The following is a 115,969-nucleotide window of genomic DNA, read 5'->3' on the forward strand; positions in this document are numbered from 1 at the left end:
CCAAGAGGATCCCGAACTATGAGATCATTAATCAATCCTGCCTCATTACACAGCACCAGATCTAGGACCGCTCGTTCCCTTGTAGGTTCCATTACATACTGTTCCAGGAAATTATCCCGGGCACATTCTATAAACTCCTCCTCAAGGCTGCCTTTACCAACCTGGTTAAACCAATCGATATGCAGATTAAAATCTCCCATGATAACCGCTGTACCATTTCTACATGCATCCGTTATTTCTTTGCTTATTGCCTGCCCTACCATCCTGTTACTATTTGGTGGCCTATAGACTACTCCTATCAGTGACCTTTTCGCCTTACTATTCCTGATTTCCACCCAAATTGATTCAACCTTGTCCTCCATAGCACCAATATCATCCCTTACAAATGGATTATCTATTTACAAATCATATAACTCTACACATTTCTCATCTCCCATCACCATGAATAGGTCTGCATCTTTCCTCCATTTTGTGAGGTTCCTGTGCTTTGCTTTCCCGCCTTGGGAGAACACGGCGATAACTTTGCAGACCGTACAGAATTGTGGTTGCACCAAGGAACATGGATAGGCGCACAAGCACGAGCCAATCCAACATGGCAGTCTGCAGTTGCGATTAGGTGTGGAAAATTGGGAGCTTGTTGTCTCAGAGGTAACACACTTGCCTCTGGGCCAGAGAGTGGAGTACGGAATTGAAGATGACACTTCAGGCGCAGGAATGAAAGGAGGACTGCTCTCTTTTAGAGGCACCCCCTCTCAGATGAGATGCTAAACCGGTTCCTCGGGTGAATGCCAATGGGATCATGTCACTTTGCAAATTAAAAAAAGGAATTTCCCTAGATTAACTGGCAACTTAACAATGTTGTACAAAGCAATGTGATGTCATATTTCACTACAAGATGCTATTGCCTGAAGTACTTGGGATGTGTCGAAGTTATGGAATATGCCATACGAATCAAGTTCCTACAGGGTTCACAAACAATATTTGCCCATTTAAAAAATCATACATATTATCCTTCAATTTCATTTAATACTTTTATTTTTTTAAAACAGTCAAGAAGCAGTAATGGTTGAACACAAGTGTTTCCTTGTCGCATTACAGGTTTAAAAAAATGTTTCAGAATGCTATGCCCTTCTACACAGCAGCCAGAAACTGATCAAATGCATTGAAATCTCCCCCACACTTCTCACATCAGTTCAACACAGTAACCTCAATGTTATTTAGCCAATTGATTTTGTGGCCTTAAACACACATACAGAATGTCACCCAGCCTTCTAACCAATTCACACATGCGTTGCAGAATGAATACGCCCTCGGCCTTCAGAAGGGCTCCATCTCAACAGCCAAATGGCCACAAGCTCCATGGTATAATATTTGTGCCCTTTTAAAACTCCAAATTCTCTAATGATCCAAGAGGTACCACAGGAAATTCACGTTAGTAAATATCTGGTGGTTGTACAACTTCATTCTTTAATCATTTAGGATACGTTTGGTCTACATACCCGCTTTGATTGGGTTGCGCATTGAAGGCAAACGAGGAGAATTTTTCTATCTCTCGGGGGGCTGAGTGTTTTTGGAACTCTCTTCCTCAAAATGAAATGAAATGAAAATTGCTTAGTCACAAGTAGGCTTCAAATGAAGTTACTGTGGAAAGTCCCGAGTCGCCACATTCCAGCGCCTGTTCGGGGAGGCTGGTATGGGAATTGAACCCCGCTGCTCGTCTTGGTCTGCTTTACAAGCCAGCTATTTTAAACCAGATTCTTTGAATAGTTTAAGGCACAGCGAGATTCCCGATAAGCTTTCATTGCTCCCCCTTGCTTATCAGGGATAGGTGGGAACGAGGTCACGCTATTGAAAGGTGGAGCAAGCTCAAGGGGCCTACTGCTGATTCGCACATTTGCATAACCTCAGCCTCTCGAAAGCCTGGATTTGGACTTCCTATTTCGACCCAGTTCTGAGTTGGACTGTTGCTGCCTAAGCAGGTGATGTGCACTCAGTTACTCAGGAACCATTAGCTGTATAGACACTTGTTAAAATGTCATCACGCTTAACAGATGTTGACATTTTTAGACCAGATACAGATTACACACCCAATTGTTCTGTAGCATTGAAAATTTAGTGCATTTAAGTGAAACTTCTTCCACAATGAAGAATGTTTTTCCTCACTGCATTGGCTTTCTCAAACTAAAGCAGTAAGTTGCAAACTGGAAACTCCCAACTAACCAGTTTCATGGTGACAGCAAGAAACATTTGCATTTATATAATGTCTTTTACCAGCTCAGGACATTCCAAAGTGCTTCACAGCCAAATAATACCATGGAAATGCAAGAGATGCTCTACTGTAGGAAACGCAGCAGCCAATTTGTGTACAGCAAACTCCAACCAAAAGAAACGCGATAATAACAGATTTGGTTTGAATTCATTAAGGGATAAATATTGGAGAGCGCACGTAAAAAAAATTCAACAAATTGCCCCATACATTTCTCATGTTGGCAGTGTCCTGGTTCACTAAACGTGCGCTGCCATTTAAGAGAAAATGACTTATGGTATTGACTTGATAGTGAGATGTTCTGATACCTGCAGCTAGATTTGTCTCTTGCGTACCTTTTGATGATGGTTCCATGGGGTTCAATGGGAGTGCAAGCAGTAAAGGTTCTACGATCCAATCTTGAAAATGTTTTGAAGGATGCCATCTGGCAAAAACTTCTCAATCGTCATCAAAATCTTCCAAATTTGAAGTAAAAACATCACTAATTATAATTTCTATCCCTTGTGTCTGCCAATTTAAAAAGTACTATTCCTTTTTGAAAATAAATTTAGAGGACCCAATTCATTTTTTCCAATTAAGGGGCAATTTAGCGTGGCCAATCCACCTAGCCTGTGCATCTTTGGGTTGTGGGGTCAAAACGCACGCAAACACAGGGAGAATGTGCAAACTCCACATGGACAGTGACCCAGGGCCAGGATCGAACCTGGAATCTCGACGCTGTGAGGCAGCAGTGCTAACCGCTGCACCACCGTGCTGCACCGAAAGTGCTATTCCTTTAACCAAATTTTGGTCTTTCCTCGTGCTTCTCCATCTTATAATTGTTACTTTTTGGCCTAAGATTCCTGCTGTCCACCATCAGATAATTCGATGCATTGGTTGCGTTCCCCTTACTGCGAATCTATTCACTTTCAATAAGAGCTCTCAAACAAGTGCTGATAGCTGTAATATTTCCAAGGGCCCTTTGTCAGAGTTGCTTTAGATTGCTTTGCTGGCTTTAATAGGTCAGCATGGATCCAGTATCAAATTTATATAAAGGTACAGCTTAGGCTCAAACACAGCCGCATATGTTTGTGAGGCTGTATAGATAACCAAGGATGGCCAACTTGGAGACAAGGCGGTAAGGGAAGGAAAATATTTAACATTTTCAGCCAATAATATTGTTAATAGTCCATCAATTTATAAGCATTTCAACACTGATAGAGAATACAAGGACAAAATTGCGAGGTATTAACAGTCGGAATCGGCAGGATAATCTATGTTGGCACAAGACCGGAAATGTGTGGAATGAATTTGCATTTTCCATGACGACCTTCATAATCAACAAAAAATGAATGAACAATCCACAGTGCAATTGGAATATCTAGATTTGGACTGAATTCAAACATGAAGGCACAGGGCTTTTAAAAGAAACAATGGTCTAAAATTGTTTAGCGAAGTCTACTTTAGCTTTAGCTATTCCTGGTATCATATTCAGTAGATAAGGCAACTTCACTTCCCCACACACGTTGCAATTTTAACATTTTTCCAAAAGTTGAAGGACACTTAAAAATAAGCCACAAGGACAGATATAATTGGAAATGTTTCAATACATATACGCCTTTGGAAGCAAAATATTGGCAGCTCAATGTAGGGGAGGCAAAAAGTAGGTGGCGCTCAAGTTAAAAAGGTACAGGATCTGTTAGAAAATCTTAAATCTCAAAACTAACATGACTAGCGCATTCTGCCGACGAATTATTTGATGCCAACAGTTATCTGCAGTTTTGAAACAGATATACTAGCACATTTCCATGTTGTCTTTTACTAGTCCACCACCCCCACTCATCTGACACACTGTTGGAGGAATGCATGTATTTTTTTTAAATGCAATCTCCTAGTATTAGCTTTCCAGAAATGAACTTAACACGAGGAGAATCTTAAAAAACACAGCACACATACTTTTAGCGTAAATGAGAATCCAAAAAACAAAAATCAATGGATGAGGGACGAATTATAAAACTCCAAAAGTAAATCGATGAAACGCACAAATGTCAGGATTAAGAGGTTTCTCATTTTTAATTCTTCTGTGCCCTGGGAAGGAGGGATATGAACGTTTCCAGCTGTATTTTATGTAAAATCATGATTACACTTTGAAATTTCAAAAATATAACAGCAGAGATCAGGTCACAAGGCTACTGACAGTCATAGGACTGAAATGTAACTCCCCGAATGGAAATGAGACAGTCTGATTTCAAAGACACCAATTCAGCAACAGCTACAACTTCCCGCCAAACAACATGCGAGTGAATAAAATTACATTTCAAAAGGTATTTAATTTGTTGGCGGATGGAACAGGATAATAATCGGACTGCCGACTGACTTGATGTACTGGGGGCACAAATGAGGGTGGTAGAAAAGAGGATACCCTCTCCAAACAAAAAAGAGTAGGTGTAGAATAAAAATGAATGTACCGAAGTCCAACGTAACATTGGAATATCTTGGATGTTAAATCTCCCCTGCTTGATATATATACACACACACACACATATCCATCCTCTCCTGTTTCCCCGTTGGACAAGAGTGGGAGGCAACTGAAAACCAGACTTGAAAAAACAAAAGTCAAAGAAAAAAAAATAACATAGTAACTCAGTTTGTTTACTTTAATGTCGTCTCATCCACTTTTAATACCAGCCATCTCTTTCCAGGTAATCTTTGAAATTTAAAACATCTTAATGCCTACGTGAGTTTTTGAAACTCTGTCTAGGTACATTTTGCCAAAAGGTCTTCGATCAATGAGAAAATAATCCATTTTGAAAGTTACCTTTGATTTAGCCACCCCATGGTGCACTCAACACCAAAATATCCATAAATTCTGAGTCCATGCCAGAAACATACAAAATTATTCTCATTCGGATAGTATCTGACTCTAGAAAACACACATCACAATCTTGTTTAGTTTCCTGAGATACCAGATTAACACGCATACATTTTCACTGTGATATTATAACGGGCAAGCAAAAACTCAAATCTGCAGTGGCTTCTTTTACTTGAACCGCATTAACGATAAACACTGCTTCACTGCATACACCTTAAGAAGCGTTCAGGAGAAAATAAAGGATGATGCAACAATTTGTGTATGTGCTAATTCCGTGCAACATCATTCCAGATTTGAATCCAAAACTAATGACAGCCCAACATATGCACATCAAATACCGTGTGCAGGGAAATAACAATTCTTAAAATTGCCTCTGTCTGACAGAGCGTAATAGGCCAGAAGTCTTCCTATCAGAATTCAATTCCTTGTACCCATTGCAAAAGTACACATTAGCCAAAAACAATTCTTGTAGAATCATTCACATTAAGTTGTCAAAATATTGACTAGCTGCAATTATTCTTTTAAAACAAAAGCTTAAAATATATTTAAATGGCAAAAACAGCAACTCTGTACAGCCAAGTGCATTTTCGTGAAAAGCTCTTGTTCAAAAAAAATGTATTCTTAAAATGGTTCTACTGCTCAGTTCACTGATTTGTTTTGTTATTGTGTTTAGATGGCATCTCTGCATTATCCTCACTGTTGAACAAAAATGGATAGGATTAAACACTGAAGGTTACAAACTGAGGTTACTACTCGTCCGATCCCACAGTTCTCTTTGCTCGCTTACGGGGCGACCTCCTTGGGGACGTTTTGTCTGTGGAAAAATAAAGTTAATACGTAATTAGAAAGGTTCCAGTTTTCAAAGGGTCAAGTAAGTGACTGAGAAATTTAGATATGTATGAAAACAATTTTAAATAATCCAATTAGACAAACAGACCGGTTATTTTCAGTACGGTAATTAGCCTTTGTCCACAAAGGACCAGAGCCATCTCACTCCATTAGATAGAGGCAATTAGTTATATATAGCCGGAGGGGCAGCACTCGACAGATATGGGGCAAGGCAAGGCCTTCAAAAACCACTACTGTTGCAGGGATTGAACCAGTGCCATTTTCTCCATTCTGCATCACACTCTGGCCGACTGACCTTCTACCCATGAAGTTTAAAATATGAAATTGGAGTAAACTTTCTGCAGCGACGAAGAAAGTGGTATATATTCTATTTTATACCTGTTTCAGTATTTTTTTTTTTTTAAAAAAGCCTGTTCAGATATTATATATATCTGCTACAGTATTATTATTAAAAGCCCGGGTTAAAGGTATATATATATATATATATATATATATATATATATATATATCTGTTGCAGTACAAACACCTGGTTTAATATAAAGGCGGACTTTGTGTCTACAAAAGGTGCAATTAAGATGTTGTCAAAGTGAGATCATTCATTTCAACCATGCACTTGCTTACAAAGAGAGGCCGAGTGAAATTTTGTTACGATTGCTGGAGAGTCTGTGGGGAGTAGATAATTTGACACATTGCGTTTAGATTTGGGTAAGCAGGTCAGGGGATCGGAGTGGGATAAAGATTATGTAATTAATGGGAGAAACCAGGTCTGTGGCAGGTAGTTTCGTTTTTAGGTTTACTGGGAGCTTTGAGCCGAGCAGCAGCTTTTGCAAAGGCTGTCATATTAAAAAGTAGTAGTTCTCCCTCTCTCCAAGCAATATTTCCAAGAAATCGCTATTCAAGTGTACCACAAGTACCTGTTTGCTAACTATATTTATAAGTGGCTTTTGACCTGTGATGGGTTTTGCTTAATTGGAGAAACAGAAGAAGGGTTTTGGTCTTCCCAAGCTCAAGCTGGTGTTAAATAAAAGGTCAGGTAAACACAATCTACTCTCCGCCTCCGAGCTAGCAGAAAGAATGCAGTTGTGTGGCAATTCTTGGACCTATTTTCCATTCATTCATATTAAAATGCATTTCAGGTTGATAAACACAATAAATGTTTAAAAATATGCCAAGTAGGTGAAATGCAGAAACCTAACTTCTATGACCACAAGAGCTTGTTAGTAGAAAAATGGCAAATGTCGACAGTCAAATATCATGAACCTGAGAACAGGTTTCGGGCTTCAGCCTTTGAGAGCTGGAAGATCAAAAACAAAAATTCGCTAGGTGCTGAAATTTGACTGTCATAATTAAGGTTACAATACTGGATTGCGGTCTTCAAAGAATGTTAAACCCAGGTACTTAGTGACATTTCGACTTGCTTTTTGTTTTGTGAAGATTCGTCCCACTAAAATGTCAATAAAAGAAAGTGGAGGGCTCCTTTTCCAACTATTGAATACTATATATAGTTTTGTTCAGCTTAATCTCTTTTCAACCTACTCGTGCATGCGACAATATTTCTCATACACTTACCCTACAGTCATCAAAGCCCCAGAACCAAAAAGACAGATTGCATTTAATTGGCATTTTTCACAACCTCACCGTGTCCCAAAGCACTTTACAGCCAATGAATTGTTTGAAGTGTAGTCACTGTTGTAATGTAGGCAAGGTGGCAGTTAATCTGTGCACAGCAAGCTGTCCCCACACACAGTAATGTGGTAACAACCAGATTAGATGTTTTGTGACAGGTGAAAAATATTGGGCAGGACACCAGGACAACTCCCCAGTTCGTCTATGAAATGGGACATTAATGTCCACCTGAGGGTTAATATCCATTCCACCTGAAAGATGGCACATTTGACAATGCAGCGCTTCCTCAGTACAGTACTGGAGTGTCAGCCTCAAGTTGCTTTTGAATCTTAGAGTGGGCCTTGAACCCAGAAACTTCTGAATTGGAGAGGAGTGCCCCACTAATACAGCCATGGTTAACACGTCAAGGGCGCCATACTTGTGCCCTTCATTGCATGTTGGAATATTTTCTGTAGTGCGTGCCTTACTATTCCACACAAAATGTTTGCCCCTTGAGATCATAAAGTGAAATCCGCAAACATTATGAACAGAATCAGTAATGTTAACCAATAAGCTATTTTTCTAATGCGCCTTTAAACAAATGCAAGAGATCATGCTGAATAAAAGTATATGTTATACCATACAGAAAATTGGCATGGCAAAAAGTACCAAACAGAACTTAATTACCGTTGGTCATATTCACTGCTAGATTCCAAATCCATTTAATAATAATGGATCCAAAGTTTTAACCTGTACCCACCCAAAGCTCAAAGAACAACAGTATTCCAACCTCAATTTTGAACTTTTAGTAAAATATATATAAACAATGGAAACGTTTGATCTCACCTCGTCTACTCTGCACTGAAGGCACAAGAAAGGCAAAGCAAAAGATAGCAAATATATTAGAATCAATGTCTTAGAAATCATTTTCTGTTGAAACAACGAGTGCAGATTTATACAAGAGCAGCAAGATGCATGTTTTGCAAACTTACAGTAGAAATGCATCCGCTAACATGCAGGAAACCACCATCAATGGAATTCTATTATGATTGCTAAGTGCACGCTAGCAGAAAATGTCCAAAGCATAAGTGATAGCACTACTGTTTTTGAACTGCTTTCTAAAAGCTGCAGAGTTAGAGGGGGTAGTTGGAAGCACTTGATATACAACTCCAATGCAATTTAGATTTAGGATAAACAAAGCAGGTGTGCTACGATGAGCGAAGAGTCTCAAGATGCGTGGAATTTCATTTCTCCACAGGTTCTTGGCTTAAACTACAAGTGTGCTGAGTCCATCTAAACCCGGTGGTTATTGCTGCTTTGCAATACAGATGGGACAGTCAGCATACTCTGAATACAGCATGTACACAGCAAATTATTAATAAGCCTTCATAAACCAATGTTTTTAAAAACACTATATTCAGTAGAGTTTACCTAAACAAATGGTGCTTGATAATCCATTCCTTGCTAATTTTGCAGTTTGTTAAATCTTAAAGGCACATGAGTTAAACCAAAAATGGACAGTACACTTACAGCTCTGCACACCGTTTCATTGACTGTCTATTAACCTTGTGCAAGAAACTTACTAATTCCTGAATGTGCGATCATTAAAAATGAAATACAGCAAATTGTGAACAAAGAGCAGGTTGACAGAAAAGCCAGCAGCAGAATCAGCAGATGTTTTTACATTTCTCATGCAGAGCAAGATACTCCCGATCAGGAGGACCACTTGAACAACCTGTAACACTAATATGTACTTGCACAAAACCCCCTACCACCAATGAAAATAGCCCACCAAATGTTGCCATTACTTCGGCAACGTAGCTCGAGTCAAGAATGAAGGTCCCACCCCCTCACTCCCCACAAAGGATAATGTCTGTGTGATCTGAAACATTCTGCACTCCCAAAGGGAGTCCAAAAGGGTTAGGTGGGGGTACTGGGTTATGGGGGTAGGGTGGAAACATGGGCTTAAGTAGGGTGCTCTTTCCAAGAGCCAGTGCAGACTTGATGGGCCGAATGGCCTCCTGCAGCACTGTAAATTCTATGATGAATGTCCATAAAGAAAACAATAAATCAAGTCGAGCAAAGAGATTTGAGTAAAAGGCGAGCTGGTCAGGTTGGGCCCCACTCTGGATTGGTTCTAGCTTAGAGCTTACCCCTCTAATTCCGATTGGCACACATCCTTAAAATGTAAAATGCCAGACATGGAACTGCTAACTGAAGATCAATACTGCACAAGAACCGGATATAAAATTGATAATAGTCAACTGTGACTGAACCTATTGCGTGATAACAAAAACAGATCGTTTGGAACAACACGCCAGGCTGGACACCCCCAAAATCCAGCATGATCTCCGTTCCTAAACTGCCAGGTTTGGGGTACTGCACCTGGAGGGCAACCTCAGCTCAGCCAAATGTTAAGTTCAGCTGTCAGTTTACGATAGTTTCATTCACAATAAGTAGTCAAGAAATCAAACTCTTAAACATCAGGCCAAACAAAGCCAAGCAACCAAGCAGTTTCCATGTAAATGCAAGAGCTGGAACCCTGTATACCCATTTTCAGCTCTTTTCTGAACCCCAAATTACTTACTGATTTGATTCAAAGTCTCTTGAGGAATCCAACTCATGTCTACATTATTGTGGTTAGATGTACCCATCTCTACTTTAGAAGTCGGCCGTCTTCTCTGAATGGGAGAAGAAAATAAATGTTAAAAGCAACCAAAACAGGCAAGTTTCACAAACAAATTTATCAAAGGGTATTAAACAGACCCCTATATGACCTCGGCTGACATTTTTAATTGGTTGAACATAGAGGATGAATGTAAGCATACAACCCGAGGCTTAGTTGAATGTGAAGCATACCTAGCCTGAGACTTACTTTAAAAATGAATAGTAAAATGCATTAAAATTCTGAGATACTTCAGGCTTAGTGTTAAAAACATTCAGGCATGATAAAGTGGCACAGAAGTTTGTTGCATTTCATAAATGATAGGGAACTGGGTTACAGGGTTTCCAATGGCCTGCAACATTTAAGAATTTTAATAGTGGATTAATAGTAGGTTCAGCATCATGACAGGGGGGGGGGGGGGGGAAGAGATTTCAGATATCCTCGTTAATCCAGATTAGAATCTGAATCATAAAGTGGGAAGTGCATGTTTTCACATCATCTTATTGTTGCAGGAAGGAGCCAATGTTGGAGTTGTCAAAAATGCTAACTTTTGCTTTAGGGCCAAACTGTCAAGTCCTTGCTGGCTAACAAGTAAATGCCTGCATTACAGGAAGCAAAGTTGCATTTTCCTAGAACATGGATGTTAAACTAATACTAATACTCTTCCACTGAAAAAACTTTTGTAAAAACAGTGCAAGCTCTAATAAATCAGTCAATCATAATCAACAAATTCATTAATTTGTTAAAACCACAAGTACCATGTTGCAATACGGCTGCCCGAATTCAGAACTAAGAAATCGACACAATTAGATTCTGTACAAAAAATTCCACATGGTCCAGTATGAATTTTAAGTTCCTTTGTGGAACATACGCATTAGGAACAGGAGTTGCTGCAAGATCAGACTGTGGCGTGCACAGGCAATGGCACTGCTACTGATGGCGCCAGGAAAGTACTCGGTGAGTCCGATGGTGGTGGCCACATTGAAGATTTGGAGGCAGTTCAGGCAACATTTTAGGCTGGGGGTCGGGGAGGATGGATGTGAGGTTTCGGAGATGGGGATCAAGGGAAAGAAGAATTTGTTTCCTGGGGGTGCAATTCGCGAGCCTGGAGGAGCTGGGAGAGAAGTATGGGTTGGCACGGGGGAAGGGTTTCGGTACCTGCATTTTGTAAGGAAGGTTCCCCCGACCTTCCCGATACCGCTGGCCGCTTTGTTACTGGAGACGGTGCTTTCGGCGGGAGGGCTGGGAGGACAGGGTGTCTATGGAGGGGATTACGGCAAAGTGGGAGGAGGAGCTGGGGGGGGGGGGGGGGCGATGGAAGAGGGATTGTGGTGAGAGGTGCTGCAGTGGATGAATATCTTGACTTTGTGTGCGAGGCTGGAGCTGATACAGCTGAAAGTCGTTCATAGGGCGCACTTCACAAAGACAAGGATGAGCCGGCTGTTCGAGGGGTGGAGGATGTCCGCGAGCGGTGTGTGGGAAACCATGTTTATTTTTAAAAATATATTATTTTTAAAATAAAATTTAGAGTACCCAATTCATTTTTTCCAATTAAGGGCCAATTTAGAATGGCCAATCCACCTACCCTCTTTTTGGGTTGTGGGGGTGAGACCCACGAAAACACCGGGAGAATGTGCAAACTCCACCCAGACAAACTCCACCCAGACAGTGATCCAGCACCGGGATCGAACCTGGGACCTCGGCGCCGTGAGACAGAAGTGCTAGCCCACTGCACCACCATGCTGCCCTGGGAAACCACGTTCATATGTTTTAACACAGAACATTACAGCGCAGTACAGGCCCTTCGGCCCTCAATGTTGCGCCGACCTGTGAAACCACTCTAAAGCCCATCTACACTATTCCCTTATCGTCCATATGTCTATCCAATGACCATTTGAATGCGCTTAATGTTGGCGAGTCCACTACTGTTGCAGGCAGGGCATTCCACGCCCTTACTACTCTCTGAGTAAAGAACCTACCTCGGACATCTGTCCTATATCTATCTCCCCTCAATTTAAAGCTATGTCCCCTCATGCTAGACATCACCATCCGAGGAAAAAGGCTCTCACTGTCCACCCTATCCAATCCTCTGATCATCTTGTATGCCTCAATTAAGTCACCTCTTAACCTTCTTCTCTCTAATGAAAACAGCCTCAAGTCCCTCAGCCTTCCCTCATAAGATCTTCCTTCCATACCAGGCAACATTCTGGTAAATCTCCTCTGCACCCTTTCCAATGCTTCCTCAGCCTCTCGATTTGGACTTCCTATTTCGACCCAGTTCTGAGAGTTGGACTGTTGCTGCCTAAGCATGTTTTGGTCCTGCCCGAAGCTGGAAAGCTTTTGGATGACGGTATTTTGCACCATCTCAAGGGTCTTGCACATTGATGTGGAGCCCGGTCCCCTAGAAGCCACATTCGGGAGTCGGACCGGCTCGAGTTGCAGGCGGGAGCAGATGTTTGAGCCTTCACCTCGCTGATCGCTCTGAGGCGGGTCCTGTTGGGGTGGCGGTCACTCTCCACCATATGCGTTTGTGTGGCAGGGGGACCCACCTGAGTTTTTGACCTTGGAGAAGATAAAGTTTGAGCTGAGGGGTTGAAGGACGGGGTTCTACAATTCTTGGGGGTTTGTTTATTATGCACTTTTGGGAGTTGGTTACTGTTGACTGTTGGGCAAAATATTGTTGGGGTTGTTTTTGTTCCTTTTTGTGTGGTGAAAATGAAGAAAACATGGTGAATAAAAAGATCGGATTGTAGTTTCTACTGTTCTATCTACCTCCGATGACTCCCTCGTCAAGAAACTAACTCAGCCTTAAAAATATTCAATGACTCAGTCGCCACTGCCCTCTGGGGTACATAATTTCAGACTAATGGCCCTCAAGAAAAAAGTTGTGATCGGCTTTTTAAATGGGAGACCCATTATTTTTAATTTGTGTCACCGAGTTCTCATCCACAGGGGGAGAAACATCCTCTCGGTATCCACCCCGTCAAATCCCCTCAGGATCTTGTATGTTTCAATAAGATCACATTGCATTTTTCTAAACTCCAATGTATACAGGCTCAAACTGGCCAACGTTTCCTCATAAGACAACCCATTCATGCCAGGAATTAGTTCAGTTCACCTTCACTGCGCTGCTTCTAATGCAATTATTTCCTTTCTTAAATAAGGACATCAAAACTGTACACAGTACACCAAATGTGGCTTCACCAATGTCTTGTACATTGGAGAACCTCCCCATGATACAATCCCATTTTGCCTTCCTGATCACTTGCTGCATTTTCACACTAACCTTTTGCAATTCACGTACCAACACACTCAGATCCCTCTGCATTGCAGAGTTCTGCAATCCCTCTCCGTTTAAATAACATTCCGCTTTCCCCGCATTATACTCAATCGGACAGATTTTTGCCCACTCAAAACCTACCCATATCCCTCATCAGGCTCCATGGGCGAGATCTTCTGGCTGCCCATGCCAGCGGGATCTTCTGGTCCCGCCGATGGCGCACTCCCACTGTGGGGTTCCCAGCGACTTAGGGTGAATTCAATGGAAAATCAATGACAGTGGCAGGACCAGAGATCACACCACTGGCCAACTTTGGTCTGCCTTTCACTGCCACAATACAAGCCACGGGGAGGCCAGAGAATCTTGCCCCTTTTGTCCTCTTCACAACTTATTCCCTTGTAACTTACTATCTTCGCCTCATCAGCAAAATTTAGCAATCATACATCCAGTCCCTTTCTCCAACTCATTGATTATAGACTGTCAATAGCTCAAGCTCCAGCACAGATTCCTGTGGATAATTGTGCTGAAGTTCGGAGTTCTTTTCATTTCTTCTAACTCTTCAGGGTACCTATTGGTATAAAGCTGACAGAACCATCTGAAGTTAGCAATTTAAATCACTTTGTCAGATGGTTCCCAGCACAATTGCCCTGGGGAAGTTAGCCTTTATGGACAATTGTTGGGTAAACCCTCACTTGGGAACGTCCGAGAGGGATGCCCCAACGCATGTTTGGGATACTCCCCAATCCAATACTGGTGTCCAGGAAATTATGGACCAATATAAATTTCTATATCTTTACACCATTTCTCTTTCACAAAACCATGCTGACTTAGAGTGTTTAAGTACCCTGCTGTAAATAGCACACAACTATGAGTTGCAACTGAAATCGCATGTCAACATGTAAAAGATTATAGTGTCAGAGAAGGACTTCTTTAGGTTTCAATACTCGTTTGTCTAGGGAACAAACACGCTCTGGGTAGGAGGAAGGTGCCGCCTGGATCAAACTCCAGATGCTCAAATATTCATAAACAGATGGTCAAAAGGAAATGCATCAGGAATTAAATCCATTGAATTTTACCTACCTTTCTAGATTCTAGGAGCTGGTGGATACCAACCACAACAAGTAAACCAAGACCAGTCAGGAACATGTACAAGAAGATTCTAGAAATGGAAGTGTTAAATATAAAATTCTGAACCTTTAACAGAAGGAAAAAACACATGCAACATCTTTTCACCTCTGTTTCAGAGCCCTACCCGCAGATAAATTAGGAATGACGTCCACACAGGAGTGGTGGAATGTGGGATGCACTCCAGGGTCTGATCGCTGCTCTTGAACATCTTTCACCAATGTCTTAAAAGCAGTACTGACAAAGACAGTCCATTCACAAATAGTGTGTGTGGGGGAACGGGTGATTTTGAGTGCATAACCCCACAAACGGTATCTATTATACCTTTGAAGGACTCAATGTTTGAAAATATGATTCAAGAATACGCCTACAATTGATAGATTATAATAGGACTTCATATTAAAAATGTACATATATGGGCAGCACGGTGGCACAGTGGTTAGCATTGTTGCCTACGGCGCTGAGGACCCTTGTTCGAATCCCGGTCCTGGGTCACTGTCCCATGTGGAGTTTGCACATTCTCCCCATGTCTGCGTGGGTTTCGCCCCCACAACCCAAAAGATGTGCAGGGTAGGAGAATTGGCCATGCTAAATTGCCCCTTAATTGGAAAAAATAATTGGGTACTCGAAATTAAGAAAAAAAAAGTACATATATTAAAAAAAAGAAAATCTCAGCTTTCCAATGGATTTCAGAACAGATTGTTTGCTCCAGAAATTGAGTTCATGCTGTGTTAAGTGTAACATATGTGCCACCCTGGAATATTTTCACAAAGTATAATCAATATAGTCAATTTCACACAAATAGTTAGGCCCCTAGACAGTGAAACTTGGACCATTATCTTTAACGGACTGCATGCCTGCATTGTCATAAGCCAAAAGTTACTGAAAACAGCGTATTAAGGATAATTAATTACTGCCTGACAAGAGGCAATAATCCTACAGACATTTGGAAAGTATTCAAAAGTACTAGGAATAGGAGTAATCAAATGTTTGTTTATTTAAATAAGAAATATGAATTTCATTCCTCAGTTTAGACTTAACCCATGGCTACTGTGGAACTGGATTAAAAATATTATTCTAGATTGTCTAAACTACTGTGGCATGAGGCTGGGGGAAAAGATTTTAAAATTAAAATTGCCATCAAACTTTAAGATCAGGCCGATTTCTTCCCCCACAGTGTATGAAATACGACACTGCCTGGCAAAGATCAAAACCGCCTAGTAACATTTTAAAACTACATCATACATTCCAAGCCGAACTGGTTAACAGACTTACTAGACTGCTAAACGCAGATATTAAATGGAAATAAGACTACAGTTTGTAGAAAAGCAATCAAGCACTTTCAAGTTAAATGTAGTGGATACATCCAATTAGAACATGGATTGGGATGGTTCAGCCAATAATTTATCTGCAGTGGAATATCTGAGTGCATATTTGAAGTGGCCAGGCACTAAGTCACATGTCGAGTGTGACTGAATTTTAGGGAAAGGCATCACACACGACTTGCTCCCTAAAAACAAAAATATTTCAGCTACTCGAATTAGCGTCAATGTGCGAAACTGTATTTTTATTAACAGGTCTAAATTTAGATATGCAACCGAGCAAAAAGGCTCGATTTTATATCAGAACCAAAAAACTATTCCATCTAAATAGACTTATCAAATATTATAGTCACAAGATAATCATGGATGATGATGGGCTTGGTTCATATTAACTGAAAAATCTCTTAGAAAATATCACTCAATTAATTGCCTTTTATATGACTCCTAAGTTTTTAACCTCCAATGACCAGTTCACGATGCCTGCAGAAGACACCGGGTGAAGGACATTTGTTCACAAAACTGTGTTGGGAAGCAAAACTCAGGCATAATTGAAATGAAAAATGAAAATCGCTTGTCACAAGTAGGCTTCAAATGAAGTTACTGTGAAACGCCCCTAGTCGCCACATTCCGGCGCCTGTTCGGGGAGGCTGGTACGGGAATTGAACCGTGCTGCTGGCCTGCCTTGGTCTGCTTTAAAAGCCAGCGATTTAGCCCAGTGAGCTAAACCAGCCCCTTCGACAGTAGTATTGTAATAATTAAAATTAATTATTATAAGAAACCACTGGACACCAGGCATAAAGCATTCAAATTCATTATAATTCTGCTGCAGAAATGGGATACAATAACCTCTCCTGGACACTTACGTCTCCCCATCCAGCCCATCCTCCCGCTCAGTTATCGTAACAGTCTGGTTGAAAACAGCATCACGGTAAACGTTGCCCTAAAAGAGAAAAGCAAAATTCAGTTATCCAGATAAAGCAACCAAACTGAAGACCACACAGCAGCCACCTCACACAAACTCCCGCCTCCAAGCAGATTGAGACAGATGTACTTACACTGGCATCCTTGTAGTTGAGATTGATTACTAATCCAAATGGTCGACCGCCCATTGGTTCAGCAGGGATAAATGAATATTCAAATGTAGCTTGACGCTGGGACTGCACCAATGTGTTCAGCTGTAGTGCTGTGAACTGCAAATTGAAAAGAGGCACTTACGTTACTTATAACTGAATTTTAACTTTATTCCACATTACTCAAAGGTTTGAATGAAGTGCTATACAACATAAAAATTAGGAGTAGGCACCTCAAGCCTGTTCCACCATTCAATACGATCATGACTGATTGTAACCTCAATTCCATATTCCCACCTACCCCAGAAACCTTTCATCCCCTTGCTGATCAAGAATCAAATCTATTTCGTTAAAAAAATTCTCTTTTGTCAATTAAGGGGCAATTTAGTGTGACGAATCCACCTATCCTGCACATTTTTGGGTTGTGGGGGTGAGAAACGGGGAGAATGTGCAAACTCCACAGGGACAGTGACCTGGGTCTTGGCTGCCGTGAGGCAGCAGTGCTAACGACTGTGCCGCCTGGAGCCATATTTACTTGTGCCTTAAAAATATTCAAAGATTCTGCTTCCACCGCCTTTTGAGGAAGAATACTCATGTCTTTCACAAAACATTTCTCCTAATCCTGGTCAAATGGGCGACCCCTTATTTTTAAACAGTGACCCCTAGTTCCAGATTCTCCCACAAGAGGAAATATCCGTTCTACATCAATCCTGACAAGATCCACCAGGATCTTGTATGTTTCAATCAAGTAGCCTCTTACTTTTCCAAACACATCGCATTCCATCTTCAAGTTTCTGAAATGGGTAAAATGTAAGCAAGACTGCTCGACCATCAAATCTATTTTATCTAAATTAGTTAAATGCTTTCATATACATCAGACGATGATTGCGGTTGTTGGAGGTCAATCATCTCAGTCCAAGGACATCACTGCAGGAGTTCTTCAGATTACTATCCCAAGCTGAACCATTTTCAGCTCCTTCAATTACTGTCCCTCCATAAGGTCTGAAGTTGAGGGAGGTATGGATGTTTGCTGATGATTGCATAACATTCAGCACCACTGGCAGCAACTTAAGATACTGAAGCAGTCCATGTCTATACGCAGTGAGATCTGGATTTGGACCAACAAGTGGAAAGAAACATTCATGCCACAAGTGCCAGGCAAAGGTTGTCATTTGTTGGAGATGGTCAAACCATCTCTTGACATTCAATGGCATTACCATCACAAGAATCCCCGACATCCTTGAACTGAATCAGGCACATAAATACTGTGGCTACAATAACAGGAGAGAGGTTGTGATATTCTGCAGCGAGTTACTTATCTCCCGACTCCCTAAAACCTGTCCATCATGTACGACGCACAAAATTAGGAGTCTGAGGGAATACGCTCCACTTGCCTGGATGAGTACAGCTTGGCACCATCCAAGCCAAAACTGCCTGCTTGATTGGCACCCCATCCATCACCATAAACATTCACCTCCCCCACGAAAGATGCACAGAGAGCCGCAGTGTGTACCATCGACAAAATGCACTGCAGCAAACAAGGCTCCTTCGACAGCACCTTCCAAACCCAAGACATTTACCACCGAGAAGGACAAGGGCAGCAGATGCATGGGAACAGCATCTTCGGTATGATCTTCCCAAGCCACACGCCATCCTGACTTTGCACTATATCACCATTCCTTTACTGGTGTTGGGGTGGGAGGTCACAATCCTGGAACGCCTTCCCCAACAGCGCTGTTGGGGTTCCTACACCACATAGATGGCAGTGGTTAAAGAAAAAAAACTCACCACCACCTTCTCAAGGGTAATTAAGAATGGGCAATAAATGCTGGTCTGGCCAGCAACACCAGTATCCTGTAAATAAATGAAAAACTGTACTTAATGTAACATGATTAGGATGTGTTAAAAAATAAAATTACTCACATTCTGAATGTAGAATTGATAATCCTGAGGATAACGAAAGGAGGCATCCAAAGATTCAATAACAAACTCTTCACTGCCCTTGTTGGTAAAACCAACCAAGAATTTCACAATGTTGTTAGCTGGGAAATCTAAAAGACAGTTAAGAACGAACATTACAGAAAAGATCCAAATAACCTTCCATTCTTCCCGGAACCAATGTGCAAGGATAGAGAGAGTAGAACAGAACGATGCAATCATCAAGATCTATATTATTAATGTTGCATCAGTCATGAATAACATTCTTTCCCATCTGTGACAGTGCCATTAACATGCTAAGCAACACTGTGGAACATGGAAATGGGAAAAAGGGGATTTTCATGCCATCAGGAGGTCTCGTATAGCCAGTTCAGTAATAGGGAAGGCACTTTATTCTAGCTTCTACACGTAGCACACAGTCATGTTGCTCAAACTCTTCTTTGCCTAGACTTCACTCTCTCTATTTCTGGGGCTAAGCTGTCTGCCAACATCTACCATATACATCTACTTCCTGGAAAATGTTTTTACCAATCTCCCAGTTTGTCTCCGCGCTTCAGACAATACCACCTTCTGTATTACTCGATTGAATATTCCCTTCCTGTGGTTGAGAGGGCCCTTAACGGTGACCATCCTATTTCCTGCAGTTGTACCTTCATCCCAACCTTCCAGAGCCATGCTAAGACACATCTTGTCCTCACCTGCCACTCCATTCAACACATCGTCCTTTCTCATCTTCAGAGCGATGCCACCATCAACACATATTCCCCACCCCGCTCCACCTTCCATCCTGAGGGGATGGTTTACTTCTGCAACACCCTTGTCCACTCTTCAATGATCCCCTACACCTGTTCCTTTCTCAGTTAACCACAGGAGATACAACGGATGCTCTTTCATCTCCTCTCTTCCCATCATTCAGGGACCCAAAGACTCACGTAGAAACAGCAATTTACTTGTACTTGCATGTTCGCTGCTTACAATGTGGCACCCTCTACTTTGAGGAGCCAAAATGCACAGCAGATAATTGCTTTGCTGAATACCTGTAGACCGCAAGCATGACCCTTAGCTTTTATTTGTTTGCCACTTGAATGCTCCATCCCACTCTGACCTCAGCCTCCTATACTGTTCCAATGAAATACAACAGGAGAGGGTAACAGCACCTCATCTTTCAATTAGGCACGTTACAACCCGTCAGTTTCAACATGGAGTTCAACAACTTTAGCTCACGACTACACCCATTTTTCTTGGGTAACAGATGCTAGTAATGGTTCTGCTGTTAATAACATACACCTCACCTGGAGCCATCTTGTGTTTATTTATCTATTACCACCCCTTTGTGCCTTACAGAGTCATTCCTTGTGTCATTTAATCATGCCGGCTTTAAACAATGTATATTTATTTAGAAAGATCGGAAATAAAAAGCGCTGGGAAAATTCAGCAGGCCTGGCAGTGTCTGTGGAGCGAGAAAAACAAGAGTTAAAGTTTTAATTCCAGTATGACTTAATTGGAGCTCAAGAACTCCTGAGCTGGACGAGAAACATCACCTTGTTTCTCTCTTCACAGATGCTGCCAGACCAGTGCGTTTCCCAGTACTTGCTGATTTATTATATTTTAGTGCCTTTAACACAATGAAATGTCCCAATGTAGTTCATAAGGACTATTATAAAAGTATGAAGCCAAGCCAAGGAGATATTAAGTCAGATGGCCAAAAGCTTGGTCAAATACATAGGTTCTAAGGTGTATCTTAAAAGGAGAAAAGCAAGGTAGAGAGGCAGTGAGAAGGCAGGGGGTTATAGGAGGGAATTCCAGAACTTTAGGGCCTAACGTCATGGCCACCAGTGATGGAGCTATTACAATTGGGGATGTACAGGAGGCCAGACTTTGAGGAGCACAGATATCCCAAAGGTTATGGGGCTGGAGGAACGAGAGGCTTTGGTGCAAGTTTTTAAAATTTATTTGCAATTAAGGGGCAATTTAGCGTGGCTGATCCATCTACCCTGCACATTTTTGGGTTGTGGGGGCGAGACCCACACAGACACAAGGCAAACATGCACAAGCCACACGGACAGTGACCCGGGGCCGGGATCGAACCCTGGTCCTCGGCACTGTGAGGCAACAGTGCTAACCAATGCACCACCGTGCCTCCCTGATTTGGAGCAAGTTAAGATATGGACAGAGTTTTGGATGACCTCAGGTTTATAGAGGACAGAATGTATGAGATAAGCCAGGTGGTTGTTGGAATAGATGACCCCAGAGGTAATGAAGGCGTGACTGAGGGGTTCTGCAGTAGCTGAGCTCAGATACGGTGAAGCCAGGCAATGTTACAGAGGCGGAATCAGGCAATCATAGCATGAATGGGCAGCATGGTGGATCGGCCACGCTAAATTGCCCCTTAATTGGAAAATAAATTGGGTACTCTAAATTTACAAACAAAACAATGGCATGAATAAGGCTGGAAGCTGATCTCAGGATCATATATGACACCAAGATTGCGAATAGACTGGTTTAGACTGTTGCCAGTGAGACAGATGGAGTTGGTTGCTATGAAATGGAGTTTGGACTGAAATGATTGCTTCAGTCCTCCCAATATGTAATTGGATCAACAGTTTGATAATTCAGCAACAGTGGAGGAACAGAGTGGGAGCTGGTGATGAGGTAGAGCTAGGTGTTGTCAGCGCACCTATGAAAACCACTACGGTGTCTTCAGGTGATGTCGCCAAAAGACAGCATGCTGTTGAGAATTAGGAAGGGGACAGTGATCAATCTTTGGGTGACACCAGAGGCAATGGTGCAAGAGGAGGAGGATTACGATTAGAACCAGGCGAGAGTAGCTGGACTCAATAATAGAAAAGCACTGAAGGAGGATGGTACAATCAATTTGTGTCAAAGACTGCAGACCCGATCAAAGATTTGTCTTTGTTGTTTCCTTCACCTTTTGTCTTGGCCTTTCACTTGCTCTTAAATAGTTAATTCAACTTCTTCCAGTTTTGATGAAAAAACATTAAGGTGAAGGATCTATGCTCTCCGTACTGATACTTGCTGACCATCTGAGTATTCCCCCATTTTCTCATTCTATTTGAATGCTTAGGTAGCATCTATGTAGTCAATGCTGTAATCTAAAACACATGGCATCCAATTTGTGCATATCAAATTTCAACAATATCAAGCAACCAGTTTTAACAATGGGATATATATATTTTTTTTTAAATGGCTAGGATGCCAGAAGAAATTCTATCTCTTCTTCTACTTTGTGACCGGATCTTTTTATGTCCCGTGAGGGAGCAGACCAAGGGGCCTTGGTTGAATCTCTCATTGCAAAAGGACATTGTCTCAGAGTGCAGCACTCCCTCAGTACTGCGCTGGAACGTCAGCTAGGATTTTGTGCTCGAGTCTCTGGAGATGGACCTAAACCCACAACCATCTGACTCGGAGGAGAGTGTGCTAACTCCGAGCCATTGTTTGAGAGAATGTGCATAACAATATGGAAGCCAAAATGTTGAAAAACTCAACAATGATGTATTTTAAAAGAGACTACATTTCTAACAGATTTAGTCCAACAAGTCATATGCCTCGCTTACAGTCAAGGAATATAAAGTTAAAAGGGATGCAGAATAGACATTTAAATAAAACAGATCAGTTAACGCACAGCGTATGCTTTGTTGCTGCTATTGGATTTGTAAACTAAATACTATATTTTGAGCTTATAGATTAAGATGACAATGTATTTTATGCTTACAATTGTTTTCCCTACCTTCTCCCTTCACAAACAGAATAGTTGTGTCAGCATTGGGAGAAGCTTTTGGTTCCCCGGAAGTCAAGTCATCTTCTTCCTCCTCCTCTTCCTCTTCTTTTTCATCTTCTATCTACAAGAGACAACAAAATCACACCATATTACAAAAGACCAGTTGCAGCATTTGGAATTGCCCAACAATATGCACAAGTGTCCCCGTGCCAAGAACATCCTCAGAATTGAACGATGGGTACTAATAAAAACGAAAATGTTAAACATCCGTTAAATAGAAATGAGCACACAATGATGCTGTCAATCAAAGCAATATTGTTTGGTACCATGGTTGCAGCATTTTGAATGATGACCAGAAAAAAACATCTAAAATTTTAAATCAGTTAGAAAGATTAAAACAAATCAGGTGAGTATTAACTGTGACAAGTGATGAAGAAATCTTGTTTTTGAAAAATTCTTTCATGGGATGTGAGCGTTGCTGGCATTTTTGCCTAATTACCCTCGAACCGATCACTTCAGAGGACATTTTAAGAGTCAATGATACTGCTAATGATGCATCATCAGGCAAGGACAGCAGATTGCAACAGATTTAGTTCTTATGTTCCAACAAAGAACAATTCGGTCTAATTCCACCTTCCAGTTCTTGATCTGTAGCCCCTCAAGTACAAATCTGGTGTTCTCGATTAATAAGGGGATCAGGGGTTAGGCGGAGAAAGCAGGAGAATGGGGATGAGGAACACATCAGCTATGATCGAATGGCGGAGCAGATTCAATGGGCCAAGTGGCCTAATTCTGCTCCTATACCTTTTTTCCTTCCCTACAGGAGTTGGGTTTTTATGCCAATCAATGACAGTTGCCATGATCCCCATCACTGATCACTCATTTTATACTCCAGATTTATTAACTGATTTTAAATCTCCTAACTTCCAGGATGGGATTTGTCCCCAAAGCATTAGCCTGGACCTCTGGATTGGTAGTGCAATGACATTATCACTCTGCCACGACTTCTTCCATACATATAAAACAAAATATAATAGCGTGTCACAAGTAGGCTTCAATGAAGTTACTGTGAAAAGCCCCTAAAGGCGCTTTAGTTGGAGCATGCACTCAATATCCTTTTTCTAAAAAAAAAAAAGGAAAATCTGTTCTCCGGAATGTTAAATAAAAACCCAATCCAGGGTTAACAATAACAGTACATAATGCACTATGAACTCAACAAACATTCAATTCTACATCTTCAAACAGTACTGCATAACAGGAACATCATGGCAACTATTAAATTGTACTATTGAAAACACTGGGAATGTGCACCCCTTGTCGATTAGAAACAGAACTGAAGAACTCACAACGTCTGTTGGCTCATCCTCTTCTATTTCTGCTTCATCATCTTCATCTTCCACCACAGAATCATCGATACCTTCCTCGTCCTCTGTTGGGTCATCTGCAGCGACTAAAAGTCCTGCACCTATTTTCACAAAGAAAAAGTATCATTAGTTACTGCCACAGAAAATATTTTCCATTTTAGAGACTGAGATTTTGCAGAGATGAAAGCTATTTTTAAGTGGATCATTTAATGACAATGCTGATTTCCTCAGGCTGCGTAAATTGTTAGTGAGAAGTTTTGCAAACTGCAAGTTTATTCTCGATCAATCCAAGCAATTACACTGTACAGTAGAATACCTCTCTACCCGAAAATCAAAAGCCACACTTGCACTCCAGTGAACGTGACTCCACCAAATCCAGCTCAGAGTTGTTGAGCATTGACACCCGATGCTCCTGTGCCCCAGCGAGCATGGATTCCACCCAACCCAGTGCAGATGTAGCAGAGAGGGCTCAACTCGCCCAGGAAGAAAATATATTTGCAGAATCCAATGAGGTAGAATATTTAGCTATGTACTGTACAAGGGATCAGAACATTGCCTATTCTTGCGACAGTACAGGGTATCTGTATTGCATTTTGATGCCATTAAGACCAGCCAAACAGAAGCCCAAAGGCGTAACGTTGCTCTTGCTTCCAAAAGACTTAACGTCCAGGGGTACTGGTTGCCTTCCAACAGCTGGCCGACATCAATTCAGAGTGGTATTCAGGAGTACTGAACAATCTTCCATGAAGAAAAAACAATTAGTTCTCAGTTACAACTACCAGGGTATTTTTCACATCATTTCAGTATGATTCATCTTTTCTCACTTCCAGCAGCTTGTGCCGGGAAGTGGGTGAGGCATGGAAGATGCCAATAATGTGAATATGAGCACCGATATAGCTATTAATCTAAAGTACTTTGCAATCCTATCAGTCGGTTTTCCTGCGACCCTGAATTTCACCGAATTGTGTTCTGATTCATCCCCGAAAATTGGCAAGTTCCAAAATCCGTCACGGACTTAGTGCTGAGGGTGCTGGATCCAAAGTATTCTAGCTCTCCTAGAATGCATATAATTTGTAAAACTCGGAAGATGGTCATACCAATGAATGACACAGCAACATGCTTTGTGATCAAGAAACCAGGAAAGACTTGATTCAGTTGCCAGGCAATGAAAACTGTGGGTTGCAGGTTTGCAGCAGCACAGCAAGCTCGACTTAGGGAACAGGGAACAAACAAGATTTCACTTGCAAAACCAGCAGGATTCCATTGCAAAACTGGACAAATTCATGCAGAATGGAGTTTTAAGTATCACACAATCGCTTCAAACCCAAAATACATAATTGCATATGGGTATGTTTCGTCAGCGGTGAAGCAGTTTTCAACCAGTTTGCTTTAATGCAGACAAGGTTGCTTTACATGTGGGCCAAAATCTGTTTTCAATTGCTCTCTGAAGAAATGAAACTGGCACAGACAACAGTCTTTGAATCCAGTGGCTATTGGCAAAATGTAAAAGACAACAACATTTGAGTGTTATTGCCCAAACCTGCCCCGTTTAGCAAGTCCACGGTCAGGTTTCCTTCCCTGGCAGAGGGCAGTTTAGTCGAAGCACAGTTTAAATGTCACTGGAATTGGAGAATTCGGAAACTTAAAAAAAAGAATCCAGCACTATAATACCCTACCAGAAATTAGATCACAAAAACGTCATCTTGCACAAAGAACTTGGTAAAGGTAATTACTTCTCCAAAAAGTGAAATCATCTCCTTGCAGCCTATTCTCCAATAGAAGAGATCAGTTCCCATGAGCCTATCAATACAATCTAGAGTCTCTGCTAAGAAATAGAAATATCGTGACTGCTCACTTATAAGCCCCCTACGTCATGCTCATTTGGAAGGAAGGCAGCGTGCCTCAACTTGCACACAATATTCTAAAAATGGCCTGTGACTGTGCAGGTTTCAAATCTCAGTTTTGGATTCGTGAATAAACACCTTCAAGACAAATTTGGACACCTGAAATTAGCTCGAGTAAATCACTGGATCCTTAGTGAATTATCAATGATTGCAAAACAATGATACATTTTCTCAAAAGCAGTTGGAAATTTTCAGACAGAAATACAAAGAGAGAAATCATGCAACGGTGAAGATGAAAGTGGTTGGGGAGAAAGATCAAGCAACCTTGGGCGAATGGTGCTCATGACTTTCTGTTCTGCAAAATCCCAATCGAAATGCATCAAAATGGGCCATCATGTCCATGAAATGTTACTGTGAAAAACACCAGCCAATGTCAAATAGAAACACTTTTTTTCAATTGCTTCCGCTCTTTATGCAGAAGCTTGTTCGAGAGCAGCAACATATCAATGCTAGTGCTCTCAGCGTTCTTCCTGAATGTCTGTTAAGAACATTCTAAATGAAGCTTATACTTAAGTTTTAATTTCTGGCGAGTTTTCAACTAGGATTTGAATAAGGTTTCTTGAATTTAATAAATCTAAAGTCTACCTGCTGAAGTTATGCATCTTAGGAGGTACAACAGGAGTGCAAATATACATACAGTACAAAGATGCTGAATGGTACAAATGAAAACAGAGCCTTGAGTTTGTGTAAGTAACTCGAAAAATGCAAGAGAAAGCAAATAAAGGAAAAGTTAACAGGATTGAGGATTTTAAGAAGAGCCCCTCAGACTGTCTCCACCAATTTGGTTAAAGGACAAAGATGCAATGATTAATATCTTAATATTAGAACACAGAGCAATCTCTGGTTTACGGGCAAGCCAGCATAAAAAGCATACTCATGTCAGAGATAATGTAGATTTGCTAAGCTATCAAAGATTAAAAATTAACGACCAGGAGACAGTTGAGATACCAGAATGACTTCAGTACTTCAGGGACAGTCAAGGTTTAAAATAGGTTTTTAAAATGTAAGCTATGATGGACTTGCATGGAGTGTTTCCTCTGGTGTGGAGAACCTTTGTTAGACTGCACCTGGAGTAGCGTGCGCAGATTTGGTCCCCTTACCCCAGGAAGGATATTATTGTTGTAGAGAATACGCAACCAAGGTTCACCTGACATGATCCCAGGATGGCAGGACTGTCAGGTGGGGAAATTGGGCCTATATCCCTTAAAGCTGCAAATGATGAGAGAATGACTTCATTGAAATCTACAAAATTCTTAGAAATAGACAGGGTAGACACAGCTGTTTTCCCTGGTTGAGGAGTCTAGAACCAGGATGCACAATTTCAAAATAAGGGGAAAGCTACTTAGGACTGTGAGGAGGAGAAATTATTTTACTCAGAGGGATGAGGAAGGTCAAATTTTCAAGTATGTGCAAAGCAGAGAGACAGATTTTTAAGTACCAGTGGCAAAGGGATATGGGGATAGTGTGGGTAAAAAGGCACAGAAGTGGATGATCAGCCATGATCATATTGAATAGTGGAGCAGGCTCAATGGGCTGAATGGCCTCATTCTGTGCCGCAATGACTATGACTCAACATTCTTCATTACAACTGAAGGTAGGTGTACCAAGCACTCTTCAATGACAGACTGACTGACAACTTAGTATTACTGCAATTTTGATTTTCATTTCACATTACCAGCATCAGATTTTCTGCCTTGTGGAACACTTGAACTTCTGCTTAACAGCACAATTACTGTTGGGAATTGTTGGCTGGTACCTCACCAACAACTCACATTTACGCAACACCTTTGATAAAGAAATATCTTCAAGGATGTGGATGCCAAGCCAGGCTGTGGAATGATTAGCACTGCGGCTGAAAGCTTGAACAGAGTTAAATTTTACCGATGATTTTAAAGCGATTAAAGGTTAAAGGGAACTCCCAAGTGAAATTCCGGAGAGAAGAATCCAAAAGCTCTGCCACAACTGGAGGGGTGAAGGGCACAATGTGCAAAAGGTTGAAGCAGGAAAGAGAGGAGGGAAGATTAGATTTAAATCTGGAATAAATTGCAGAGTCAAAGTGGAACAGAGCTATGGTGAGGTTTAAAGACAAAAGCAAAGATGTGAAATGGGGAGCTAGTGTGGATGATGGGCCATCAGGGTTTTGGAGGATAGGACATGACGAGTTTATATGCACCTTATTTTGAGGATGGAAGGTCTGTGAATGGCAAATTAATCAAGGCTGGAGATGATAAAGAATGTACAGGGGTTTCAACAATGAAGAAGCTGAGCTGGGACATGTAGAATAAATGTAGAGGTGGCAGCAAACAGGCTGTGTGATGAAGCAGGATTTCGGACCTGAAGCCCAGGTAACCAATAACACAGGGAAACCAAAATTATAAACGGTCTCTAAATCGCGGATACTGATTGGGGAAGCGCTGAGGTCAGCGGCTAGGGCTGGAAATCATGGCTTTGGCTTTCCCAACAATGCGCTGGACCTCCAGCTAGTAGCTGAGCGAATGACACAAGAATTCATGTGTTTTGCTCACTGTAAGAAACAGAGTAGGAGCATTATTGACTAAACACTATTTTTGTTGGCAACTATACTTTAAACTACAGACTATTAATACAACCAAAAATCCCACCATTAGGTATACATCACACTGTCCTTTTAAGAAAACATTCAATTTTCACAAAACCAGTCTATGGTGATTCCTAGCTCTCGTGGGTTAATTTGTTCTTTTTCTTTCTCAGCCAAGGAATTCTAAATCTCAGTACTATCTTTCATAGTGAGGTCCCCCCCCGCCCCCGAAGAGATGCTTCCTCGAGCACAAGCTTGGGGAGATGATGACATAGTGGTAAAGTTACTGGACTACTAATCCAGATGCCCAGACGACTGCTCTGGGCACACGGGTTCAAATCCCACCAGGACAATAAATTATGTAATAAATTTGGAATATAAAACTAGGCTCAGTAATGGAGCCACAAAACCATTGATCGTTGTAAAAACTCATCCGGTTCACTAATATCCCGAGGGAAGGAAATTTGACATGTTTACCTGGTCCCGCCAACATGATCCCAAATTCACACCAAGTTGCCTTTTGACTGCCTTCTGAAATGGCCCAGCAAGCCAACCAGTTGATGGGCAATTAGGGTTCGGCAAACGTTAACCTGTCCACACTTTCACAAAAAAATAAAGAAAAACTAGGCGAATATTTCAGCCTTGTTTCAACTCCTCACGAATTTGGTATTTTCAAGCGAAATGTGAGCTCCCACCCACATTCCTGCAAGGTGAACAACAGCACCTTGCTGACTCCAGCTGCTCTCTCCTATCCTGACAGACTTTTTCATGGATATCTTGCAAAAGCTTCCCCACTCAAAGCCCATTTCCATGGCAAAGTGAATCACATGGGCCTTGTATCCAGGTACAAATCACCGATGAGCTATCCTTCAGAGCTCAACTTAACTAAACGACAAAAGCATAACTTTTTATAATCTAACATTTACAACACATTTCTGAGACTTTTGAGACTCTGTGTCTCATGGTTAGCCTCATCGTTAGTCTTATGGAGACTCCCTGTCTCCGTATCCATGGTTAGCATATATGTTGCTGCCATCATCTCCGAGCATCAACATCTTGCATCTTCTTCCCAGTAAAACAATCTGGGCCTCCTTTCAACTTCTCCAGACAAGCTGTCAGGCAGACTTCAGAACAGTCACATGAAGCCTCTCAATTTACCTTAGACAATCCCAAAACTATCTTATAAATCTCAAGTGCGTCAGAATTACATTGGCAACTACAACGAACACTACAAACAGGCAAAAGGAGAAGGGAGCAGGAGCTAAGACAATGGGGCCAGTCACAACATGTAATGTTGGTGACTATGGTTAGGCCTACAAGTTGGCAAACATTGCCTTTCGACTACCCAGCAAGCAGAGGACCAACGTTCACCAGCCATTATTCATCCTCCTTATTGACACAGCAGTAGAATCACTCTGAGGGCATCACAAAGTGATGAAAAGGCAACGTCAATTTATCACACAAGTTGAGTGTTAACTCAACCGTTTTCTCACCAGATATTAATAGTAGCAAAGCTATGGGGCAAATGCTGGTAAATGGGATTAGGTAGGTCAGGTGTTTTTCATGTGTAGGTGCAGACTCCGCAGGCCAAAGAAAACCTTCTACACTGTGATAGGAAGTAGCACGATGATTAAAAAAAGAGACCGCAAGTAAAGCAAGAAAATCACGTGTTAGGTAATGTATTGCTATAATTTACTTGATAGCTAAATCAATGGATTAAAATATCCATTAAATTACACAACCCATCTGAATTCTCCAATTTAACAATTACTTTGGAAGAGTGACAATGCTGCGATTGTTTGGGAACTATTTGATCCACTTAACAGGTAAAGGTTGAAAACTAATCTGAGGATGTACAAGGAATTCCAGCTTCTCTCCCCACAGATGCTGCCTAACCCCAACCTGCTGGGTTTGCCCAGCATTTCAAAGAACAAAGAAATGTACAGCACAGGAACAGGCCCTTCGGCCCTCCAAGCCCGTGCCGACAATGCTGCCCGAGTAAACTACAATCTTCTATACTTCCTGGGTCCGTATCCCTCTATTCCCATCCTACTCATGTATTTGTCAAGATGCCCCTTAAATGTCACTATCGTCCCTGCTTCCACCACCTCCTCCAGTAGCGAGTTCCAGGCACCCACTACCCTCTGCGTAAAAAACTTGCCTCGTACATCTTGCTCTAAACCTTGCCCCTCTCAACTTAAACCTATGCTCCCTAGTAATTGACCCCTCTACCCCGGGGAAAAGCCTCTGACTATCCACTCTGTCTATGCCAGTCATAATTTTGTAGATCTCTATCAGGTCACCCCTCAACCTCCTTCGTTCCAGTGAGAACAAACCGAGTTTATTCAACCGCTCCTCATAGCTAATGCCCTCCATACCAGGCAACATTCTGGTAAATCTCTTCTGCACCCTCTCTAAAGCCTCCACATCCTTCTGGTAGTGTGGCGACCAGAATTGAACACTATACTCCAAGTGTGGCCTAACTAAGGTTCTATACAGCTGCAACATGACTTGCCAATTCTTATACTCAATGCCCCGGCCAATGAAGGCAAGCATGCCGTATGCCTTCTTGACTACCTTCTCCACCTGTGTTGCCCCTTTCAGTGACCTGTGGACCTGTACTCCTAGATCTCTTTGACTTTCAATACTCTTGAGGATTCTACCATTCACTGTATATTCCCTACCTGCATTAGATCTTCCAAAATGCATTACCTCACATTTGTCCAGATTAAACTCCATCTGCCATCTCTCCACCCAAGTCTCCAAACAATCTAAATCCTGCTGTATCCTCTGAGAGTCCTCATCGCTATCCGCAATTCCACCAACCTTTGTGTCGTCTGCAAACTTACTAATCAGACCAGTTACATTTTCCTCCAAATCATTTATATATACTACAAAGAGCAAAGGTCCCAGCACTGATCCCTGTGGAACACCACTGGTCACAGCCCTCCAATTAGAAAAGCATCCTTCCATTGCTACTCTCTGCCTTCTATGACCTAGCCAGTTCTGTATCCACCTCGCCAGCTCACCCCTGATCCCGTGTGACTTCACCTTTTGTACTAGTCTATCATGAGGGACCTTGTCAAAGGCCTTGCGGAAGTCCATATAGAAAACATCCACTGCCCTACCTGCATCAATCATCTTTGTGACCTCCTCAAAAAACTTTATCAAGTTAGTGAGACACGACCTCCCCTTCACAAAACCATGCTGCCTCTCACTAATACATCCATTTGCTTCCAAATGGGAGTAGATCCTGTCTCGAAGAATTCTCCCCAGTAATTTCCCACCGGCCTGTAGTTCCCTGGATTATCCTTGCTACCCTTCTTAAACAGTTTTGATTTCAGATTTCCAGCATCCCCAGTGTTCAGCTTTTATATTAAACCTACAGACAGATCTCGGTCAAAAGGCTCGCAATGCAAACGCCAATACAGCCTGCCAGGGGTTTGAATTGAAACTTTTCTGCGAACTGAAAAGGCGAAGGTGGGCGAGTGTGTAAGAAAGAGGGGGAAGGGGATACAGAATTACAAACCACGGGGACATCCAAAGAAAGGGCTCGGTGGAAGGCACAAGAAGCTGGAAAATGTCAGCAGTTCTGACTGCAGCCGTGCAGTCTGGGCGAGTCTTCATTGAAGCTCAGCAAGAAGGAGCTGGAGGTGACAGAGCAGGAGGCCGGCTCCTGCCAGCAACACCGGAGCCAGGGAGGCCCAACTGACTGACACGTCAGCTCGAAGCTGGCGGCGGCCGACTGGCCCAGTCACACACCCCCTCTCCTTCTCCTCTAATAACCCACCCTCACACACTCTTAAAACCCAGCCTGCGCCTCGGCGTGCCCTGCTGCCCCCAGCTCAGGGTGGGCTACAGAGCCGGGGGGTTAAAATGGAGCCGGTTAATGAGGCGCCAGCTCAGCTCAGCAGCCTCCCCCCCCAAACACACTCACACCCTCCATTCCCCTCCCCCCCTCCCCGGGGCACACCGCAACTCTCTTACCCGGGCCTCGCTGGATGAGGCTGAGGGGGAAGGCCAGCAGCAGTAAGAGGAGGAGGTTGGGGAGCCTGCCCATGGCACTGTGAGTGTGTGTGAGCGGGGAAGCAGCTCCAGCTATGTCTCTACCGCTCTGAATGGCGTCTCTCTCCATCCGGGCACCCAGCGGGGCGGGGGGGGGGGGGCAAAGGTCAGACCCGCCCCCAAGGTCAACGGCTCCACCGAGTGCGGTTTTTAAAGAAGTTATACCGATATTTTTCAGATGCATGAGCAAAGACTCGGCGCGGAGACAAATGACGGAAATCAGTATCGTTTTGGGGAAAAATGAAAGGGGGGGATAAATGGAAGTTGTCAGGTGGGCGGGAACCGGCCGCTCCGACCCCGACCCCGCCCCCTCGCTCTGGCCCCGCCCCTCCACCTCCCCAGGCCCCCCCCCCCCCCCCACCAAATCGCAATGGGGCGAGTCGGTCGGAGGGACACCGGAGAGCAGCGTGCGTCTGACGTATTGCGGGTGGTGAGGCGATGCGTCTGACGTCGAAGCCGTACACATGCGTGCGACGTGGTGACGCTGTCGGCGTAACCAGGGGCAGCGGCGGGGGCAAGATGGCGGAGTGTGTGCTGAGGGGCCTCCTCTGACCGTCCCAGAGCCGCCGCCACTTTAAACACCACATCTCATCCCCCACTCCAGGTCTCAGGAAGGCCTCACTGACGCTGCTCTTCCGATCTGGTTAATGGGTTGCCCAGTGTAGGCAATGCCCTGGCTATTCGGCAGCAGCAGCATCACAGTTATTTGCGGGTTAAGCTCCGGACCCACCTTTAGGTCTATCTTATCGCTCTGTCCCCAGAGTGATGGAAGTCCACCCAGTCCCCAAGGAAGGGCGACGAGTCGCTGCTGATGACTGACAGTCGGTGCATCAGAGACCTGGACAGTTAGCAGTGATGTTGCACGGGGTAAGTCAGACCACGTTCCCTCTCTTGCCAGTCTTGTTACCGCCTGGGATTTACTGATTATAATCTGAGGTCAAGGTAAGTAAGGAGTCAGCCATTTAAGACCTGGATGAGAAATTTCTTCACTCAAGATGTTGTGAATCTTTGTAATTCTCTAGAATGCAAGCAGGAGTAGGCCATCAAGCCCTTCAAACCTGCCCCTCCATTCAAGACGATCATAGCTGATCTCTGCCGGCCTCAACACATTTTCTGTGCCATTTCCCCATATCCCTCTATTCCTCAGTTTATCAAATATTTAGATTTATTGTCATGTGTACTGAGGTACAGTGAAAAGTACTGTTTTGCGTACAGTCTAGGCAGATCGCTCCACACATGAATACATAAAACATACTATAAATACATAAACATGGACATCGGGTGCAGCCTACGGAATTTAGTGCTTCAACTGTCGAGAAGATGCAGAGAAAATTCAGTTCATAAGAGGGCCATTCAAGAATCTGGGAAGAAGCTGTTTTTGAATCTTTTGGTGCATGTTCTCAAACTTTTGTATCTGCTGCCCGATGGAAGAGTTTGGAAGAGAGAATAACTTGGGTGGGTAGGATCTTTGAATATGCTGCCCACTTTCTATTTATCCACCTCCACTTTAAATACTTCTAATGATTCAGCCTCCACCACCCTCCGGGGCAGAGAGTTTCAGAGATTCACTGCCCTCTGCGAGAATACGTTTCTACGCATCTAAGTTTTAAATGATTGGCCCTTTATCTTGTAGCTATGTCCCCTTGTTTGAGACTCTTCCACTTGTTGTATGAGGAACAGTTGAAGACTCTGTGACTGTACTCGTCGGAGTTTAGGAGGATGAGGGGGGATCTTATTGAAACTTACAGGATACTGCGAAGCCTGGATAGCGTGGTCATGGAGAGGTGTTTCCACTTTTAGGAAAAACTAGAAGCAGAGGACACAATCTCAGACTAAAGGGACGATCCTTTAAAACAGAGATGAGGAGGATTTTCTTCGGCCAGAGGGTGGAGGATCTGTGGAACTCTTTGCCACAGAAGGCTGTGGAGGCCAAATCACTGAGTGTCTTTAAGACAGAGATAGATAGATTTTTGATCAATCAGGGGAGAAGGCGGGAGAATGGGGATGAGAAAAATATCAACCATGATTGAATGGTGGAGCAGACCCGATGGGCCGAGTGGCCTAATTCTGCTCCTATGATCTCTTATGGTCTTATAATGAAAACATCTCACCATTGATGCTGTCAAACCCCCTCAGGATCTTGCAACTCTCCACCTCAGAGAGTTGTGAATGCTCAGTCATTGAGTTTATTCAATTAAGAGATAAATAGATTTCTAGGCACTTGTGGGAAATTGAAATAGCGTGAGAATGTGGTGTTCAGGTAGATCATCCATGATCTTATTAAATGGTGTTGCAGGCTCATGGGACCAAGTGGCTTACTCCTATTCTATCTCTGCCTTTTCTCTTGTCTCTCTGTCTCTTTTATTATGTTCTGTCTTTTTCTTTCCTTTCAGGATTGCAGAATGAATTTTTCACTGCTCGCTCTCTCAGGCTTTCCTCCTAACCCTCCATCCATATATTTTTGCCTACCTCTCTGTCCTCATTTACCCTCACTTCAGTTTTAAGCCTTTGAATGTGCTGTTGTCTTCAAAATCATTTCCCATCTTTCCCTCAGCTCCATGTTTGAACTTTTCCAATTAACCTTCTGTCCTGTCAAAGCCCTGAAGCAGCCCTAATCCAAGCCGCAAATGACATCTTCTTCCTCCAACTTCATGACAGTCCTTCAGACATTGATAACTTTAGCCATACCATCTTCTCCCAGCTTGCCTCCTCCAGTTTCAAACTGAGTGGGACTGCACTCACTGGTTCTGTCTTGCCTATATGGACATAGCCAGAGAATTTCTTATAACAGTTTTCCTGTCTCCAGAATCTATCTTTTTGGCCATCTCCTTTTTCTCAATTACACGCTGCATGTTGATGACACCATCCAAAGACATGGCATCAGTTTCCACATAGGCACTGATGTAAAGCAGTTCTACCTCACCCCACGTTTCTCAACCCCTCCACTGACTCTTTACCATTAGCCTATGTGTTCAACATCCAGGTCTCAATGACCTGCAGTTTTATGCCACTTGTCTCCGATTCTATCTTCCTTCCTGGCTGCGATCTCGCGCTAAACCAAAATGTTCATGACCTTGATCTTCAATTTACTTTTCACAATATCCTTCCATCGTTAAGACTGCCTAATGCCACCTCTGTAATATTATCATTCTCTGCCCCATCATATGCTGAAATCTTCATCCATGCTTTTGTTGCCTCCAGAATCTCTTGCCCCGCCCAAGGGCAAATGATAACAGCCCTCAGGCCATTTTTTCACGAATTCTCCTATACTTTAAAAATTAAACTTGTGCTTTTTAGAAACGAGTAAAATCAAATGAGAAAATAAACCTCTACTCTGCCTTTTTATTATTTTTTAAAATTTAGACGACCCAATTCATTTTTTCCAATTAAGGGACAATTTAGCGCGGCCAATTCACCTAGCCTGCACATGAATGAAATGAAAATCGCTTATTGTCACAAGTAGGCTTCAAATGAAGTTACTGTGAAAAGCCCCTAGTCGCCACATTCTGGCGCCTGTTCGGGGAGGCTGTTACATCTTTGGGTTGTGGGGGTGAAACCCACGCAAACACGGGGAGAATGTGCAAACTCCACATGGACAGTGACCCAGAGCCGGGATCAAACCTGGGACCTCGGCGCCGTGAGGCTGCAGGGCTAACCCACTGCGCCACCGTGCTGCCTACTCTGCCTTTTTCTCTGTGTGCTTTCTGATCACCCCGTAGTTAGGAGATTAAAATCTGTTTCACATTCATCTCCCAAAATAGATGAGGGAATTAGCTGGTTTCAAAATTCAACAATTATTTTAAAAGTTTTAAGTAGAATTACATGAAGGATACTAATTTTTTAGAAAATATATTATTGAGGCATTTATAATTGTAACATTTTAAACCAAGAGATCCAACACATACAAAAACCCCATGATAACATACCCCACCCCAAGCATAGGCCCTAAATACCCATACATTAGATTCCCTATCCTTATTCATCACTTCCATATGATAGGGGAAATGGGCAAAATCCTGAGAACAGAAATTCAAATGGTCCAGAGGGCAAGTGTTCTCAGATCAAGGCGTTTTTTTCGATAAAGGCTTTTTATTATAGATATGGATGCATCTATGATACATACACTCACATGTGGGAGGCAATAATTTGTATCTGGTCTGAGCTCGTACTTCTTCATTCCCAAGGTTGAGCTGTTCCATAACCTTCTCGAGGGTGCACAGAGGATTTTGGATTTTCTAGAGGACTTTGATGTGGCTGGTACAGAGTAAACAATTTCTTATCAGGCTGACCTGGGAAGGTTTATCTTTCACTGTCGATAGTTGTTTTAAGACCCAGGCTTTACAATGTTGGAGGTCATCGCTAGGTGTCGTTTTATGATCTGGTCAAGCAACTGAGATCCAACTGAATATGCACAACTCTGTATCTTGTAAAGAGAAGTTTGTCTGGAACTTTTTCTGATATGGCCTCATGAATAATCATAGTAATGAAGGTGACTGAAAAATTGTACAGATTTTCCCATTTATACGATTGTGAAGGTTTGATAGAATATCTTCATGGTTGGTTGATTATGTTGTTAAAGATACACAGGTGATGGACATTGTTTTATTAAGGACTGAGAACACACTCAGAAGAGTCTGCTGTGACATTGCTTAGTGGTTAGTGTAACAATATGGATATTGTATGTGAGATAAAGGATTAACAATTTCATGTACATCTTACCACCAGATGGTGATCAAGAGCAGTCACATATATATCATGTGACAACCCTTGATTTGGGGAGAAGGTGTTTAGGCGTGAGAGAGTAGTTGTGTAATTGAGAGTTCTAAAGAGTTCTAGATATAGAGATAGTCATAGCATAGTTTATTTTAGTGACCTTTTACTTAGGAATACGTTCAAATCTAGTTGAAGTACTACTGTTAATAAATCAGCTGTGTTAATTTACATAGCTTGATGTTCTTTGTTCAACACTACACATTCAAGACATCCAAACAAAGAACATCACATGGTACCAGGTTCCTAAGGTAGTATAGAAAGGGTTAGAGGGAGAAAGAAAAAATCTCTGTGTGGAAAAAGCGTGCGAAGATCGAAAAAAAAAACTAAAGCAGGCTCCGATTTCAATGACCTCGTGGAAGCCAGTAGCATCGAAAAAACTGCCCTGTCAAAGCTTCATGGATGGTTTGCAGACTCCAAACCAATTCAGGACATCGGGTAAAGGTGATGTTAGCTGGGAAAATTTCAAACAGCAGTTTATGGCAGCACAGTGGTTAGCACTGCTGTGGCATAGTGGTTAGCACTGCTGTTTCACAGCGTCTGGTTCAATTCCGTCCTTGGGACTGTCTGGAGTTTGTCCTTTCTCCCTGTGTCCACGTAGGTTTCCTCCAGTTGCTCCAGTTTCCTACCACAATTCCAAGAAGTACAGGTTAGGTGGATTGGCCATGCCCATTAGTGTCCAGGAATGTGCAGGTTAGGTGGGGTTACAGGGATAGGAAAGGGGGTTGGGCAGGCCTAGGTAGGGTGCTCTTTCAGAGGGTCAGTGCAGACTCGATGGACTGAATGGCTTCCTGCACTGTAGGAATTAGGTGTTTCTATCGAAGACTGCACACAGCCAAATTTCCTCTTGTTTAAAAAGCGGCAATGGCCGCCCTGTGTCAGGTTTTAGTTCAATTTTTAGACTTCTGCTCTGGATTCTGAAGAAAGGAGTTGTGTTTCTCAGTGTGACTTCTGAAAGCTTCTCTCTCAATGACTTTTGAATAAATCTGTAAGCGATTGAGTATTTGCTTAATTGACATTTTAGAAGTAGATGGGAAAGTCAACTCAAAGACTTTTCTTATTTTGTTTTAGAATTGTTATTTATTCCTTGGAAGTTAATGGGGTTAATCCTGTGTTAATAATAAAGTTTGTTTAATATAAAAGATCCCTATTTGTCAGTGGAATCATTCCTGGAATGAAGTATCCTTTCCTCACAGTTTACAAATTGAAAAATTGTTAGGGTCTCGTCCAGTTACCGGATAGAAATTGGTGTCTGGTCTTTCCCCCCTTGTTTATCTTATGAAAACTTCAAAACGCTGAACATATTTATCATTTTTCTCTCGCCCTCTCTTGGAATGGCAAATTTTCAGTTTCTCTAATCTCAGCTCATAGCCTCTTATCCCTGGTGAATTGCTTTTGTTACCCCTGCTTGACCTTGACCTTCACCTTGAAATAAGGTGAGGGAAAGCTGGGTGCAATATTCTAACTGCAGTGTGCAAATACATTTTTCATTGTTTGCAGTGTTATTTCCTTTGCTTGATTCAAATGCTTGGAGGTAGACGTTTCCAACATTTGGAGCCTGATTTTTTTATTTTTAGCAAGGCTCTTTGAAATTTTGGGGATCCAGCATTTTAACTTAAATCATTTGAGCCACTTTTATTTTTGTTGCTATTTATATCATTTATTTACAGAAATGAATTCTCAGCCGTAGCTGTGAAGGGACTATGGGCTAAACGAGTCCAAACCCATTGGCAAGATGGGAACGGCATCTTCGCTGATTGGCGCAAGTGAAGTAATTGAGGACACGGATGGTGGTGGAGGGGAGGCCTGCGAGATTCCAGTGGAAGTCAAACCCAAGGCTAGACTGTTACGTAGCTCCTTTAGACGGGGCCCACGTGTAATTGGGGCAAGCTTTAAATCAACAGCTTCAGTTGACCTTGAATATACGGTAGAATACGAGCGACTGAAGAAAGAATATGAAATCTTTCGCGTCAGTAAAAATAATGAGATTGCCTCCATGCAGAAAAAGGAAACCAAACTGGACAAGGAAAACAAAAGGTTGAGGGCAGAGCTTCAGGTGAGAACTTAGTTATTGAAAGATATGAAAGATCATTGGCCTGAAATGTTAACAGTGCTTCTCCGTAAATGCTGCCTGACTTGCTGATTGTTTCCAACGTTTTAAGTTTTTATTTCCGATTTCCAGCATCTGCAGTACTTTGATTTTGTATTCAGATCCCCATGCTTGGTTCATATGCGCTTCTGTTCTCTTATGATGTTAAACCTGCATTATACACAATCCTTTTTGCATGTTTTCAATTCTCATTTATTTTCACTTCGAGAACAACATAATGACGAAACCTTCGGAACAAACCATGTGTATTGTTTAAAATTGAAAATGTCAAGTCCATCCCTCACCATATAGAAGGAAAAAAGATCTTTTAATCCATGTGATGCTGTATTCTACAGGCTCTCCAGAAAACCTACCAGAAGATACTTCGAGAAAAGGAAAGTGCCCTTGAGGCAAAATACCAGGCCATGGAGAGAGCTGCTACGTTTGAGCACGACAGGGATAAAGTAAAAAGGCAGTTTAAGGTAATCAATTGCAGCCAACAGGCACCAGGCCTTTAGGACATCTTTGGAAGTCGGTCAAGATGGAAATAAAAAGGTTGCTGATTCAACAACACATCTAAGTACTTCAATATGCAGTAAAAATAACATTGTGTTGAATTTACACAATTACATTCAGAAAGCTCTTTAGGTCACGTTTAGCAGGGGCTGGTTTAGCACACTGGGCTAAATCGCTGGCTTTTAAAGCAGACCAAGCACGCCAGCAGCACGGTTGAATTCCCGTACCAGCCTCCCCGAACAGGCGCCGGAATGTGGCGACTAGGGGCTTTTCACAGTAACTTCATTTGAAGCCTACTTGTGACAATAAGCGATTTTCATTCATTGTTTGTGTGATCTGTCTCAGGCAGCCTGTTTCAATGCCTTGACTGCACGATTTGAGGTGGGGCACTGGATGGAGCGCCATAAGGTGTTTACCAGTGGCACACAACTGTCATTCTAAAGCAAGGTTGGCCCATCTGCATCTCACTTTTGGAGCAACTCTCGTTTGCCAACACATGGGGCAGTTGGGATCATTATTGTCTGGGAGTCATGAAGTTGTGCATTCAAGTTGCACTTGAGCACAAAAATAAAGGTTGATAAACCAGTACTGCAATGAGGGGGAACTGACGGCGTCTACTGGATGAAAAGTTGCACCGGTCTGCCTTCTCAACTACATGTTAAAGATCTATTTCAATGCCAAGGGGTGGGGGGATTCTCACACTGGGGGCCGATGGAATGGCGGGAGAGGCAGGGGTCAGCAGAAGTCAGCTGACTTACGGGAGTGTCATGGGTGTGGGACCAAAATGGCTAGATGAGGATCTAGCGGGGGGGGGGACGACGACGACACCGGGTTGCTGCTGCATTGGCCAAAAGGGAGCTGGAAGTAGGAGAGGTAGTCGGGGCGGGGGTCTGCCGCCTGGGGGACTGGAGGGTGTGGGAGGCGCAGGCACGTGGCTGGCCTAGAAAAGGAGATGGCTAGTCGGCAGGGGGGGGCGGCGAGTAGTCCCCTGATCCGGTTGATAACTTGGAATGTGAGGGGCCTGAACGGGCCGGTCAAGAGGACCCGGGTGTTCACGCACTTAACCACGTCTGCCTTCAGTCCCGTTATGCTCCAGGAGACACATCTGAAGGTGGCAGATCAGGTTAGGCTGAGAAAGGGATGGGTAGGGCAGGTCTTTCATTCAGGGCTGGATGCGAAGAACAGAGCGGTTGCAATACTGGTGGGGAAGCGGGTGTCGTTCGAGGCACTGAATATTGTAGTAGATAATGGAGGTCGATATGTGATGGTGAGTGGTAGGTTGCAGGGGGTGCGGGTGGTCCTGGTGAACGTATATGCCCTGAATTGGGATGATGCCGGATTAATGAAACGCATGCTGGGTCGGAGTCTGGATCTGGAGGTAGGAAGCTTGATAATGGGGGGGGGACTTCAACACGGTGCTGGATCCACACTGGACTGTTCTAGGTCCAGGACGGGTAAGAGGCCGACTGCGGCCAAGGTGCTCAGGGGGTTTATGGACCAGATGGGGGGGGTGGATCCATGGAGGTTTGCCAGGCCGCTGGCCAGGGAATTTTCCTTCTTTTCCCACGTCCATAGAGCCTACTCCCGGATAGACTTTTTTCATTTTGAGTAGGGTGCTAATCCCGAAAGTGGAGGGAACGGAATATTGGGCCATAGCCATCTCGGACCACGCCCCGCATTGGGTGGAGCTGGAGTTGGGGGAGGAGAGAGACCAGCGCCCGCTGTGGCGCCTCGATGTGGGACTGTTGGCGGATGAGGGGGTGTGCGGACGGGTGCGGGGGTGTATTGAAAGATATTTGGAAGCCAACGGGGAGGTGCAGGTGGGGGTAGTCTGGGAGGCGTTGAAGGCGGTGGTTAGGGGAGAGCTAATCTCCATTAGGGCCCACAGGGAGAAGAACGAGGAGAGGGAGAGGATGGTGGGGGAGATTTTAAGGGTAGACAGGAGGTATGCAGAGGCCCCCGAGGAGGGGCTACTTAGGGAGCGACGGAACCTCCAGTCGGAATTCGACCTGTTGACCACTGGGAAAGCAGAGACACAGTGGAGGAAAGCGCAGGGGCGATGTATGAGTATGGGGAGAAGGCGAGTCGGATGCTGGCACATCAGCTTCGTAAGAGGAGGGCAGCGAGGGAGATTGGTGGAGTTAAGGATAGAGGGGGGAATACGGTGCGGAGTGCGGTGAGAATAAACAAGGTATTTAGGGACTTCTATGGGGACCTGTACAGGTCTGAGCCCCCAGCGGGGGAGGAGGGGATGCGACGATTCCTAGATCAGCTGACGTTCCCGAGGGTGGAGGAGGAGGAGGTGGCTGGTTTGGGGGCGCCGATTGGGCTGGAGGAGCTGGTTAAAGGATTGGGGAGCTTGCAGGCGGGGAAGGCCCCGGGGCCGGATGGGTTCCCGGTTGAATTCTACAGGAAATACGTGGACCTGCTGGGCCCGTTGCTAGTGAGGACTTTTAATAAAACGAGGGAGAGGGGGGACCTTGCCCCCGACACTGTCCAGGCCGCTGATTTCTTTGATCTTGAAGTTGGACAAGGATCCATTGCAATGTGGGTGGTTTGGGGGCAGCATGGTAGCATGGTTGTTAGCACAATTGCTTCACAGCTCCAGGGTCCCAGGTTCGATTCCCAGCTTGGGTCACTGTCTGCGGAGTCTGCACGTTCTCCCCGTGTGTGCGTGGATTTCCTCCGGGTGCTCCGGTTTCCTCCCACAGTCCAAAGATGTGCAGGTTAGGTGGATTGGCCATGCTAAATTGCCCTTAGTGTCCAAAATTGCCCTTAGTGTTGGGTTGGGTTGCTGGGTTATGGGGATAGGGTGGAGGTGTGGTCTTGGGTAGGGTGCTCTTTCAAAGAGCTGGTGCAGACTCGATGGGCCGAATGGCCTCCTTCTGCACTGTAAATTCTATGAAATGTATAGACCGATCTCGCTCCTCAATGTTGACGCTAAGTTGCTGGCGAAGGTGCTGGCTACGAGAATTGAGGACTGTGTCCCGGGGGTGATTCATGAGGACCAGATGGGATTTGTGAAGGGTAGGCAGCTAAACACAAATGTGCGGAGGCTTCTCAATGTGATTATGATGATGCCCTCGTGGGAGGGGGAAGCGGAGGTAGTGGCAGCTATGGACGCGGAGAAGGCCTTGGATCGGGTGGAGTGGGAGTATCTTTGGGAAGTGTTGCGGAGGTTTGGGTTCGGGGAGGGGTTCATCAGTTGGGTCAGGCTGCTATATGGCGAGTGTGGCTAAGAACCGGCGGAGGTCGGAGTACTTTCGGCTGTACCGGGGGACGAGGCAGGGGTGCCCCTTATCCCTCTTGTTGTTTGCACTGGCAATTGAGCTGCTGACCATGACACTGAGGGAGTCCAGGAAAGGGAGGCGACTGGTCCGGGGGGGAGAGAAACACCGGGTGTCGTTGTATGCTGACGACCTGTTGTTGTATGTGGCGGATCCAGTGGACGGGATGGCGGAGGTCATGCAGATCCTTAAGGAGTTTGGGGACTTTTTGGGGTATAAACTCAAAGTAGGGAAGAGTGAGCTCTTTGTGGTGCATTCAGGGGACCAGGGAAGGGGGATAGACGAGCTACCACTGAAGAGGGCGGAAAGGAGCTTTTGGTACCTAGGGATCCAAGTAGCTAGGAGTTGGGGGGCCCTGCACAAGCTGAATTTGATGCGGTGGAGTAGAAGGAGGAGGATTTTAAAAGATGGAATATGCTGCCACTCTCACTAGCGGGTAGGGTGCAGTCGGTCAAAATGACGGTCCTCCTGAGGTTTCTCTTTTGTTCCAGTGCCGTCCCATTATGATCCACAAGGCCTTTTTCAAACGGGTAAGCAGGAGCATCATGGGATTTGTGTGGGCGAATAAGACCCCGCGGGTGAAGAGAGTGTTTCTGGAGCGTAGCAGGCGCTGCCGAATTTGTGTGGCTATTATTGGGCAGCCAATGTGGCGATGACACGTAAGTGGGTAATGGAGGGAGAGGGGGCGGCGTGGAAGAGGCTAGAGATGGCGTCCTGTGTGGGCAAGAGCCTGAGGGCGCTGGTGACAGCACTGCTGCCGCTCTCGCCGACAAGTTACACCACGAGTCCAGTGGTGGCGGCGACGCTGAAGATCTGGGGGCAGTGGAGGCGACACAGGGGCGAGGTGGGAGCCCCGGTTTGGTCCTCGATTCGGGAGAATCATCGGTTCGTCCAGGGAAGGATGGATGGGGGGTTTCGGAGCTGGCATCGGGCAGGGATTAGAAGAATGGGGGACCTGTTCATCGATGGGGCGTTTGCGAGCCTAGGGGCGCTGGAGAAGTTTGGGCTACCCCCGGGAAACGCTTTCAGGTACATGCAAGTGAGGGCGTTTGTGAGGCGGCAGGTGAGGGAATTCCCGCTGCTTCCGGCACGTGGGATTGAGGACAGTGTAATTTTGGGTGTATGGGTTGGAGAAGGCAAGGTTTCCGCGATTTACCAGGAGCTGAAGGAAGAGGAGGAGGCCTCGGTGGAGGAGTTAAAGGGCAAGTGGGAGGAGGAACTTGGGGAGGAGATAGATGAGGGTCTGTGGGCTGATGCCCTGAGTAGGGTTAATTCTTCCTCCTCTTGCACCAGGCTCAGCCTAATACAGTTCAAAGTTACTCACAGAGCGCATATGACAGGGGCGAGGTTGAGTAGGTTCTTTGGGGTGGAGGACAGATGTGGGAGGTGCTCGGGGAGCCCGGCAAATCACTTCCTCATGTTCTTGTCGTGCCTGGCGCTGGATGGGTTTTGGAGGGGTTTTGCGAGGATTATATCCAAGGTGGTGAACGCCCGGGTCAAGCCAAGCTGGGGATTGGCATTATTTGGGGTATCGGACGAGCCGGGAGTGCAGGAGGCGAAAGAGGCCGGTATTCTGGCCTTTGCGTCCTTGGTAGCCCGGCGGAGGATTTTGCTACTATGGAAAGATGCGAAGCCCCCTAGTGTGGAAGCTTGGATCAATGACATGGCAGGGTTCATCAAGCTGGAGAGGATAAAGTTTGCCTTGAGAGGGTCTGTGCAAGGGTTCCTAAGGCGGTGGCAACCGTTCCTAGACTATCTCGTGGAGCGTTCGGAGGAGGTCAGCAGCAGCCCGAGGGCGGGGGGGGGTTCTTTTGGGGTGGCATTTTGGTGAAGGTGTTTTTTTTCCCCTATTTGTGTCTTTAAATGTTATAAGGGGGGTTATTGTATATGGGGGAAATCCAATGTATAATTTCTGATTGTTCTTGTTTCCTTTTGTTGGGGGGGCGGGGAGGGGGGTTGTTGAAAATTTGTTGAAACATTTGAATAAATATATTTATATTAAAAAAAAGATCTATTTCAAAGAAGAGCAGAGAACTTATCATTGGTGCCCTGGCTGCTATTTATTCCTAAATCAGTATCATCAAAACAGATAATCTGATAATTATGATATTGCTGTTGGTGGGAACTTGCTGTGTGTAAATTGGGCTGTTGCGTCCTCGACATCAGTGTGTTTCAAACTTTTTTCCCCCGGGACCCAGGCCAGCTGACTGTTGGGACCCAGGCTGCCTGACCTTCGCATGCCCCACCATTTCAGCTTAGCTTTATGTGACCAGTGAGCCTGCTTGGTCGCCACAATCTCACTCCAATCAGGTTCACAGGAGGAGAGGGTAATGTGCATATCAGGTGCAGAGTTCAGCCAGTTCGTTTGTGCTGTCTTCACCTTTCGTGAGGATGGAAAATCCAACCTCGCACATGTAGGTCGTTGTGAATGGCAAAAGCAACAGAATGCTTGGTTTACTCAGCACTGGATACTCCTCGGAGACACTACTCCAGAATGCTGACAGAATCATAGACTTGTGGCGTGTTTTTAATGTGCTGTCACAGGTGTGGCGCAGAAGTTCAGTTTCTTCATTTGGAGTCAGCTGTAAGTTAATAATTGATTCTGGGGTCTCAAACCCAAAAGGAGTTTTCACCCTCTTCTCTTTCAAAATCTGAATCTCCGCCTCTGGAAAGTAGCAACAAAAACCATTGATCAGCAAAGCCAGTTGTGACTGAATCAGGCTTGCCAGTCTATTGACAGTTCTCTAACTAACACTGTTTTTTTTGATGTGTCGTATTAGTGTGGGGAACATGTTGTAGTTTTGGCTTTGTGCTCGCACATGCCAAACTTTCAATGACTTTTGAAAAGCATCTATTTCTTCAGAGTGCCAAAAGCAATCATCATCCTTCCTTTGCAATTTGAGGTTCAGCTCCTTTAGAATTGAAAATATGTCTGCGAGGTAAGACGTAGTTAGCATCCAAGTTTAATCACCAAACAAATCAGCCAGAGGGGATGATTTCAAAGAGAAAAGCGTGGATTTCATACCTCAGTTCGTTAACTCTGACAAGCACCTACCCCATGACAGGCCTTTGTGTACCTTTGTGGAACAATAAATGTGCTAGGCCCCCATATCGGTACACAGAGTCTCAAAACGTCTGGTATTGAGTGCGCTGCGTTTAATGAAATTCACAACTTTCACAATACCTTTCGACACCACTTCAAGATGGGATGGAATTCCTTTCGATGTATCACGGTGAATTAAACAATGATTCCAAACACTGTCCTGACCAGCTGCCTCCTTAAACCTTATTACGACTCCGCTGTTTTTACCAGTCATGTTGGCTGCCCCATTTCTTGTGATTATGCTAATGAACCAGTCGAGCCCACACTTTCCAACCATTTAACTATTCAATGCTTCACAAATCTCTGCGCCAGTCATGCTGGTTGGTAATGTCAGACAGCCCAGCAAATCCTCAACAAATTCATTGTGCCAAATATATGTTTTTTAAAAATTCATTTTTTTTCCAATTAAGGGACAATTTAGCATGGCCAATCCATCTACCCTGCACATCTTTGGGTTAAGAACATAAGAACTAGGAGCAGGAGTAGGCCATCTGGCCCCTTGAGCCTGCTCCGCCATTCAATGAGATCATGGCTGACCTTTTTTAGACTCAGCTCCACTTTCCGGCCCGAACACCATAACCCTTAATCCCTTTGTTCTTCAAAAAACTATCCATCTTTATCTTAAAAACATTTAATGAAGGAGCCTCAACTGCTTCACTGGGCAAGGAATTCCATAGATTCACAACCCTTTGGATGAAGAAGTTCCTCCTAAACTCAGTCCTAAATTTACTTCCCCTTATTTTGAGGCTATACCCCCTAGTTCTGCTTTCACCCGAAAATGGAAACAACCTACCCGCATCTATTCTATCTATTCCCTTCATAATTTCATATGTTTTTATAAGATCCCCCCTCATCCTTCTAAATTCCAACGAGTACAGTCCCAGTCTACTCAACCTCTCCTCATAATCCAACCCCTTCAGCCCTGGGATTAACCTAGTGAATCTCCTCTGCGCACCCTCCAGCGCCAGTACGTCCTTTCTCAGGTAAGGAGACCAATACTGAACACAATACTCCAGGTGTGGCCTCACTAACACCTTATACAATTGCAGCATAACCTCCCTAGTCTTAAACTCCATCCCTCTAGCAATGAAGGACAAAACTCCATTTGCCTTCTTCATCACCTGTAAACCAACTTTTTGTGACTCATGTACTAGCACACCCAGGTCTCTCTGCACAGCGGTATGTTTTAATATTTTATCATTTAAATAATAATCCCTTTTGCTATTATTCCTACCAAAATGGATAACCTCACATTTGTGAACATTGTATTCCATCTGCCAGATCCTAGCCCATTCACTTAACCTACCCAAATCCCTCTGCAGACTTCCGGTATCCTCTGCACTTTTTGCTTTACCACTCATCTTAGTGTCGTCTGCAAACTTGGACACATTGCCCTTGGTCCCCAACTCCAAATCATCTATGTAAATTGTGAACAATTGTGGGTCCAACACTGATCCCTGAGGGACACCACTAGCTACTGATTGCCAACCAGAGAAACACCCATTAATCCCCACTCTTTGCTTTCTATAAATTAACCAATCCTCTATCCATGCTACTACTTTACCCTTAATGCCATGCATCTTTATCTAATGCAGCAATCATTTGTGTGGCATCTTGTCAAAAGCTTTCTGGAAATCCAGATATACCACATCCATTGGCTCCCCGTTATCTACCACACTGGTAATGTCCTCAAAAAATTCCACTAAATTAGTTAGGCACGACCTGCCCTTTATGAACCCATGCTGCATCTGCCCAATGGGACAATGTCCATCCAGATGCCTCGCTATTTCTCCCTTGATGATAGATTCCATCATCTTCCCTACTACCGAAGTTAAGCTAACTGGCCTATAATTACCCGCTTTCTGCCTATCTTTCTTAAACAGTGTGTCACGTTTGCTAATTTCCAATCTGCCGGGACCACCCCAGAGTCTAGTGAATTTTGGTAAATTATCACTAGTGCATTTGCAATTTCCCTAGCCATCTCTTTTAGCACTCTGGGATGCATTCCATCAGGGCCAGGAGACTTGTCTACCTTTAGGCCCATTAGCTTGCCCATCACTACTTCCTTAGTGATAACAATCATCTCAAGGTCCTCACCTGTCATAGCCTCAGTTCCATCAGTCACTGGCATGTTATTTGTGTCTTCCATTGTGAAGACCGACCCAAAAAACCTGTTCAGTTCCTCAGCCATTTCCTCATCTCCCATTGTTAAATCTCCCTTCTCATCCTCTAAAGGACCGATATTTACCTTAGCCACTCTTTTTTGTTTTCTATATTTATAGAAACCTTTACTATCTGTTTTTATATTCTAAGCAAGTTTACTCTCATAACCTAACTTACTCTTCTTTATAGCTTTTTTAGTAGCTTTCTGTTGCCCCCTAAAGATTTCCCAGTCCTCTAGTCTCCCACTAATCTTTGCAACTTTGTATGCTTTTTCCTTCAATTTGATACTCTCCCTTATTTCCTTAGATACCCACGGTCGATTTTCCCTTTTTCTACCGTCCTTCCTTTTTGTTGGTATAAACCATTGCTGAGCACTGAAAAATCGCTTGGAAGGTTCTCCACTGTTCCTCAACTGTTTCACCATAAGGCCTCTGCTCCCAGTCTACCTTAGCTAGCTCTTCTCTCATCCCATTGTAATCTCCTTGCGGGGTGAGACCCATGCAGACACTGGGATAATGTGCAATCTCCACAATAGACAGTGACCCAGGGCCGATGCCATGGGGCATCAGTGCTAACCACTGTGCCATCCCTGTGCCAAACATACCTAACATTAACTAGCAAGGTTGCACAATCTGAAATGTCTGTACTTTCATCCAATTGTATTGAGAACTCCTGTGCTGACTTTAAATGCAAAATAAGCTAGACTTCTAAATTCTCGGCAATATCACAAATTCGGTGAGGGATGCATTTCAGTTTTTAGTTGACCTCTCATCTTGGACTGTATGAACCATGTCTATCTAACACTGCAGGGAGAATTAATCTCTGCTACTGTGTGGGATATTTTCTCTTTGGCGACATGGTAGGCTACCATGTAAGAGGCTAATTGTACTTTGTCATTCAATGTTACATTTCTGCTAAGGACTTCAGCTGACGATTTAAGTTCTTGCTGAAGCCTTTGAAAAATTCAAGACTTTTGTCCTCTAACTCAGCATGCTTAGTCTTTAAATGCCTTTGAAGTTATGAGGGTTTTAAACTCTCATTTGCAAGTACTTCCCTGAATTTAACACATGTGGGCTTTGCATCCTGATTTGCATTGGCACAATTAACAAAGCCATACCTCAAGAAATCATCTTTATACTGCTTTGTTCCCGATTTCAGTTTTTCTTGGGCTGTTCACCAAAGGCCCTGGAGCTCTGTATACAGTTCACACTAGCACTGCTTTGTCCTGCCGTGGACTCACCTGAGCAGCTCTCTCCAGCAGACTTACTTGCGAGATCCAGGCCTGTTTGAGTCTCTGGCCCGCTCTTCCTTATAACAAAGCGATCCATCTTCAGTTCTTCACAGTCCTGTTGCCTTGCTTGCTCGCAGCTAGAAAATGGAGGAATCTCTCTCTGATTTTGCAGCAAAAGCATGTGTCGTCAGTGTATGGCATCTCCTTCATTTTTATTTATATACCACCTCATGTATTGAATGAAATCTGTAAAAGATTGTCAGGTAGCCCTCATTTGAAACAGATTTGTTTTTCTCGGTTGCTACATGTATTTAAAGATACAGGTTTGCCTCTCCCATATCTAAGCTTCAACCTGCTTTGGTGTTGCCATTTTTTGGGGAACCTTTCTTGCAAGCCAAGTTTAAAATAAAGTGTGATTTTAAAAACAAAATTCTTGTTGATTTCCAAAAGAGCAAAGCAGCAGGTAAACAAGTACAATGCAGTACCTTATGCAACTTCCCTCCAATAAACAGACAAGCAAAAACTATACAAAAAAACAATAACATTAACAGTCAACAGTAATTAACTCTTGAAAGAAAGAGACAAACGGTGGCCATCTACAAAAAAAAAATTCTCTTATGGCAAACGTAATCCTCTCCAAATATAGAAAAGACATGAACTCTTCCAACCAGGATGAAACATCGGCTGGCTTGTGGGCTTTCCAGTTTATAAAATCCATTTGCGGGCAATTCATGAAGCAAATGCAATGACGTCTGCCTCAGTCTTAGTGAAACTGACCCCCTGCAGATGAGACTCCAAATATGGCTCTCAAAGGACAAGGATGTAGATCAAAGGATGACCCCAAAACGGCCACTTCAGGCACACCCAGAACATGTGGATATGGTCTGCCGGGGCGAGTGAGCACATGTCGCGTTTGTTGCTTGTGCTGGAGAAAAATCTACTAATTCTGACCTTAGCAAAGTGAATTTTGTGCAGAACATGAATCTGAATTAGCTTAACCGAGCCCAGGAGCATGTGGAGTTGGCCCTAAAATGGGCCTCCTCCCACCAGTCATCCCTACGGTTGAACCCAAGCGCCACTTCCCAATCTCCTTATGGAGAGAGGAGGGTCCAGAGGATATTATGAGATCGTACAACCTAGAAATAAAACCAGTACTGGTTTGAGGCAATGACAAAATCGCTTCCAACAATATACTTGGAGGTAGTCAAGAAAAGGGTGCACTGTGCGAGTGAATAAAACCATGGGCTTGAAAATAGCCTAGATTCAGGTAAATTAAATCTGGCTGCAAGCTCGCTAAAGTTGACACACAAAATCGATCAGTAAAACGTTTGAGTTGCTTCCTCCACAAGGCAAACGGCGAGTCAAGCATGGAAAGCAAGAATAAGTGGTTATTACAAATAGGACCTAATAGCGAAGGAATGGAAAGTTTAAAATGCTGATGAAATTATTTAGCTATTTTTAAAGTAGAAAGTACAACGGGGTTTGACGTGTATTTAGAGGGGAAAAGGAATAGCGGGGCACAAATTAAGGCAGGAAGAGAGGATGAGCAGCAGGAGTGTGGTTCCATAAAACACCAGCTTAAACATGACACCAAATTAAAATCATCTGAATATTGGCCACCCAATAATAGTACAGTAGATTAGGAAGAGCCTGCCCACCAACCCATCTCCTTCTTTAAAAGTATCGCTCTACGGACTCTAGGAGTCCTGCCTGCCCAGATAAATATTGATATTAGCTCATTAACCATAACAAAAAATGATTTTGGTGGAAAAAGTGGGAGACATTGGAAAAGAAATAAGAATCTGGGCAGCATGTTCATTTTTATAGATTGAATTCTGTCGGCTAAGGAAAGAGACAAACTATTCCAGCGCTGAAAATCCCCTTTAATTTTGGTGACCAGACTCGTAAGATTTCTTCTATGAAGAGTTGCAGGAGAGTGCGTTAACGCTCACACCTAAATAGCGAAGACCAACACCAGAGGCTGGTTTAGTACAGGGCTAAATCGTTGGCTTTGAAAGCAGACAAAGGCAGGCCAGCAGCATAGTTCAATTCCTGTACCAGCCTCCCCGAACAGGCGCTGGAATGTGGCGACTAGGGCTTTTCACAGTAACTTCATTTGAAGCCTACTTGTGACAATAAGCGATTTTCAGATACATGAAACTGCAAAGCTCTTCGGGCGGGGAGGATTTGTTTGGCACTAGAGTTGCGTGGGGAACACTCACTTTTGTTGTTCATTTTATAGCCAGAGAAGAAAGGTGCTGAAAATATTCATTATGCCATCAACACTGGCAATAGGATTAGTGGTATATAATTATCAGCATATAAGGACACACGGTGCAGTGTGGATGACTGTAAGGCTATCAACAGGGGTTCTATCGCCAGGGCAGAGCAGTGGAGAAGTGTGATTATTGTTATATTTTTCACTTCCTTCCTGTTTTGTTATCTTTACTCAGAGAGGTAAGATTATTTAGTTCATCGTCAGTTTTTGCAACCTTCGTTATTAATGTTATAAAATGAAAGGTGTATAAATCTCTTTAGTACCTGCTGTAAATGCGACACTGTTTTATTTCAGATTTTCAGGGAAACCAAGGAGAAGGAGATTCAAGACCTATTGCGAGCTAAACGGGAACTAGAAGCCAAACTTCAGAGACTACAGGCTCAGGGGATTCAAGTGTTTGATCCAGCAGACTCTGACTCAGATGACAATCATACTGATGTCACAGGTAAGACTGTAATACATATGTTTAATCTCTTTGCATCTTCTCTTTTACAGCTAAAATTGAGAGATTTATATACGTTTCACCACTCCATTTTGTAATATAGCAATATCAAAGACTGTGGCAATGTATGGAAAATGTAAACTTACTTTTTTTATTGCTGGAAAGAGAAACGTGTTGCTGAACTTTTTCATCTTGTCCTCATCAAGACAGACCAAATTTCAGACTACTACAGGAGAAAAGGGTGCTTATTGTTTGGCATTTCAAGTCTGATTGGCCAAGACATTGCCATGGATAAAGCACCAGGGAGCTGGAGACTTCCCAAGTTCCTGGACAATTCAAAAAAAGCACAAGGCTTATTCATATTCCCTTTGTTTTCAAAGAACGGGTTTCTGTGTATGAGTGTGTCACTTCTAGTGAGTATTAATACGTCATGTTACGAGCTTGACTGATTTTCTTAAATTGATTGATAGTGTAGCTATTAGCACACTCAGGATTGTTGAGTAAGTGCTGCCCGATTGCAGAATCACGTCTAACAGTAGACGTTTTGTTTTGGGTTTTGCAAGTGCAAGTTGGTTGAGTATGGTCTGTTTTTCTGTGTTGTTATTACTAACTGTATCACTGTTTCTGACTGTCTTTCCCACTCATTCTGCTAGTGTCTCCTTCCCTTCTTTCTGTGCATGTTCCCATCCTCTCCCTCCCCTCTCCCTGTTCTCTGCCTGGGGCTAGTTTAGCACAGGGCTAAAGAGCTGGCTTTTAAAGCAGACCAAGGCAGGCCAGCAGCACGGTTCAATTCCCGTACCAGCCTCCCCGAACAGGCGCCGGAATGTGGCGACTAGGGGCTTTTCACAGTAACTTAATTTGAAGCCTACCTGTGACAATAGCGATTTTCATTTCATTTCTTGCTCTTTCTTCTCTGAAACATATACGGATGAAAGAGAAACTTGTGGTTGGGGTGGCAGTTGATGCTTTTTCATGCACCACTCAAGGAGGAGTTGGGAAGGGTTTGAATTAATGTACAGAGAAGTAGAGACAAATGACAGCTTTGTGCAATTATGGAAACTGAAGCAATAGCAGCTGAACCTGCACATAGATTTGCATTTAGCAAATTGAAACTTAAGGAAATAAGAATATCGTTCACCGTGTTTTATTTTAACATGGTGGTTAACAATAACTGCAAATAGTTATAACGTAGATTTTAAATATTCACAATCTTGGCAAGTGAAACGTATATAAAGTCATAATATCTATTGTAATGTGTTTTCTTTGCTATGCTATGAACTTCAAATTGTTTGTGATGGTTAAATATTTCATTCATAAGTGTCAGTATTTCTGTGTCTGACTTATTCATTCTTCCTCTTTTCGTTAGCATTAATCTTAATCTGGTCCACTTTGATATTTCTGTCAGAGCTGTTGTCCGTCATTTATAGCTGAGCCTTGAATTATGATGTTGAACAGCTCCTTACATCCGGGTTTACCTGACTATCTCATTGACTACTTCTGCCTCCTTTCAAAGTTTCAAGTCATGGAAAACTACATCTATGTTTACATAGAATTGTGTATTAGTGGTACCTTAAATTGTTTGAAAGGGTATCTATTTCTGATTTGTGAGACTTTCAAAAAAAAAAGTCATGATTTTAGCAGAATGTGGCAGTATCAATTGCCAGATCAACTGGCAATTTAAAATCTGATTTTTGCAGAAGAAAATCTATCAGAGATGTTCTGGGAAATGGGGCAAGTATGGTTAGGTTGCTGATGATCCATGATATTGAATGCGGAACAGTTTCAAAGGACTAAACGATTCCTGTTCCTGTGATGTGTGAGGAAAAGTTAAGTAGATACTTAGGCAGAGTGGCAGGGATTTAGGGAAGTACTTGCAAACATTGGCTTGCGGAACTTCAATTTTGTTACAAACAACCATAGGGCAGCACGGTAGCATTGTGGATAGCACGCTTGCTTCACAGCTCCAGGGTCCCAGGTTCGATTCCGGCTTGGGTCACTGTCTGTGCGGAGTCTGCACATCCTCCCCGTGTGTGCGTGAGTTTCCTCCGGGCGCTCCAGTTTCCTCCCACAGTCCAAAGATGTGCAGGTTAGGTGAATTGGCCATGATAAATTTCCCTTAGTGTCCAAAATTGCCCTTAGTGTTGGGTGGGGTTACTGGGTTATGGGAATAGGGTGGAGATGTTGACCTTGGGTAGGGTGCTCTCTCCAAGAACCGGTGCAGACTCGATGGGCCGAATGGCCTCCAGCACTGTAAATTCTATGAAATGAAATAATCTAGGACTGCGTTTTGGTGCAGATATGATTATATAGGCACTTCATTTTGGTGCTGCCTGTGTGACATTAATCTAGTGACTGAGTATGGCAACACTATAGGTTTTGTTTTGGTTCTGCTGAAATTGGAATTCATGTTTCAATTGTTTTATGAATTATGCCTCCTTAAAGCGTGATGTCTCTTTGAATCTTTCAGCTACAGGCACTCAGTGTGATTACTGGAGTGGTGGGGTCCTGGGGAGTGAGCCATCTTTGGGCAGCATGATGCAGCTTCAGCAGACATTCCGAGGTCCAGAGTTTGCACAAAGTTCAATAGACGTGGAAGGACCTTTTGCCAATGTCAATCGAGGTACACTATTCGTTGCTAGTGCTGAGATGACATTTATTTCTTAACATTTAAATATATTGGTCTGCAATTTCCAGTAGCAGCCAGGGCATCTCAAACCTTTTTTAATTTGAGTGGCAAAATGTTGAAAGTGCGAACTGATGACAGCACAGTTAGAGAAACTAGGAATCTGTAACCTGAGTGAACAAGGCAAACAACTGTATCTCCTTAACCAATCAGATTGAAGCATTGTGAAATTAACCGCGCTAGACCGAGAAGATGGTGTAAATTAGAAGATGAATTCAATGTCAAAATGAGTGCAGAAAGAAAAATAAAGAGATGGAAGAAGAGCTTGGATTAGGAAGGAAAAATCAGAAAGGCAAAGTTTAAGAAAAACTAGCATTTGACATTTTAAAATAAACAACGCTTAAAAGCTGAATGATTGAGACTTCACCCTTGTTTTCAGTGCTAGAGGTATGAGTGACAATGCTTATCATGTTGTTAAAAGGATACTTTATCTTTCTGTGGTTAGTTTAGTTTATATCTACCATGTGAGTCAAGGAACTTCATGACGTTCGTTGTATTTCAATTGATTTCCAGAATAAGATGCGTCACATCTGCCCATGCTCGAGTTGCTATACCTTTTATGTTTAAATAACAGGAATCACCATACGCCACACAGTCACCCTGTCAGCAAATGATGGGACAAAAGGTAGTGCTGTGAAGTATTTGTTTACATGTGTGCTATGATAGGTAAAGCAGGATATGGGGTTCTCATCTGTAATTTCCTCCTGCGTTGGGATCCCGGTGTATGCTAGATCATCTGGTAAAGCACAGAGAAGATGTAAAATAACTGATTTTTAAAGCGAGATAACTTTGGAATTATGTCAAAGCAAGTCCCAGATTAACTGGAAGAGAGGTCGGAGAATGCAGTTATACTTGGAATAGCGAATAACTTAGAGTTAATAATAATCTTTATTAGTGTCACAAGTAGGCTTACATTAATTAACACTGCAATGATGTTATACAAATGATCTTATGTAATTTGAGCATGACGTGTGAAAATTGGAAATTGTATGTTAGTTATAATCTCGGTAGAGACGATAATTTTAAAGATGTTTGAAATTCAAGTGAAAAAATGGCACAGCCAGATTATTTCATGTTTTAAAACTTTTACTGTAACAGATGACTAAAAAAAGAACTGTTAACGTAACACATTTTTTTGCAGGCAACTTGTACTTTAAACAGCAGAAAAGAGCTTTCCTCTTTTATACTTGTCACCCATCGCACTGTTCACGGAATTATAGTCCCTTTAGCAAGCAGTCCGCAGTTGCTCCTGGCTCCCAGTGATCCCAGTATGCCTGTTTCCCCAAGTAGTAGTTTTGAATGACCGTCTCTAGGAGCTTTCTTCTGTTTTTGGAGAGGTTTTGAAAATAAATTTAGAGTAAGCAACTCTTTTTCCAATTGAGGGGCAATTTAGCGTGGCCAATCCACCTACCCTGCACATCTTTGGGTTGCAGGAGTGAGACTCAAGCAGACACGGGGAGAATGTGCAAACTCCACATGGACAGTGACCCAGGGCTGAGACCGAACCCGGGTCATCAGCGCTGTGAGGCAGCAGTGCTAACCACTCCGCCACCATGCCGCCTCGTTTGGAGATTAATCTCCCGGAATCCTTAGAAAGCTGTTGGATAATTCTCTTTGACTAAAGATCATGTCTCTTCCAAATCCGACTGTTGTAGCTCACAAAGCCAAATAGCCTTTTTGTTCTGCTGACCACACCATACTGATGCCTGTCTGTGATACTCACTGACCTGTTGGGATGCCTGTTACCTAATCTCAGAAGGACTTCATCTGCCCTCATCCCCATAGCAACATGAAACACATTAACCTTGCATCGATAGAAAATGCTAATTGCCTATCTTTGATCCTAACTTCCGTTCATGTTGGAAGTAAGGGTACAGTTTACAGCACAATTGTTTACAACCGTCAACACCTTTCTGTGACTTTGGGAGACTCCGATTGTACTCAGTACAAATCCAGAGATTGCTGCCATTGTTTCTAAGCGTAAATATCTTGCATCCTCTTCTTAGTAAACTAATCTAAGGCTTCCTTTTATCTCTGGCAATCAAGCCACCTAGGCTTACTGTCAGGCAGACTTCAGAACAGGTTACATGATTTCCTTCATTTAACCTAAATTTAAAACTTTAGTCCTAAATAGTTTTCTTCTCAAATTTCATAATTGTACCATTGCCTAAAATGCAGCATGAATTTTGATGTGTTTTTTTTCTTTTACATTTGTTTTATAACCAGGTGGATGAATAGTGGTATGTGTGCTTCATGTTTAAGAGCTGATCTATTTAATTCTGTTGTCTTTGTCAGATGACTGGGATGCAGCTGTGGCTAGCTTACTGCAGGTCACACCGTTTCTTCCTCCGACCCTTTGGAGCAATACAATGCGCTGTTATCTTATGAATACTGCAGACACACAGCCAGAAGTGGACTTGATTTTCCAAGTAAGGCAACTATTACCCACCATTAGTTAAGTCACTTAAATGTAGAGTAGCTCAAAGGATTTAGGTGGTTATTCAGGTTTCTTTTCTGGCTCTGTGGCGAAGCATAAAGTACTACTGAACCATACAGAGAAAGAAGTCATTGTCTTTGTCCCTGATCTGTTCTGAGTGCACTGATTTCAGCTAGTGATTTAAAAAAAATAAAAATAAATTTAGAGTACCCAATTCACCTTTTCCAATTAAGGGGCAATTTAGCGTGGCCAATCCATCTAGCCTGCACATTTTTGGGTTGTAGAGGTGAAACCCACGCAAACACAGGGCGAATGTGCAATCTCCACACAGACAGTGACCCAGAGCCGGGATCGAACCTGGGACCTTGGCGCCGTGAGGCAACAGGGCTAACCCACTGCACCACCGTGCAGCCCTATTTCAGCTAGTGAATTGATGGATGTGTTATCGTCGAACTGAGTGTGCCAAGACCACATGATTAATGTTGGTAAGTACGTGGATAATATATGGACGAGAAAGTGTTCATCTGTGACAATGGATTGAAGTAAACCTTCCCTCTCCCTAAGCTGATAGTGTGGTGATTGTTTGCAGCAACCCGCCACTGTCCTGGCAGATATTACTAACTTCATGAGGGGTAAGGTTTAAAGGAGCCGTACAAGGAAAGTTTTTACACAGAGGGTGGTTGGGAGCCTGCAACTCGCTGCCGGGGGGGTGGTGGAAGCAGATACGATAGTGACTTTTAAGGGGCGTCTTGACAAATACATGAATAGGCTGGGAATAGAGGGATATGGTCCTCAGAAGGGTGTGGAGTTTTCTTCAGACAGGCAGCATGGTCGGTGCAGGCTTTGAGGGCCGAAGCGTCTGTTCCTGTGTTGTAATTTTCTTTGTTTTGTTCAAAACTGGATATGGATCATTACTACCTGCACTTCCAGATAGTGGCAGCTCTAACATCCAGGAGACTTGCGTCTCTTAAGTTTAAAAAAATATATAATTGAGTGACAATTGGACCAATGGACATTATACTTCCATATCCTTTCGGCACATCATGTCCAGGCTCACCTGTGAACAACTTAGAGAGGTACGGGAGGACCCTTGTCATCTTCATGACTGCAATTTGACAACTATCTTCACGCAAAGCTACTTTCTTGAAATTTTACAAACTGTGACTACTCCATAACTAAGTAAAAAAAACATGTTCTATCGATAACCTTCCTATAATGTGTGTTCAGAAGGTTTGCTCTATCTTATGTAGAAGTGTCCAGGACACAAGAATATTCCTCCACACTATAAATATTAGGGCTTTCCTACCTCTGGAGTCACAGAACACTGCTTTAGAAGATGGTTGTTATTTTATTCACCAGAGGCAAAGCAATGATGATGGCAAGAGTAAATAGCTGCAGCTTTTACATTTCGCAGTTCTACAAATCCTCACATGAGTGCGCTCAATTTGACCACTTTCTTTCTGGTTTGAAGTTTTGAATTTTATGATAATGTTTGTTGTCTTTTTCTTGGTAGGAGTACTTACCAAAGCTGCAAATGACGTGCGAGAGTCTTGGACACTTTTTCCTTGTAGTACAATTCCCAGTGGAGTGTTCGAGTCAGTACTTAGCAGAGAGGAGGCGAGAGATTGAGAAAAGCTCCTTGTGCCTCTTCCTTCTAGGATCTACCTTGCCCCGGTAAGGAGATTCCAGTATCCATGATATAAAGTAGAAATTGTGGTTGATTCTGACCACCTATGAATGCTTAGTTCGCTCATACTGAATTCCACTCTGTGTTGTTAACAAAGGCACTATCCCATTTATTTTAAGGTTTGACGTCCAAAGTAATGCAGAGAGGAAATTGATATACACTTTTTCAATATTTGTATGAGAATGCCACTGATTATTGTCTTTCAGTGATGCTCTGCCACATTTTTATATCAATTTTTTACTCTGATAAATTCCGATGTTTGGATTTCAATAAATTTTACCTGGGCAAGCTCATCACTTGGTGATGATCAATCTGCTCGGTGGGATTTCACAAATTGCTCCTAATGCTTTCTGACCTTTTTTGCTTTTCGTTGCAGCTTTCCCCAATAGCAGCTGATATTGCTAACATCAAAAACAAGGTTTAAATAAAACAACATAAAAATACCCATTGATTCTTTTGACCTTTTGATGTCTTTATTAGCAATTGCATTTGAAAAGCTTTGCCTTTCCTCAAAGAAATGGGCTGGGATTTAAATATTTTGCTCCAGAGTAGTGAATGGAGAATCCTTAGTGCAGAACGAGGCCCCATTTAGCCCATAGAGTCTGCACCCGAGCTCGGCCCAATCCACCACCCTGTCCCTGTAACCCCACCTAACCTTAACATCTTTGGGCAATTTTTAGCTGGGCCAATCCACCGAACCTGCACATCTTTGGACTGTGGGACGAAACCGGAGCACCCAGAGGAAACCCAAGCAAACATGGGGAGAACGTGCAAACTCCACTTAGGCAGTCGCCCAAGGTGGTAATCGAACCCAGGTCCCTGGTGCTGTGAGGCTGCAGTGCTAACCACTCTGCCAGTCTGAGCATGTGCAGAGTTCTAAATTTCCTGACAGGGATCATTATTGGCCCATTAGTTGCATTGATGAAATTATTTTTGTAGTTTCTGGCACTGACTGATCAGCAAGACTTCCTCAAATGCTTTTGAAAAGCAAGAGGCCAGGTTCCGAAAGCTTTATTGAATAGAATTTACACTGTAATATTTAGGAAGAAAAGGAAAGAGGCTTGTCCGTGTGTGCATAGACGCGCCTCTGGTCTTGGGGTGAAGGGGGTGGGGCAGGGAACATCAGACAGAGTATTCATACCAACCAGAATTCACAGTTCAAAAACGGCATTGTATGCTTTTACTAAATCTTATGCTAGATTTTGAGTGAAGGCAGCTCAATGCCACTTACGATCGGAGAGGATTAATATAACATTACAAGTTTGGACAGTTTTAATTACAGATCTGGATTTTATATTCCAAAGATATGAAAATACAAACAGAATGTACAACTTTAAAGTGGGGAATGAGTTACATTTTTGAACTCTGGTCAATTTCCCCCCCCCCCCCCCTACCCAACCTATAACACTGCTTCAGTTTGTAACAATCTCAGTTTTAAAAAAAATAAAAATTTAGAGTATTCAATTAATTTTTTCCAATTAAGGAGCAATTTAGCGTGGCCAATCCACCTACTCTGCACATCTTTGGGTTGTGTGGGCGATACCCACACAAACACAGGGAGAGTGTGCAAACTCAACACGGACAGTGACCCAGAGCTGGGGTCGAACCTGGGACCTCATTGCCATGAAGCAGCAATGCTAACTACTGTGTCACCTTGCTGCCCGCATTACAATCCCAGTTGATGATATAATTGGACGGGAACGGTTCAAAAGACTGTACCATTTACTTTTTTATAAAATCAAACGCAGAGGGAACAGAATCAAAAGACTGCTAATTAGTTTTAGTAATAAGAAAAAAACATTTATTAAGCAAAAAAAAAATTGAGTATAGTGTAACACCCTCACCCCCCCACATCCTTAGGTTAACAATTATATACCGATGTGAAGACTAAGTAAATGGTAAAATACATTTGAAGCTACAGTGGTCTCATTTGTTCTTTTTTAAAACATATGGAATGGCTGTAGTCAAACATCCACTCCTCTCTGAACCCAAGTTAATTTCTGTGGATTTCTCCTCAGAATCCTGCCCCTCCCCCAGATGATTGTCACATGAGAGTTTCCAAACTCCACTCCCGAAAACATGCGTTAAAACTTTAGAAATAAGGCTTTCTGTTAGCAGGTTACATTCCAAAATCCACTCCACATTTTCCAAAGGACTCTTGAACAGAAATTTTTCTGCTTATCTACTGGCGAATCCAGTCCAGGATTTTACACCAATCCACTTTGTCTCAACTGACTTCTACTGTGAACACAAACTCTGATATCCAGCCGGTACAATCATCCCAATTACATTAAAATGTGTTGCACAGACTGTAGTAAGACATTCCAAACTTTAGTAAACCGTGAGGATTGGTTTAGAAACTTAGGTTCTCACCAACTGATCCCTTCTCAGCTCTGTCTGTGCTGCCCATTAACATTATCCTGTTCTATTTACAGGTTTCTAGAACAAACCACCCTTTAGTTCCTCTGGAGCTGGCTTTCTTGCAGTTTACTGCTTTGAACATAGCTATGAGAGCTGCCTTCTCGCTCTCTCCCCGACTCCAACGGCTATCAGCAGAGTTGTGCGAGTTGTTCCCGCTGTGGCGGTCTCTCTGCACTATTAGCCTTGACGTCCAGTTAAAACTAAAGAACAAAGGAAAGTTCTCTTACAAGAACTTCTAGTTGCCAAGCAACTATATATACTCTTCACGCTGTAGCTGCCTCTATCAGAATAGAAATGCAGTTGGAACTTTTATTCTTTTAAATAAATTTAGTGTAACCAATTCTTTTTTTTTTTCCAATTAAGGAGCAATTTAGCGTGTCCAATCCACCTACCCTGCACATCTTTGGGTTGTGGGGGTGAGACCCACGCAGACACGGGGAGAATGTGCAAACTCCACACGGACAGTGACCCGGGTTCAGGATCGAAACCCAGATCTTCGGTGCCGTGATGTGGCATTGCTAACCACTGCACCACCATGCCACCCCCGAAACGCAGTTGGAAACTAACCAACCCCCCATACACAAACCGCTTTGTCCAGCCTGAATCCAGGCGCAGGAACATTAAATTAAACGCACCTAAAACTATAACTTATTTCTAATGTTTTCCAAAACAAATATAAATCCCTTAAACTACCTTTGATTCCTCAACAACTTAAAGGCTACATGTGGGCTTATCGCCACATGTTTTTTCAAACAAGTTTCACTAGATGTGGATAGCGCTGCAGGGAGAGTGCAGGTGATGAAGATGAATGTGCTCCCAAGGTTCCTGTTTGTCTTTCAGTCCCTCCTGATAATTCTTCCTACGGCCTTTTTCTGGAAGGTGGAGGCGCTGGTCTCAGATTTTGTGTGAGCAGGGAAGGTGCCGAGGGTGAGGAGGGCTCCGCTACAAAGGCAGAGAGGGGGTTGATGCTTCCAAACCTGCTGCACTGCTATTGAATGAATGTGGAGAAGTGAGGCAGTGGTGTGCGGGGGGGGGGGGGGGGGGGGGGGGGTTGGTATGTACGATTTTCTCCAGTTGGATAAGATCAAGTTTGCGTTAAGGGGGTCGGAAGCGGGCTTTGAGGTACGGTGGAGGCCATTGTGACGATATTTGAGGAGCTGTTTGTCGCAGGGGAGAGGGGGGGGGACGGAGATGGGAGGGAGGGAGTAAAAGGTGGAAAGGGAAAGCTGTTAATTCTGTTTTGATGGAATGTGGTATTGCTGTTATTGTTTAAGTTTGGGTATTGCTGACGAGGACAACCTTTATTGCATATCTCTAATTGCCCTTAAGAAGGTGGTCGACTGCATTACTGTCTGGAGTCAAGTTCAGTACAGGTTCAATACAGTTCAAGTACAGGATCCTTCCATAAGGATTTTATTTTTACTGGGTCATTGAGTATTTTCAAGGCTGAGATCAGATTTTTAATCAATGGCCAAGGGGATAAGGCGGGAAAGTGGAGCCCAGGATTATCACATCATGATCTCATTAAATGGCAGAACAGATGCGATGGACCAAGTGGCCCACTTGTCCTATGTTTATGGTCACCATTACTGAATTATAGATTTATTTAGTGAACTGAATTTAAATTCCCCCATCTGCCATCGTGAACACGCGTCCCTGGATCACTAGCCTGGGCCTTTGGCTGACTAATCCAGTAACATAGCCACAATGCTACAGTCCCGTCACCACCTATATAGTGGTCTGTATATGTGCATGTTTTTTTATTCCATCATATGTTCATAAAGGCCATTTGCATTTTTCAGTACATTTAGGAACAATCCTATTTGGTAATACCAGTCTTGTGATGAAATAAAAAGTTGAAAATTATGCTACTTGTCATCTCATTTCCTGATGTAGCCCATTATATATGTCAAGACCCAATGAAAAGGGAAAGCATTCATCCAATGATTCAGTTGACATAAGTCCACTTGTGCTTTTGTTTTTGCAGCATAGTTTGGCCATTTCTTGCAATTGTGCAGTCTTCAGCGTTTTGTCTGTAAAATGCAGCAAAGTACAGTGGAAAATGAATGTGTAAATTGTCCTGCGTGGAGAGCAGTCACTTTTCATTGTTCACCACCCCCCACAGCATATCGGAGAAAGACAGAACCTGGGTTTATTTAGAGAAGTGGGGGATGTTTTCACTCAACTCAATCCCAGGTCACAGATTTCCTTGCTTGTTAAATGAAATATTTTACTGATGTGGTCACACTACACACAAGGACATAATGGCCTACAACTGTCAATGTTTGTAAGAATAATTCCACCTCAAATATTTGAATTCAACCCAAAAGGAGTATTCTCGGATTATGAATGCACAATGCAGCGGAATAGTCATTGTTACCAGCTCTCGTATGTAACCCCAGCACTGTTGTGTTTAATGTAAGGTGTATGGAAGAGGACTGTGAAGAAAGTTTCCTGAAGAGTGGTGAGACGAGACCGTTAATAATATACCACAGATTGGAGGAGAGCAGTGACACTTCAGATTTAGCACTCCACATGATTGACAGAGTATCTGATGCAAACCACTCCCAAAAAGCAAAGGTAGTATGTGGAATTATTTGCCTTAATTGAAGACTCTTCGGCTTCATTCTGCTTTGGCCGTTTGAACTCATTCAGTGCTTGTGTCATTTTGAAGTCTCCTGGCACTGCTCACAGCTGCAGTTTTGATTTTTATTTTGGGTTCTGAAGATGAGGAACAATGGTGACACTTTTATTAAATTGTTAGCTGTGGTGAATTTTGACCTTTCAGTCTAACTGGAAAGCGTATCAGCTGCACAGCAGTAACCAGCGTCTATATCTCCAAATTGGAGCAAGGAAATGTCCCTCTTTTATCCAGTGAGCGCTATGTGAATGGGCGACCAATAGTCACTCTAAGCTGTGCCCTGTGCCTGTGCAGCAATCAGGAATGTATTGCATAGTGCTCAAACAGCTATGTACAAGTAACAATCCCTTTGCAATGTGCACACGCGCCACTATTAAAGGGACTGTGCACTGCAAACAGGGTTTTAAGGAACATTGGGGGCAGTTGGATTTAGCTGTAATGCCCTCCAGGTGTCCCCACTGCAATGAAATATTCAGCTGACACACTCTGGATTCATCAATGATGGTCATGGGGGATAAAGTGTGCATGGAACTGCACCCTTCAGTTGTTGTCTTCGGCAAAGGAAGAGAGCCGAGGAGGAACAAATCCTTAGATTTCGATCCTTTAAAACTTTTTAAATGCAAGGAGGGTGCATCACGGACAGAATAGTCTTATCTTGTCTTGTTTGTCTCGATGGTGGCTCATTTTGATGAGCTTCATGCATAGAGAAAATCCCTGGTTGACCACAATGAAGCACAATCTACGTTATCTGTTGGCTTATCAACAATTTTAACCATTTAATAAATCTTTATTGTCACAAGTAGGCTGACATTAACACTGCAATGACGTTACTGTGAAAAGCCCTTTTTGTCTTTATGGAACATTTTTAAAATAGTTCATAAAACATGGGAGTTTTTTTTCAATAAAGGTAGAGGTTTGAATTCCCTTCTAATGAAGGGCAGACAATGGAAATATTGTCTACGATCTGCGTTTGTGTTGAGGCTGCATACACACTAAAACACACAGGCAGAAAGGAAATGGCAGAGAAACAAGTGGTTCAAAGAGTCTAATTGTGTTCAAAGAAACCGCAATGTGGTAAAATAGATTAAAGCATATTGGTATGTTCAATTAATTGGATATTATTTCTAAAATTAATTTTGAACCTTGAAAACTGCAGCTGTGATACTAAAATTGGAGGAACTGGCAACTGTACTTTATATTTAATTTTCATATGTCTGAAATAACATTCAAACATTTGTCTTTTGATGCAGCCTGGATGAATTTATGGTATGCATTTTCTAAACAAATGTTATATATATTCCTAAGTGTCATCCAGTCATACAATTTAACATGCTTGAATATACTGTAGGGATGACTCCGAGAGTGTTCTGGTCTGTCAAATGTTTGAGCACATCTTTGGATTTGCTAGTTCTAGTTATACACAGCTTCTCTGAGACCTGGCTGATTTCTGTCTGCATCATAATTCCAACATGAAGGATTTCACTGTTTTGAGTAAAGTTGAAATTGGGGCAAGCATGGTTAACACCAATATGAAAACATGTCTCATGCATTTGTGTTAAATGCAGAAAGTTTACAAACATATGAAAAATTGACAGGAAAAATCAGCTGGTCCATTAAGACTGTCCAATCCTGGCATTGCATATAAATAGACATATTTTATATCTAATTGACTTGAAAATACATCCCAATTCATATTCATTGATACACAACCTGCAAGGTATTAGTCATGTATTTTTCAATAACATGTGTTATCAGCCCCAAGTCCTCCTTTTGCTCAATAACTGTGAGCACACGACCTTGCATTAGTGTACAAATACTTGGAATTGCCCTTTCATATTTGCTGTCTCACAGTGACTGCATATTTCCACCTCTGACACTACCTCTTTCCACTCCTGCCTCAACAATCCTCATCCATGTCTTTATCACCTCCAAACAGAAGCATTCAAATTTTTTTTTGGCAGATCTGTCATCCTGCAGAATGTGTTGGCATTATCTCAGCCAAGGATGCGTGCAGTCCTATCCTTCACCCAAGTCCCACTCACACATCACTCCTGTCCTTTCTGACCCACTGTGCTCAGCCGTTACTGAAACCCTCCAATTTAAAATTCTCGTTCTGTGTTTAATTTCCTTCATAGCCTGGCACAACTCTACCTCTGTGGTCTTCAGACCTACAACACCTCAATTTCCGCCAACAGAACCCTTTCATGCCTCTGACACTTGTTTCTTGTGCCTACTCATCATTAGCCATGAGTTTAGCAATCTGGGTTCATGATCGTGAATTCCTTTCTTAAACACATCTCCTCCTTTAAGATCCTCCTTGAAACAAGCTCTCTGGTTATCTCTACTAAACTCTCTTTCTTTAACTCACTCCCTTGTGTTTGATTAGGAGTGGAGATTTACAGCCCCGCCACAGTGGGGGCAGGGCTCTAATATCCAACGAACCAATCAAAGGTCCGTTGACTTTGGCAGGATAGAAAATCCCGCCAGTGGGCGGGGCCATAAGATTCCTCCCTACATTTCCTTGAATTATGATGGGATGTTTACAATGTTAAATGTGCTATATAAATGTAGGATGTTGTTGTTAATCTCAAACCTGTGCATAAATTCCCTCCGTGCTTTCATCTAATTTGCGGACAAAATGACCAACTTCGATTCTAACATTGACGCGGCTAGAAATTGGCCTCTGTGCGGAATGATTAAGTTTGATGACTACCAACCATCATTGGGAATGCAAACTAAAATCCGCTCCTCAATCACACAGTACTCAGTATATTACTGGGCTGGTTTAGCACACTGGGCTAAATAGCTGGCTTTTAAAGCAGACCAAGGCAAGCCAGCAGCACGGTTCAATTCCCGTACCAGCCTCCCCGAACAGGCGGCGGAATGTGGTGACTAGGGGCTTTTCACAGTAACGTCATTGAAGCCTACTTGCGACCATAAGCGATTTTCATTTCATTTCATTCATTAAAAAAGGGAGTAAAATACTGTTTGGGGAAAAAATAAAAGGTTGGAAACACTTCTCAGGTCAGGCAGCATCTGTGACGGACCTACAGCTTGAAGTATCGACTGCTGTTTTCCCATTGATGTTGCTTGACCCATGAAACCTAACCTTGAGTTGTAGCTTTCTGTGTAGCACCTTGTCGAGACCTATTAAAGGTCTAGACACACTATATTGCACGGGGCTTTCGTTATTTATACACTGTAATATCAAGATATTCTTGATCTTTTTTTTTTAGATTGTTGAGCACGATGGAAGTGCTGAAGAGGGAGCAAAAAAAGTTTTTTCCCAAATAGAAAGGATCATTAAACAGGTGCTGTACACATTGTGGAGTTAGTGAATGCAGAATTTGCGTTACACTTTGAAGTGCATAATCCTGTTTTTAAAAAATTATCTTTAGTCTTCTACAGCAACAATGCTGACTGTAAAGAGGAGCAATCAGGTTCCTGTCTTTGTTAAAGTCTTTCTTCCTTGGTCCAGGAATTGCTGGGTTGGGAAAGCACAGACCTTGAAAACAAAGATTCCGGAATCGAGGATGATTCCACCAACTGGGAAGAGGAGGACTTTGGAGATGCGATATGGGATATGCATGACGAACAGGAACAGTTGGAAGCTTTTCAAGCAGCAGTTAGATCAACCTGTGAACTGGGATTTGAGAAGGTATTGCTTGCTTTATGCTCATGATAAATCATAACCATCACAGTGAACACACAGGGAGTTAGAAATTGTAACTTAAAATGGAATAAAAGTGAAGTTTGTGGTCATCAAGGTGAGGGATCACCCTGCAGTGGATTGGAATTATTTCGTCTTTATACCGGGTTTAAATAGTTTGGGACAGATGCAATGAGTTAGGTAGTTTGCCCCACATGGCATTTCATGATCCATACCCTGTTAAGAGTATTCATTATCCAACCAGTGGGATTTTCAAATCTTTGCATTGTTAGAATTCAAGTAAAGTATGTCATGTGAGTTTTTTGTCTGACATGGATTGGGTTAAAACTTGTCATGTTCATAGAATAGAATCCCTACAGTGCAGAAGCAGGCCATTTGACCCATCAGGTCTGCATCGGCCCTCCAAAAGAGCACCCTACCAGGGCCCACTCCCCCACGCTATCCCCGTAGCCCGACCTCACGTGCACATCTTTGTACTAAGTTGCAATTTAGCATGGCCAATCTACCTAACCTGCACATCTTTGGACTGGAGGAAACCGGAGCACCCAGAAGAAGCCCACGCAGACTCAGTCAGCACGTGCAAACTCAACACAGTCATCACTCAAGACCGGAATTGAGCCCAGGTCCCTGACTGTGAGGCAGCAATGCTAATCTCTGTACCGCCCTTCACTTGGGCTCCTTCGTGCTTTTCAAAAGTGAATCTGTGTGTGTAGCTCACTCATGAACACGGTAAATAACAAACGTGTTAGCACATCGATGCAAAGTATCACGTTTCTTGGCCTCAAAGTGCTTCGTGTGTTGAATTAACTTGAAATGTAGTAACAGCATTATAGAATGAAATGCTAGCTATTTTATGCACAGTACGATCCAAAAAAAAACCAATGAGATGATTGATGAGTAAAGCCATTCCTGATGGTGTTGGCCAAATATCTGCTTAATGTCTTGGTTAAAAAAAGCAGGAAAAGAATTTCATTTGAACAAAATTACCATTGTATTATAGTATCATGGTATAATTTGAACCCATATGGTGTCACCCATTGCTCGCTGGACTGGCTTACCGTCCTTGTAAAGTTCTCAATATTTTACCTTGACATTGTACTGTTACGGACAGGAGGGGGTTTTAATTTAAACACCCCTGATTTCTTTGCTCACCACTTGATCATAAACAGAAAGGTGTTTTTGATTTATCTACCCTTTTGAGTGAGTGGCATATTTCCTAACCGTTCAATTTTGGTGTGCTCCAATTTCTATTAATCCCACGGCAAACTTGACGTCGGACGAACACAAAGGGGCTACTTTATTTACATACATCAAACTCAGGAGGAGGGTCGCAATGTTGCCTCCTTTTCACTCATCCAGTAACAGAGAGATAGAGAAGGAAAGATTTACAGAGCAAAGACCACAGAGAAAAAAGCAATTGTTTCACGTGTGTCCAGAGTTTGGAATAAAAATCCAGTGATGCATTCCTTCACAGAGGTTGGCAGGTTGAAAACTGATGCTGGATAATTCACTTTGCCAGTAGAGATGACTTCCACGATGAGATAGGCGCGTAGATCTGAATTAGTTTTGCAGGCGATGGTTCAGAAGTTCCAGTAGAAAAACAGTGTAGACTGGGGCCAGACATTCAGACCTGGACGAGCCCCTTTTCTATGCTGCTCCTTAGTAGATGGAAAGATGGCAGACTGAGCTTTGCAGCTCCACAAGGCAATATTACAGGTTCCACCAGCTAGGTGGGTCATGTCTCATGACTCGCACTTCTGCACTTTACTTTGACAAAAGGTGGTGTTTCCCTTGTCTGGGTTCCTGAGATGGTTAATGTTCCGACCGTTAAGTCTTAATGCGAGGTTGCAGGATCGCCTGTCCTGGAAGACAGATTTCCGTTGGTTGGCCAGGCTTGGCTTCTGAAATGTAGATGGTCTTTGTGTAACTTCCATTTGAATTTGGGCTCTGCAACCCAGAGCTGCTAGCATATCTTTGGGGATAACGAGGTACAGGTTTCTGTGATATAGGTACTGCCAAATAGCTCTTAACCGTTCGAGGGTCACAGCCAAACCTGGCGTCAGCCATTTTAAAAGGCCATTATCCAGTTTAAAAGTGTGGTGATGTGCATCACTGTAAATACATGTAAGCTAGCCAGACACTAGAGGGAGCACCAGAAACATCACACACACACACACTCAACCAATAGATAAGTTAGATAGGAGGCGACCAATGGACATTCACGATACACAAGGTGACACGACCACAGGGGGGCATTACACCAACCCATATATAAAGGACACGACACACATGATCTGCCCTTTGGCCAGTGGAGACCGTCAGTGAGGAGAGGCACAGGGTTGATTCAATATTACACCCACCACGTGAAGACAGCAGCTGGTTAGTCAGTTTAGGTAGCTATAATAGGATTAGCAGTAGTGTCGAACTCAAGTTATAAAAGTGTACATAGTGTAAATAAATGTGTTGAAGTTATCTACACGTCTGGACCTTCCTTTGACAAATGCAACACAAGGAAGCCGCTTATGTTACAAAGGAAACATAACAAAACAAAAAGTTTTAGAAATGAGCCATGAGGATATATGCATATGGTACAATACCTTTACCCCAACGCAATGAGTATATGTAGTTGTCATTGCTGCCCCCTCGCAAGTGAGACTACAATTTTATTTTCCAACCATTTTGTATCAAATTACTTACAATTTTGTGCTGTGGGCACTCGCTCTCCCTGGGCCTTAAATTTAGTTTGCTTGGGGAACCAGCATAAAACCGCATCCCTCAGTTCAGACCACGTAAAGAGATGTATTAACTTAGTGTGTGCTAACCAGCATCCAAACAAAAATATGCAATTGGGAGCATTACGAAATCATGTTAAATGTCAGTATAAAAATGTCACATTGTTTAACAAATTGCAGGTTGTGCTCTTTTTCTATATAAGTTGTTTTTAACTATAATAAATATGAACCCAAAGTACATTTGGTAGTTACCATGTCAAACAAACTCATTGTTTTCATTTTAGTCTGGTATCTTATGATGGCATTTCTAGCATTTATTTGTGAGCAAACTATTAATGTGTAATTTCAATTGTGTCTGTGCACGGGATGTATTTAAACTATACTTCTCCTCCAAACAGCTATCTAGATAGCATATTCAGTTATTTTTGTTAGCATTTTGGAGATTGTCATTATAATGCACAATTGGGAAGATTTATTCTGTGCACTATATCTACTAAATTGTAAATTTGTTCACAAAGAGCAGGTTTATTATTTCACTACACACAACTCATTTTCAAATTGGTGGTTAATTCTTTAAACGTTGCATATCCATTTCCTATGTTAATCACAGAATCCCTACAGTGTAGAATGAGGCCATTTGGCCCATCGAGTTTGCACCGGCCCTTGGAAATATATTAATGGCTGCAAACATTGTAATCCAGTTGAAAACCTGTATGTATAAAACATGATAAATTATTAAAATCTATCGAAAGCTAAAACAAATCTTACTTCACGGGCTTTTGATGAAATAGCTTTTTGCCTCGCTGCAGAAATAATTCCACGGGCCTGAAGGTTTAATGATGTACGTTGTTCATGTGACGTACACATTGGTTTATATGTTTCATTCATTTGGAATAGTTTTCAGAAACAAAGAAACCTTCAAACCTCAGATGTGTAAGCCGAAATTCAGTCCGCATGAAAGAATGCACTTTAGAATAGAATAGAATTGTATCCCTACAGTGCAGGACGAGGCCATTCTGGCCGTCAAGCCTGCACCTACCCTCCGAAGGAGCATCCCATCCAGGCCCACACCCTAAACCTGTAACCCCACCTAACCTTTGGGCAATTTAGCACGGCCAATCCACCTAACTTGAAAATCTTTGGATTGTGGATGAAACCGGAGCACCCGGAGGAACCCTATGCAGACACGGGGCAAATGAGGTCAGAAATGAACCCGGGTCCCTGGCGCAAGGAAGGCAGCAGTGTGCCACTGTGCCGCACTAAACTTTTACTCTTTATTATTTGTTTTTAGTATTATGACCGGCTGAATGATTTGGTGACAGCTCCTGCACCTATACCTCCGCTCCTTGTGTCTGGTGGACCGGGGTCTGGCAAATCTCTCCTGCTATCTAAATGGTACGTTTATACTTTAACACTCATAAAATATTTCTAATTCCTTTAAATTCTACATGTCCTGAATTCTCTAGCCGGACGATCGTAAACTATTATTTTACGTAGGAAATGGAGGAGATGGGCGGAAGGGCTACTAAATTGGAAATGAACACTTTTCATACTTGACTAACTTTTAGTTTTAGCAAATTGATCCGAAATAAAACAAGTCCACAGTTCTGAACTGGACATACTCAGCGGGTCAGGCAGCCTTTGCGGAGAGAGAGAGACTGAGTTAACGCTTCAGGTTTTTATTAGAATGTTCTGTTTTTAATTCAGATTTTCAGCACCTTCACTATTCTGCTCCTGCACTTCTGAGCATGTAGCTAAGATGAATAGAATAACAGTTTTTATATCCCACTTACCCTGAACAGGTGCAGTCGCATTGTGAACTTCAAAACGTGAAGAGCAAGACACACTCCATATTATGTTCCCAATCTGGAATTGGTGGATAGTACACAGATTTTCTGCCTCTCCTTTATTCCTCTTTGCAAATACAGGGCAGGTGAAGGAGGCGAGACCTATAGTATGATCTTTGAGTTTTTAATTTGCTATTTTAATTTTCCTTTGTTTGTATAGGATTGAACACCAGCAGAAGTGTTCCCCAAACACCTTGATTTTATATCACTTTGTGGGAAAGCCTCTGTCTACCAGCTCTGAGCCAGCACTAATCATCAAACGACTCACTGTGAAGGTAAAGAATTGGATACTTCGACTGTAACTCTGTAGGGTATTTAAGAAATGGAAGAAAATAGAACGAGGCATCGATTAGAGATTCACTCCCCTTCTCCTGAACCTTGTGTTGAATTAGCAAATAATTTGAGTCAAGTAACTGAGTTGAGAGCAGTTTGTAGCCCAAATGAATGCTGAATGGACAAATGCCTTGATCAGAAATATTTTGCAACAAAACTTTTTTTTTATTTAAAAAAATTATTTTTTTATTAAAGTTTTGCAAAGTTTTTCATAATAGTAATAATCCTAACAGCAAAATAGAGTGAACATTAACATAGTGCAAAAAGAGAATATACAATAGCAATTGACTAGACGTGACCCCACGCGCCTCAGTCTTCCCACACCCTCCCAACGGAACACTCACCCCCACTCCCCTACGGTTCGCTGCGGCTGCTGACGTTTTAATTTTCCCTGAGAAGCCATCGGACGGTGTTATGCCCCCGCTCAACAGCAGCAGCTCTGTACACTTGGCAAAATTATTTACACACATAAGTAGGCATCTGTTCGTGGTGTTGTCGTCCCTTGCTTCTCCCAGACGGAGTACGCTGCCGTTGTCGTCTTGTTCCGCTTCTGCGCAATTCCGCTACTGCGGCCCTCCCGTCTTCCCCATTTTCTCTGTTCCTGTGGACGTTAAGTTTGTTAAAGTTTCCACGCCTCCCCCCTCCCCCTCCCTGGCTCTCCTCTATTGTTCCGTCTCGTCTCTCTGCCCCCGCTCCCCCCCCCCCCCCCCCGTGGCTCGCCTTTCCTTCCTCTTAGATTTAGCTGTCCCCCCCCCCCCTCTCCCGGTCTATCTCTCCCTCTCATGCTTTGGCTACTCTCCCTTGTTTCTTGGCTACCTGGCTATTCTTCTGCTTGTTTGTTGGCCACATACAGGTCCCGGAACAATTGGGTGAATGGCTCCCATGTTCTGTGGAAGCCGTCGTCTGACCCTCGGATGGCGAATTTGATTTTCTCCATTTGGAGAGATTCCGAGAGGTTGGACAGCCAGTCCGCAGCTTTGGGTGGTGCTGCTGACCGCCGATTCTACGGCGGGCGATCAGGGAGGCAAAGGCAAGGGCGTCCGCCCTCCTGCCCAGGAATAGATCTGGCTGGTCTGAAACCCCGAAGACCACCACTTTCGGGCATGGCTCCACCCTCACCCCCACCACCTTGGACATTGCCTCGAAGAAGACTGTCCAGTACTCCACAAGTCTGGGGAAGGACCAGAACATGTGGGCGTGGTTGGCTGGGCCTCCTTGGCAGCGCTCACATCTGTCCTCCACCTTCGCTGAAGAACCTACTCATTCGGGTGCTTGTTAAGTGGGCTCTATGTACCACTTTTAGTTGCGTCAGGCTGAGCCTTGCGCACGTGGAGGTGGAGTTGACCCTATGCAGTGCTTCACTCCAGAGTCCCCACCCTATTTCGATCCCCAAGTCCTCCTCCCACTTCATTCTTGTTGCGTCCAATACGGTTTTGGCCTCTTCTACCAATCGGTCATACATGTCACTACAGTTTCCTTTATCTAGTATGCTTGCGTCCAGTAACTCTTCCAGTAGTGTCTGTCGTGGTGGTTGTGGGTATGTCCTTGTCTCCTTTTGTAGGAAGTTTTTTAGTTGCAGGTACCTTAGCTCGTTCCCCCTGGCTAGCTGGAATTTCTCAGTCAGTTCACCCAGTGTTGCGACCCTGCCGTCCGTGTATAGGTTCCTGACTGTCAGTGTCCTTCTGTCCTGTCCCCACCTTTTGAAGGTGGCGTCAGTCAGTGCTGGCGTGAACCTATGGTTGTTGCAGATGGGGGCTTTACCTGACATTCTGGTCAGGCGAAATTGTTGCCATAGTTGGTTCCAGGTCTGGAGGGTGGCTATTACCACCGGGCTGCTGGAGTGTTTTTTGGGTGGGGATGGGAACGCCACCGTGGCGAGGGCCCGGAGGGAGGTCCCCGTGCAGGAGGCCTCTTCCGCGCGCACCCACTCGGCTTCTGGCTCCTTGATCCATACCCTTATTCGCTCGGCTGTCGCCGCCCAGTGGTAAAGTTGTAGGTTTGGAGGGCAAGCCCCCCCCCACCCCCCCCCCCCCCCCGGATTTTGTTTTTTGTAAGACCTTCTTTAGGATCCTAGCATTCTTTCCCCCCCCCTCCCATACGAACGCCATGATTAGTTTGTCCAGTGCTTTGAAAAAGGCCTTGGGGATGTAGATTGGGATGGATCTGAATAGGAAGGGGTACCTGGGCAGCACGTTCATTTTGATTGTCTGGACTCTCCCCGTGAGGGAGAGTGGGAGTGTGTTCCATCTTTGCAGGTCCTTTTTTACTTCCTCTGTCAGACTGTTTTGCAACAAAACTAATGGCTTGCTGAACTCCGAGAAAACATTGCTTTGCAGGTTTTGCATTTTTCTTGCTTTGCTCATTTAAAAAAAAATGTCAGTTTTGTTTATTTGAGTTTGTAACTAAACTTCAACTGTGACCATCCCAATATCTTAGGGTCACAACAGTGTTCATTATTAGTAAAAATGTCAGAGCACAGATAGAAAGTTATTTACATTGCTGAACGTGTAAATAATCTCTCCACTCAGTGATTTCACGTCTTTTGTGACATAGAACATACAGTGCAGAAGGAGGCCATTGGGCCCATCGAGTCTGCACCGACCCATTTAAGTCCTCCATTCCACCCTATCCACGTAGCCCAATAACCCCTCCTAACCTTTTCGGTCACTAAGGGCAATTTATCATGGCCAATCCACCTAACCTGCACGTCTTTGGACTATGGGAGGAAACCGGAGCACCCGGAGGAAACCCACGCACACACTGGGAGAACGTGCAGACTCCGCACAGACAGTGACCCAGCAGGGAATCGAACCTGGGACCCTGGCGCTGTGAAGCCACAGTGCTAATCACTTGTGCTACCGTGCTGACATGACAAGTTAACACATGAAGGGCATTGCTTCTCACTGAAATGCGTACCCACCTACTGGTCTTTATTCATAGAGGGATACATTTCGCAAGGCTGTGCCCCTAGCATGGAGAGTCCTCGGGGGCACTGCAAGTCATAGAAACATGGGTCATCCACTAAATATTTTGATTTATCAGAAGATCTGGGGTTCTGCAGATCAGGTGCGCTCACCTTTGTGGTCAATCTTCCAGTCTGCTCTCCCGTAGAGCAAGGCTCCATGCCAGAGTACAACCTTGAAACACGTAGCCTGAAATAACGCGCAAGTTATTTCCATGTTCACTTCTAGCTGCTGCAACATTCGTGGTCCATGTCTGCCCTCGCACTGGATCCAAATAAGATACTGGAAGAGTTCCCTCGATGGCTAGAGAAACTATCTGCACACCACCAAGGGAGTATCATCATAATCATCGACTCCATCGACCAGATTGAGGTACGAACAAGACTCAAGGCCCTCAACATAATTTCAACCTCTTTTATGCTGAAGTAATGGGGAATTTCTGTATGCCCAGTTCTGGCACCGTAATTAATAGATTTATTTAATGGTTAGGAACCAAGTTTTGCTGAAAAAAAAGACAAGTGTATGAACTACGCCAGATGTGTAAATCTATAGCGAATAAGCAATATCCTGTGAACTCCGAATCATCAGTTTACTGACTGATTTCCGCACTAGCGGCATTTTATGCTTTACTTCCCCCCCCCCCCCCCCCCATGAAATTTCATGCAGTTGCTGAATTTGCACATTAATTACCAATTAAAGTCGAAAGTTAAATCTAATAATAGCATGGCTACCTTTTAAAAATTGTGATAATTGTTAATGATTGCCAATTATCCGCTCTTGCTCAGAAAATAAATAGTTATAAGTGCGGAATCTTGGTCCTCCCGGTTGCGATTTGCTTTCGGTTTTAAAAACGCCAGATTTGTTTCTCTTACTCGAACAGAAAATGCTGTGAAAACTCAGCAGGTCTGGCAACATCTGTGCAGAAAGAAAATAGAGTTAACATTTTGAGTCTGTATGACTTCTCCTCAGACTTTTCTACTTCAAATTTATTTTCCAGCTTTTTCTGTTCTTGTTTCAGATTCCAGAATCTGGAGTATTTTGCTTTTATTATTTTCCTTACTAGCTTTCTGGACCTTTTTCATTCAGTCTCAGTCTGATCCCACTTTCCTTCCCTTTATTTCACTTTTTGTATCTGTTTCGGCATTAAATTCAACCACTCAAATTCCTTCTCTGTCCTTCCTCTATTTATTTCTCAAAAGGAGATGCACTATTTGCTTTGTTCATCAAGGTCCCAAATGCACTGTGTCCCTCACTGCATCGTTATCAGCTTGCACTTCCTGCTACACTCTGTGTGTGTGTGTGTGTGTGTGTGTGTGTGTGTGTGTGTGTGTGTGGGGGGGGGGGGGGGGGGGGGGGGGAAGGAATGTTAAAATCTAAACTTGCACGAATAATTCTGTGAATGGATACAATGGCTCGCTTCAGTAAAATCTGACCGAATATAGTGCTGTGCGAGTTTCTGTGTCAGTGATCTTTGTGTTGCCTTTATAGTACATTATTACTTCAAAACAATAATTGTGAACAGTCTTCATCGTTCCCCCTTTTTGTTTTCCTTGCTTGTCCCAACGCAAAGCCCCATGCCTCCTCCACAGGACCATCTGTCACTTCTTAAGTTTTGCTTTCACAGATCACTGACCTTTGTTATCTTTATGCCACTATTAGCACCTCCTTCAGTCCTTAATGCTGCCTTTAACTTTCCCTTTGCCTTGTAACCATGACATCTTTATCAATCTCTCCTTATCTCTAACCTATCCCTGACCTTCTGTTCTCCTCTACCCCCTCCCAACTGTATAATCCACCACATCTCTTTCCCCCCCCCCCTTCAACTCTGAAGAGTTTCACGGACTGGAAACATTAACTCTGTTTTCTTTCTCCACAGGTGCTGCCAGACCTGCTGAATTTATCCAGCATTTTCTTTTTTTAGGGTATCACCCACAATTTATTTTGTGCATTAATCTGTTTGGCATTTTTTGGTGTAGGACATACCCTGTCGTAAAATGGTACACACTGTCATTGATCTTTTTTAAACCAGAACAATTTTACAGTTAGGTTTGAGCTAAGGATTATGCTCTTGGTACGTTATGAAAGAGTGCTTTATCAATTGTAAAATCATCGTCACATTTATGTGCTTCCAGCAAGCTGAAAGGCACATGAAATGGCTGATTGATCCATTGCCTGTTAACGTGAGGGTAATAGTTTCTGTAAATGTGGAAACCTGTCCCCAGGCATGGAGGTTAGTAACTGAATGTTTAGCAAGTTTCTGTTTTTTTGTCCCCAAATTTTAACTTGTAATACTGATTTTATTAAAATCTAGTAATTAATCTCGCGCAAAACATTACCAACTTTATTTTTGCATTTTATATTTGATGAACTGTTTTCTGTGGGCTAACTAGTTAATCCTAATAGCTCATGAGTCATCCAAGCTAATAAGAATAATAATCTTTATTGTCACAAGTAGGCTACATTAACATTGCAATGAAGTTAATGTGAAAAGCCCCTAGTCGCCACATTCCGGCGCCTGTTAGGGTACACGGAAGGAGAATTCAGAATGTCCAATTCACCTAACAGCACATCTTTCAGGACTTCTGGGAGGAAACCGGTGCACCCTGAGGAAACCCACACAGACATAGGGAGAACGTACAGACCCCACACAGACAGTGACCCAAGCCAGGAATCAAACCTAGGACCCTGGTGCTGTGAAGCAACAGTGCTAACCACTGTAATGCCAGACTCAGCCCATTTCCAACCTATAACCTCTATCCTCAATCTTAATACTAAATGTGAAGGTTTAACGGAGTTACTTGTTTCCGATATTGAGGCTATCAACTTGGCTTCCTCTTCTAAACCCTGCCCTCTACTCTTCCAACTTGGCTTCCATTAGCTGCAACCCATAGCTTCCCTTCAGTGGAAACCACCATTCCTTCAACACTTGCCACTTGTAACTACCTCCTCTCCTTGGTCGTATGTTTGCAGATGTTGTTGATGTTTTCTGAACCTCTTGACACACTCCACCCCATTAAAGGTGTCATCATTACCCCTTCACCAAAAAAACCCACCTTCAATTCCTGCACTCCCTCTAACTACGGCCTTATTTCCAGCTTGACATTCTTTGGGATCCTTGAACACATCACCGTTGGTCAAATATGTGCTTATCTATCTCACCATTTCCTGTTGGAGTCCTCCCAGATCCAGCTCTCAACCTTCCCAGAGAATCCTCAAAATCCTGTCTTGCCACTATTGTTGTGGTTTGCTATATTGTACTTCTTCAACTCCCTCCTTAATTTTACTGTGTCAACCATCTGGTTTTCTCTATTGAATCCCTTTACCAAGCACCTCAACGTCACTGCCCATCTATGACTTTAGCTACAAATTAAAATTATTAAACGTTTTGATGGAGTAGATGCAGAGACGATGTTTCCACTTGAAGAGCAAAGGTAGAGGCTATCGATGTAAGATAGTCACCAACCAATCCAATGGGGAATTGAGAAGAAACCTCTTTACCCAGAGAGTGGGTGAGAATGTGAAGCGCACAACCACAGGGTTGAGGTGAATAGTGTAGATGCATTTGAGAGGACACTGGAGAAGCATCTGATGGAAAAATAAATAGGGGGTCATAGATGAGAGGAGGCTCAAGAGGAGCTTAAAACCTTGGCATAGACTAGTAATATATGAGGTTATTGTAAAAGATCTGGTGAGAGAGAGTATGATATTTGGTACTTTTGCATCAGATTAATTAGAACGATTTATGCAACTAATAATTTTCTTTCAATCAGATTATGGCCAACCCTACATCTTGATCCACTGAACCCGAAGGATGTCAAGACTCTGATTAATGTGGAATGCTGCAACGCTGATGTGAAGCTGACTAGAGAACAGGTTTGTTTTCCAATGTAGCCAAGCTTTTGTGACTAGAATGCTTTTCCTTGCACCATGAAGTTTAGAAAGAATAAATCTTAAATGAAATATGGGGCTGGATTCTCCAAAAATGGGGTTATGTCCCCACGCTGGCGTAAAGACGCTGGCGTTTCACTCTTGACTTTCCTTAAAAAAGTCAAGAGCGATTCACTTACCTGCAGGGGGCTGGCAGGGCCCCGGAGTGCTTCTCGCAGCTCTAGCTGCGGATACGGGCCCTCGCATTTCCGGTTGGGAGTCCACGCATGCGCACGGCATGGACAATTTAGGCCCCCCCCCCCCCGAGATGGCGCGCCCCGCGGATCCGAGCCGCCCGATCGCTGCCCCGCCCGCCCATGAGGCCCCCCCTGTGCTCGATCCCCCGCCCCCCCCACCAGGGTGGCCGCGGACTGAGTCCGCAGCCTCCAACCGAGGTTCTCGACCGGCAACACGTGGTTAGACCCATGCCATCGGGAACTTGTTTTGCCAGGAGAATCGCTGGTGGGGCCTCTGTCAATGGCCCTCCAGCCTCGCCGTGTAATCCGCGCACAAGCGATTCTCCGGGCACAATTCCTGCGTGAACATCGATTCTCCGCCCCCGTGCCAAACGTGATTTCGGCCCGGGGCTGCGGAGAATCCAGCCGATGATCTCCGTTTGAACATTTCTGCTTGCATGAACTGAAGAATTTACAAATCGTAGTTAGTATTTGACCTGTAAAATATAAACTTAAGATCATTTTGTAAATCTGCACACATTACCTATCAAATACATTCCCAATAAATTGAATTCATTCTTTCAAATGAAGAGCTTTGAGCAGAGAGACTAGCGGAGTGTCGAAGGCCAGGCCAGAGCAATGTAACCTCAGCTGGAGGTCCGCCTCAAAATATAGGAGCAGGAGTGTTTTTATTAATGAACAGTTAATACTTGTGTCAGGTTCAGCAACTCAAGTTTGGCATTTAACAGAGTTTGGTGCCGGTGCGATATAAGTCATCACATCAGTATTTTAAAATCAAATGTACAGGAAAGTCAGGATGGGGAATCCTTACCATCTGGAGAGTTTAATCCTTGTATCCAGCAGCAGCACATTTGTGGTTTGTTGGAAAATTGAGTTTTTTGAGCGGATGATCTCTGCTTGAAGGGCATTTAAACTCTTCAAGTCTCATCAGGGAGGCTACGAACAATGACCGGAAGCCAGCCTCGCATTCAGGATGGTCAGAGCATAATGACTAGACCCTTGGTACTCTCCCCATAGCCATGTAATTTCCTTAGAGAGATTAAAACAGAGCCGATAAGGGGAGGAAGATCCTCTCTGAATTCCTTGGGCAATCCAAGCCAATCTAGGAAATTGGTCTGACCATACAGGCGCACGATATCTGTTAGTCCACTATCCATATGCTGCAATGTCTGTCCTAGCCAGGAACCAGTCCAGCTCACCTCTTATTGAAGGCATGTAGTGAATCAGCACACACAACACACAACAGCAGCGGGCAACACATTCCACAGAGAAGAAATGCCTAGCATCTGGCCTTTTCCTACCTGCGCACAGTTTTGAAATAATCTCTCAATGGGATTGCAGTCACTGACATTATGTGATCTGCCTCCAAATCAGGTCACCTCTAACTCTAAAATAAAAGAAAAATGCTGAAGACGCTGGCGATCTGAAATACAAACCAAATGCTGTAAAACCCTGGCAGAATCTGTGGAGAGAGAAACAGAGTTAACATATCGAGTCCCATATCGGAGTCCATCTCTAAGTCTATGCCGCTCTGAAGTAAATTGACCTAGGTTTTTCAGCTTGTCTGAGTAACTGAAGCTCCTTAAGCTGGGAATCAATTTTCTGGCACCCATCTGAGCCACTGAGTTGTTTCTGGATTGTACTGTCTAGAACGTGGTTACCAAAGCAGCAGTATTGGGCAGTTCAGAACACAGCGATAGTGGATAACGTGAGAAGTAGGGCAATTTCCTCTGTAGGGGCAGTAGCAGGAAACAGGAGTTACTGGTAATGCGAATACAGTTGCTGGAACTGTCCAATAAATTCATAGACGTGGATTTTTATAGGTTGTGGAGTGGGACGGTGGTGGTCGGAAGGTGATGGGGAGTGGGTGGGAAGGCTGTAGTGGGCAGAATACCTGGATGGATCAGGGATATAGAGATCCCGCCTGTCTTAATGCCACCATCTCATTTAAACAATACACCCAGAAGTCTGCCCAACATCTGCCCAGCCGCATAACCTGGCTGGAAAGTGGGAGCAGGAGGTTGGCTTTAAGATGGAGAACATGGGCCTGCTATAAACACACACAATCCTCTGGTGGAGGAGCTGAAGCCAAATTTAATGACAAACATGTATCAGCAATTTGACATCATTCCCAATATCCATATTTGTAAAACAAAATAACAACAGAAGGCTTGACTTTAAAATATGGAATGAATTACACCTGAGGGACCTGGTCCAGTTATCCCGCAGAGTCCACGTCTTCATCTGCAGACTACTCTTGATCTTGAATCCTCGGGTGTACTGCCATGGGATAACGATCAGGCTGAAAAACAGGGTAGAGAATTAAAAACATTTGGTGGAGAGGTGAAAAGGAAAGCTTGATGTTTTATGTACCTTAATGCTCCCCCCGCCCCTCCCTCCCATCCTCCCAAAAATACCTTATTTTTGAGTCTTGAGCTTCCTAATCTTTCCTCATAACCCACCTCGACTGGGGATCAATCTTTTACTTCTCTTTGTACCTTTCAGTATCTGTATTTTTTTTATGGTGTGGCAATAGAACAGACACCATAGTCCAAATGTTTTATTTTATTTTTTAAAGAGTACCCAATTCATTTTTTCCAATTAAGGGGCAATTTAGCGTTGCCAATCCACCTACCCTGCGCATCTTTGGGTCGTGGGGGAGAAACCCCCGCAAACACGGGGAGAATGGGCAAACTCCACACAGACAGTGACCCAGAGCCGGGATTGAACCTGGGACCTCGGCGCCGTGACTGCAGTGCTACCACTGCGCCACTGTGCTGCCCTTCATAGTCCAAATATGACCTGATTGCGCATTGCAACCCAATTCCTGCCACTTTTCTTTCTGTTTGTCTCCTTTGGTGAATGTTATAAAGATCCCCTAGCACCATTGTGAAAAAGAGCAGGGGATTTATTCCCAGAGCCCTGGCCAACATTTATCCCTCAATCGACATCAGATTATCTGCTCATTGCCACATTGCTGTTTGTGGGAGCTGGCTGTATGCAAATTGGCTGCCACTTATCCTACGTTCCAATCACTTCATTGGCTGTGAAATGCTTTGGGCTGTCCTGTTGTTGTGAAAGGAGCCAAATAAATGCAAGTCCTTCTTTCGTTAACACTTTTCACAACAGTAGACCTGTCTGCACTGCCCAACTCTTGGAAACATGTGGCAGTAGTCTCGCACCATTGCTCGCTTAAACCTTCCACATCCTTGTGCAACAAAGACTTTGGTCTAATAGATTGACTCCTTCCTTTCTCCACTCCAGATTTCTGCCTGGCTGCATACCCAAATTAGGAGGAACCACTGCTGTTTACCCCGCTAACCTCAAACTGCTGCTCAGAATTCCAACTCTGACGACTTAGTTAAATGGATAATTTTCAAGTCAAAATAGCTCGGAACTTTGTTTTTGCTAGAAACGTTTGCTTGGAATTCTCCAAAGGTTTGGTCCCTGGTCTTGGCAGAGTCAAATGCTTTCAGCCAGAGCAGTGTTGTGAGCACTGCTCATTGCTGCAGTTTGTGTTTGTCGGAGCATTGAGGGCTCGATTGGACTCGACAGGACATCTGTTCTGGTCAAATACCTGACATTTGTTGTCTCGGGTTGCACGTGCACTTGGCTGAGGTAGCCCCTGATGAACCGTGCGTTTTGGGGAGGAATAGATAAAATATTGGTGAGGAAATTAAATGCTTGCTCACTTGTGTTTGAATACCATTAATGAATTGTAGGAAAAGAAGCTGGAAAAACATTGTAGATCTGCGACAACATGTAATGCGCTATATGTTACACTTCTGGGCAAAATGATCACAAGGTAAGAGGCATTATTTGTGTGTTTATATATTGTGGGGGGTTTTTTGTGTTTGTTCTGGAAAGTGACTAGAATTTTCACGTGTTCTTGCATGAGTGGGAGATTCTACTGCAACCATTTTTAAATTGAGAAGTTATTCTAAACTTACAGCGCACTTTGGTTGGTGTACTGGGGACAGAGCCCATTATGGAGGAAAAGGAGGTAGCGGCACAGGAGAGGTTGCAAAAAAGAATCACTCGAATAATGTCAGAACTCAGAGGTTACACCTATTGGGCAAGATTGAACAGGCTGGGTGGGTGACCTGATGGAGCTCTTCAAGACTATGAAAGGGTTTGATAGGGCAGACGTAGGGAAGAGGTTTCCGCTTGTGGCCGAGATCAAAACTAGTACACAGATATAGGACGGCAAGTAATAATAATAATCTTTATTAGTGTCACAAGTAGGCTTACATTAACACTGTAATAATGAAGTTACTGTGAAAATCCCCTAGTTGCCACACCCTACTGCGGCACCTGCTCGGGTGCACAGAGGGAGAATTCAGAATGTCCAATTCACCTAACAGCACGTCTTTTGGGACTTGTGGGAGGAAACCGGAACACCCGAAGGAAACCCACGCAGACACGGGGAGAACGTGCTGACTCCCGGGAATCATGCCTGGGACCCTGCAGCTGTGAAGCGACAGTGCTAACCACTGTGCTGCCGTGCCGCCCAATGTAATAAATCAAAATGAGAATTCAGGAGAAACTTGTCCACCCAGAGACTGTTTAGAATATAGAACGTGCCACCAGAGGGAATGGTTGATGCACATAAAGGGAGGTTAGATCAGCACAAAAGAGAATGGGATAGAAGGCAGTGCTGGTGTGGGTTAGATGAAAAATGTGGTGGAAGGAGGCTTGTGGAATCGTATGGCCTGTATCTGTACTTTAAATAGTTTGCAAATGTAGGCAGGGCTTTTAGTTTTAATCTTCATCACGTATAGCTTCTTACTCATCAATGTGAGCTTTGTTCGCACTATGTGATGTAGTATGGACATTACAGCCAGGATTGTTTGGTCAGCTGCAAAGGAATGGTGCCCACCTCTCATCACACATAACTGCCCACAGAAACTCTGTGGACTTTTGAGTGGCAACTTACATTTATTAGTTATCTCTCTCAGTATAATTCCCTCTACAGGGGATCTGTGGCTATGTGGGCAGGATAAGCATTGATGTGTCTCCTCAAAAATCAGACTGAAGAGTCCTCACTAAGATCTGGGGTCAAATCTTCCGGTCTCCGGTTCGTTGGAGTTCAGCGTATTCTTGAGAGGCGTATTGGGGCACTGGAAGCCCTAATGTGCTGAACTATGTGGAAATTTCCCGGGACATTTAAGCGTCCAGATGTCAATTCCTCTGTTCCTCGGCACCCTCCGCTAATGCCTCCGACTCTGAATTAGAGGCGGAGACTTGGAACTGTCCTGCGGGACTTAACTAAACAGTTACCCAGAAGGGTTTAGGGAGATTAAAACCTAGTCTAACATCTAGGTAACTCCACAACAATCACTCATTCTCACCGTCTGACTACATGCCTGATCCCCAACTATCCCACTCCCGGTCTGAACTGAACCCCCCTGCCCCTCCCCGCCCCCCACTCAACCAGACTGATCCGACTATCTCCGCCTGACTACTCGCCTGATCAGACCAGCTCCAGCCTCTCTCCTGACTACCCAACTCACCCCGACTACCTCTTCTTTTTTTCCCAGTTCAGGAAAAGCTCAATGTATTTAGATGCTGAAACAGTGCCAATACTGACCTTTAACTGTGTTTGTCTTTGTTCAGTGTCAAAGGCCTGGGAGATATCGACGATATTCTGCAGCAATGTTTTCAGTGTCAGGACACGGTGTCTTTATACAGGCTTGTGCTACAATCTGTTCACCGATCTCTGCCTACTGATGAGGACAGACAGCTGATGAGAGAGGTGAGAAAGTATACAGGAGTTTTTAGCAATAGTTAGCAGATTTTAATTCAGAGAAGAGAATAGATGTAAAGTTTGATCGCTGCAAGTTAAAGAAAATATAGTTACACGAGGAAAAAGCAAGGTATTAGATTAAAATAGAAACAGTAAATCACACATTGAAATAGTAGCTGAAACAAATTATCTGAATAAAATGGCAATTTTGTTTCTCCAATTTATGGAGAACCATAATATGTTATTAATAGGGCTGCATATATTTAATAACTATAATTCTCTTTTCGAAGACTTTGGAATGCTATTATCTAAAATGTGTTAAATGATAGCAGGTGGGCAATGAAGATGTATCTGAAATCCACTATGGGGACCCCTTCGATTTATGTTTTGTCAGACAGTTTCTTCAGATCCACTGTCACAATGTGAGCCTGCATCCAAAAGCACATTGCGGCGATCGACATAAAAGAATGAAATGTAATTACCCCCAGAAACTGGTTTGCTTCTTAGAGCCTCTTGCTATGCAATGCAGCCAGAAGCTCCCCAGGGTACAAAGAATGATGAGTTGGCCACAAATCACCTTGTGATGCCCTAATATGAATCCACTTGCCTTGTGGCTAAATTAGCAATTTTGGTATTTTCAGTAAACCATGACACGCAAATTTGGCAGGCTCCATAGATTTTTAGCGCTTATACCATTTTATTTTATTATTACTATTTTTTTCATTTTTCCATTTAAGGGGCAATTTAGCGTGGACAATCCACCTCCCCTGAATACCTTTGGGTTGTGAGGCCGAGACTCACGCAGACACGGGGAGAATGTGCAAATTCCACACGGACAGTGACCTGGGGTTGGGATTGCGTCCGGGTCCTCGGCGCTGTGAGGCAGCAGCTAACCACTGTGCCACCGTGCCACCCAGCTTATGCCATTTTAAAGTTACAATTTAGTTTATTTATTTTTTTGTTTTTAATATATTTAGAGTACCCAATTCACTTTTTCCAATTAAGGGGCAATTTAGCGCGGCCAATCCACCTACCCTGCACATCTTTGGGTTGTGGGGGCGAAACCCACGCAAACACGGGGAGAATGTGCAAACTCCACACGGACAGTGACCCAGAGCCTGGATCGAACCTGGGATCTCGGCGCCGTGAGGCAGCAGTGCCAATTTAGTTTCTTGAGATGTGCAAATAGAGCATTATTAACAACAAATGTCATAAATGGCTGACTTCTAGGGCAGCACGATGGCGCAGTGGGATAGCCCTGCGGCCTCACAGCACCGAGGTCCCAGATTCGATCCCGGCTCTGGGTCATTGTCCGTGTGGAGTTTGCACTTTCTCCCCGTGTTTGTGCGGGTTTCGCCCCCACAACCCAAAGATGTGCAGGGTAGGTGGATTGACCACGCTAAATTGCCTCTTAATTGGAAAAAATGAGTTGGGTACACTAAATTGAAAAAAAATAAATGGTTGACTTCTTTTGTTTCTGGTAATGGATTTGGATTTACTTTTACTCTTATCCACCTCAATAATACATATCCGCTGGTCTGATTTAGGATGCCAAACCTGCAGTTTAGGAAATTAAGCCTGTCATGATATCCACATTAACATATCATGGTGCAATCACACACACACACTGATGGACAGGTAGTTGGACCAACCCCCAACACACACACAACATCACAGCCAATCACCAGTGAGAGCACACGCACTATAAAACAGGGAACACCGCAGTTCCCGCTCATTCTAACAGGAGATAGCTCAGAGCACAGAGCTCACAGCGCGCCACTCAGACATACACCATGTGCTGAGTGCCTCACTAAGATAGTGCTAGGGCTGGGTCCCCAGGTTAGCTGGTGAAGTACGAACCACAGACAGAAGTTAATAGTTATTATTGTACAGAATAATAAAACAGAGTTGTACCATCCACAACCATGTTGGTTCGTTTGTATATCGGAACACCCAACACGACAAAGTCTGCATTTCTTGAAGGGTAAAATATATTGTTGATTTGGAAATATTTTTGGAGGAGGGGAGGAAGTGTGAATTTGGTGTCTTATATGCTCTTAACTCAATATCAACCCATTCAAATGTTTCCATTATTTAAAAAAATTATGTTAAGTATTGCTTACTTTGTTTAGGAAAATGCAAACCCAAAGCTTGTGAATGTTTGTTCATGAGCGTGAGGAAGTTGCATGAGTTAGAATGAGTTGTTGGAAGTATATATTTAAGTTTTTAAAAAAAACAACTATTGTATTTAAATTATATTAAACAAGATGGATGTTAATAGATTGTTTAAAAAGCTTCTTGTGTTCTAAATTTGTATGTGTCTGTATTTTCTAACGTCTTTTATTCCCTTTCAGATTCTCTGTTTAGTCCATGTGAGTCACAATGGTGTGAGTGAAGGTGAACTGTTCGGGATTTGCCCAGCGCTTTCTTGGTCTGTGTTAGCCCCTCTCCTTTATAACTTGCAGTGCACATGCGTGATAGCATACAGCTGTGGACTGCTGAAGTTTCAGCATCTTCAGGTAAGGTTGCTTATTTTCAAATTGCATGAATCTACCTTTTCCTCGCGGTTAAGGCACGCAAAGACTTAGCTATTCCGGTTTGTACAACATTGAATAGACACTTCCTCATTAGGAAAACTCACAAGTTGACAAAACCAATCAATGGGTTTCTGGTCACGCTCATATCTTACAACATATTTGACAATAGCTGATAAACTTGTAAATAAACAGCTGATTTGCAGTAAATACCCTCAATTATCAGTACATGGAATAATCCCTTGTTGGGTATGAAATTATTTGAATTTATGTAGGGCTGTTCACAATCTTAGGATATCCCAAATTGGCGCACAGGCCAATTAAGTTATTGTTGTAACATAACAAAACATGACAGCCAAGAGCGTAGGGCTGGTTTAGCTCAGTGGGCTAGACAGCTGGTTTGTAATGCCGAAGAAGGCCAACAGCGCGGGTTCAATTCCCCTACCGGCTTACCCGAACAGGCGCCGGAATGTGGCGACTAGGGGCTTTTCACAATAACTTTGTTCAAGCCTACTTGTGACAATAAGTGATGATTATTATTATTATTAATTTGTGCACAGCAAGATCCCACAAACATATAGAGATGAATGACCAATTGAACAGTTTTTCTTTAGTGATTTGTTTAAGGGACGTACACTGGCCATGGAACCAGGTATCCCCCCTCGCCACTATTCTTTGAAGGGTTCCAGGGGATATTTTAAGATATTGGGCAGCACGTTGGCACAGCGATTAGCACTGCTGCCTCACAGCTTTAGGGTCCCAGGCTCAATTTCAGCCTCGGGTGACTGTCAGTGTGGAGTTTCCACTTTCTCCTCATGTCTGCGTGGGTTTCCTCCGGGTGCTCCAGTTTCCTCCCACAATCCAAAGTTGTGCAGGTTAGGTGGATTGCCCATGCTAAATTGCCCCTTCGTGTCTAAAAGGTTAGGTGGGGTTATTGGATTTCGGGGTTAGGTGGGATGCTCTTTTCGGGGGCCAGTGCAGACTCCTGAGGCCGGATGGTCGCCTTCTGCACTGTAAATTCTATGATCTATCTATGATAAGTCCATCTGCGAAGGTTGACAGAACCTAAATTTAATGCAAAAAATGGCCCCTCCAACAGTGCAGTGCTTCCTCAATACTCTCCTGGACTGTTAGCCGAGATTATGTGCTCGAGTCTCTGGAGTGGGGTTTAAATCCACGATCTGAGTGGGAAGTGAGAGTGCTACCACTGAGTCAACACTGGTTACAAAATGGCTCCTTTCTCTACGTGTTCACCCTGTTGTTTGAGGGTTATGCACCTCATGTTATTGCAGTAACTTGCACGGGTTGGTTTAGCACACTGGGCTAAATCGCTGGCTTTTAAAGCAGACCAAGGCAGGCCAGCAGCACGGTTCAATTCCCGCACCAGCCTCCCTGAACAGGCACCGGAATGTGGCGACTAGGGGCTTTTCACAGTAAATTCATTTTTTGTCCCTTGTGACAATTATCGATTTTCATTTTCATTTCAACTTACATTATGGGTAAAGCTCTCATAAAATAATATATATATTATGTTTAATGTTGATGATCTTATTTCAAGGCTTGGGAAGCAGTGAGATTGCAGTATATGGAGAATGAAGAAAAGGATACTATCACTCTGTACAGAGAAAAGCTTGTGCAATATTTTTCACAACAAATGAGGTATTTATTAGTCCTACAGGTAATTGCCAGTACATCTAGTGATTCCACTCGGAGTTTATTTAAATTTCTTCCTTTGCTATTTAAAAAAAAAACTTTCTTCTGTCATTAAGTCCCTCTAAAAGAGGGGATGGGTAGACGACTTGGTTCAATTCCTGAACCAATCTTCCTTGGAACCAGATGCTGGACGATGTAAGATGTAGTCACTGGCTCTCTTATTTTTCCACACTCCTTGTAGAGTCACACTAAGCTTGACTAAGTAACCACCGCTCCATATGTAGTGTGATTGTATCCCTGACAGATATGAACCTTTGTATACTAAGCTGCTCCACTGTGATAAATGTATATAATTAACATTATTATAAATCTTGTAGATAATAGATTGTAGCAGAATGGATTGTTAAAATAGTTAATTGCTCATTTCCATTTGATAGTTGCTTAGAATATATTTTATTCTTTGTGATGAACTGGCACATATGATTTAGATTAACCTGTGTTTCTCCAGTCAGGGCAGAGTAACCTGGCGTGGTGCTGATGAACTTCCCTGGCTCTTCCAGCAACTGGGAGACAAACAGAAACTGCACAACTGCCTCCTAAACCTCTTTGTCTCTCAGAACCTGTACAAGAGGTAGGAAATTGGACTATTCTGTCATTCCCCCCACCCTTTTCAAAATAGTTTGAACCTTATTTGGGGCAATCTCTTTCAGACCAGGGTTCCAACGGCAAGTCTTAATGGTTTGAACTTTTTGGAAATGGGAGCCAGTTGGGTAGCCCGCCACTCGTGAGGATGTCTTGATTCTAAAATTCCTAGGTTTAAGATCTACTCTGAAGTAGATTTCTTACGAGCGAATGCAGCAATGTAATCAGATGAAATTCCTTTGTCCTCTTTTATTGAAAAATAAATTTAGAGGGCCCAATTCATTTTTTCCAATTAAGGGGCAATTTAGCGTGGCCAATCCACCTAGCCTGCACATCTTTGGGTTGTGGGGGCGAAACCCACGCAAACACGGGGAGAAAGTGCAAACTCAACATAGACAGTGACCCAGAGCCGGGATTGAACCTGGGACCTCGGCGCCGTGAGGCAGCAATGCTAATCACTGCTCCACCATGCTGCCCACCTTTGTCCTCTTTTTAACAGGTTTTAACTCATTTCATTTAAACTGGCTAATGCCCTTGGTAACATTTCAAATGCATGATTTTGCCACAAAAGTGAGTCAAGTCTGTTCTGATTTTTGATGATGGCCCCTTTAATTTAGGATAGAATACCTAAAGAATTAACCAAGTCCCTTCTAACCGACATGCATTGCAAAGTTTATAATTTTTGGCTGGTGGATAAAAAGCTTGACAGGGGAACAAATGTGATTTCAAATATAAACAGACTTTGTGAGTGGTTCAGTTATGGCAGTTACAGCCTGCTATTTTTTTTTTCTAATTAGTATGGCAACTATGACATTCCAACAACCTCAATAATTGTTCAAAAGGTATTAAAAAGCAGAAGCAGATGGGAATAAATCAGACTGCTTGAAACGTTTGTAGAAGGACAAGATAAACGAGCTGTTAGTAAAGATAGAAGATGATTTATGGACACATTATTGTGCATAAATCATGACTAATTTATTTTTAGGTGGAAATGTAATGGAATTATAGATATGTATTACGTATTCATCATTTTTTAATAAATTTGTTTGTTTAAACAAGGAATGGTATGCAATTATGATTATCGCTTATTAAGAACTGAAGGTTGGTCCCATGGAGGCACAGGAACAAGATCTGTAGGTTAAAATTGATCATTCACAGGCTCTTGGTCATCCCAGCCACAAACGACTATATTATATTAAAGCTAAGATGTTATTGAAGGCATAGGTAGTTGGGACTCAATGTTACAAATGTGAGGTTTGTGATACTGTTTGTGTTTTTGGAATGTCTCTTTACTTTATGGTAAAATGGAGGAATGAGGGGGGAGCGGGGCTTGTGAAATGTTCTGCATTCTGCTAGTGACCAGCCTGGGTGGCATGGTTGTTAAAGATTAAAGGAGGGGGGCCAGGTTGTATTACTGGGAAGCAGATGCAAGGTACTTAAGCCTGTGAGCAATGACCATGTTGATGGGCGATAGACTCCAAAGACCCAGGAAGTTGTTAGAAATGTCAGGTTTTATAAACAATTGGAGTTTAAACTGACTATTTTGTTTCAAGATAGAATTAAATTGGGATTTTAATGGATAGTTCATTAGCATTTCTACCTGAATACAAGGCTTGTGTGATTCACGGTACCATGGAGGTGTGCTTTGGGAGGGAGAGAGTCCATAGGAAGCCATTGTATAAACAGCCTCTGGGATTTTTTCTTAAAAATCAATAAACCTCACAGACGTTGTCAGTCTGCAAGGATCCGAGAGAGTGAGGGAGCGCAGAGGGATAAATACAGCAAGTCTCTATGGTTCACCGTGCAAAACAGTAAGTGGAAGCTGATGCTTAGATTGAAGATACTGCGCTTGTGAGCGTTTGAATAAAACTGGAAGATTTGCCTAGCTTTAGAGGGAGAAAGTCCATTCGGGCAGTAGGAGTTACCCGACTAAGAAAGAAGGAAAAGAAAGGAAGCAAGATCTTGGGAGCTAAGAATCATTTTGACGAGTTCCGGAGAGAATACAGTTTCCACTTGGGGAATTTGTGGAGAGAGAAAATAGAGTTAATGTTTCGAGCCTGTATGACTCTTCAGAGTTAAAGAGAGGGGTATCAGTGTTGCCAATTATAAATCCTGAACTAGCCACAGCATGGCTTTGGTGACATCTCTTTAGCCACATTTTACAGTCGTTAGCACTCCCACCTCACAATGTCAGAGACCCAGATTCGATTCCAGCCTTGGGTCACTGTCTGTGTGGAGTTTGCATGTTCTCCCCGTGTCTGCGTGGGTTTCCTCCGGGTGCTCTTTCCTCTCACAGTCCAAAGATGGTAAGAAGTCTTACAACACCAGGTCATGGCAGTCCAAAGATGTGCAGATTAGGTGGATTGGCCATGATCAATGCATGGGGTTATGGGGATAGGACAGGAGAGTGGGCCTTGGTAGAGTGCTCTTTTGGAGGGTTGATGGGCCAAAAAGCCTCTTTCTACACTGTAGGGATTCTGTGTATTGAATTTAATAGATAACTCCTCAGTCTTACACAATTTGTACACATACTTAACAGACAGTTATTGCCATTTTAGTTAACAAGGAATGAAATCACACAATCATCAGATAACACCCCGTTACCTTTCAGCTTAGCATTTTGCCAACAAACACACAAAAAGGTTAACGTTCACATGGATATGTCATCCAAATATGAATTTAAAATTACATGTCCAATCGCTGTGTACATTGCTCACTGATTAGAAAGATAGTTTGTTGGGCAGCACGGTGGCGCAGTGGGTTAGCACTGCGGCCTCACAGTGTCGAGGTCCCAGGTTCGATCCTGGCTCTGGGTCACTGTCCATGTGGAGTTTGCACATTCACCCCGTGTTTGCATGGGTTTCGCCCCCACAACCCAAAGATGTGCAGGCTAGGTGGATTGAACACGCTAAATTACCCCGTAATTGGAAAAATAAATTGGGTACTCTCAATTTATTTATTAAAAAAAAGACAGTTTGTCATTTTGTCATATGTGGTAAGTGTCTAAAGTAATGGACAACTCTGTACTCTGAATCAATTGTAAAAACATTTCTTGGACACTTGTGACAATTCTAGGGAAATAGGATGTAATTTTCTTCATAACTGTTTATGTTGCTAATGAGTTGTAGCAACTAGTTTCATCCTTCTGTTTCAGTTTCATCCTTATTGTTTCAGATTCCAGCATCCGCAGTAATTTGCTTCCATCCTTCTGTACTTCTGTCAAGAGGTGTTTTCCTATTAGATTGGGGCAGTTGTCTTGTTCATCGTTTGAGTAATCTTTGGGGTTTTTTTTTTTGCAGGGGCCATTTTGCAGAGCTGCTTTATTACTGGCAATATGTAGGAATGGACAAAAGTTCAATGGCTGCTGCTTACTTTGCGTCTTTAAAGCAGTATGAGAAGAACTGTGAAGGAGAGGACATGATCACACGGCTGGCAGATCTCTATGAAACGCTAGGGCGCTTTTTGAAAGACTTGGGTCTATTGAGTCAGGTACTTACATTGAGTCCTGTCAAGGTGAGGGGGCAAAACCTTAACCGTAGTCTCAAGGGATGCATGTTCTGGAAAGGAAGCTGTGGATAAAGGTGCCCCACTCTGCCTTCCCACCCGAGGCCTGAGCAGGGTGATTTTTCAACTGGAGCAAGGTGGGTGTGCTGGCCTGGGTTTGCCCTTTCCATTGTAAAACTGTGGACAGTTTGAGACAAGAAGGAGGGCAGTGGGAAGGCCATGTGGGGAGTTTTACCGCTCCTCCTTGAAACTCCTACCCGAGCCTGTATCCTTGTCACAACCCCAGTCACACATTCCATTCTACTACTCTGCTTCACTATACCCACCCTTGGTGTCCAGTTTGACCCTAATCTGAGCTTTAAACTGCACATCGAAGACTGCCTTTTTCAACTCCACCACATTGCTTCACTCTGCTCCCACCTCCTTTTCACTGCTTCTCGAAATTTTATCCCCACCATCACCATTGGGTGTGGTGATGTGCATCAATGTAAATGCATGTAGGCTAGCTAGACACTAAAGGGAGCATCAGAAACATCACACACACACACTCAACCGATAGATCAGTTAGCGAGGACGCGACCAATGGACATTCACGATACACAAGGAGGTGACACGACCACAGGATGGGGCATTACACCAACCCATATATAAAGGACACCACACACATGATCTGACTCTTTCCAGTGGAGACAGTCAGTGAGTAGAGGACACAGGGTTGATTCAATATTACACCCACCACGTGGATTGCAGCAGCTGGTTAGTCAGTCTGGGTAGCTATAGTAGGATTAGCAGTAGTATCGAACCCGAGAAATAGAAGTGTAAATAGTTTAATAAACGTGTTGAAGTTATCTCCACGTCTGAACCTTCCTTTGTCAAGTGCACTACAAGGAAGCTGCTTATGTTACACCTACAAGATAACAAATAATGGTACCAGAAGTGAACTGTTTCAATCCACATAGCAATACCTCAGCGTACAGTGACAACCAGCAACGATACCCAGGCAAGATGTTCGAGATCCGGGTTCCGCAGCAGCTCCAGTGCCACGGCGATCTCCGTGAAAACTGGCGGGCATTCTGGCAAAAGTTTGAAATCTTCCTGGTGGCAGTCGAACTAGAAGAAGTGGCCGATCCTGAAAAAACAGAGCTTCTCTTCACCATCGCCGGTGCCAGAGCAGAAGAGATCTTTTAAAAATTCAAGTTCTCCAAGGGGCAAAACAGGAGCGACTTCCAGGCAGTCCTGGACAAATTCGGCAAATACTGTGAGGAAAACACACTCCAACCAGCAAGAAAAGGTAAGAGAAGCGACAGTTCTCACCTCGAGGCCGAAATCCCGGAGCAGAGAACAATTTTGGTTGTCGGCCATCTTTCTAAAGGGTCTGCAGTTGCGCGAGAAGCGCGCAGAACGGGAAGATCTGTTTGCGCATACACGAGAAGCCGCGCATGTGCAATCACGAAAACGGCCATCGGTAAAGGAACAGCGATCTGCGCATGCGCAATCGCTTCCTACGTGCTACGTCACAAGCGTCATGCGTCAGAGGCCCCGGACCACGCCCATTTAAAGGGGAAACGTCCCAAATCAAAGAGAAAATATTTTAAAGCTGTAAAACAACCTTCCTTCACCTGGAATGACAGCACAATGCCTCAAATTGAACCAGGAAATGAAATTAACCTCCGAAGAACCCTGAAACAAGCAGTTACCTACGCCCAAACCGATGATTCCGACCTTGAATACTTCGATACCGACCGTTACATTTTCTCTGGACCTCGCGAGCCCAATGCCAGCTCCGACGCAAACAGTGATGAGATGGTCCGAGAAGACTGCGACTCGGACGTAGGTTTTTTCATTAGAAATGGCGACCCATTAGAAATGGCGTACTGAATCCGACGCAGACGCGGATTAATTTTTCGGATTTGAGGATCTTCATCCCAGCATCTATGACATCCCAACTCGTGAGTGCAGGATGATGCTGCAGCCTGAAATTCAGAGACAGAGAGCGGTACACGCCCACAGAGAGCAGCCTGCTGCCACACAGAGCGTGGTCCACGCACCGCTCAGGGTTCCCGACTCTAAGAAAGAAGACACGCAAGACTCCACACCGCAGTCCTTGCACACACAAGACGTGACTCCAGTGTCACAAGCCTCCACAGCGAGCTCGTAGACAGCCTCCACGATAGAAGCAACGCAAGACTCCAACGCGCAGTCCTTGCAGGAACAAGACCATGAGGGTCCAGCAACCTCCTCCGACCAACTAGTGGCAGACGATGCAAGTCTGCCATGCTCAAGTAAACAGCAAGAAGACTACGACAGTCTACCACCCTCCAGTGCACAGCAGGACGACCATGACGGTCTATCATGCTACAGTGAAGAACAAAGCGACAATGACAGTCCAAGCCCAAATGAAGGACAACAGCAAGACAATGACAGTCCACCCACATTGTTTGCGCCATCAGATGAAGACTCTGACAATTTACCCAACCCAAGTGAACAACAAGCAGCTACTGAGGATCTACCCACGGCATGTGAGACGAGTGACGACAGCATCCCACTTCCCATGCAAGATGTGCAAAGTGACAGACCTCAGCTAGTGTGTACAGAGGCACTCGACAATCACTGTGAGACCACTGCTGACTCCGGTGACACCATGATACTTCCACCCTCATTCGCTCGAACCTCTCCACAAGTCAATGCATTCCTGCATGTTCCAGACGTGCAGCGTCAAGAAATCTCAGCTGACTCCAGTGAACCTGCTAAGACTCCGGACAGGGAGCATCAACAAACCAACACTGACTCAGTTAAAACAGACCAGACTCCAGATGGGGAGCAACCAAACGCCGACTCTGATTCACGTAAGCAGGACTTTACTCCAGACGGGGAGTGCCGCAACTTCAGTGATGGCACGCTCAGGGTGACAGCAGATGCCACAACGACAGGAGGTGGATCACTTAACAATTACACTGGGTCAGTAATAACAAGCAGCGGCTACAGTCCAAGAGGAATACACCAATATTCACCACAGCTATATCCACACATTTTTTCTACACCGGCAGTGCGGCCAGTGACAGCTCATGCTGGACAAACCCAGTAATCTGACCTGCAGCAGCCAGCCGTCTGTGCAGCATATTCTCAAACAGGCCAGCACTACGGATTGCCCATTAATGGAATCAAGACCGAAGGAGGACTACTGCAAGCGCAATCTGCACTACAGACTGGATGCCTTAGTTACAGCCCAGGATTTGCTGCACCCTAGCCTGGCCAGATGGCATATTCCTATCAGATGCAAGGTTCTAGTTTCACACCATCGCCAGGTATTTATGCGAGCAGCAATTCTGTTTCCAATTCGACAAGCTTCAACGGTTCGCAGCAGGATCACCCTTCCTGCACAGCACGAGGCCAGAACCAGTATGTACAGTCTTATCCAACTTCAACATATGGCACATCCATGACCTCGAATTATACTGTTGATGGTACCTCTTCAACAGCAACACCTTATCAGCTACAAGATGCCATCCGACAGCACCATCACAAACATCAAAAAAAGAAAGGGACTCCAAATCAGACAGCGAAGTGATTTGACCACTTCTTGGTTCCTGTGGCACAGGGACATTGATGGCATTCATAACCAAGAGAGACATTTGACCATGATGATTGATGGTTTTTGGACTCACATGAATGATTTGGACATATTGTTTAATCATTGTTCCCATGACTTGTATACACATTAACGTATCTACCTGGCTTTTGTTCAATTTTCTTAAAGTGTACAGAAAATATGTAACATATAAAAAAGGGGGGATGTGGTAATGTGCATCAATGTAAATGCATGTAGGCTAGCTAGACACTAGAGGGAGCACCAGAAACATCACACACACATACTCAACCAATAGATAAGTTAGATAGGACGTGACCAATGGACATTCACGATACACAAGGAGGTGACACGACCACAGGGGGGCATTACACCAACCCATATATAAAGGACACCACACACATGATCTGGCTCTTTCCAGTGGAGACAGTCAGTGAGTAGAGACACAGGGTTGAGTAATAGAAGTGTAAATAGTTCAATAAACGTGTTAAAGTTATCTCCACGTCTGAACCTTCCTTTGTCAAGTGCCCCACAAGGAAGCCGCTTATGTTACACCTACAACATAACAAATCATATGGTGCTCCTGCAAATTACCTGCAAGTTGCTGAGTTCCACTGACATAACCAAACATTGTGCAAAAATGTGGAATGTCTGCATTATGTCTCACAGTACATCCCCTTTCTATAGCTGCCCTATCCTCACTCGCTTCAATCCGTCCCGTACTCCTGAAATATCAAATTCACAAGCCCTAGTCCTTATCGAGAAGTCTCAAAGGTCGTGCTCCGCCTCGCCTCCCATCACTAAGAGCCCACTTGTCTCTGTAGACACTTTAGAACTCTTGCATTACATTACTGATGCTGTATAAATGCTAGTAATTGTCATTGTTCCATTATAGAAACATCTCGATTATAATGTTTGTTGACTTTCTCTGGTTAAATTTAATGCCATCCAGTAAAACATTCATTTTAATACCGCAATGCCAAAAGACAGCCTGTAATTGTAACTGGCCAGCAGTAAATATAGCCATCACTGTATGATAAATCTAACCAGGTAAATGTTAACGCACCCTTACCTGGTCTATTATTATGTTTGGGTCACGAGCAGAACATTTTAACTGTTTGCAATTTTCCACACATATCTAGGCTGTTGCACCCTTGCAGCGCTCTCTGGAGATCCGAGAGAGTGCACTGGATCCAGATCACCCCAGTGTGGCTCAGTCCTTGCACCAGCTAGCTGGTGTGTATGTGCAGTGGAAGAAGTTTGGGAATGCAGAGCAGCTGTACAAGCAGGCACTGGAAATTAGTGAAAATGCCCACGGCTCGGTGCATCCAAGGGTCGCTCAGGAGCTGGATGCTCTCGCGATGCTTTATCAAAAACAAAATAAGTAAGTTCTTGATTACTATAGGATACCTTTTACATTCATTTTAAATTAACAAATGTTACCACGAGTAGTTTGTCATTGTATTTTGCTGCCAGGAAGTTCAAAGCCTTAACTATCTTTCCAGAAGATCTTTTTTTGTAGAAATGCTGGTTACCGAAATCAAACGCTAACTTCTTTTCCATATGTGTTGCACTGCATTATAATTTGAAAGCATTATCAATAAATTAAAGTCATTTATTCATAAATATTGAATGCACATGCTTCAACTTCAGTGATGTTATAAGGTTGTATGCTGTTATGGGTATACGACTTGCTCCTCTTGCCTCTTCGTTCTCTCTCCTCTTCCTCCTCCCTCTGTTTTTTTTCTCTTCTCTTTTTTTTTTCTCCAATCCCTCCTTTTAACTTGGGGTCACTACAATCTTCACTGACCCCTGATACATTGTTGTGGATAGACTGCCACCTGTTAATCTCTGGAATACGCTAAAGTGTCCAAGTTAAATTGTTAGTTTTGCTTTAAAATTCCCTGAGACATGGTAATGTTAGTTTACTGCTGTTCAATTTTATGCACACTGTTTCCTATTTTGAGGTACGAGCAAGTGGAACCATTGAGGAAACGGTCCATGAAGATCAGGCAGAAGGTTTCCAGGCAAAAAGGAAACATGGTGAGGAATGAATGATGTAACTAATATAACTGAGTTAGTATTGTGTGCTGACATAATGTCAGGTGCATATTTGCATTACAAAATAGCCATTTAAATGCCTGTGTAATTTATCTGTACAGTATTTGTTTGGAATTTGCTTTTCTCATTATCGATATTCTCCAGCTTTGGAAGTAGATTATAGTTAGGGTCCTCTTATGGAGCCTGTTTTTATTGCCAATTTAGAAACAAAATTTTTCCATTGTTTTTCAATTTTATTCCAAGGATCAAACAAAGGGAACAAAATTGATCTGAAATGCCCAAAACACCCAGTGTAAATTCAGTGAAACATTTTTTTTGTTTTTATTTTGAATGCCACTTAATCTACCAGCACTAATGTACAACTATAGTTAAGCTATGAATCTAAAGATTTAACAGATAGGTATTTACAAGGTTTGTTGTAGGCACTACTTTTCGAAACCCCCACAATCTCTTCTCGGTGATGAGGGCATTACTGACATGTTGAATTATATCTCCTCCACTTAAGATTGTAGCCATGATGTGGCGATGCCGGCGTTGGACTGGGGTGAACACAGTAAGAAGTCTTACAACACCAGGTTATAGTCCAACAGGTTGGACTTTAACCTGGTGTTGTAAGACTTCTTACTGTGCCCACTTAAGATTGTTCAAAGGATCTTGGACTCCAATCTGATCTGAATGGAAATACATTTTTCACTCTTAGGTGGTCTCCTCCCCGTTTTAAAATCTTGCCTACATTCCTTGGTCATTTATGCTGCTATTCTCTAGGATACTCTGCTTTCATCACCATAACAACAGAAATAGTGAGAGGGAGTTGGAGTCTTTATTATGGATGGATAAATGGATTTGTAGAAAGATGGGAATCTTGTCAACTTACTGTTCGTAATGACTGACACACAGTCATTAGAAGTGCAGTACAACACAGTTTACTAGGAAGTGCATCCTCATGAAGATAGATTATACCCTGGATAATTTAGGCCCCTTTTCTACCCAAAGTGTTGGGTAACCGTTACAATCCTGATCTATCGGATATGGTTAATATTGACCCAACAACAATGACAGAATGGTGATGTATGTCCAAGTTTAGATGGTGTATGTGTGTTGGTGAGGAACATTGAGGTGCTCCTATGACATTATTGCTCTTGTGGTTGCGATTGCAGAGAAGGCAGGTGCTGTATACTTTTACATTCATCATACTCCTGCCACGGTACACTGGTGGTGATCTAGTTGGCAGGGATGCTGATGTACTAGATAGCTCTGACCTTGATGGTATCAAACTTTAGTGTAGTGCAGCCTCAACAAGCGACAAATCTTCTATCCCACTCCTAACTTGAGTCCTGTGGATAGTAGGGTCAGGAGGTGAACTTGTGAATAGATCACAGATCACCCAAACTGTATCTGCTCTCAACGGAAAATACTTTTGCTGAAATAAATAATTGTCCCTTGAAAGGGGATTTTGAAATTTGGGATGATTACTACTGTATTGAGACATTTCTGCATAATGGTGATGTTTAAACAGTGACTGGTCTGTTATGTTAACATTTACATTTCACTCTTCAGCATGGTTTTGCTGTTCTTCGCCGCCGGGTTCTGCAGTTGGAGGAGCTTACCCTCGGGACTGAGTCAGCGGACACTGCTCGGATACTGAATGAACTGGGAGTTCTCTACTATCTTCAAAATAACATTGAGTAAGTGGATGTCATGAATGATTTATAGAGGGCAGCACGGTGGCGCAGTGGGTTAGCCCTGTTGCCTCACGGCGCCTATGTCCCAGGTTCGATCCCGGCTCTGGGTCACCGTCTGTGTGGAGTTAGCACATTCTCCCCGTGTTTGCGTGGGTTTCGCCCCCACAACCAAAAGATGTGCAGGCTAGGTAGATTGGCCTTACTAAATTGCCCCTTAATTGGAACAAATGAATTGGGTACTCTAAATTTATTTTAAAAAATGAAAAAATGAATGATTTATCGAGCTATGTGGCAAGGAGAACTATCTAATGTTAATTTCAGTATTAATTATCTCGCGATAACAGTAAATAATTTTACTCCTGGTTATTTTAAGAATAAACCGCTTCTCGGTTCCTTTATATCAATGGCATGTTAACAATAGACAAACATCTAAAATTATAGATACCTTCTGTTATATAGATCATGATTGGTTGAGTGACGATATTTGTTGGATCTGACAGTGGACAATGCTGAAAAGCCTCATCAGTTTCAAAATGCAGATTTCAATTCTCACCACCTCCAATGTAGCACAACAGTGTGACCACCTGCACCCTCTCAGTACTCTGAGCAATGTCGTTACAACCTCCTCTCACATTGTAGAAGTCTAGTGATCAAGTACTTTCAGTCTCGGGCTACGTGTTGACAATTCAATTACATTCTTTTTTTAAAATCAATCGGTAAAAGAAACGAAAAGCACCACATTCGGGATTTATTCAAAATGTATTCAAACCTTTCGCTTCTCTGTGCCTCCAACTGCATTGGTTCTCAGCTTTGGAATTCCATCTCTGCTCTTTTAAGATATCCTTAAAATCCACCTCTGACCAACTTGTCCTAATACTACTTTATGTGGCTGGGTGTCCAACATCACTGAATGATTGTTCCTGTGAAGCATGTTGTGATGCTAGGCGAATACAAAAGTTGCAGTTGAATAGAATTTTGCTTTGAATTTTATTTTGAGAAATATTTCTCCCATCTGATTTGGAAACTCGATGCTCTTGAGATGCTGGCATTGAACGTCAAATGCTCTGATCTGAGAGTTTCAGCGAGCTGGGCACATTTCTCGCAAAACTTTGACAAGGGAAAAGACAACACATCATTAACTGTGTACGTCATTTTCTAACTAAGGATAACAATCTGCATCCTGTGCAATAAAATTGTGAAGGAAATGGGAGTAAAATTGGTGGCAGTTGTCATGCTTCTTTAAATTGAATCGAGAATATAAACACGTTGCCATTCTAGTCCCGAGTTAATATGTCAGAAAACAGTGGTGACAGGCCTTATAGAGGATTTTCTTTTTCAATATAGGACAGCAGAAACCTTCTTTAAACGATCATTGGAAATGAGGGAACGGACTCTTGGTTGTGACCACCCCGATTGCGCACAGTCCTTGAATAACCTGGCAGCCTTATACAATGAGAAAAAGGAGCATGAGAAAGCTGAGGAGCTGTACGAGAGAGCACTGGACATTCGCTGTGTCGCCCTGGCACCTGATCATCCCTCTGTGGCTTACACCATCAAACATCTGGCGGTGTTGTACAAAAAGAAAGTGAGTCTGTCCGACGCTGGATTCTTTCCGTCTCCCACAATTTTTTCCCAACACAGCGAGCTGTGACGGATCCTGAAAGTAGTGGAGTTCACTGGCAAAAATACAGCAAACTGCAGCATAATTGCCCATTTCTGAACGAGACCAAATCATATCCCCTAGCCATATCTACATTTTCGAATACTCTTCAACTAATTTTGCATCAGTTAGATTGAAAATGAACCTGATTCAGGAATGAATGAATGTTGGAGAATGATGCTGCAGAAGTCAGAAAACTAAAGTGCATCATTATTCCCAAGTGATAAACATTTACTCCTTTATAATTCAACATTTAAAGCAGCGATTTTCAAAATGAGCATGACCAGTAATTAGCTACAGTTCACAGAGGCATCTCTTTCCATTAGAGGGAGACACAGTTGTTTAGACAAAGCTTAGATATAGGGGTACCACTCTGCTAAGCATGAGGCAAGACAAGGAGGCAGGTCTCCATGAAAATGACTAAAACAGCATTATGATGTGTTGTTGCAAGTTAGGAACTGGAGGAGGCCATTTAACCCCTGCAACCGGTACCGAGATTCAGTGAGATTGTGTCTTGCCTGGAACAGGACTTTGTGTAGCTGTCTGTGCCCTGCATCCCTTAACACCTTTAAAAAATTTTTTTTCGAGTACCCAATTCATTTTTTCCAATTAAGAAGCAATTTAGCGTGGCCAATCCACCTACCCTGCACATCTTTAGGTTGTGGGAGCGAAACCCACGCAAACACGTGGAGAATGTGCAAACTCCACACGGACAGTGACCCAGAGCCGGGATTGAACCTGAGACCTTGGTGCTGTGAGGCAGCAGTGCTAGCCGCATGCTGCCTCCTTAACACCTTTTGATAATAAAAATCTTAACCAATCTCAGTTTTAAGTTTAGCAGTTGACCCAGCATCAGTTGCCATCTGTGGAAGGCCATTCCAAATTTCCAGCCACATTTTGTGTGTAAAAATGTTTCCGAACTTCAACCGTGAAAGGTCAGGCTCTTATTTTTAAATTATGTTCGGCAGCAGCACGGTTCAATTCCCGTACCAGCCTCCCCGAACAGGTTCCGGAATGTGGCGACTAGGGGCTTTTCACAGTAACTTCATTTGAAGCCGACTTGTGACAATAAGCGATTTTCATGTGCCCATAGCTCGGGACTCCCCAACCGGTGGAAATAGTTTCTCCCCATCTACACTATCAGTTCCCCTTCATGCCTTGAAAACCTTGATAAAATCATTCATTCATTTTCAAAATTCCTGGGAATGCAATCCTTGTTTGTTTCTGTAGGCATCGCTGTACTTGTAAATTCACAAATTTACACATTAGACTATAATAGTCTCACTATTCTTATTCGGTTGCAGTTTTGCTTCAGGAAGGCAAAATAAATCTCTTATACTTCCCTTTAAATCACCTTACAGCATCACTGGGGTTTATTGGCAGCTGGAATTTCCAATAATGCATGTCCCTACGGTTCTGCTGCAGCCGATACCTACGTTGCCGAACATGAAAATACTCCAGACACAAGCCACTGCTGTTCCCACATTAGTCCCATTAAGGCGAAAGTGTCATTACGTTTTAGCTTGTCTCAGCGGTAGCAGATGGCCGTGGGCCCAGGTACCAGTGCAGGAGATGGCCACATACTCACCACAGTATTGAAGGGGTGCTGCATTGTCAGAGATGCCGATTTTTGGATCAAGCGAAAAGAGGAGAATTTATTCCTCAACCACTACATGTTAAAAACACATGAATTTATCATTCATGACTCCTTGAAAGGGCAGCTCGATGGTGCAGTGGTTAGCACTGGGACTGTGGCGCTGAGGACCCAGGTTCGAATCCTGGCCCTGGGTCACTCTCCGTGTGGAGTTTACACATTTTCCCCGTGTCTGCGTGGGTTTCACCCCCACAACCCAAAGATGTGCAAGGTAGGTGGATTGGCCATGCTAAATTGCCCCTTAATTGGAAAAAAAAATAATTGGGTACTTTAAATTTATTTTTAAAAATTCATGACTCCTTGAAGGCAAACTTCAGTAAATATGGCATGTCTACCATTAACTGGGAGAAACATCCACAAGAAAGAACTATTTGTGGAGCGATCCTAAGTAGCGTTGTTGCTTCCTTTGAACAGCGAAGATTACAGGCAGCTAAAGACTAAGGGAAAGCTACAAGGACTGGGTAGCTCAAAAATTCATCCTTGCCAGCATTATGGAAAGCCATGCAGATCTAGAATGCACAACAGATGACTCTATGCATGTAAGAAACAGCCATGTTCTGTAACAAAAGGAAACAGACGCCAATGATAATGATCAATTCTCATCGCTGTTTACATGGCTGCTTTGTGTAAATTGTATGCCGCATTAGGCCACATAACATCAAGTCACTACACGTGAAAGTAATCTTTTGTCTGTGAAACACTTCAAGACATCATGAGGATGTGTTAGGGACTATTTTGCAAGTTATTTCTTTAGGTGCGAGTGGACGTGCAACATTTGGCTAAGTGAATGTTTGAGGTTTTAATGGACTTTTGCAGTGTAAATCCTATAACTTGATTGAAACAATGTGTAATACTCATTTGTATAAGTAACAGCAGGTAGACCTATGTGGTAGGATGTGATATTTCTTTTATAAACATAGAACATGCAAATTAGGAGCAGGAGTAAACCATTCAGCCCTTCAAGCCAGCTCTGCCATTCTGTCAGGTCACAGCTGACCTGTTTGTGTTAAGTTACATATTTCCCATATATCCCTGATAACCGTAGGTTCTTGTTGGGCAAGGGAATCAATCTATCTCTGCCTTAAAAATATTCAGTGGTCCCACTCCCACCGCCTTCTGAGGCAGACAGTTCCAAAGTCGCAAAACCCTCTGGGGGAAAAAAAGACATTCTCCCCATCACCATCCTATTGGGGGGGGGGGGGGGGGGCGGGAGTGGGGGTAGAACCCTTAATTTCAAAACAGTGCCCCCCCTAGTTCTGGACTCGCCCGCAAGAAAGGAAATAATTTCTGAGTCTACCTTGTCAATACCATTCAGGGTTTTGTATACTACAATCAAGTCACCCCTCACTCTTCTAAATTCAGGTGAAGACAAGCTCAGCCATTCCAACCTATCCTCATAAGACAATCTGCTTATTCCAGTATTAATCTAGTAAACCTCCTCTAAACCACCTCCAACGCATTTAAATCCTTCCTTAAATAAGGAGACCACAGCTTGACGGGATGCGGTCTCACCAATACCCTGTATAACTGAAGCATAACATTCTTACTTTTATGTTCAATTCCATTAGCCTTCTTGATTACACGCTGCTCTTGAATACTTTTTGTAACTCATGCACGAGAACACCGAGATCCCTCTGCACCTCCGCATTCTGCAGCCGTTCTCCATTTAAGTAATACTCTGCTTTTTTTATTCTTCCTGCCAAAGTGAACAACTTTATACTTTCCCACATTATATTCCATCTGCCACTTTTACCAACTCACTCAACTCCTGCATCTCAAAGAATAAAGAACAAAGAAATGTACAGCACAGGAACAGGCCCTTCGGCCCTCCAAGCCCGTGCCGACCATGCTGCCCAACTAAACTACAATCTTCTACACTTCCTGGGTCCGTATCCTTCTATTCCCATCCTATTCATATATTTGTCAAGATGCCCCTTAAATGTCCCTATCGTCCCTGCTTCCACTACCACCTCCAGTAGCGAGTTCCAGGCACCCACTACCCGCTGCGTAAAAAACTTGCCTCGTACATCTACTCTAAACCTTGCCCCTCTCACCTTAAACCTATGCCCCCTAGTAATTGACCCCTCTACCCTGGGGAAAAGCCTCTGACTATCCACTCTGTCTATGCCCCTCATAATTTTGTATACCTCTATCAGGTCTCCCCTCAACCTCCTTCGTTCCAGTGAGAACAAACCAAGTTTATTCAACCGCTCCTCATAGCTAATGCCCTCCATACCAGGCAACATTCTGGTAAATCTCTTCTGCACCCTCTCTAAAGCCTCCACATCCTTCTGGTAGTGTGGCGACCAGAATTGAACACTATACTCCAAGTGTGGCCTAACTAAGGTTCTATACAGCTGCAACATGACTTGCCAATTCTTATACTCAGTGCCCCGGCCAATGAAGGCAAGCATGCCGTATGCCTTCTTGACTACCTTCTCCACCTGTGTTGCCCCTTTCAATGACCTGTGGACCTGTACTCCTAGATCTCTCTGACTTTCAATACTCTTGAGGGTTCTACCATTCACTGTATATTTCCTACCTGCATTAGACCTTCCAAAATGCATTACCTCACATTTGTCCGGATTAAACTCCATCTGCCATCTCTCCGCCCAAGTCTCCAGACAATCTAAATCCTGCTGTATCCTCCGACAGTCCTCATCGCTATCCGCAATTCCACCAACCTTTGTGTCGTCTGCAAACTTACTAATCAGACCAGTTACATTTTCCTCCAAATCATTTATATATACTACAAAGAGCAAAGGTCCCAGCACTGATCCCTGTGGAACACCACTGGTCACAGCCCTCCAATTAGAAAAGCATCCCTCCATTGCTACTCTCTGCCTTCTATGGCCTAGCCAGTTCTGTATCCACCTTGCCAGTTCACCCCTGATCCCGTGTGACTTCACCTTTTGTACTAGTCTACCATGAGGGACCTTGTCAAAGGCCTTACTGAAGTCCATATAGACAACATCTACTGCCCTACCTGCATCAATCATCTTAGTGACCTCCTCGAAAAACTCTATCAAGTTAGTGAGACACGACCTCCCCTTCACAAAACCGTGCTGCCTCTCACTAATACGTCCATTTGTGTCCAAATGGGAGTAGATCCTGTCTCGAAGAATTCTCTCCAGTAATTTCCCTACCACTGAAGTAAGGCTCACTGGCCTGTAGTTCCCGGGATTATCCTTGCTACCCTTCTTAAACAGAGGAACAACATTGGCTATTCTCCAGTCCTCCTCTCTGTATGTCTTCACAGCGTACTTTCCTACCTCTCTTTGTGTCGTTTGCAAATTTAGCTACCACGCTTTTGCTGCCCTGATCTAAGTCATTGATGTAAATTGTAAAACTTTGAGGTCCCAGCACAGACCTCTGCTAGTCACATACTGTCAATCAGAAAAAAAACCATTGATGTATACTCTGTTTGCTACCTGCCAGCTAATCCTCTACCTAGGCTGTTACATCCTACACCATGAGCTTTTAATAACCTTTGATGTGGTACCTTATCAAAAGATCTGGTTTCATGAAACAAAGATTACAATAAATCTTCTAACCCATAAGCAGTAAAATACATGAAGTGTTTCTTCTGTTTTGCCACGAATGCTGAACTGTTTCCGAGCATGTTAATCCTTTGTTCTTAATTTACAGGGAAAATTGGAAAAGGCAGTTCCTTTATGCCAACTGGCAGTTGAAATTCGTCAGAAATCCTTTGGCCCAAAGCACCCGAGTGTGGCAACTGCCCTGGTGAATTTGGCGGTGCTGTACTGTCAGTTGGTGTGTTGACTGTTGGCTTCACTATACTTGACTGCTCCATTATTTATTAAGTGGTTATAAAACGTAGAACTGTTTTGCACTATATTGGGTACGGCTTAAGAAAGCTGAACAGCAAAAGTGGATTTCGGGCAACTTGTCAATACAGGCAGTTTTGAATGAAATGCCGATACGGCATGATAAAAATCTTTATTACCGTGGCACTTGCTGAATGCAAACGCAACTAACTTGAGGTACATTATTGTGAGGAGCAAGGCACTAAACGTTCTGCCACGTTTTTCGAGGTGGGGCAGAGAAGGCAGATCAGGGGAATAAAAGCTGAAGATGAATAATCAGGAAAGTAACCAGGGGCTAGGTCAAGTAATAAGGGATAACGTTATGAGTTCATGCCTCACCTGCCTGGAGTACAGATCTGGGCTGGAATTCTCTGATAATGGGGCTATGTCCCCACACCCGTGAAAAAACTGGAATCACTGGACTTTTTTCTAGAAAGTCCACAGCGATTCACTCACCTGAAGGGGGCCAGCAGGGCACCGCAGTCGTCCTCGCAGCTCCGGCTGCCGATACGGGGCCCTGCACTACCGGCCGGAGATTCACGCATGCTTACGCAGGTGGCCGCCCCGCGCAACATGGCGGACCCACACAGCGGACCGGCCCCCACAATATAGGCCCCCCACCCGAGATTGCGTGTGCCCGCCGATCGGTGGCCCCCGATCGCGAGCTTGGCTGTCCTGGAGGCCACCTGTGGCGAAGGATTCCCCCCCCACCCCAACCAGGGCGGCCACGGACTCCGCCTGCAGACGCCACTCCGAGCACCCGCCAGGTGGAACCATGAGAGAACCACGCTGGCGGGAACTCGGCCAGTTGTCAGCGGAGAATCGGTGCGGGGGCCTCTTTCAATGGCGTCCGACCAGCATATGCACGATTGGTGGCGATTCTCCGGGGACCAGAATAATTGCAGGAGCAGCGTAGGGCCAGATTTTGGCGTCGACGCCCCTTCTCTGCCCCGAGTGTGATTTCGGCGCGGAGGCTTGGAGAATCCCGCCCCTGGAATTTGAACATACACCTCCCATAATTTTCCACATTTTCCAGTAGGATGTAATAGTGCAGGAAGGTTTTCTGTGCTCGCAAGATGTCGGATGATTGGAAGGGATTCACAATTTTTCTGCAATTAATGCGATGAATTTCAGGTCATAGTTTTATATCTATATTGGCACATTGGAAAAGTGATTATACATTTGTACAAGGGATGAGATAGGTCCATTTATAGGATGGACATTGAAGATATGGAAAGAACCATTAGCATGGTACCAGATTTGAGAGGTTAAACTTGTGATGAAAAGCTTGGAAAATTAGCTTATGCCAGGGGAAATTAAAGGGGGTTCTAGTGGAAGTTTTCAAAATTGAGTTATTTTACACTCTTGGTACGTTGGCATCATTGGCAAGGATGTCATCTATCGTCCTACCTGGTTGACCTGAGGAAGATGTGATATAACTTGGTGGGACACTATACAGGACAATTAAGAGTCAACAATGTTGGTATGGAACTGGAGCACATATAGGCGAGACCTGGTAAGGACTGAAGATTTCCATGCAGCACCTTCTGTACTGCGTGTGTTCATCAGTAGTGAGTATTTAAATGGTGATCTATTAACTCCGGTGCATGTTCAGTAGACCAGAATGGTCATTGCCAATTTCTGTAAAATGACTAGTCCTTATGACAGTGTTATCCTTGAGAACATGTTTTCTCATGCTAATGAGTGATTTTCTGAGACTAAACGATTGTAGCAGAGTATCATTGCTCACACGGGGCACAAATAATTTAATTCATTAATAAAACTATGAGCAATTTTGATGTAAAGGCATCTTTACGCCTTGATTTTAGAAACAAATGTCATAAATGTGTCTGTATCCTGCAGAAAAAGCACACTGAAGCTTTACCATTATACGAACGTGCTCTGAAGATCTATGAGGACAGCCTGGGTCGTTGCCATCCCAGGGTGGGAGAGACACTAAAGAATTTAGCAGTATTAAAGTAAGGATGAAAGCTGCACTGAGCTCCGTCTTTATAGTTGTCAGAGGCAGAAATACATCCCGGCCATGTATTTGCTTTTACATGATGACTGTACCCCGGTCTCTGACTTGCTCTGTAACACATGGTATGTTGCCAAGATACATTTCAGGTATTTAAGACGGGCATGACACACTAGGCTGTGTTTCCGTTTAGCTGATGAGGCAAGACTGGAGAACAGACTTTACAAGGCGGTGCTGCCTCAATCATAGATCATAGAAGAAGAATCCTGACAGTGCAGAAGGAGGCCATTCGGCCAACCGAGTATACACTGGCCCTTGGAAAGAGCATCCTACTTAAGCCCACGCCTCCACCCTATCCCAATAACCCCACATAACCTTTTAGACACTAAGGGGCAATTTAGCATGGCCAATCCACCTAACCTGCAATCTTTGGACTGTCGGAGGAAACCCACGCAGACACGGGGACAAAGTGCAAACTCCAGACAGACTGTCACCCGAGGCCGGAATTGAACCTGGGTCCCTGGAGCTGTGAGGCAGCAGTGCTAACCACTGCGCCGCCTCATTGATTTTGGAAGAGACGGTGCGCCCTGTGTGCTGAGCATTTGCCTACATATGTCAGCTAACCAGTTAAGTTCCTTAGGGGGTCCCAGCCCAAGTTACTGTCTGTGTGAAGTTTGCACATTCTCTCCGTGTCTGCATGGGTTTCACCCCCACAACCCAAAGATGTGCAGATTAGGTGGATTGGCCACGCTAAATTGCCCTTTAATTGAAAAAAATAAATAATTGGATACTCAAGTTTATTTTAAAAAGTTCCCCAAGTGCTGAAGGATGCACTCTTGGACCCAACCACATTTTCAACCTGGCACATAGGGTACCCATCGCACTCCGAGGATGTCCATTAAACTGTTTTCTCCTAGTTGTAGAATCTCTTTGGGATGTGCTGCTCTGCAAATTGCCTATCACTGCAGCAGTGCCTGTTACTGCGCGAGGGGGGGGGGGGGCATTTTCCCTTGATATCTGAAGGCCCTAACCCTCCTGCCCTTGACTTTTCACTTTGTGGCTGGAGACTGGGAACAAAGGCACCTTCACTCCTCCCTTCGGCAGCTTCTACCTCTTGATGGGAGGGTTGCCAGTCTGTTAGTGCTGGATGGTTTCCTATTGACCCATCTGCCATCCTTAATTGGACAGGATTCTTTTTTTTTTTTTAATTACTTTGTTTATCAGAGTTACAAAACCAGAGCTCAGTGTGGACAGAGGCAAACCCAGAATCCAGCTCCTTGCCTGCTCCAAAAAACAATTCAAATTGAATCCAATTTGTGGGCCCCACAAGGCATACCAGATCCAGGCATTACACCTGATCCCACGCTTGATCTTAGTCGAAAGGCCGAGGAGCAATAATCAGACAGGATTCCGCCGGCATTGGTTACTTCCTGACCAGTATTTCAACGGTCCATGGGGCCAAGGCCAGGGAAAGAAAAGTCAACCCAATGTGTTTAAATGCCACGATCGGAGCAATATACATCTCGGTGTGCAGGCGGGCAGATTACTAGATCACGTCGTGAGGGAAGATTGTGTGAGGAATGGAGAAGAGCAGATAGAGACAAGTGACATTACAATTGTAAATTATGATATGCATATTCTATACATTAGCTATACTATCAAAATGGCATCATCAAAATAGAACCTAATCTGATATAAGAATTCAGAGAATTTAAATTAGCTAAATGTAAATTCTGATTGGATACTCTTGAAAATAATGGGTGTGAACTGGTGACCTGCCATGTCGGAGAAAAAGGATGTAAATTAGAGAATTTTGCTAAATTGACTTGGTTTAATGTGATATTGATTATTTGCAAAACCGAAGTGCACAAAATGAGTGATATTCAGACCCCCTTTCGCATTAGTGGACCAGACTAGGAGACTGACGTTACCTTGCAATTTACTTTACAGCTACGAGGAGGCCAATTTTGAAAAGGCTGCTGAGTTGTACAAGAGAGCGATGGATATCAAGGAAGCGGAGGCCTCGGTGGTGGGTGGGAAAGCTCTTTCAAGGCATTCATCCACAGGAGACACTTTCAGTTTAAGAAATGCTCTGGGTCCTAACCCCTACCTGGAATTGGGATACAGGTGACCTGCGGAAAGGAACGGACAGCAGAAGCTGGACATGTGAACCATTTTGGGACAAAGTGTCATTTTTGTATTTACAGCTGCCGACACAGGATGTTGCACCAATCCTGAAGCAGAATTATATTTAAGTTTAAAATGGAAATTTTCCAAGAAACTGAAGTAATTATGTATCTATTAACATGAAAAAATGTATCAGAATGAAAAATGAAGGACAAGCCTTTGGCACATTGGAGAGAAGACAAAGTCCTTTCTGCCAGTCACTGGGATCACGTTATCCAGCTTATGTCATGAATTGGCTGAACATACTTGTAAATGAAGAATTCAAACACCACAGCTTTGTAAAAATAAACCAGATTTCCCATGAGCACTTTTGACATTTGTACCAGTGCTAATTTTGTATATCAGTGTTTTATTATTGAATATAATTTTCTCAAAGTCTCAGACTTAAATAGAACATGAAATATCCTTCTTCCTTTGAAGGGAAAACATCAGCTTCCCGCAACCTCCGTGAAGTAGGCTGTACAAAAGGATCTTGACATATATTTCTTTATGCTTGAATTGCTGTTGGAGCAGGTTCTTGGAAATGCGGTAGTGAATCCGTGCTCGTGCTAGCTTTCAGCAGTACGCGCAGAACCTCAATGTTAAATACAGCACTTAAACATTTGGTGTTCTCAACTGTTTTGCCACCGAAACTTGTGTCTTTGTCACCTCAGTCAGCTTTTCCAAATCCAATCCTCCCCCATCTGCATCCATCCCACAAAATATCCTGTTTATCTGTCAACACCATCCTTGTTGACCTCTATCGTCTTGCAATCTATCAGCCCATAGTCTTCAGATCCTCCATCTGGTCTCCCACGGCCTCATTTCTCTACTCGAGACCCAGCTTGCATCCTCCACTCTTCCCGTTCTGGTTTGAAGTGTTGTGCTCTTGGTGTTGCCCATAAGGGACAGCACCTCTAGTATAGCACTCCGAGGTAGGGAGCTTTATTTTGATATTGGAATCATGCAGACTAATGTCAGACAACTCACTTCACTGACATGCACTGATGAATTGCAAGGTCAGAGAATCCCTACATTGCAGAAGGAAGCAATTCAGCCCACGGTGTCTGCACCGACCCTCTTAAAGAGCCCAGCTTTGTAGGCCCACTCACTCAATCTTCGTAACCCAGTAATTCCATCGAACCGTTGGACACAGAGCATGGTCACCAAGGAGCAATTTTAGCATGGCCAATCCACCTAACCTGTACATCTTTGGACTATGGGGGGCAGCATGGTGGCCCAGTAGTTAGCACTGCTGCCTCACGGCACCGAGGTCCCAGGTTCGATCCCGGCTCTGGGTCACTGTCCGTGTGGAGTTTGAACATTCTCCCGGTGTTTGTTTGGGTTTCACCCCCATTACCCAAAGATGTGCAGGGTAGGTGGATTGGCCATGCTAAATTGCCCCTCAATTGGAAAAAAATGAATTGGGTACTCTAAATTTTTTTTTTTTTTTTTTTTTAAATGTTTGGACTGTGGGAGGAAGCCGGAGCACCCGGAGGAAACCCACACAGACACGGGGAGAACGTGTAAACTCCGCATAGTCACCGGAGGCTGGAATTGAACCCAGGTCACGGGTGCTGTGAGGCAGCAGTGCTAACCACCGTGCTGCCCCCTGGTTAAATGGGCATGGTTAATAGCTAAACCCTGGTCATTTGTGGAGGGTATTCTGAATACTGAGGCCTGCATTAAAAAGTATGTTAATAAATTTGTGGATGGATGTGTATTTAGGAAATTATTTTCATTGTAGATAATTGTGAGGTGGTGCATTGTGGTATGAGGAACATCGAATACAGAACTCTTAGAAAATGAGTTGCAGGGTTGGGGCACAATGGGTTCTAGGGGCACGATTCTCATTGTTAAAAGAAGCAACACGGGTTAATAAGGCCTAAAGAATGCAAAGGACTGAGCTTTGCTTCTAGAGAGACAGAATTGTTGGATCGGAAGATGAATGTGTGAACACATCTGGTTTGCATGTTACAAAAAGGATACAGGCACTGGAGAAGGTGAGAAAAAATGAATTACGGGAATGGTCAGAATTGAGAATTTAACTTTTTGGTAAGGATTTACGATAGATTGGAGACAGACTGGAGCTCTTTCCCAGAAAGAAAGCTGTGATGTGATTGGATATGGGACTATGGAGTTTGATAGGGTACAGAGGATATCTCCACTTGTGCAAATATTTGAACCCAGTGTCCATAAATCTAAGATAGTCACTCAAATCCAATAGAGAACTGAGGAGAAACTGTTTCCAGAGAATGGTTAGAATGTGGAATTAGGAATTAGCTATAAGACAGTGGTTGAGGTGTATATCACACATATTTGAAAGGAAGGTAGATAACGTTCAAGAGGAAGAAAGGAATGAAAAGATATGTGGATGAGGTTCATGAGCATAAACATAGGCCGCAAACTGCTCTATACACCCACTGACAGTGTGTTCACCCACCTGGTTCTTGCAGTTTGTATCTCTATATCCCTTTGCTACATCATCTCTCACCTTCAGATACAAGCCTTAGCCCTACCTCTGAACATGTTTTGGTCCATTTCCTTTTTTGATTCAGTCTGATCTCTACTTGTGTGATTTGGAGCATCTCCACATTATGGCTTCATATAAATGTAAGCTATTGTCCTTAACTCTTATACATATGTCTGTGCTAAAATGTGATTCCTGAAGTCCTCCACAAACTTGGATTTTGACCCACACAATCATCATGGACTTTTCCCTTCAAAAAAGGGGAAAATGGGATCTTTAAAAAATTTATGACATGAAGTATTTGGATTTTTGTACATATGTAATGTTGGGCTACAGTTTGAGAAATGAGCTATTAAATTCTAAAAATTCTTAAGTATCTATCGTAAATGAAAATGCAGGAAAGAATGTGATGGCATTTAGTGCCTTTGTAGCATGGAATAACTGAGTGCAGTGATGAAATCCACTAGCTTTTATTATCATATCATAGAATTTACAGTGCAGAAGGAGGCCATTCAGCCCATCGAGTCTGCACCGGCTCTTGGAAAGAGCACCCTACCCAAGGTCAACACCTCCACCCTATCCCCATAACCCAATAACCCCATCCAACACTAAGGGCAATTTTGGACACTAAAGGCAATTTATCATGGCCAATCCACCTAACCTGCACATCTTTGGACTGTGGGAGGAAATCGGAGCACCCGGAGGAAACCCACGCACACACGGGGAGGATGTGTAGACTCCGCACAGATAGTGACCCAAGCCGGAATCGAACCTGGGACCCTGGAGCT

At 43.4% G+C, this 115,969-nt stretch overlaps 2 protein-coding genes across 5 annotated transcripts; one reads left to right on the top strand and one right to left on the bottom strand.

Moving 5' to 3' along the window:
- Positions 1–4,293: 4,293 nt before the first annotated feature.
- On the bottom strand, positions 4,294–32,700 carry ssr1 (signal sequence receptor, alpha). 4 transcript variants are annotated; one of them, XM_072510030.1, is made up of 10 exons: positions 32,524–32,700; positions 24,058–24,176; positions 22,721–22,832; positions 18,958–19,085; positions 17,020–17,154; positions 16,828–16,904; positions 14,598–14,676; positions 10,160–10,253; positions 8,419–8,433; positions 4,294–5,931 (listed from the first exon to the last, which is right to left on the bottom strand). In XM_072510030.1, exons 1-10 carry the CDS (start codon positions 32,669–32,671, stop codon positions 5,867–5,869), a joined length of 972 nt encoding a protein of 323 aa, XP_072366131.1. In that variant the 5' UTR covers positions 32,672–32,700; the 3' UTR covers positions 4,294–5,866. The 4 variants fall into 4 exon arrangements, with proteins under 4 accessions (XP_072366131.1, XP_072366129.1, XP_072366134.1 ...); XM_072510028.1 differs by having other exon boundaries at positions 22,706–22,832; XM_072510033.1 differs by lacking the exon at positions 8,419–8,433.
- Positions 32,701–33,089: 389 nt separating this feature from the next.
- nphp3 (nephronophthisis 3) lies at positions 33,090–113,044 on the top strand. Its single transcript, XM_072510034.1, has 28 exons — positions 33,090–33,468; positions 39,042–39,427; positions 39,817–39,942; positions 52,333–52,483; positions 54,948–55,100; positions 57,459–57,592; positions 59,114–59,274; positions 64,132–64,288; positions 67,586–67,660; positions 67,828–68,007; positions 72,043–72,146; positions 72,759–72,873; positions 76,123–76,266; positions 78,027–78,124; positions 79,665–79,767; positions 83,741–83,823; positions 85,635–85,773; positions 88,119–88,283; positions 89,857–89,957; positions 90,460–90,582; positions 93,893–94,082; positions 98,826–99,067; positions 99,651–99,726; positions 101,302–101,429; positions 102,771–103,011; positions 108,389–108,514; positions 110,431–110,546; positions 112,496–113,044. Exons 2-28 carry the CDS (start codon positions 39,107–39,109, stop codon positions 112,674–112,676), a joined length of 3,933 nt encoding a protein of 1,310 aa, XP_072366135.1. The 5' UTR covers positions 33,090–33,468; positions 39,042–39,106; the 3' UTR covers positions 112,677–113,044.
- The last annotated feature ends 2,925 nt before the right edge of the window (positions 113,045–115,969 follow it).

This window comes from Scyliorhinus torazame, chromosome 6 (genome assembly GCF_047496885.1).
Source record: "Scyliorhinus torazame isolate Kashiwa2021f chromosome 6, sScyTor2.1, whole genome shotgun sequence".
Lineage (NCBI taxonomy): Eukaryota > Metazoa > Chordata > Chondrichthyes > Carcharhiniformes > Scyliorhinidae > Scyliorhinus > Scyliorhinus torazame.

Excerpts from the sequence above, each read along its gene's own strand:
- ssr1 (XM_072510028.1), bottom strand. The coding sequence starts at position 32,671 with ATGGAGAGAGACGCCATTCAGAGCGGTAGAGACATAGCTGGAGCTGCT. Across the intron at positions 22,833-24,057 it reads AGGATGAGCCAACAGACGTT|ATAGAAGATGAAAAAGAAGA; the intron begins GTGAGTTCTTCA and ends TGTCTCTTGTAG. Across the intron at positions 16,905-17,019 it reads TCAACTACAAGGATGCCAGT|GGCAACGTTTACCGTGATGC; the intron begins GTAAGTACATCT and ends TTTCTCTTTTAG.
- nphp3 (XM_072510034.1), top strand. The coding sequence starts at position 39,107 with ATGGGAACGGCATCTTCGCTGATTGGCGCAAGTGAAGTAATTGAGGAC. Across the intron at positions 39,943-52,332 it reads AAGTAAAAAGGCAGTTTAAG|ATTTTCAGGGAAACCAAGGA; the intron begins GTAATCAATTGC and ends GTTTTATTTCAG. Across the intron at positions 78,125-79,664 it reads ACCTGTCCCCAGGCATGGAG|ATTATGGCCAACCCTACATC; the intron begins GTTAGTAACTGA and ends TCTTTCAATCAG.